Raw genomic sequence first — 140,790 nt, 5'->3', positions numbered from 1 at the left:
GAGAGATTTTCTACGATCGGAGAGGTAAGAGGAAAACCAGGATAGTGCAACACCTGTGACACTTCATCTCTTCAGCTTGATCAATGATTAAGTGCAGTCTGGCCCAGGGGTGCTGTCTTGCCAGGTGGGCTCTCATGGCCTCTGGGATGCCCTCTCTCCAATGCCATTCGGGGGTGGAATCACTGTCTAGTTGTTGTCTCTCCGTTGTGCCCATTGTACAATTGGGGTGAAGTCTGCTGGCAATACTCGGCCATCATTTCAAGGTGGTTGCTGTTGGTTTGTGTCCCTTTGGTTGATGCTTGTCAATGTGGGTGAATTGACTCCCCCAGATAGGGCCACAGCATCATTGGACCCCCCTGTCTCAGCCCCAAGGTCTTATGCTGCTATATTATTGTGCCAGGGGAGTAGGGTCAGTTCTCCTTCTCCATTGTAAATCCTTATGAACCTAAGGAATGCACTCCCTAAATTTTCCTTGTCTACTGCTCCGTTTAAATGAGAACATGAGGTCTTGGCCTACACCTCCCGAGTACTTGGTTCAAAAGATTTGTTGCTGACCCTGTCCAAAGTCCTCCTGGCTGTGTTTTTTAGACTCTGGACACAGCCCAAATGCATTTATTAATTATTACAACTTGTACCCTAAAAATGTTCACCTGGCACAGCCAGAAGTGGACTGGTCACCCCTCCGAGCCCAGTTCCACTCTAGGTTTCTTCCTTAATTTCGGCCCCTCTTACAGAGTTTTACCCGCTGTGCTTTAACACTGTTGTTGTTTGCTCCTTGGGGTTTCAGGCTGGGTGTTTTGTAAAAGCACTTTGTAACAACTGCTGATGTAAAAAGGGCTTAATAAATAAATGTGATTGATTGATTGATACAACTAAACGAATAACTTTAAACTGAATGGAATGAAACAAAATGAATCGGATGAACAACAGCTGGTTATACTTTTCCTGTATCTAGATTTTAAAAAAAATTGTCTTACTACATGATTCCATGAATGTTGTTTGCATTCTGGATATTGGATTAAGTTGTGTTTTACGCCTATGTGTTTAAAGTTATCACAAAACTCTATTATAATATAACAAATGAGCTACTATTATTTTCCTTGGAATGTCAGTAGGATGTTTTCTGAAATGGCAACTGTGATGGCAATTTCTAAAATCCAAAGTTCTATGAAAATGGTAGGTAAGACAGGAGAAATCAATTGCGCAATAAACGGTTTTAATCTTGCTTGCAAGGAGAAAGTATACAGGTTACAAAGTAATGGTGGATAGTTTCTAAATAAAAACATCATTTCGACAGTATTTATTACATAGGAAAAAGGGGTGTGGTAAGATGCTGCCATCTGTTTCATGTCAATCAAACACCTTTCCCTTTGTTCTATCACACACGTCAAATGCTATCTTCCCCCACCTTATCCTTCCTGCCATAATGTTTTCTGTAGTGTTTACCCAAAGGGGCCAACTGACCTTACTGCCCCCTGTTGTATCTTCTCCTATCCTGTCCTAAAACCCATTGATCTCCATCTGGACAGACAATAGATGCCCCCTATGCAAATACCAGGTCCCACACATTCCTGTACCTATCTTAACAGTGGGACTCAATCCTTTACTCAGAGAGAATACATTGTATATAGAAATTTCCACAACACAACAGAACATAATTTGTTGCTGACCCACTCTGACACTGGTCATTCCAGTGTTTTAAGGGCATGCCAGTGTTTTGAAGACTTTGCCGGGGGGAGGATTCTTATGCAACAGACTTGCTTTTCAAATGTTTCACTTCTGAGGCAGCAGCATTGTTTTCATTAATATGTCAGCAATGAAATGTTTTGGAGTACTCAGCTGAATGTCATTATTAACAAAAGATTGAAACAGAGAAAAGGCCATGAGAAATTTCTTCACCCATAATGCATAAAACATAATGCACTCTCAGATTTCCATAAAAGATGACAAATGAGCTACCGCCATCAGAGAAACAAAGTGGTGGTACAGTTTCTACTATCAACAATAACCACCACCATGGACAATTAGATATTGCTAATTAATGCTTAAACAAGAAAGAAAAACTAGGGATGCCTAGTTTGGATGGGCTGCGGGCAAATTATTGTGATGAACAAGGGAGGGGCCAATGCCAGCTGTTGTGGAAAGTTGCCAATAATCTGTTGCTGTATTAATCCAAAACCTGTTTGGAATGTCATTCAACTTGTGAAATTTGAAATTATTTACTGTTGACGGCTAGCTAATACCTATACAGTAGCCTACTATAATGAAAACAATGACCGCATCTGGTAAGGATGCCCCCAGGACGTCTCCCTAAAGAGGTGTTCCAGGAACGTCCAGCTGGGAGGAGACCTCAGGGTAGGCCCAGGACTAGGTGGAGAGATTATATTTCGACACTGGCCTGGGAACGCCTCGGGATCCCCCAGTCAGAGCTGTCAAATGTGGCTCGGGAAAGGGAAGTTTGGGGTCCCCTGCTGGAGCTGCTGCCCCAGCGACCTAACACCGGATGAAGATGAGATGAGATAAGACCTGGGGATAATTGAGGGGCTCTGTTTGGGACTCGAGGACTATATAAGCAGAGAACCAGGAGCACGACAGGGAGAATGGGAACCCGTGTGAAACAAGGGCATTCAAACAGTTACGCGATTGCATTGACCAGGGGCTCCGCCCATTGCACTCGTCTTAACGGGGGGGAGGGTGTCGCTCGTTGTTGTTTAGCGACGAAGACCGGCAGCAAGTGGGGAGGTCATATGTAAGATAAGAGAGGGGGTTCTGGGAGTGCACTAAGCTCATTTCTGTCTGGTCAAGTGGTTATATGTTTGCGGGGGGGTTCATGTTCCACTTTGTATTACCAGCTGACCAACCCCGAAGTGCACCGTAGAAGCGTGTCTGCTGCCGGATCGTCACCGGCCACGGCGACCGGTCCAACCAGGGTGCTGTCATGGAAATCACTAAACGGGAAAGGCACAGAGACTGTAGCTTCTTTTCACAGGTTTATTCAAGATTTAGAAACCTGTTTAACCAGAACTATAGCTGTCTATAGTTGTAGGCACATCCTGTACAAGTGAGCAGAGTCGAAAAACACATAATGGCCTTACTAAATGATTGGATTGTACTTAGAATAAGCAATATGAATATTAATTTACTATAGAATGAGAACATTTCTACCACAATCCCTCCTTTTGAGACTGTCTCAATGAAAAACAAATCAGTAGAAAGTACATCATACATTCCAGCAAAAGCAACAGATTATTATCCAAAAAATAAATCTCCTACCATTAATCATCACTAAATTATTATTGATAAGATGCAAAACAAACTTTTAATAATGCATAAACCTTTCTTCCCATATCCTAAGGAATGATACAAATACTTTATTATTATTCATGTTACAGTCACAAAAATAATTTCAGCAAGCAATGATTATAAAAATAGTCATGTTTACTTGGTTCCGTTACAGTTGCCATCCATGTCCTTCACATTGATCCCCTGTTCAAAAGCATAACATTCATGTGCCTGTTGTCTAGGTCAGTGTCAGTGAGGGTAAGTGGGAGAATTGTGAACAAGGCCAAGAAAAACATAAACAACCACAGGAAATAGCATCCTGCTACTCTACATCGGGATAGATATTAGGGAAACTAATAATGGTCTCTTCATAATCACCATCTGAATCAAAACCAGAAGAATCAGAATCAAGTCGGGCAAGTAATGGCATATTGAACACAACCCCCACAGCTTTGGCACACATCTTCTTAACACACATGACTGCAAACAACATAGCACCTAAGACAACCAAACCGTAAATGGCCCAATGAAAAATCCTGCTGCCCCATACACCCACACATGATTCCAGCCAGCCAAATGGACCCCATCGTCACTGGTCCGCTGTTCACTAGTCAACTGCTGCCGAAGAGAATCTAAGTGCTGAACAACCTATGTAAGGTTTTGATCACCCCCTGGGATATAGGTACAACAGTGCTGGCCAACCAGATGACATATCCCACCCTGTTCTGCTAACATCATGTCTAAGATCATATGATTTTGCAACACCATAACACGCCTCTCAGCTCAGGCCTCATTATCATAAAACCCTCTGTAGTGATATTAGCATGCGTTTCTAATTCATAACCTATTCTATCAATCTCATGGGCATTCTCAACAGCCCCGTACCAAGGAATTAACCCACGCCAGAACTTCTCCCAGCTATTGGTGCGCCTGGCATCTAATGGAATACCACTATGGGAGCCTATTGCACTTCGGCGGACCCGATGGTATACATTATGTGAAATAGGAAACATTTTTATTGTGGTGTTCAAAGTAACAAAAACACAACACCCAGTCCATCCCCAGGGCAGGTAGACACAAGCATTATCCCCACAAGCCCAACAGTGGTCTGTATAGGCGCCAGCCCCGGTGACATTTGGGGCCAACACACCTATGCGGGCCTGGATGTGTACAAAGTAGGGGGGTTTAAGTGGGAGAAGTGTGAGCTGTGAGATGCGGTTAACATCGGGTACCAAACGCAGGGAAGAACAGACTCCTACAAAATTCACCAGGATTCATCATACCGCGCATGCTTACACTGCTTTTAGACTTACAGTAATAATAAGCAGAATCAGTACCTGTCCATAGTCCCATAAATGTTCCTTTGTTATCTTCTCTGCAATAACAGGTAGCAGAGAAAGGGGTAATTCGTGGCACCAAGGGAATCGGGTCAGGTTTAGAGTCAAGGGGTGTGCTAATGATTCTGTCACACCAGGCTGCGTAGTTGTAAGACAAGAGCAACCTGCAATTTCTTCTAGACAATTTGTCTGTTGTACGTCATGGATGTAGGCCCAGTAACATACTAGTGGTGACAAGTGGTTCAGGGTAGAAGGGTTGTGAACCCCCAGCCAAATGGGGCATGAGTGCACAGGCATAACAGGGGCTGGTGTGCCTCAAGACCCGTCTCATAGTGTGGTTCATCAGCAACCACCAGCCATTCTCATGATGGCGTTCCCCATGGGCTGTTGCCCAATCATGCAGTTCGGCGGTCCTCCTGTAACGGCTGGGGCGGCAGTTATTTGCTAGACTCAAGTATTGAGCCCACCTATTATTTAAGTCCTGCTGTTGGACTATTCTGCTGCTGTTGGTCCCTCCAGGTTCTCTGTTGTTCCCCCCAGCCTCCATGGTCCAGATAATGGCGGAAACAGCAATACCGATGATGAAGGCAATGAACAGTGAAAGGGCACATGGCAACAATATCTGCACAAGCCAGAACAGCCTCAGTAGCTGGGGCAACTGCCTGTAGGCAGCAGACCAGAGCCCGAGAGACTAGATCCAAATGCTTGGAGTAGTACGCCACTGACCGCTGCTTCCCACTGTGGTCCTGTGTCAAAACAGAAGACATGAACCAATTTTTTTCACAGACAAAGAGGTTAAACCTAAACAGGGAGAGGTAGACAGGGAGTGTTTGAGACGATCCAGGGTCCGTCAGTGCCCCAAACCATTTTGTGACCATGAATGAGATTAGACAAAGGCTGTGTGATTTCAGCAAAGTCTGGAAGCCAGGCTCTGCAGTAGCTGGCCACACCCAAAAGGCTCATCATTTGGGCTTTGGTTTTTGGTTTGGGGAGTTCAAGCACTGCTTTACCGCATTCTGGACCCAACGATTTGTCATGGCCTAGGTATCTAACAGATTGTTGGACAAAATGTTGTTTTGGATACTTTGTGGCCATTCTCAGCTAAGAATTCCTACAATGCTTTGGTATCAGTTTCACAATCCTTCTGAATCTCAGAGCACAAGAGTAAATCATCAACATATTGAATGAGCTTACCTCCTGCCGGAGGTACGAACCCTTCCAAATTCTGAGCAAGCGCTGCAGTGAAGACATTGTTTGATGGTCCCATCTGCCACCCACAACTTCTTGTCTCTCCGGGTCAGGGCATTCTCTATAAAAGTGACGATATTTACCATGATTTTCCACTCCTCCGAAAACCACCAGTTCCTCCCCCATTTCCTGCGAATTGCTGACCTTGTCCCTGATAATACATGAGCTGAGCAGCCTCGAGCTTGGGGATTTCCTTTCCTTGTTTGGATATAGCCTTGTTATAAGTGCAATGCTGCTGCCGTTCTGCATGTTTACAATGTTCAATCACAGTCTGTAGAAGTACTGTCTCCCACCCAATGCAAGTGAGTTTCACAGTTTTGCTCAAAGCAGGCTGGAGGCCATGCGCCAGGGCAGCCTTTATAAGGCTATTAAAGTTCTCAGGGTCAGGCCACTGTATTTCCTGAAACACTTCTCCAACCTGTCTCTGTAGTCTTCCAGGGATTCTTTAGGACCCTGTACACAACTGTGGATCGCAGCCCAATCAGTCACTGTGGGGTAGGCAGTCTTTATTCTCTCCAGGAGAAGAGTGAGTTGAGTTTGGTATGCCCCCTCTGCGGACCAGAGAAGGTTCTCATTGAGCCCCTCCTGGATGTCTGCCCAGCGTAGTTTCATCCTGGAACGCATGATGTGTGTGATCTCTGCTCCTGATGGCACCAACTTGATCATGCGTATCCCAAACTCAGTCCTTGGTGGGATCTGGCATTTAATTAGCAATGTCCTTCAGTTCATCCTGTCTCCAAGTCTTTTGGATGCTGACCTCAGGCCTCCATTCGTTATGGCCAACTTGTCCTTGGGCTGGCCGTGGCTGTGAGTTAGGGTAAGCCACCAATGGAGTCAGAAGGAATGCCTGGTCAGGGTCGGCTGATCGTCCAGACCTGGTAGTCATGGGAGCTGGTTCAGGAGAAGGAATAAATGGCTGTGTGGGAAGAGGGAGTGGAGGCAGACGGAGGGTTAAACCCTGTAGGGGAGACCGTGAGGTTTTCCAGCTTCAGGTAGAGGGCGGCACCTGGGTTGGAGATAGAGAGGGGCCAGGGACCGGTGCTGGTACAGGAGCTGCAGGGATTGGAGGTGGACTGTCACGCGTATCATCCTCTCTATTCCTATTCTTCACTTTCTCATCACCCTCTGTCACAGTTTCCTTTACCGTTATCTTCTTATTCCCACTCTCTATCCTTCTCCCAGCATCTCTCTCCCACTTACCATAGTTATCCCACTTTACTTTATCTTTCTTTCCTTTCTTACTCAAACTCAAACTCTTCTAACTTCCTTCTACATTCTTTTGACTTAGACCTTGCTAAATGTTCCCTTTAATGGAAAATCTGACACTTTGTGCCTTATCCACCATTATCTTTGCTGGCCCGATCAGTGGATCCGGAAGGCAGGCTTTGTTTTTACTGCTGCGAGTCCTCATGGTATCCCCTATCACTTGTACTCAAAACAAATGATAACACACACAAAAAAACTTTTACTTTATGAGGGAGACATCTCTATTTTCACACTTATTTATTATTATTTAAGTTTTTATTATTCTGTAGTTTATTTTAGGTTTTTGAATATTATTTTTTTTTGTTTTGTTTTTCGTTATCTTTCATGTATACATCTATGTCATGTCATTGCAATTCCCGTCTATACATGCATTTTATATTCATCCTCCATGAATTACAGTTTCCCAAAAACTGTTTAGTGGACAGCCTGTTCCACGCGGGGCCCCACAGGCCTAAACAGGTTTTAGAAACCTTTCCCCGAACAGGTTTTATTAAAAGGTCTTTAGAACCTTTCCCCCAATGGAGGTATTGTAAGAAGAAACTCAGTCTTTTTATAGTTTTTATGTTGGGGATGGCGTATCCATCCACTGACGCTCCTGCCAGGTCCGAGGCGGGTCCCTTCTGCTCCGGCCTAGACGGTGTGTGAGCCCCCTGAATCACACTGTTGTGGTCCCTGCGCGCAGTGAACCTTGGAGTCCTCGGGAACGATCAGTGAACGGAGTTAGCCATCCAATCCTCGTCGCCAAATTGTCGTGGAAATCACTAAATGGGAAAGGCACAGAGACTGAAAATTATTTTCACAATAAAAGCTTTATTCAAGATTATTAAACCTGGAGTAGTTAACAACACTCTCAGCAGAGTCAGGTCAAAAGCTCTCTGTTGAACGTTGAGCTCAGGCCTTTATAGATTCAGTAGAGCCCAATGTGTCCCCCTCCTATGCATGGTTAGTCCTCACGTCTCACCAGTTTCTCTGCAAACTTCAGCTTGGAAAGATAAGATGTTTACAGCCCTTGAGAGGTTTAACCAAAACAATAGCTATCTATAGATGTAGGCACATCCTACATCTGCAGAGTCGAAACACACAATGGCCTTACTGAATGACTGGATTATACTAAGAATAAGCAATATGAATGTTAATTTACTATAGAATAAGAACATTTCTACCACAGTGCACAAGCCCAGACCACAGGGGGGGTGGGTCTCGTCAAACCGGGGAGTTTCGTCTTTTATGTTTTGTACATGGTCCTTTGGCATGTGTTACTATAGGAGGCTGCTATTACAAGCAGACTAGAGGGCCTGGCTCTAGTTGGGACGGGTGTCCTCGTACTTAGACATAAGGAGTGCCGGTACTGTATACTGGACTATGACCACTTATTGTGTGCCGTGCCATTCTCTTCACCGTGTGCTCTGCTATCCTTATCACATTTTAAGACTGGTCAGGTGAGGGGATGTGTTTTGGCCTGGCTCTGTCCTCCTGGCCTGTTCCAGTCTTGGGGCATGCTGTGTGTGATACATACCCTTATGAAATTGTATCTACAAAGATTTGTTCTGTATACAATGTGTGTAATTTGGTGTGTGCCAACACCGATAACCAGATTACCATAGGTGGTGGCAGCGTTCACACTATCGGGTTCAGTTAAATCCAGTTACCAGCCACCTTTCAGGTGGTTCAAGGTTTATTACACTAGTACGAATAAAAAAGTTATTAGTAGCAATTGTAATTGTTACTAGTAACTAATAAATATTAGTATCTAATGAATAGTTACTAGTAATACGGAAATAGATACTAGTAACTTTGAATAGTTAATAGTAACTAATGAATAACAAGTCTAATGAATACTTACTAGTGCTAGAAAAACTGGAATAGCTACTAGTAATTATTGAAGTAATCACTAGTAAGAAGTAGACAATTGATATCTAAGATCATAATAAACTTGTATCTATTCAGTACGAGATGTCTTAAAAAAGATTAAGAACTAGTAAGAATCTAGTTATATCTGTCACGTCTGTCACGCCAGTACCACAACGAGCACAGTCCCCTGGTTCCCAGCGCACCATGCCCTGTACCGCAGCTTCCCAGCTGCCACGATCGTCGTCTCCTGTTTATTGAGTGCACCTGTTACGTTTTCCTCCACTATTTTAAGTACACCTCTGTCACAAATTCATTGTTGAGTATTGTTTCGGTCAGAACCCAGATCACTCTCTGTCTAGGTTGTTTATCCCATTGCCTAGACGTTATATCACTCCAAGGAGTGTTTTGTGTTTGCTGGAGTATTTGTTTGAGCACTTGCATCCTGAGCCTGCAGCGTTATTCGTTGCAATATCTTAATTTGGAGATATCTCCATTCAAATAGATCTGGTCATTATTATAATAAGCTCAAAAACATTTAGAAATTATGTCTGAACGTATTATTTTCTCATGCTGCTTGTTGTATTTCTTTCACCTTTTTTGGTAAATCGAAAGCTTGTGTGGGCATCGCTAGCTTAGAATATTGTTTGCATAAGCATCTGGCTGACTACGTTACATTTGGGAAAACAACGGAATAGAGAGTTTTAGCGATACACTTTATTAAACAGTTTCACTAACTTTATTAAAGTTCACAACCAATTCTATTTACCATATGTTAGCTGTTTATCTTTGAGTAGCTAGGTTAGATATAAGCTAGCTTTCTAATGTAATAATAGCTGTCTAATGTTGTCAGAGTAGGTCCAACTCTTGGTTTATAATGTAGACAACGCCACCTCTACCAAAGCATTTCCACCAGACTACCTCAACACCTGTAAACTACTGGCTGAAAAATAGTTTTTAAACTAGTTTCTTTATCTTTTTTCTCCTGGGTCTTTCCAAAATTGTTCCCTCTCCTCAGCGGGACACTTTTCACTGTTGAACCAGGAGCAGAACAGGAGATGGAACCAGGAAAGGATAAGAAAGACAAACATTTTTCTTTCTTAACAGGATCAAGACAGGGCTGAAGCAGAACAAGCAAATGAGTTACATTTACAACAGATCAAATCGGTGGAACAAGGGAAATGTGAGGTTCTGGTGTTGTTCAGTTTTGGTTTGGCGTGCGTTCTTGAATGTAGCTCTTGTTCTCTTTCTTTGTTTTTGAACGTAGGCTATTTTATCATTGTTTACAACTGTGTCTCCTCAGCTCCCTCTATGTTAATTCTGTGTTTGCTTTTCTCCATTGTGAGGTATTGTTGTTTGTTTTCAACACTACCAAGCCTGTGAATTCTTGCTGGATAGATTGACCTGTGTTTTAGACCCTGTTGTCCACAATGCTGATTCCCTGCCCACTTCCCTGTGTACTTGTGCCTGCCTGATCTCATTTGTTTGTTTGTTTGTTTGTATTTTTCCTCAAGCCTTTGGCCTGACGAATGTGTGGAGTCAATCATTACACAGTGTTTTGATACAACTTATAAACATTACCCTACAACAGTGATAAATTAACTTGTGTGGACCATTTGTGTGGATTACTCCAATGCAATTCATTGTATTTAAGGGGGATAAAGATATGTTTTTGAAGTTTGAATTGAGCTTTTTTTAGCCTATTCTGACTATTTGTTTCCTACCTAGTAGCATGGAACGGCTTTTGAGTGTTTTGACCACCATCAGACGCCATGCTTCCTCTCAGTCTATGTCTCAAGTCTGTCTTTGATTTACTAGAGTAAAATGTTACCAGTCCATGTTTGATATTCATGAGGTTGGAGTGAGAATAAATTACACTGGCTTTTCTTTAACACAATACCATGTAAATTATGAGATAACATGGATTACACAGATCAAACCCTTATACCACAATATGGCCAGAGACAAACTGACTGAATGAAACATATTCAAGCTAGCCTAGTTTATGAATTTTCTTGACAATACATATTCCATGTGTAGCTGCACAGCAGAACAGGACCGGCCAGGCCAGGGTCGGCCCAGGGCGTTCTGCTGTCCTAGGCAAAACATCAAAATGCCACACACACACATTTCTCAATGTCTTGTATACAACGCTGTTTGAAAATAATGACATCATAGATATCCTTGTGAAATTGAAGCATCAACCATGGCACTTACATAAATTCCCAAGCACCACCAATGCAGAAAAATGCCTACTTGTTCATCGTATAACCCAAATGTGAGGTGCAAGGTAGTGATGGGACGCCTGAAGCGACACTTCGGTACACGCCTGGATTTTCTAGCGAGTCAGGTCGTAACGAAGCTTCAGTAGGCCACCCGTTTCAGATAAAAGAACACCCCACACTTAGATGACTTATGAAGCTTTGTTTCTGCCGTGTACAACCTGATGTGCTGGCTTTTGGTCTCAAGTCCAGTTTGAGTATACAAGGGAAACTCTTTTATATTTCGAGAGTGGGCGATAGTTGTATGTTGACCTGAACTCCAAACTGAATGTCAGAATGGGAAAGGAAGATGATTTAAGCAATTTTGTGCGTGGCATGGTTGTTAGTGCCAGACGGGCCGGTCTGAGTATTTCACAATCTGCTCAGTTACTGGGATTTTCACTCACAACCATTTCTAGGGTTTTTCAAAGAATGGTGTGAAAAGGGAAAAACATCAAGTATGCGGCAGTCCTGGGGGCGAAAATGCCTTGTTGATGCTAGAGGTCAGAGGAGAATGGGCCGACTGATTCAAGCTGATAGAAGAGGAACTTGTTTTCTTGGCACACTTTAGGCCCCTTAGTGCCAATTGGGCATCGTTTAAATGCTATGGCCTACTTGAGCATTGTTTCTGACCATGTCCATACCTTTATGACCACCATGTACCCATCCTCTGATGGCTACTTCCAGCAGGATAATGCACCATGTCACAAAGCTCAAATCATTTCAAATTGGTTTCTTAAACATGACAATGAGTTCACTGTACTGAAATGGCCCCCACAGTCACAAGATCTCAACCCAATAGAGCATCTTTGGGATGTGGTGGAACGGGAGCTTCGTGCCCTGGATGTGCATCCCACAAATCTCCATCAACAGCAAGATGCTATCCTATCAATATGGGCCAATATTTCTAAAGAATGCTTTCAGCACCTTGTTGAATCAATGCCACGTAGAATTAAAGCAGTTCTGAAGGCGAAAGGGGGTCAAACACAGTATTAGTATGGTGTTCCTAATAATCCTTTAGGTGAGTGTAGATATCATGTTTTAAATGTTACTAGTTCTTATTGGATTGGGGATATATTTTGTCTGAATAGTTACTAGTAATTAAAGAATATGTACTTAAAAAAATAAAAAATTAAACATTGACTAGTAAAACTGAAATAAATACTAGTAACTATTGGGATAGTTACTAGGAACTAAAGAATAAGTGGGCCTACTAGTCACTTTAAAATAGTAACTAGTATGTTTTTTGGATTCTAACCTGCTCTGCCTGAGTGAGAGAGGAGCATTTCAAGACCCACAGTCCAGCACTTCAAGCCATTAATTATGTTAGACATGTCGGTTGTAGTTCAGCCAATTGCAACATAAACATAAGCTGCACTTAGTCTGGCAAAAAGGCTGGCAGGGAACTCACAATTTTTGTAGAGACTGCTACTCTGACCTCTAAACCACACGTTTGTTTAGAGTGGTGTAACATCCTAACTTTCTGTAAACAACTCTAAAAACATCGGTGGTGGGAAAAATATCGACACTACTTACACATTTGTCAATCAACATAATATATTTTTGTTGCTAGTTTTTCACGGAGTTAACATATATTTTTTTTTACATAGTTCTATCAAGGGGATTAGTTGGAAGTGAGGAATATGTTTTATTGCCCTCATTCTCAACGGCTCTTCCTGGGTGAGTGAGCAGCATGGCGGGCGGAGATGCTGTTGGTCCGTGGTTGGTTTTTGAAAATGAGTAAATACCCTTTGTTTCTCTGCATTCCTAGCATGCATCTTTTATCAAAATCTTAACCACATATTATGTGTACACTTATCTGTCTGTCTCTGGCAGCTGTTAGTTGTTTTTCACCTGTGTTATCATCACAAGATTTTGCATTGAGTTTATGTGTTGGGGTCTTGCTCCCTGTGACCTCGGTTAACAGGAATTATAAGGGGAATTGCTGAAAGATGTCTCAACAAATTCCGGGTTCCTTGAATATTTCTTAACCAGATGAGGGTTTGCTGGGTTTCTTGGTTCTAGAACAACTGGTTCTCTTTTAGATCATTATGTTTGCTAGTGATTCAAGTAATGCGCAGATTGGTTGAGACGACAACATGTGCTTGCATGCAATGTTTAAGGTCACTACGATTATGGCAGAAAAAACGGCGGACATCATGGAGTCAAAATACAGAGCAACAATCATGCAGATGTTTTCTCAAAAAGAAGTAAAACCACCCCTCAGCGTAATACAGATTGGAAGCCTGCTTGAAAGAAACATTTGATTTCATCATTAAATAGGCAGAAGGTGATTGTTAATAATTATGTTTTATTTAACCTAGGCAGTAGCAGGTTTGATTAAGAGCATGTGTTGCTGTGGCTTTCTGATCGGACTTTACTTCAAGCTGTCTTTCTGAAATCAAATATTCAGAGTTTGTGTTCTGTTTTGACAGATCTTGCTAAATATATGGGAATCACCCGTATTCAGATCCCATCACTTTGCACTTCCGTGAAGCGCCTTTGGAAGCAATTACAGCCTCAAGTATTATTGGGTATAATGCTATAAAGTTTGGTACACCTGTATTTGATGCACAAATGTATTTCTACTCTGCAGAGATGAATACATTTCTACTCTCCCTTTCGGCCTCTGTCAAGATGATTAGGGAACGCAGCCTCACAGCGATTTTGAGGTCCTTGAGTGCTAGGCATGGCCCTGGCCAGGTAATGAGCAGTTTCCTCCTGACATGACACTTGGTACTGAAGCCAAATAGTTCAATATAAGTTTCCCCAAACCAGAACATCTAGTTTCTTACTTTTACGAGGTATTTTGGTAAAGTCCAAGCGGTCTGTTGTGCCTTTTACTGATATCCATCCGGTCATTAATAAAAAGGCTTGACTGTTGGAGTGCTGCAGAGATGGTTGTTCTTCTGGAAGGTACTCCGATCCCCATACTGGAACACTGGAAGTCTGTCAGAGTGACCATTGGGTTGTCAACTCACTGATCAAGGCACTTCTCCCCTGATATCTCAGTTTGGCCAGGTGGCCAGCTGTAGGAAGTGTGTCAGATCGGAGCCACTGTGTTCTTGGGGACCTTCAATGCTGCAGAAATATTTTGGTGCCCATCCCCAGATCTGTGCCTCAATAAAATCCTGTCTTGGATCTATACACACAAGTCCTTTGACCTCATGGAGTGATATTTTGTTCTGTCATGCACCTGTGTCCTATGGGATTTTAGTTATTGATATTCCATCCATAAGACAATGTACTCAGACTAATTATAACAAACTTACAGATTTGATTAAAGCTACTATTTGAACTTCAAACCATAGTTCAATAAATCATGAAACAATTGCTTATGGACTGGATAAAGCCAGGCATTTCCATGCCTCTTAAAGGAACCAATACCTTCCTGGCTAGCTAACTGTAGCAGATAACGTTAGTGTTGAAGTCAAGAAATTCAGGAGACTAAGTCAGAGAGGGGATGCATAGATGGTTTAATTAAAACCCTGCAGCAGGGTGCACACCCTCTGGACACAACCGGAAGATGAAACCCATTTTCCGTATGCAGTCCCTACATTTATAATGATAGAAGATACAATCCTCATATCCTTATTGGGTTGAAATCATTTTACTAATAGGTTTAGAAAGTCATACTCCACTTTTCTCATTGGTTAACTGAAGCAGGCTTACATTCTTCTGCTGATACATTTGTCATGGAGCCCTATGGTGGAGTTTCAGGGGAATGGCATGGTCCTCGCTTGGATATGGTGGACATCCCACAAGTTGTCTTAACCTAACTGAACCAACAACTGAAGGCAATATAGAGAAGTACGAAGTCATCGCCCAGGGTATCTTTAGAGGGAATTGTTATAGAATATAATTTATCCACATCCCTTGGACCTTTCCACATTATATTACAACATTTCAATTTTACCCAATGTAACCACTTTGACATTATGGCCTTTCTTGAGGCAAAAAAACCCAATTAAATCTATTTTTGTTTCATTTTGCAAGATAATAAAATGTGAAAAGTCCAAGGTAGCAGAGCCAATGTACAGTTGTACTCAAAAGTTTGCATACCCTTGGAGAATTGGTAATATATGTACCATTTTGTGACAACTGCACCCTCTGCTGCTTCACCTCCCCCTGCAGCGGACAGGCTCCAGCGTTCGACGTCACCGGCCATCTGACACCACCGTCCATCTCATTATGCATTTCACCTGTGTCCTGTTTAGCGCACCTGTTCCTCATCCTCATCATTCCCCCCAGTATATATGTTCCCTCTGCTCCCCCTGTCTTTGTGTGTAATTGTCTCTGACCATACAAAGAGCTGTGCAACGCTTCGTGCTCGATATATGTTTGTCTCTACTGGATAATATTAAAATATCCTTCTACACGCCGTTCTCCTGCTCCTCCTTGTTCCAACCCCCGAAGCCGTGACACATTTGTAAAGAAAACATGAGTGAGCAGACAAAACACATATATACATTTTGTAGGTCATAACCGAATGGCACAATCATAAAACAAAACATCATCATCATCATCTTCTTCCACTTCATCCGTTCCCAGGCCAGCCGGGAGACATAGTCCCTCCAGCGTGTCCTAGGTCTTCCCCAGGGTCTCCTCCCGGTGGGACAGGACCGGAAGGAAGGCGTTCTGGAGACATCCGAAACAGATGCCCAAGCCACCTCAGCTGACCCCTCTCGATGTGGAGGAGCAGCGGCTCCTCCCGGGTGACCGAGCTTCTCACCCTAACTCTAAGGGATCGCCCAGCCACCCTGCGGAGAAAGCTCATTTCGGCCGCCTGTATCCGGGATCTTGTCCTTTCGGTCATGACCCAAAGCTCATGATGATAGGTGAGAGTAGGAACGTAGATTGACCGGTAAATCGAGAGCTTCGCCTTGTGGCTCAGCTCTTTCTTCACCACGACAGACCGATACATCGACCGCATTACTGCAGAAGCTGCACCGATCCGTCTGTCAATCTCCCGTTCCATTCTTCCCTCACTCGTGAACAAGACCCCTTGATACTTAAACTCCTCCATTTGAGGCAGGCACTCTCCACCAACCTGAAGTGGACAAGAATCTCTTCAAGGCCAGCCGATAGTCCTTCTCCATGGCCTCACCGAACTCCTCCCAGGCCCGTGTTTTTGCCTCCACAACCACCCGGGCTGCAGTCCGCTTGGCCTGCCGGTACCCGTCAGCTGCCTCAGGAATCCCACAAGCAACCCAGGCCTGATAGGACTCCTTCTTCAGCTTGACGGCATCCCTTACTTCCGGTGTCCACCACCGGGTTCGGGGATTGCCGCCTCGACAGGCACCGGAGACCTTACGGCCACAGCTCCAAGTGGCTGCTTCGACAATGGCGATGGAGAACATGGTCCACTCGGACTCAATATCTCCAGCCTCCCTCGGGATCCAGTCGAAGCTCTGCCGGAGGTGGGAGTTAAAGATCTCTCTGACAGGAGACTCGGCCAGACGTTCCCAGCAGACCCTTACAGTACGCTTGGGTCTGCCGAGTCTGTCCAGCTTCCTCCCCCGCCATCAGATCCAACTCACCACCAGGTGGTGATCAGTTGACAGCTCCGCCCCTTCACCTGAGTGTCCAAGACATACGGCCACAGGTCAGATGAAACGACAACAAAGTCGATCATCGACCTACGGCCTAGGGTGTCCTGGTGCCACGTGCACTGATGGACACCCTTATGCTTGAACATGGTGTTCGTTATGGACAAACTGTGACTAGCACAGAAGTCCAATAACTGAACACAGCTCCTTCGGGCTGAGCCCAGCCGGGCCCCATGGGGAAAGGCCCAGCCACCAGGCGCTCGCATACGAGCCCAACCCCGGGCCTGTCTCCAGGGTGGGGCCCCGGCTGCGCCATACCGGGCGACGTCACGGTGCTCAAAATGTAACTCATCATTAAAGGGTTTTGAACCGCTCTTAGTCTGACCCGTCGCCTAGGACCTGTTTGCCTTGGGAGACCCTACCAGGGGCATATAGCCCCAGACAACATAGCTCCTAGGGTCCTTCGGGTACTCAAACCCCTCCACCACGTTAAGGTGGCAGTTCATGGAAGGGAAAACAAAAACATGGCAACAAAGAAAAAGTGAACTGACCCCTGTTCAAAAGTCTGCATACCCTTAGTTCTTAATACTGTGTATAGCCCTCTTTAGCATCATTGACAGCATGCAGTCTTTTGTAATAGTTGTCTATGAGACCCCACATGTTTTCAGGTTGTATAGCTTCAGGTCATGCAAAGTCTTTTGCTATTTTGCATGAACCGCATATTTGAGATCTCCACACAGTGGCTCATTCCTTTTAAGGTCAGGAGACTGGGATGGCCATTCCAGAACCTTCACATTTCACTGCTGTGGCCCCACATTTTTTCAGGTGGTATAGCTGCCCATTAGTTTTGGCAAAATGCCTTCAGGTCATGCTAAGTCTTTTGCTATTTTGCATGAACCGCATATTTGAGATCTCCCCACAGTGGCTCATTCCTTTTAAGGTCAGGAGACTGGGATGGCCATTCCAGAACCTTCACATTTCACTGCTGTGGCCCCACATTTTTTCAGGTGGTATAGCTGCCCATTGGTTTTGGCAAAATGCCTTCAGGTCATGCAAAGTCTTTTGCTATTTTGCATGAACCGCATATTTGAGATCTCCCCACAGTGGCTCATTCCTTTTAAGGTCAGGAGACTGGGATGGCCATTCCAGAACCTTCACATTTCACTGCTGTGGCCCCACATTTTTTCAGGTGGTATAGCTGCCCATTGGTTTTGGCAAAATGCCTTCAGGTCATGCAAAGTCTTTTGCTATTTTGCATGAACCGCATATTTGAGATCTCCCCACAGTGGCTCATTCCTTTTAAGGTCAGGAGACTGGGATGGCCATTCCAGAACCTTCACATTTCACTGCTGTGGCCCCACATTTTTTCAGGTGGTATAGCTGCCCATTGGTTTTGGCAAAATGCCTTCAGGTTATGCAAAGTCTTTTGCTATTTTGCATGAACCGCATATTTGAGATCTCCCCACAGTGGTTCATTCCTTTTAAGGTCAGGAGACTGGGATGGCCATTCCAGAACCTTCACATTTCACTGCTGTAACCACTGGAGGGTCAACTTGGCCTTGTGCTTAGGGTCATTGTCGTGCTGGAAAGTCCAAGAGTCCCATGCACAGCTTTTGTGCAGAAGAATGCAAATTGTCTGCCAGTATTTTCTGATAACATGCTGCATTCATCTTGCCATCATTTTTCACAAGATTCCCTGTGCCTTTAGAGCTCACACACCCCGAAAACATCAGTGAACCACCATCATGCTTCACAGTGTGGATGGTATTCTGTTCACTACAGGCCTTGCGGACCCCTCTACAAACATAGCACTTTTTGTTTTGACAATAAAGGTCTCGTCACTCCAAATGACAGTGTGCCAGAAGCTGTGAGGCGTATCAAGGTGTTATTGGGCATATTGTAACCTGGGATTTTTGTGGCATTGGTGCAGTAAAAGCTTCTTTCTGGTAACTCGACCATGCAGCAAATTTTTGTTCAAGTAACATCGTATTTTGCTCCTTGAAACAACCACAACGTCTTTTTTCAGAGCAGCCTGTATTTCTCCTGAGATTACCTGTGGATTTTTTTTTTTGAATTTTCCACTTCTTATTAAGTGATTGAACAGTACTGAATGGCATTTGCAAGGCTTTGTATATCTTTTTATATCCTTTTCCATCTTTATAAAGTTCCATTACCTTGTTGTGTAGGTCTTTTGACAGTTCTTTTCTGCTCCCCATGGCTCAGTATCTAGCCTACTCAGTGCAACCATGTGAGAGCTAACAAACACATTAACTATTCATACACAGACATTTATTGCAATTTAAAAAGCCACAGGTGTGGGAAATTAACCTTTTATTGCCATTTTCACCTGTGTGTCACCTTGTGTGTCTGTAAAAAGGCGAAACATTAATTGTTATGTAAACTTTTGATCATGGCCATTTGGATGATTTCTGTTATCAATATGATTTAAAAAGTAGCTAAACAACTATTTGATAATAAATGGCTTCATAGGATCACTATCCTTAAATAAAAGTAATATTTTCAAAATCAATGCAAACATTTCACAATTTCTGCCATGGTATGCAAACTTATGAGCACAACCGTTTATGCATGCCTCACCTTCTGTACTCACATCTCTGGATGCAGTTTATCTTCCAGCCTATTGTTTCATCACTGACCTCAAGAAGGGTTGATTTGTTTTTAAGACACACACAATAAGGTTGCATAACAAAAATATTCTGACTATCTGATGACATCAGCTGAAAGAACACAGACTCAAGACAGAATAGCAAAGGAGATATTCAGAACAGGGTAAAACTGCTTTTAGAATATTTTCCCCCACGCTCATGGAATGTCATTAAAAGTATTTTATATAATTTAATCTTTATTTCATCTTAAGAAAATATATTTTTTCCCATAATTCTATCTGTTTTATGAATTATCTTTTTATTGTAAGTTGTGATTGTATTTCTTAATGAATGTATGTGTTTATATTCTTGCAATACAGGGCTCTTGCTGGGAAAGGGACCTTGGTCTCAGTTGATTTCTCAGTAATGAGGTATATTACAATAAATTCACATTCTCTATTCTCGACTCACAACACAGGAAAAGCCACCCTTGTGGCTTAACAAAGGCCTGTTATCATGAGTGTGTGCCAATATAAACAGCACACACACACACACACACCCACACACACACACACACACACACACACACACACGCACACACACACGCACACACACACACACACACACACACACGCACACACACACACTTGCCTGTACTATGCTTGGAGGCTATTTCACAACATCAGCAATAGTCTAGTTAGGCTGCATTTCTGTTTTATAGTAATGGGAATTTTTACCAGTAGAACAGGAGGCACATTTATGGGTGTTGGTTTCTGTATCCTGGCACTGACTTATGGAAAGTATTGGCACACAAATGATACAAAATAAAAGATCTTCTTACAACGCTAACATTCTATTGGTGACAAATGGTGGCCAGCTGCCTCATCTACTATTTCCAGTCCATGTAATGTTGTAGCATGGGTTGGAATCTGAGTCCAACTGCTCTTTCAGCAAAACATCCGTCCCTCCCCTTTCTTTCACTTTTTGCTCCATTCAGCTATCCTATCACTTTCGTAAAACAACATAAACCTTCTCTGGAATTTGCCAATTCACTCTCAGATTATAAATAGACAATGAGCATTAGCAACACAGGGGGGAAATGTAGCATTAGTTTACGGTAGTAGACTTTGTGCAGCTACTGACTTCAGTATCAGTCCTGCGGGATAATAATATATCCTCCCTGAGACGAAAACATAATCCATATTTTATTGTGTGCTTTTTTTTGTGTGCTTTTTTTTTCGTTGCAGTTGAAAGGATGCGAAGGCAGTTTCTGTCAATTTATGTAGCAAGAGTTAGACCAAGGATTTTCTAAGCCAGATTTATGATTACATACAAATATGGGTACCAAAGAAAAAAAACGTGCGCTATCAACAGTATTCTCCACAGAATTGTGTACATAGCTTTATACCCAGGATGATATGGGGAATGACCATATTTAGATTGTCTTTTATAGCATTACTGTGCATGCCATAGCTAAGATTCACATATCACCATAACAATGTTTTTAATCTAGATTTTTGTGACAGTATATTGCAAATATAATCAGCTTGTCTTCCGGACATGCAATGCCGCTTTTCCTACAGCTGGAACAATTAATATTGGATTTCTTCAGTATTTGTCAACATAACATCATGCCCGTTTATTAGAGGTGTTCTGCCACTGTGGATCTTCAATCAGAGGGTAAAGGGTGAGGTAATCTGATTTGAAAAGGTGCAGTATGAATATACAGCATTACACAGCATGGAATAAGTCCAGAGGTTGTATCTGATTGTAAAAGATGCAGCATTGGATGAAGACAACAACAACAGCTCTAACCCTTGGCCCTCAAGTTAATTTAAGAAATAGATATTGCCCTTATAAACCTCTCAGTAGCCTACTGGGGCAGTCAGGCTTCCCCTATCAGACTTGCCTAGCCTAAAGAATCCTTAGACAGGCTTTATTGTGATAATGTTATGTGTACTAAATGCACATACAGGAAAAGCTAACAAGACCTTTGGACCTTTCCCAATCCCATCGCAGTGAAAAGTTAGTTGTGGTTGTACCAGAAGTGGGGTTGTAGCTCGAATTCCACTAGAGTGAGGTCCCAATCAGAACATTATTAGGCAGTGGTTGGCTCAGTCCAGGGTTGGAAAGTAAGGTAAAGGGATGTTGGGATCCTTGATCCATGCCTTTGCACATGGCTTTTATGTCAGGTCCTGGCCATGAGGATGCCCCTAGCCGTGGTCTGGGGGCAATAGTCCGGACCTGGCAGAATGGATGCCTCTAGGCAGCTCTGTACGGCCGCTTTTTGTTTTTATTGGGAAATATTTGTATGAATTATTTTATTCTTACAAATAATACGTGGCACCAGGACACCCTAGGCCGCAGGTCGATGATCGACTTTGTTGTCGTTTCATCTGACCTGCGGCCACATGTCTTGGACACTCGGGTGAAGAGAGGGGCGGAGCTGTCAACTGATCACCACCTGGTTGTGAGTTGGATCCGATGGCGGGGGAGGAAGCTGGACAGACTCGGCAGGCCCAAGCGTACTGTAAGGGTCTGCTGGGAACGTCTGGCCGAGTCTCCTGTCAGAGAGATCTTTAACTCCCACCTCCGGCAGAGCTTTGACTGGATCCCGAGGGAGGCTGGAGATATTGAGTCCGAGTGGACCATGTTCTCCACCGCCATTGTCGAAGCGGCCGCTCGGAGCTGTGGCCGTAAGGTCTCCGGTGCCTGTCGAGGCGGCAATCCCCGAACCCGGTGGTGGACACCGGAAGTAAGGGATGCTGTCAAGCTGAAGAAGGAGTCCTATCAGGCCTGGTTGGCTTGTGGGACTCCAGAGGCAGCTGACGGGTACCGACAGGCCAAGCGGACTGCAGCCCGGGTGGTTGTGGAGGCAAAAACTCGGGCCTGGGAGGAGTTCGGTGAGGCCATGGAGAAGGACTATCGGCTGGCCTCGAAGAGATTCTGGCAAACCATCCGGCGCCTCAGGAGAGGGAAACAGTGCCCTACCAACGCTGTTTACAGTAGAGGTGGGCAGCTGTTGACCTCAACTGGGGATGTCGTCGGGCGGTGGAAGGAGTACTTCGAGGATCTCCTCAATCCCGCCGTCACGTCTTCCATTGAGGAAGCAGAGGATGAGGGCTCAGAGGTGGACTCGTCCATCACCCGGGCTGAAGTCACCGAGGTGGTTAAGAAACTCCTCGGTGGCAAGGCACCGGGGGTGGATGAGATCCGCCCTGAGTACCTCAAGTCTCTGGATGTTGTGGGGCTGTCTTGGCTGACACGCCCGTGCAACATCGCGTGGCAGTCGGGGACAGTGCCTCTGGGATGGCAGACCGGGGTGGTGGTCCCTCTTTATAAGAAGGGGGACCGGAGGGTGTGTTCCAACTATAGGGGGATCACACTTCTCAGCCTCCCCGGGAAAGTCTATGCCAGGGTTCTGGAGAGGAGAATACGGCCGATAGTAGAACCTCGGATTCAGGAGGAACATTGTGGTTTTCGTCCAGGCCGTGGAACACTGGACTAGCTCTATACCCTCTACAGGGTGATGGAGGGTTCATGGGAGTTTGCCCAACCAGTCCACATGTGTTTTGTGGATTTGGAGAAGGCATTCGACTGTGTCCCTCGCGGCATCCTGTGGAGAGTGCTTCGGGAATATGGGGTCCTGGGTCCTTTGCTAAGGGCTGTCAGGTCCCCGTACGACCGAAGCAGGAGCTTGGTCCGCATTGCCGGCAGTAAGTCAGACTTGTTCCCTGTGCATGTTGGACTCCGGCAGGGCTGCCCTTTGTCACCGGTTCTGTTCGTAATTTTTATGGACAGAATTTCTAGGCGCAGCCAGGGGCCGGAGGGTGTCAGGTTTGGGGACCACACGATTTCGTCTCTGCTCTTTGCGGATGATGTTGTCGTGTTGGCCCCTTCAAGCCAGGACCTTCAGCATGCACTTGGACGGTTTGCAGCCGAGTGTGAAGCGGTGGGGATGAAAATCAGTACCTCCAAATCCGAGGCCATGGTCCTCAGTCGGAAAAGGGTGGCTTGCCCACTTCAGGTTGGTGGAGAGTGCCTGCCTCAAGTGGAGGAGTTTAAGTATCTAGGGGTCCTGTTCACGAGTGAGGGTAGGATGGAACGGGAGATTGACAGACGGATCGGTGCAGCTTCTGCAGTAATGCGGTCGATGTATCGGTCTGTCGTGGTGAAGAAAGAGCTGAGCCGCAAGGCGAAGCTCTCGATTTACCGGTCAATCTACGTTCCTACTCTCACCTATGGTCATGAGCTTTGGGTCATGACTGAAAGGACAAGATCCCGGATACAGGCGGCCGAAATTAGCTTTCTCCGCAGGGTGGCTGGGCGATCCCTTAGAGATAGGGTGAGAAGCTCGGTCACCCGGGAGGAGCTCAGAGTAGAGCCGCTGCTCCTCCACATCGAGAGGGGTCAGCTGAGGTGGCTTGGGCATCTGTTTCGGATTGCAGATTGTTACAAGTCGTTACTCGAAAAGTACCACCTGAAAGCATTATATTTACCAAGCTGCAATGTGGGAACAATGTTTTGTGTTTGGATGCAACCAAGACTCCAAATGCTAAGTGTGGCACAAAACAAATTCTACCCATGTCTTAACACACCATGCTGGCCAAAACTCCAAATGCTAAGTGTGGGACAAAACTAATTCTGCCCATGTCTTATGGATGTGCTCCTTCAGAGACTTAACTCTGAATTGGTCCAGCCATAGAGTACATACAATACTGTTCATAAATTTGGGATCACTTAAAAATGTCCTTGTTTTCGAAAGAAAAGTACATTTTACATCCAGTAAAATAACATTAAATTGATCGGAAACTCAGTGTAGACATTGTTAATGTTGTAACTAACTATTGTAGCTGGAAATGGCTGATTTTTTATGGAATATCTACAATATCTAGAGCATCAGCAAATGTGGGTTCGATTACAGGCTAGGAAATGGCCATAACCAAGAAATGTCTTATGAAACTCGTTAGTCTACTCTTGTCCTAAGAAATGAAGGCTATTCCATGTGAGAAATTGCCAAATTGTGTACCACTCCGATAGGCGGAAAATCCCAGGGGGACGGGGGGGGACATGAACACCCCATCCTGGGGAAAACTATGATTTGTCCCCCCTTTTATGTAACCGTAAACTTAACTATGTAATTTCAGTAATATGTGGGAATATGGGTGGGAATCTGACAGTTTGTGGTTGACTTTCAGTAACTACTTCAAACAAAGGATATAATGTTAGAATATTTTTTACTTCTACCACTCAATACAATAAAACACTTTTCTAAGCTCATTTTCTCTGCATTGAATGACAGGTCACTCTTTATGTTAGCTGCCGGTTAGCTGATGTTTGCTAGCAAGCTACAGTAACATCAACCAGCTTTTGAAGCTGTTTTAATTTGAGTAAATGAGAGAAGCTTGCAGTTCGGTGTATGTGGTGTAGCTAGCAAGGTGACAGTGTTCTTGTCTACCGTATGAAAGGCACTCAATGCACGTAGCTAACGTGAGGTTAATCCAGTAAGTTTGTTTTATATTGATGGGGTTCACACACAATAGCTGAATTTGCAGAGCAATTGTTGCAAGCAAACCGATAGTGCAAACTAAAGCAGTATTTACAGCACTACTTTTGGTGTCACCCTCAAAAATTTTAATTGTCCTCTAATTTTATGTAATTGTCCCTTCCAAACCTGATATCAGATTTTTGCCACTGCCACTCCCTTCACAGAACAGCACATATCAGCTCTAACCTGAATAGAAAGACATACCAGGTGCAAGACCAAGAGAACAAATACATTTGAGTGTCTAGTTAGAGAAACAGATGCGTCACAGTTCCTCAACTGGTAGCTTCATTAAATAGCATATTCATTGAATAGTAGCTTCATCAAATAGTAAAACACCAGTCTCAAAATCAACAGTGAAGTAGCAATTCCGGTGTCTGTGGTCTTTTGCCCATCTTAATCTTTAATTTGTATTGGCCAGTCTGAGATGTCTCTTTCTTTGCAACTCTGCCCAGCATTCCCGATAAATTTGACTGATTGATTAACTGATTATAAATCTTTACCACAGCGAAGCTTAGTAAATAATGTGGAGGGGAAAATCAATTTCAGTAATAAGACAAATTCTGTAATAAGACGATGAAAGTACAAGTGGTTATATAAAGTTGAATGTCCTTTATGAAAGCATTGACTTACCCAGTCCCTAGTTTGCATTAAAAAAAACTCTTGTCACCATATTCTTTATTTTTGCCAGGCTTTTTAAGCAGAGCCGGCCAAGAAGAACAAATGCCTCTCACTGCCATCCTGCCGTCCTGCCTGTTATTAAATAGCGTAGTGGTTAGAGACGCAGACTTCCTTGTGGGCAACCGGTGTTTGATCCTTGCCTCTGACAGAACAAAGTATTGATTAGGATTTGTTCAGGATAGACTTTGCTGGCTACAAGAGTATGTAGCTATGTTATATAGTAAGCCTAAAATTAAACTGTTCACGGTTATATTGCGACTATTTCTGGTGGATTTTCAAAGTATGCATCTCTGCATGGTATTTGGGGTGATATGGATCACAACCCCTTGCACAGTAAAAGGCGATGGGTTTCCACGATTTTTCTCGTCTTTTCACTTGGCGGAAATGTCAGTTATCGTCACCTATATTGGTAGTTATTGTATCAATGTCATTCATGAATGAAAGAAAAACCAACGTTGTTGTGCCATGAAATTAAATAGCTTTGGCAGTGTAAAGTTCATCTTGTCTCACTAGCAAGTGCAAACTCTTATGACTATTCCAATTAGTAGGTTAGTAGATACGTGTAAGCCTAATACTGGCTAATAAGTGACAAAAGCCATACAGTTCATTGATGCTATTTGTGATGGAATTAAACAAAATAAGAAACGTTATTGAGTTTCATAAAATGCATAATTGTGTCTCTTGCAACCATTTCCTCTCTGTAATATGATTTGCAATCAAAAGTCTTCATACGTAGATAGCAGTTGGTTATGTCAATTTACTCGGATGCACGAAAGCATGTCAGTCATTACAGTATATTCAAGATTACACCCTTGATCATTTCAGTCAATGTAGGTTAGGTTAGCACATATTAATTTCTTACAGTTGATTATGATAATTCATTAACTTTGATCAGGACACAGAAATTGGGCAGTACATGATGAAAACAATGAATTGTTGTCACATGTAGTACACAGCCATTACCCTTCTCCTGACTGATATCTTTCAACAATGAGATGTCTCTGATGCTTTGGAAGCTCTCTGTGGACCATGGCTTTTGCTCTGAGATGCAACTAAAAAAATGTCAGGAAAATCCTATTACAACAGCTGAACTTTATTTGTGATTAATCACAGTCACTTGATGAATTCTATTTAACATGAGTTTGAATGTGATTGGTTAATTCTGAACACAGCCACATCCCCAGTTATTAGAGGGTGTGCATACTAATGCAACCAGTTTATTGTAAGGTTTTTATTTTTTATTTTTCCCCCACGAAGATTTCAGTTAGTTTTTCAATTGAATTTATTTTCATTATAGGTCACATTAAAAGTGGAAAAAGGTTTATCTTTGTCAAATGTTTTTACATCACAAAAACCTGGCATTTTAACAGGGTTATGTATACTTTTTATATCCACTGCAGTATGTCCCAATCGGTCCCTATAGTAATCTCTGTCTAATTTAACATATTGAATATAGTGTATCACCCTGTTATATCTGTTGTTGGTTTGGATGTTAGCTAATACAGGAAACTAGTTTGGAAAACCGTGGAGTTTTGAATCATTGGTAAAACAATGCAGAACACTGTGCACATGTATAGCTTAGTGGCGTAGGGGTCAAAGACAACCTTTCACATTATTCCAGCAACATTCATTCCTTCTAATCACGGGCTGGCGGAACTAGGCTTGTCTTGTTTATTTTCTTGTTTTTTTGTGTGTTATATTATGTATGCTGTTTTAATAGCCTCAGCTCATAAAAAATATATGATGTAAAAAATAACAATAAAAATGTATTCATTATTATTGATAAGAAAGACAACATATGAATGCTGACAAGCTTTTTTATCAATTAAGAATTTTACAATGAGAAATAACAACATATAAAAATACATTTTATAAAATATTTCACATTTATCTGTACAAAGCTTTAATCTAATAGTTATAATATACATGAATTCACATTAAAACATTTATTGCAAAAACATGTTATATCTGATAAGGAAGTCATCAAACAATTTATCCAACAAAAAAATAACAAATCACTTGATAGTAAATTCACAAGGGTCCTATCTCATCTGAGCTTCTAACCCCTAGAAATATTTATATATTCCTAAAGCAAACTATACAGGCGCAACCGTAGTAGGGCAAAGATAAAAGTGCACACTTTGTCCCATGAAGGTTGGCATAAAAATAGTTCATGCTATCATCATCATTCAATCTGCCCTTACCACGTACATACAGAAGTGAAATCAGCATGTCATTTATCTTGAGTTGCTAAAATAAAATGACAGATAATTGCTTAGTGGCTATGAAACGAACATTATAATATAATTTCATTTTATAATTATTGGTGCCCCTTTCATAAAACAAACATTTGTGATATTTACAAAAGTTTCATAATCCACCAGCATGTGAAACGTCCATTATTTTAATATTAACAGTTGTGTAACCTTCATGGAGTGTGGCCAAGTAATATATATGAATCCGAGTTTTTCACGAGCAGGTAAACTTGAATACAACTTGTTCGGGCAGATCATTTGGAGGAACCAGAACATATAATACATTATTACAATTACATTATTATATAAAAACACTGAAAATCGAAAAAAATCCAGAATTTTTAAGTAACTGCAATTTCTTGACTACATTGACATAATCACATATTTCACATGTAAAACAATTTACAATCAAGTTATTTACCATAATTTTATTTGTTGGAATATTTAGAAACAGATTAAATGAAACCAGTTTTTCAACAAACCCCCAGTATATGAAGGGTTTTCCCCTGCAAAAATGCACTCCCACTCATCATAGCCCCAGGAGAAAAGTGACACTCTCAGTGTCTATCGAAACCCGATGATCAACCCCGTTTTTGTTTCTCATAGAGGAAATACTCCATTTAGCAACCTCGTACTATTGTGAAACTCACTTTTAGAAGTGAAACCTGTTTTACTTCATTTTTTCTGAAAAGTGTATACACACTGAATGTTAATTTATGATCCTTAGCCTATATCGTGTGTAAACCATAGGGATTATAGCCTGGTATTATGGGACAGTAATCGAACCATGGTGTACAATGAAATATGCCATGTTCAAATGTAGTGTTTACAGTGATCAGTGCGCCTGGTTATTAAAGTATAACAATGGTCAGAAGTGTGTTAGTGCAATATATACTATCATCAGTAGATTCAGGAAATAAACACTCAAATCTGAATTCTGGGATGTTAAGACAGATCAAATAATTTCAGGCACAAGCTGAGCCAAGCACAGTTATGGCGGCAGGCACTTTGATCGTAGAGACTGACAGGAACAAAAAAACAACAACTCCAGATTAAAATGCTCTTCTAATCTTACACGTTCAGAACTAGATGAGAGAAGGGGAGGCAAGATGAAATGTGGGGGAGTGGCAGAGGGAGAGAGAGAGGGAGAAATAGAGAAACATGCAAACAGATAGACAAACACAAAAAGAGACAAAAACACAGAGAACAGAGAGAATATTATTACAAACTGAAAAACAGGAGAACCTTCACTAATCATTAAGGCGAGGTCAGCACGTAAACTACAAGATAATCATTAAATACCAAACCCCCATGAAGATACGAGGCTGAACAGGAAGATAACTAAGTATAGTAGACCCAGATAATTTAGATGTATTAATTAAAGATTTACAGTATAGATATATAAGGTGTAGATACAATATCAATTACCTTCTTTTTCTGTGGCATCGTAGTCAACCATCTCTACTGATTGGCCTCCAAGATCTAAAACAGAAAAGACAGATCAGAGATACCATGAGAGAAGATCACTTAACATTTAAATCTCCTGGCCATAGTTCCATTCACAGTTCAGTGGGATTAAGAGTTGAAAAAGAAAGAGAAAAGTTAGTCATGAGACCCACTAGTGAGCAAGACAGCTTCTCCCACAGTGAAAAGAAACTATATTTTTATTCAGCAGCCAGTCACATAATGTCCCATCACCACAGCCAAGCAGTTAATAGACCTTTATCAGAAAAGAGGGAGTGAATTAGCACGATTTCTCTCTGAAAACAATACAGAGGTGGAGTCATCATTAATCGTCAATTGATTTGGTTAACAATTAGTCACAATGTCAATTTTATACTCCATTGTGCTGCATGTGTTGTATCACATCCAATTAACCTACATAGAATATAACTAAAGGCGTGATTCATAGTAAAGCAAATACTGTACAGATACTGTGTGTAAAGAATACCATTATATATTGTGTGAATTCACAAATGTTCTAACTGATGTTGTTAAAACATCAGTGTGAGGGCCGTCCACAACACTAAATAAAGCATCTCTTGATGCAATGGCGGACACCAAGGGCCAGACAGAAGGCCGCCAGGGGCCATCTGTCGCCACGTTCTAAAGCTATGTATTAGAGTGTGGAGGAACCGATGTGGTTAGAGAACATATTTTCAAAGACGGGAAGCAGACATAAGTGGTTTCATCATCTGAATCTAGTTCCACAAACACAAAAGAGTGTGACTGCTAAGGGCATTTCATATCTGTTTGGGATCATGTCGGAGCCATGGTTCATGGTTATGCCAACATATCTGGCATGACAATAAATGCCAAGGGCAACGTAAGTGAAAACATCATGAAGCATTTGTTGTTTTCCCCCTGAATAATGTAAACATTTGTATAATTAGGATTATTATGAAATACTCCAAACAGGATATTGTTAACATAGATGGTGTATGTCATTTCCTTTAGAATGAAAAGTCTGAGAAACCATAAACTCAAGGCGAAAAACACATATCATACATCAAATATTCTATATTTGAATTAACATAGAATATTCATTAAAAAACCTACTAATTAACGGTAAGGTGGAATGCCTCCGAGCCCCTGTCAAAATCAACACAACAGAAAAGACTACATTAGACTAAAACCTACATTTAGTAGGAAAAAGCAGAAAAGAAAACACCATTCATAAACTAAAAGCAACATTGAGGCAATATAAACTACACTGATGAACATGGTTAAGCGGGGGTAATGACGGCTTCGCTTGTGACCGTCAAATCAAGCAGAAACGAGACTGGCAGAAAGCCACTGATCTTGGTTAATCTGCCTTTTGATGTTTAACTACTGTACATGTCTGGATGTGCCTTGTGGCCAAAAACACAACTTTAAAAACAGGTTGTGTTATTTCAGGCCCGGTACCATGGAAAGCCTTAAGAGCCCTGACATATGAAAATATTGATAGTTTATTTGACCAAGACGCAAACCAACAAAGACACATCTATTAAAGACAAAGCATCCACTCAAGGCCACCTGCATAGTGTAGCCCATGTTTCTGATGCTGTCTGGCTTTAGTGTAGCCTATCATACTATTTCTGTCCGGACACATCAACTCCATACGGGAAAGATGGCTGGGGCACAGTTCACCATCTGATGCTAACACTGCAATGATTACCTACTAATGGAAAAAATACTTTCACAATTATGATAACATCCTGAATGGTCGGTTCATGCAAAGTAAAAAAGTTTTTCTTTTTATATGGAGGCTTGTTTTTACCCGCAGGTGCCCACGCATGTGATGGCATGAAAAGATAATGTGTTATTCCCCCATGCAAAGCCAAATTGGATGTCTGACAGGGCATGAAGGAATGTTGGAGGTCGGGTCACTGTACAGGTTAAGGCCAGTTAGCGTAACAAACACATACGGAGTATTACCAAACGCATCCGATAGGCCACGAATCACACCGCCTCATGTAACTGACAGCTAGGCCATGTTATTTCATGTACTTACGTTGTTGGGAGCGCCTTCTACAAATAAGCAGAGTAATCAGGAGTCCAACGATCAGAGATCCTATGACCACAACCGGGGCTACCCACTGTGAGACAGACCGATCATCCTTGGGTGGACCTTGAAGGAACCGAAAAATGTGAAGTTTACAATTTAGTTACCAATTAAATAATTATTTCTTATTTAGTATAGAAAAGTATATAACTTAAATTCTGTCCTAGTAGGCTACCAGTGGAATGTTGATGGCTAACAGATGGTTCTGTAATGTGTAAATACAGGGACAAAAGGGTTGCTTTCAATTGCCTAGCTTGTTTGATCCTCATGATAACACTACCCTGTCAAATGAATCCCCAGGAAACAGATAGGAATGTGTCACTGATTGATAAGGACTACATGACTACATGACTACAGGACTACTTGACTACAGGACTACAGGACTACGTGACTACAGGACTACGTGACTACAGGACTATAAGACTACAGGACTACGTGACTACAGGACTACGTGACTACAGGACTATAAGACTACAGGACTATAAGACTACAGGACTATGTGATTACAGGACTATAATACTACAGGACTACGTGACTACAGGACTACGTGACTACAAGACTATAAGACTACAGGACTACGTGACTACGTGACTACAGGACTACATGACTACAGGAGTACATGAATACAGGAGTACATGAATACAGGAGTACATGACTACAGGACTACATGACTACAGGACTAGTTTTGTTTTCCTTAGGTCAATTAATCAACTCCCACAACTTTAGTTTTAGGTTCTAAACCAGAGTGAGGTTTAGGATGTAAACCAGAGTGAGGTTTAGGAAAGCTCTCTTGCATTTTCCTCCCTTCCGCACGCATCTTTGCTCTTGCAAACTTCTTGAATCTCAAAAGTTTGCATACCCTTGGAGAAATTGGTAATATACAGCTCCGGAAAGTTTAATAGACCATTATACCTTTTTCTTTCCTTTCCAAAAAAGTCGAAAAAGAAGGTTTTGAGTGAGGAACAGAAGGGTTCAAATTAAGAAACCACTGCAAATTGAACACTTCTGTTCCTCACTCAATACCTTCCTTTTCAACATTTTTGGAAAGGAAAGAAAAAGGTGCATGTATAATTTGTAGAAGAAAACATGAGTGAACAGGCAAAGCACATCTTTTATTTCTTATGGGATTCACATTCAACTGTAGGTCATGACAGAATGGCACATTCATAAAACTGCATTCTGTTAGTTCTTAATACTGTATATTGCCCCCTTTAGCATCAGTGCGTGCAGTCTTTTGTAATAGTTAGACAACGAGGCTCTGAATTTTTGCAGGTGGTATAGCTGCCCATTCATATTGGTAAAATGCCTTCAGGTCATGCAAAGTCTTTGGTCGTCTTGCGATCTCCCCAAAGTGGCTGAATGATATAAGGTCAGGAGACTGTTATGGGCACTCCAGAACCTTCACCTTTTTCTGCTGTAACCACTGGAGGGACAACTTGGCCTTTTGCATTGTTGTGCTGGAAAGTCCAAGAGCGTCCCATGCACAGCTTTTGTGCAGAAGAATGCAAATTGTCTGCCAGTATTTTCTGATAAAATGCTGCATTCATCTTGCCATAATTTTTCACAAGATTCCCCGTGCCTTTAGAGCTCACACACCCCCAAAACATCAGTGAGCCACCACCATGCTTCACAGTGGGGATGGTATTCTGTTCACTACAGGCCTTGCGGGCCCCTCTCCCAACATAGCGCTTATGGCTGTGACCATAAATCTCTTTTTGCACTCCAGATTACAGTGGGCCAGAAGCTGTGAGGCGTGTCAAGGTGTTGTCGGGCATATTGTAACCAGGCTTTTTTGTGGCAGTGGTGCAGTAAAGGCTTCTTTCTGGCAAGTCAACCATGCACGTCATTTTTGTTTCGTTGTATTGTGCTCCTTGAAACAACAACACCGTGTTTTTCCAGAGCAGCCTGTATTTCTCCTGAGGTTACCTGTGGGTTTTTCTTTGTATCCTGAACAATTCTTCTGGCTGTTTTGGCTGAAAACTTTCTTGGTTAACCTGACATTGGCTTGGTATCAAGAAGTCCCAGAATTTTTCACTTCTTAATAAGTGATTGAACAGTACTGACTGGCATTTGCAAGGTTTTGGATATCTTTTTATATCCTTTTCCATCTTTATAAAGTTACATTACCTTGTTCTGCAGGTCTTTTGATAGTTATTTTCTGCCTATTCTCCCTATGGCTCAGTATCTAGCCAGCTCAGTGCATCCAGGTGAGAGCTAACAAACTCATTGACTATTTATACACAGACACTCATTGCAATTTAAGTGTGGGAAATGAACCTTTAATTGCCATTTTCACCTGTGTGTGTCACCTTGTGTGTCACTTTGTATACCTGTAACAAGGCCAAATATTCAAGGTATGTAAACTTTTAATCAGGGCCATTTGGGTGATTTCTGTTATCATTATGATTAAAAAAGGAGCCAAACAACTAAGTGATAATATATGGCTTCATATGATCAATATCCTTAAATAAAACACAATTTTTTTGCATGATCAGTCATATTTTCAAAATCAAAACGGGTGTAAATTCAGTTCCTTCAACATTGACTTGATTCTGAACCTGGAGAGACAACATTTACAAAACTTGAAATCTAAACAGGCAATTAATGTCCATTAGATTCGTTATATAAATCCAGCTAACCTGAATTCAGTCAACCAGAGTTTACTGTCACTTTCCCAGCACTACTTGTGTATACAGATCAAAATATTCTGATTTCAACCCCCCCCCCCCCCCACCCCCTAAAAAAGGTTCACTATGCAAGGGGTAAAATCAGGGTAACTTATTACAATATCCTACAAAATCATTGTATTATTGTCATATCTCAAAACCAACACACATATTTAAATTCTGTTTTCATCCAATTACATTTTTTATCTACTTACTAAAAAACATGATGCTTTTAAAAGTGGACTACACTGACGATAAATTGTTTCATTACAGGTAGCAGTGACAGAGTGAAGGGCAGGTTTGGACCAGGTTGCACAAAGGATTACATTGTCAACATTATATATAGCCATATAGTTAGGAACTGTGGTAGAACTTACTGGGGCCAGAACGGGACTCAAATGATTCCATTCTCTCCAGGACTCCGGTGATGCTGAGAACGTTGCATGTGTAGTGTTTGGATATATCCTTTCTCACTGTTAATTTACTGGAAATGCTAAACCGTCCATTGTCTTTTTTTTGGGCCACCAGTTCAGAACTGTCTGTCAAGTTCTTGCTATCCTCATCAAACCACCAGATCATTTTTTCCTCGGCACTGTCTGTGGAGTTGCAGTAAATGGTCTCTTTAATGTTGTTTTCAGGACTGGAGTTCATGATTGGAGTTGTGTTCATAGCTGGAAGAGACATTGTATTATTATACATGTGCAGGGATGGACACAAATTAATTGGTTAAATTACAAAATACAATTACCAAATACTCTTAAAAAATAAGTATCAAAATCAAATAGAGGAATTATACTAAGTATTGTAACAAAATAGGTCCCCCATAGCTCAGTTATTACATCACAGTGCTTATAACACCAGGTTTGTGGCTTTAATCAAGCATTTGTTGTTTCAAAATGTGTATACTCAACTCAGTTTCTCTGGATATGAGCATTTGCTTAATTAGGTCATATTTAAAACACGTAATATACAGCTCTATAAACCATCTGGTCAGAAAATACATCAGACTACAGTTGAGCCCATTGAAATACAAATGATAAAATATGTATTTAAATACATACGCCAAATAAATGTTATAGAAATACTGCCCATCAATGTACATGTGCGGGGCAAAATAGGCCAAAGTTATTTACAGTTAGAAAAAGTGTGCATTTTACCTTATTTTGCTGACAATTGCTTTAGACAACCTCGTGCCTATATTGTTATAATTATTTAGGGTTAGGCAATTTTTTTACTAAAACCTTAAAATACACCTAACTACAGAATTTGCTATTAACCCCAATATAAAGGTTTCTTTTTTTGACACCCCTAGAAGATACAGAATAAAACTGGAGTGGGTAAACATAGCTAAAACAGACTTTTCAAATGTCAATCCATATGTTATAGCTTATTTGAGATTTTAGTAAACTGAATCTTAATTCACTTTCTATCAAATTGTATTATCTTCATAAAACTGTGCACCCCTACATTAAACAGCTGATCTAAGACTGACAGGGTTGGAAAGATCTTTCAAGTTGTGAGGAGGCCATTTACCAGCAAAGTATAGTAATTACTTAAAAAGTCTTGGTTGAATATTTGCACATGCAATTTCCTCATCATGCAATGGAATAGTGTACGTTTTCCAGTTTTAAAACATCAATAAATGGACAGATGTTATGTTTTCTCTGCATAAATTACCAGCTACATAAAATGCGAATTTCAACAACAATGAGATAAATATTTTGTCTACACAAAAGCAAACCATATAAGCACTGCTAATCAATTTTTCAGGAAGAATAGGGTACATTTCTCAATTTAATCACGGAGTTTGAATGCTAAGAGCAGAAAACAATTATGAAGGTTTGTGAAAATTCTGGCTAATGCTATGCTGTCCAAACTCACATGTACAAAGACGGATATGAAATTCCTCAGAACAATTCCAGAATAAACATCCATATTATGTTTTTAACATAACTGTATGGAAGTGTATGTGTTTGAAGAGATGACCAATGTAGAGCCACTATTGGAGGATAATTGAACTTGAATGGACGGATGCATTTCTGCATGTGGGCAATAGACTTGGAAAGTGAGGGTCCGGAAGTAAAACATCCATTGTTTTGAGCCATAGAGATATTAAATATTAAGGATTCCTATATTACTGTACAACATAGTCTGTTCTTTGTCACGATGGTGAAACAATTCGTATGTCTATGTAGTGGCAACTGGTTGTAAATGTTTAACCTCTGTGTTGAGACATTAGTGTTTTACCTTTAGTTCTGTTTTTCTAAGAAAAACCTTTAGTTCTGTTTTTCACGTGACCCATGGAACCAAGATGGCAAAATATGGGCGCTTCCAGTTTCCAAGCGTATGGCAACATATCACATTGATGGCTATAACCAAAACGTATATTACTTCCCAAGAGTGGCTGAAAATCACAAGGTTCATATATTTTCTTACATTTTCAATTTGTGAAAACTCAATTAGACTACACCTAACAAGAAACATTTTATTAGAGTATCCTTTATTTTGAAACTGTAGGGGAAACCTGTAAGTTCTTCAAAGAAAAATGTCAAATGGTATTGTAAAGTACCATTTATACTTGTTACAGAAAGAACCAGATAAACAACCTAGATGCTCAAAAATCTATCCCAAAAGGTTTTTCAAAGCGTACTTAGAATCCTTTAACCCTCTTGTAAGAACCTATAGGGGTTCCCTCCAAGAACCTTGTCATATTAGAGAGTTATAGGACTTACCGGTGACATTGAGGCTGACTGTGCATTTATCATGCCCCCTGTCAGTTAGCACCTCGCATTCATACTCCCCCATGTCTGCCATCTTGGTGTTGGTCAACAACAGGGACACATTAGATGACTTGTTCCAGCCAGGTACAGCAAACTGGAATCCAGGGGACACGTCTGTTGTGCCTTTATAGTAGTTCAACAAATCCTTTCCCATCTTCTTCCAGTTCACTCCTATGATGGTCACGTTATCTTCCTGACATTTTACTATACATTCCAGCAATGACTGCTGGCCATTAACCTCATAGACTTCATGTTTACAGTCCAATTCTACAAATTCTGTGAGAAAAATCAGAGAGCAGAGGTGACATTTAAAAATATATTTACTAGTCCATTATATAATATCATAAAAGTAGTCAGTGTTTTCATAATGTTACAAATGTTATTATACTTCAATTTATTCCTAGTAAAAATATATAGTTATTTCAACAACACAGCAGGTTAACAATAAGCTGAAAACAATTAATATAAAAAATATTATTATGGAAAACATACTCTCAGATTTGCTGTTACAGGCACAAGGGATCACCAAAAACAACATTGTCATAAGTAAACTCATCTTTGGATTCCTGAGAATAAAGAGAGAAATATACAATGAAAACACATCTCACAACAGTGTGCAGTAAGTCTAAGAAGAAAGAAAGATGGAAACAGGAAAATAATTTCAATTGTATGAGACAATGTTTTGAGTTAGAAAAGGTATTGATGTATTCCAAATCTCCCAACTGGCTGGGTAAAATTCCAAACCCTGTTCTTCTTCCCATCTTTTCCTTACTGGGATCTGGTGAGTTTAGGTTGACAAATTAAAATAAATACTATAGAGATTTAACTATGCTCGACATGGGGCACATTTTAAAGCATTTAAATGAACAATGATATTTTGTTATCTCTAATCTGTTGGAATAAGAAAGTTATTTATGGTAAGGTTAGAGGTTTTCCTCAGCAAAATAAAGGAGGCAAACGCTTTTTTGTAAAGATTCCCTAAGTTAGTGATTCTCAACCCTGCTCCTGGGCGCCCCCCTGCCCTGAATGTTTTAGATCTCCCCCTGCTCAGTCTCACCTGATTCAAATGATCAGGGCCCGGATTCCCAAAGCACTAAGATGATCGTAGGATGCACGTAAGTGCCTCGTTAGTTCATCAGTGCGTTTCCCGAAAGCATCGTTACTTAAGTGGCTCGTAACATTGCTCGTTAATTAACGAGTGCTCCGGACCCCATGTTAGTCCATCTTAACCGATCTTAACAGGCACTTTTATGGTCTTGGGAAATAGCGCCTCCCTCAACATGCGTGGAGGGATCGCAAACAGTTAATTTTAAGGCAATTGAAAAATTATCAAAACAGTTTTAATTTAGACCAATTTATTTAGGCTAGACAAATTATATAATAAGTGCGTGAGGGGATGTGAATGTAATTGAATGCAATTCTCAACTGAGAATTTAAAAAACAAGAAATAATTAAGAAAAAGTGTTTAAAATGATGTTTCACGCGATTGAACACTCTAGTGTCTTTGATGGATAAGTGCTGGTGCCTCTACCTCGTCTAGAATAACATTGATTTATTCAGCTCTGAATGCTTGTTTTCTCTTGTGTTCCGTTTTTATTTCAAATTTAACCAATCGTGTGTTGCTATGTAAGTAACAGCCCCCTTTATAAAGAGCAACGTACGTGGTGGTTCGGGAAACAGGCGTAAATACGTCGTAACAAAGTCCATCTTACGGCTACTTGCATCGTTAAACCGTTGATTGGTCAAAATAGGACGATTTCAGCTGACAGTGGAGCGACAAGCAATTTCACCGCTAATGTGTGTAAGGGGGTCAGACACCAAGTTCATTGCCTCCACCTGGGTTCAGGTGTACAGATCCACATGGTTTTAGGATACATTCTGCAGTTTTCATAGGTTTGGTAGGCAACTGCGGAGAAAATCTTTAACTATGTGGAATAAGCAGCTTTCAAAAGATCTAAGCGACAACAGCATGGAAAGACAGATTGGAGGATGGGTATATAATATTTAAAGGCCTTATGTACAGTGGGAAGAACAAGCATTTGATACACTCCCGATTTTGCAGGTTTTCCTACTTACAAAGCATGTAAAGGTCTGTAAGGATGTAAAGGTACACTTCAACTGTGAGAGACAGAATCTAAAACAAAAATCCAGAAAATCACATTGTATGATTTTTAAATAATTAATTTGCATTTTATTGCATGACATAAGTATTTGATCACCTACCAACCAGTAAGAATTCCGGCTCTCACAGACATGTTAGTTTTTCTTTAAGAAGCCCTCCTGTTCTCCACTCATTACCTGTATTAACTGCACCTGTTTGAACTTGTTACCTGTATAAAAGACACCTGTCCACACACTCAATCAAACAGCCTCCAACCTCTCCACAATGGCCTAGACCAGAGAGCTGTGTAAGGACATCAGTGATAAAATTGTAGACCTGCACAAGGCTGGGATGGGCTACAGGAAAATAGGCAAGCAGCTTGGTGAGAAGGCAACAACTGTTGGCGCAATTATTAGAAAATGGAAGAAGTTGAAGATGATGGTCAATCTCCCTCGGTCTGGGGCTCTATGCAAGATCTCACTTCGTGGGGCATCAATGATCATGAGGAATCAGCCCAGAACTACATGGCACGACCTGGTCAATGACCTGAAGAGAGCTGGGACCACAGTCTCAAAGAAAACCATTAGTAATACACTACGCCGCCATGGATTAAAATCCTGCAGCGCATGCAAGGTCCCCCTGCTCAAGCCAGCGCATGTCGAGGCCTGTCTGAAGTTTGCCAAATGACCATCTGGATGATCCAGAGGAGGAATGAGAGAAGGTCATGTGGTCTGATGAGACAAAAATAGAGCTTTTTGGTCTAAACTTCCCTCGCCGTGTTTGGAGGAAGAAGAAGGATGAGTACAACCCCAAGAACACCATTTCAACTGTGAAGCATGGAGGTGGAAACATCATTCTTTGGGGATGCTTTTCTGCAAAGGGGACAGGACTACTGCACTGTATTGAGGGGAGGACGGATGGGGCCATGTATCGTGAGATCTCCTTCCCTCAGTAAGAGCATTAAAGATGGATAGTGGCTGGGTCTTCCAGCATGACAACGACCCGAAATACACAGCCAGGGCAACTAAGGAGTGGCTCCGTAAGAAGCATCTCAAGGTCCTGGAGTCTCCATACCTGAACCCAATAGAAAATCTTTGGAGAGAGATGAAAGTCTGTATTGCCTAGCGACAGCCCCGAAACCTGAAGGATGTGGAGAAGGTCTGTATGGAGGAGTGGGCCAAAATCTCTGCTGCAGTATGTGCAAACCTGGTCAAGAACTACAGTAAACGTATGATCTCTGTAATTGCAAACAAAGGTTTCTGCACCAAATATTAAGTTCTGCTTTTCTGATGTAACAGATCCTACTCAGACTCAGACCCGGGTGGGTCTCATTGCACAGCACTGTACTCACTGGCCTCCGTTACATGTATACATCCATGGAGCAATGTCAAGATGATTATTAACAAGTAGAAAGTGTATGGAACAAAAAACAACATGCCTAAATCAGGCTGTTCCATTCAAACTGGATGCAACTAGGAGAAACTTTACCAAGAGGCCAATAGCAACTTTGACAGAGATACAGGTTTTTATGGCCATGACTGGTCAGTGTGCATGTACAAAGAATATCGCCAACACACCAGAAATCTGGTGGAATCAATTAGTCAAGAACACCATCCTTGAACCCTGTTTAAAATATGCCAATAATCAATGGGAACTCTGTAGCCATATAGGAAAATGTTTTCTGTTCTGACAAATGTAAAATGGAACTTCTGGGCCTACATGCAAATTGTTACATTTGGCACAAACCAAACATGCCCCATCAGCCAAAGAACAACATCCGTACTGTGAAGCATGAATGTGGCAGCATCATGTTATGAGGGTGTTTCTCATTGTCAAGGACTGGGACATGGGTCTGGATATTAGGGAAGTTAATAAAGCAATTTACAGAAACGTCCTTAAAAAACCTGCTGCCTGATGCAAGAAAGATAGAACTAGGCAGAAAGCTTTCATTACAAGTGCAACAGCCAAAGCTACAGTACAGTGGCTAAGGAACAAAGAGGTAAACGTTTTTTTCCAATAAATCCAATCAAGAATTTGTCGAATGATTCTGAGATTGCTGTCCATCAACACAAAGTAGACAAGGCAAACAAAAAATATGGGTCAGTCAAACTCGATATTAACACACATAGCTAGAGAGCTAATTGGCCAATAAATATATACTATGTTTAATAAGGAATTATTGGAAAGCAAATTAATCATTGAGTTATATTTGTATTACAAATAGTTGAACACTCACGTACCCATGATAAAGACATTTCACCAGGAAATCCAACAAGTTCCTAGCAAGGTGTCAATCAGGGTTGCCAGATCTTATTGACTGTAAACCGAAACATCACCCGCGGACCACACAAAAATATTTAAAAAAAACGCGGTTTTTTCGGTACCCGATTTGTAAATCCTGCGAAAGCCAATTTTTGTCATTAAAATTAACACAATTACTAAGGAAACCGTCCCATCTGCCAACACTGGTGTCAATGTACCTAAATTAAAAAAAGAACAACGTTATGCAGTAGCGGCGCGCCTAACGTGAACTAACCATTTAAAAATGACGCGCGCAATAATGACAGAAACACACATTTAAAAAAAACTATTACAGGTCCGGCATGCATCCAAGAAAAATGCTCAGTGGAATAAACATCTGAACAAGGATGGACCTCCCTAGTGAGATCTACTGGAAGGAAGTGTTATAGAAATATTCATATTGATGCCAAAATACATGCAATGAGTGAGGGACAAAAGTATTCAATACCCATCATATTAACTTAATTATTCAAATCAATGTAAAACATATCTGAAGTAAAAATATATACATTTTAGACATTGAGATGCTGTTCTTATCTTAGATTATCGATTGCATACATAGGCCTAATCCAAACAGTAATTGGACAAACTTCATAGCACACTACCTATAGCATAGGGAAAGTGTATTTATGGGAAGGTTATAAAACAATAGTTCAGTCAATTCAGTACATAATCTTTTGGTCAATATTAGCCTGTCAGCATGGATGTAGCACAAAATTCTGGGCCCTGTACATAGGCGGTCTCTGAGGGCCCCTCCCCACTTTATTCAAGATTCAAACATTTTTGAGGGCCCCTCTACACATTAGGGCCCTATATACTTAGTACCCCTTTTCCCCCCAGTCCAACGCCCCTGCCTGTCAGACAAATATATACACAAATGCTAATTTGCGTCAGTTAAAAAACAAAATAGTGCATGTTTCCCGAAAGAGAGCTTTGTAGAAGTTACCCATTAAACATGATTCACCACAATGAATTGCACAAGTAGTTATTCCCCCCACGGACTATCTACATTGTCGCGATGCAAAGTGGGATTAAAATAAATCCAATTGTGCTTTTTCATTGACCTACACAAAATTAATTTACCGTCAAAATAACTACACAATACAAAAGGGGATATCGGTGTACGTAGGGAACATATGGAAAAATGACCGTCCCAAGTCCCCAATGACCTTAGCTAAAAACATGTAAAACTAGGCAACAGGCTACTTGCACAATCAGCAAAACAGTTCCAATGATACCGTAATACTGCAACAAGACTCAAGAAGCATCCAAATCATGCAGGAAAACTGATTTAAAATTCAACTGACTATAATATTAGGAGTGGTAACCGTTGTGTAATAATAGGCAGTTACATTATTTGTAATGCAACAATGCGCTTATAAGATTAAGATAAAATATAATACATTAGTAACAGACAAAATGTTCTTGTCTTACCGCAAAATCGTTTAAGGCTGTTCTCGTCTGGGTCTGCGTAAATCTGATTGCAACATGGACAGACTGACATACACTTTCGATTTCGATTGTTTTATGGAACTGTAAGCTAGTACGTTTGATATGGGCCTTACCCATATTTTACATTACGAAATACTAATCTCAATGTAATGGGCAAGTTACAATCATACCGAAACGCGAAGACTTCACAGATTTGTATAAATAGGTGCTGATAAGAATTTTAACTTCTGAGTTATTCAGACTGTTCTCAAGAGGAAATGTAAATGATTCTACATAAATATTTGCAAGCTGAATTAAGATTACTTTATATTAGGTAATGTCAGAGTAAAGAAGTTAGAAGTGAAGAGCACAGTAAGAGTTAATAAGGGATTCTGGTACCAGTCGTGGATGGTGGGTTGGCAGAAACCCACCATTGCTTTACCCCACTGGCCAGTTAGAATACAACAAGGTGATTTTTTCCTACCCAGAACTCAAAACTTATCCCAGTGCTATTACCAACACTAAATTATAACGTATCACACGTGTATACAAATTCAAAATGTTATTGGAGTGTTTATAACATAAGTTACGAATTTGCCTAAATGAATCACATTTCAATTGCACGTCTTAATGTATTCAAACATCATACAAATCACAAAAACTTCAAGTCAGGTTAAAAGGGAAACAGCATGTCAATCAGTTAACTCCCACGATCTGAGACTTTCAAGCCGTTTCTCAGGTTTGGTGGCAGAGCAAATGTTGAGTTACGTTATTGTAATAAGGGAGGGGGGCCCTGTTACCCCATGTCAATATATTTAGGTGTTTGAATTTAGCGACTGCTCTATAATCCCATTGGAAATGAAATCCTGGCCATGTATGGTCAAAAGTGACTTTAATGTTCATTTTCATTTGTGCCAACATTCACTTTTACAGTGAAACAAACCTGCATGAACAAGGTGGTCTTGCAGCACATCTCCACTTTAACATCTTCCGAACAGCATGTCAGCACGTCAACATGTGAATTCACTAAAGCCACGTGTACAATTTCATTGAAATTTGACAGAAATTGACATGTGTAAATACAAACATTGAACCACAGGTTTTCCTGTACAAGGCAGACAATAAAATAGGCATCGGACCTGTAAGAGACTATGACAGAAGTTTGAACATAACTCTGGTTACTTTGCTTAATATGCCACATCTTGTTGATCCAACTGTGACAATAAAACAATTACTAGACAAAATGAAAACTAGGCAGAGTTGTCATAAGGGCACTTGTCAATTTTATCAGATGGAGCGCCACATACAAACTAGCATACTTCATCTGTTGTTGAGAAAGTTTCCCCTTCTAAAAAAAAAACACCACATGGCTCTCAAAACTGAAAACAGAAGTTTTAACATTAAGGACTACATATACAACACAAAAATAAAAACTCACCATTCAATTACATTAGAATGCCCAGGAATTTACTAGGACAAATCCTCTTAACTTAGTCTTCAGGAATAAAACCACCACCAGTGTTTTGACAGTTTGGCTCCCCACGTGGACGTTACCATAGAAATGTTCATGTTCCCATTTTCATGCAAAACCAACATCCAACCACCAATTCATTAACAACTCACAATAGGATCCAGCATAACCTTAAAAATGTTTTCACAGTAAACGTTTTAAACAAAGGTTTCACCAAAAATGCTTAAGCGGAGTCAACAAAAACAAAAAAAACAAAAATAAACAGGCATGCACAAAGTTTGCCTAACAATGAACATAGTGCAAAAGCACCAACATATTCGTACCCATTTTTACTTCTGGATTGCATTTCAGAGCTTTTACGGTTGACACCAGGATGGAGTGATAGACAACTTAAACCTCATGCCCTTTGGCCAGCAGGCCTGTGACAACAGCACTACGGACGCCAGGGGCTGGAATCAGATACATAAAGTGCTTCTGTCAAAAAACTCTTACAAAAATTGAAAAAGTATCAAAACAATGGAGTCGGGGAGGGAAGGCAGGAAGAGGATGGAGACAATTCTTGGACAGAAATTAGTGGGGATCTTTCTTTTATAAAAACAAAAAAGGAACGGCGGAGTTCGGAGAAGAGAGCCTCAACCCAGGATGAGGCTGGATTTCCCCCCTGGGGGGTTCCTGCGGCCTGTGGGCATCCCGGCAGCGGCCTGGGCAGAACCTCCTGATGGCTGGGGTGCTTCGTCCCTTTGCTCCTGGGCAGGCACGGCCTCCTCAGTGTTAACTAAACACAAAGGGAGGAAGGACAACATGCAGGAGTCTCTTGAGCATAAAAACCGAAAACGTGTAATCCTCACAGAAACGAGCAGTACAAATGACACACTTTTGCCACATCTTGGTCATAGCTTTGTTAGCGAAATGTTAAACTTTTTTTTCCATTACCAACACCTAACAATGTGTAATGTAGTCTTAATCTTAAAACTGCAACACTGAAAACTATTTAAAAAATATTAACTAAACAGAAAACCGCACTTACCAGCATTCCCCAGGTCATTGTCTCCATCCTAAAACAAAAAAAGTTTTATCAAAAAGTTAGAAACAGAGCGAGCCTCAGATCAACAAAAAAAGAAAGTGAAAGTCTGTCATCAATAAGGAATGGAAAGCATTTATCCTTGTCTGGCTATGGGAAAGTCCAGCTATGCCCACACATGCTTGGGACTTTCTGGGTTCAAACATGCAATCCAAATAATCCTGTATGTAACTAAAACAAATCAACCCCCCCAAATCCTCATCTTAGCCCCAACTCTAACATTAACACCTAACCGAATTTAGCCCTCACTTCACCATGGGTTACTGTACTTGACACGCACGCACGCACACACCCCAGAGTTGGAGTCTTCATGGTTGCCAGAGGACTGGGCCACACATCTCCTCAATGGGGCCGATGGCTCGCCACACAGCACTCCAGTAGGCTTTCCACCTGTATAATCATTGGCATAAACAATAATTATCTTCATTGATTGCCTGGGAAATTTCAGGACAGATCAGTGAGGTCTTACATTGTAATCTACATCTGACATTTAATCCTGTAGGTCATAACTTCACCTAAAAACAGTGAGTATCCCAGGCACAAATGAAGCTTAAAAAAACCAATGTGTTGCAAGTTAAGTCCTCAATTTAAACTAAGCAACTTTGAGGGATCCAAGCTAAGACCAATAACAAGGGAGTACACCAATTCAATATCCTGCCTTAAATCCTACAAAGAACAAAGTTTGCAACTGCCCTTTCAGGGAGCATGTTATCATTATTAATCTGGCATCATGCTGTACGGTCACCGAATGCGTTGTCGGGGTTATGCGTTAACACAACGGTTGACATAATACCACTAAAACCAGTTAGCTAGTGGTGCTCGTGGAGGTCGTTTACAGTTACGCATTAAGTTCTCCCCATGTTAATTGATTTAATGGATGTCATAGAAACAAATGTATCTCCAGTCAACCTCACTTTGGGATGTTGATGTACTTCAGGCTCTACATTATTGGTTTTTTTAACTAAAAGTGCATTTGAGAAATGTCTGTTTTTCTATTGCCTGGTATGTAACAATTTTCTTTGATTGTGACACACGTCTGTATAAATATCAGAGGATCACTAGGTACTCTGACCATGTACTCTGACAATTATTAACTACTTACATGTCATTTATTTGGTAAATGTTTAGCATTTCCCCCCCAAAACCGTAATGGAAAAAAAACATGCAGAAGCACTACATGCACATGCCTGAACGCCCACACACAAACGATCTCAGGTACTTTCAAAATTATTGTCTGTTGTACATAGTGACCTCAAGTGCAGACAGAACACATATTGGCTAAATGCCAAAGAGCAAGATGCAGTTCACAGGAGAATACACAAGAGACAGTTTTCAGCTCCTGTTATTGTGGAAACTTCTGGGGGCAACAACAGGTCAGCCAAAAAACAATGGGCCATACAATCTCACAGAAGTGTCAAGCTTCGTTCACACCAGACACGGCAATCTTTATGCGTTCCCGGAGGAACTCCATTCATTTCAATAGAAAGCAATCCGCACCGCTGCGTCTAATCTACCGTACTCGGCCAGATTTGGTTGCGGTACGGCAGGTGTGTCGCATGAGTTGAAATTTTCCAACTTGTGCGGTGCTTTTCCGTACGGTATCAGAAACAGAAGTTGATGTACCACCGAAGAAGAGCTAATATGTAGCTTTCAATTACGGGTTTATGGGATCGCAAAAATAGATTTGACAGCTCATTAATTATTTGTAATAGCCTACCAGAGCAAAGTTTGAAACGCTAAATATTTGAGCGGGACATATCCTAGACCTGATTGGTTAAAACATATTTGAGGGAAAACTAAATCATAAAGCAGAAATTTCAATAACATTTTGGACGATTCTTCCAACTTTGGGGCAACAGTTTGGAGATGCCCCCATCCCCAAACCTTTTACCTCTTCATTCCTAGGTTCCCCATATCCAGGGTTCTCCTCCCACAATGTTTTTAAACATGTGAATACCTGAATGTGATACACTACTGGAACGAGAAGCGTCTCCACTGTGAATCTATCAAAACTGTTGTTGCCAAATGAAATAATATTTCCAACTCCAAGCAAATATTTAAGCATATAGCAAAACCAGTACTGTATTTTTGAACAGTGCAGGGCCCATAACTTTAATTTTTTTACCAAAAGTAGTGTCTGATCGAATTAAACCAACTGAAAATATATCGATTTCAATGAGTTTGCATGATGAAGAGGAAAGCCTTCAGAGAAGAGTGGAGGCTGTTACAGCAGCAAAGGGAGGACTAACTCCATGTTAATGGCCTTGATTTTGGAAGGAGATGCTTGACGAGCAGGTGTCCACATACAAAAGATCTTTGCAACCATCACACAGAAAAGCAACGGAGAGACTCAAAACAGCAGTGCAAAGAGTTTATAATTGTTAAACCCCTTAATGCTAACTGCATTTCGTTGTACTGTACTTGTACTGTACTGTACTGTACTTGCCAACGTTTATCTAATCTAATGTACCCATATAATAATCACTGGCATTAGCAACTCACCACAGAGCATTCCAGACAGATTTGACAAAGCTGCAGAACTGTTATGGTCTCCTGTAGCTTTTTTTTTTTCCTCAGACAGTTTTTCAGCTTCCAAAGCATGTTCCTTCTTAAGAGTATAAGAGCCATATTGCATTAGTGTTGCTTTCTATACTATAATTTCAATGCACGCAGAAGACTTTAATGGTAAGCCAGACTTGCTAAACCGTTTTGTTGAAACATTTGACTAGCCAGGCTAAATGCCATCCCCTTTTCATTTTGTATTTGCTTGGGTTAATGGGAAAGTCCACTACTTGTCGGACTGTTGAACTCATGTTCAAAATTGAAATGACATTAAAATCAGGAAAAAAACCCTCAAATATTCAAATAGGATTTGCGTCCAACACAGCTTTTCTAAAATCCCTGCATCTTATCGCACCCTTTCCCAGTAAGGCTTTAGGTGTTGTTACAGCAAACAGGCTTGGGTAACACTGTTCATTTTAATGCTGCTGGCATCTGTGAAGTCTGGGTATTGTCCTGTTTCTCCAAGTGAAATGGAGAAATGCTTGCATTTGCGGCGAGGGAACAATTTTGATGGCACATTTGCCATATTAATGGACATATAGGGAAATAGAGTAGTTGGTAAATTTCCTTTTAACTTCCCATTTTCGTAGAAGTCACAGCCAAGAATATGCTGTTGGATTCCCCTCCAATTTTACCCAGTATAATTAGGAAGAGGAGCATATTCTGGAGCTATGTTGACTTCTATGACCCCAATTGATTGATGCCCCAAATTAATTTGCTGAGATTCATGGAAATGAGCTATAATTGTCATTCCAAATATTAAGTAGATTGGTCAAATGGAATTCCATGGTCCCTCCAACCAGGACCAAAGGAAAATTGTTGTACCAGGCTTGTATGCCCTGAAGCCTGGAAACAAGGTTAGTCAGACTTATATGAAACAGACTAATTGCGAAAAGAGAAAGCAGGGATACACAACAACCATAAATTAGAGACAAACAACATGTGGGAGTAAACCACATTTCCAAAATCTATTTTGAGACCATTAGTTGCTCTGGATAGTTCAGAAATCTCAATCCCCCGCATGAGCACCTGGAACTGGGAGGCCAGTAGACCAACTGGGAGGCCAGCCCTGCTCCACTGATTTGTTTATAAGAAGGCCCGAGACAGCACCCTGGGGGAGAATCAGACACCTGGCACCGGGGCCCCTCAAATATCTTAGCAAAGCTCAGAAACCCCACGTGGGATTCCGTGCAGGAAGGAACTACGTCAACAAGAGCAATACGGGGATTTTGACAGAAATTGCAACAGGCCATTTGTCAAAGTTGACTAAGTGCATGGGAAATGCATTTGGCATGTGTTGGACATACACGCATCAAATTATCAAACATGACCTGATGCTGCCCTCTGGTGGAGAACATTACAGGTTTATCATACTGCCCAATGGTTCTCAAACATCTCCATGGGGACCAGCAGCCATTCCATGTTTCACTACTTTTACATAGCTAGCACACCTGAATCAACTCATGAACTACTTATTAATTTCTTGATGAGGTCAATTAGAGGAACTAATTTCTGGCAAAAAAAATATATATTTTTTGAGAATTACTGTAGCAGTTCAGGTACATTAATGCCGCATTTCCATTGGTGCTTTACCCAGGTACCAGGGCTACGCCATGATTTATGCTAATGCTGGCTCTACATTCCTGTTTCGACTATACATTTGGTACCAAGGACATAGTTCACTCTTCCCTCCCCTCCTGAGCCCTAACAACACAATTTGGTTTTACGGTTACGAAAAAGGCAATATTTTTATGGTAGTAAAATAAATTAAACAACAACGCCATGCTCTGTTTGTTTATAATATGGCATTTGAATTTGAGTAATAAAACTTATTTCTTCCTCAAACTCCTGCGACCAGCTCCTTCTACACCTACACTTGTGACACAAGCAACTGTAAGCCAGTGAATTCATTATTTAATTTAATAAGCATTTTGTCGAAACTATCAACCTTCAATGGAAGGATCTGAGGTAATTTTGTGTTGTTACAAGTTCTGCAGGCAACGTATCGGTCTCAGCGCATCAAACCACCTTCAATGGTATCGTAGCACCTTCCGTCGTTCCAACGCTCTCCTTTCTGAGTCTTTGCTTCCCTGTACTGTTGCTTTATTTTCTTAATCTTATCAGGGATCTGTTTGTTAGATCAGATGAAGACAATTACAAAAAGCCTAAGACCAAGGAAATGATGCACATTGCAGTTCGAATAGCACACATGCAGCATTTTCGCAGCACGTAATGCGTCAACCCCCTAACCCCGCCCTAAAGTCCGGGGCTTGGCACCAAGTGAGAGCCAGGCTACTCAGCCACAGCCTAGTGGCCGACTGGCGCTGGCCTGGGTCAAAGGAAACAGAAACATTTCTGGACTTTAGGGTAAAACACCAGTGTTTGCTCGGCCCTGAAATTAGATCCATCACCCTTTAGGTAACTGGTCTGATACTCACCTCGCTGCCCATAAAATAGGCAACAAGTTCAGGTACAGTACAAAAAAAGATGTAGTGGTTTAAGTACAGTAAAAATAAATCTGCATGCACTCAATACTGTAAATCACTTTGGATAAGTCTGACAACTGAATGTAAATAACACTGGCAATAAATAGCTCTGGTACAGTATAAGTATGATTCAGAAGACTAGGGGTGATGGTTACCAGGTGGGTTGTTCCTCCTATGGGCGTGGGGGTCATCCGGCTCAGCAAAAATGTTGGAGGCCATCTTGTTCTTGCGGCAGGGGGGCTTTTCTTCATCATTGCCAAAAGAGATGTTAGAGGCTCCTCCTGGAGGGCACAGAACCCTAAAAAAAAGAAAACACTTACTGTAGAGTGGGAGGGAGTTAAAAAAAAAAAAGTATTTACATACCAACATGTGTAATTATTGTATAATTACAGTTGGGATAATCAAGTCTTAATCTGAAAGAAGAGATACTCAGGAATGAGGGCATCATTCTCACAGTGCAATCTGAAAACACAAATCTCAATCTAGCCTAAATCTGGCGAGACGCAATAATGTAAGCGCAATTGAGGATTGAGAATCAATCCTAGCTCCATTCCATGTCCTCCTGACTGTTTCATTATGGTGGTCTGGCTAGCTGACACACTGACTGTAGCTAATCTATGCTGACACACTAATGCTTTAGAATTAATTTTGGAGGATGGGCTCCTGCTGGCTCCACGATCTCTTACTGTGACTGAACCCAGCTAAATTGATGACTTAAGTGTGTAAGAAGTGTGGGGTTTTGTTCAATTTAGACCAGTTGCAGTTTGAGGCTCACTTGATCGATTTTTACCTAACATACGTTCTATGCTAACCCAGCCCATTACTACCGAGGCACATTGCAACCAGCGCGGGTCATAAAATATACAGATGCCATTGAAGCCAGTTGTCACTAAGAGGCAGCTGCTTCGGCCAGATATCAACCTCAATCAGGATGGCTTGACCAATCAGTGGTAAGAATGTATGATTAGCATAGCTAGCTAGTTGGTTTTGATTTTCACAGAAAGAAATACTAGGCAACGTTACATAGCAAGAGAAATATGTATGTGGACATTAGACAAACATCTCGCCGGCGTTGGCTGCATGTTCGTGTTATGCAAAGTGGATAGTTACAGCATCTTCCACATGGGGCCCCACCCAACCATAAAATTAACTAGCATTGAGTTGCTAGCAAATGACAAGTTTCTTGCTAACGTAGTACAGTACAGCAGTGACACGCACCCTTGCATTGATTAAAAAAACAAAAAACAAGCGAATGTTGGTTCATTTGTAAGTTCCTTAGCAATCAGTGAAAACCGGTATTGCTGGCCTTTTTCTTTTATGCTGCAGTTACATCTACTAGTACATTATAACGATTTCTAGCTATACTGCAAAAAACTATAATGCTAGCCATTTAACGTTAGCCTTTTGCACGTTCCTCACAAAGAGACAAATATCAATGGCTAAGCCAATCGTCACACATTAATTTAACGCCGACCAATATCTATAGACGATCTAGTTTTTTACATCCACTGATATTTTTCAATAATGTAAATTATCAAATATGGACAAGTCAAAATAACGGCACTGATTGACAGCCAGGTTATGTAGCTAGCTGACTAGTTAGCTACTGCAGCTAGCAGGCTAGCTAACGTTGGGGGCTGCATCATTCGGCTGGAAATGCAAGCATCTGACTTGACATGAATTTCTTACCTGGAGCTGCTTTTTGCACCGGCTTCCATCCCTGAATATATTGTTGTCGTTGTCATTTTGCAAGAGAAATTGGTAGGCGTTGATAAGGTATAGCAGAATTAAGCAAATATTTACGTTTAAGGCGAATATTTCACCACCTCATACTCGTCTCGATCCAACTCCACCCGGTATAAGCAAAATGATCGATTGGTCCAGCCGTGTAAAAACATGGAGGGCGTTTCCATCGTTGAATTGCCAACCACAAAGGCACGATTCGTCCTTCTGATTGGTTTTCACAAAAAAATCATAAATTTGATTGGAGAATAGGTGTATCGGGGTTTCAACGAAAAGCGAACCTTCCTTAACACACTGGATGGGAAAGCTAATGTCGCGGTCCTCAAAACACGAGAGCATACATTTCTGTATAGATTTTGTAACCTCCAAGTAAAATTAAATATTCTTAGTAATCACTACTTTCATACAATCGTTCTTACACTGCGCGACACTGACACCTTGCATTTTGGGAATGTATTCAACCCTCTCCATGTTAACACAGATTGACTGTGAACCTCGGTGGATATCAAAATATATAGTATTTCGCTAAAATGAATCAAAACATTTTGGGGGGGGGGGCACATTGAATTACTTTTACACTTTAGTCAATCAGCAGACGTGCTTATCCATATCGACATACACTAAGTGCATGCATCATCAGTAAATGTAAGTGGTGCACTCCCTAAACGTGGCAACTACAGTTGAGAAACCTATCAAGGAAAAAAAAATGCCTAAATAAGCAGCTTTATTCAATACTCCAGTCTACATGCATCTCACTGTTGAAATTGTGGTAGGTTATGCCAGCGACCTACTGTCTGAAAAGTAATGATAAGTCGATCAAAAACATTACAAAAACAATTTATTTAGCAGACACGAGTCAATTAAAACACAGGCTAATTGAAGAACATCGAAAAAATATCACAAACAAAAGAAGTATAAAAAGATCAAGAATCCATCTCTTAAAAGACAAAAAGGTAAGTCTGTTGACCAGCAATCATCAAAAAATACTGAATTAGAATTTACATAACCCCCTTCCAAAACAAACATTGTAGTGCCCAGAATTGTTGGCTTTGATTGCTATCATTTCCGCACATGAAACAGGACCATACTGACAAATATGGCCTTCACAGGATTGCTGACTTCCAAATCAACCCATAGCCCCTTTTAATTAGGCACATCAGTAAACTTAAAAGGGTTAGAAAAATCCAAAAGAAATGTTCGACAGCAGAAGGCATAAGCATTCATCAAAACTTAATTATTTTCAGACCTGCATGAATTGTCTAGGGTTAAGAGGTCAGGGTCGATTTGGAAAACAGAGCCAGAGTTTGTGATTGTGGAAGTGGCAGGGGAAGTAGGGGGGTTGGTGGGACATGGAAACAGTCTCTAGTGAAGAACTCCCCCTGTTTGCTGCTGGAACACATCGATTGTGTCTTCATCTTCCATTTCCAACTAAAAAAATGACAAGATGAGTAATTAAAGAATCACTACTAAAATCAAATAGCATATTAAAAGAGCATATTTGGGATTTTTATAAGAAATATAATTTCCATAAAAGAAAATAAACAAAATCTATATGCAGTAAGTGTTTCACAAAAGTTATTCACCAGAAATAATTTTCGGTGCATTAAAAAGTACAGCATAAAATACAGAATTTATACTGTTAAACAAGAGGGAAACAGAGAGGTCCAACACTTTTCCAAGCAGCTGACACAAATGGTGTGGGTGTGATAGAGGCACAAGGCAGATCAACATTAAAAAACACTGTCCAACTTACTTGTGATGGCGTGTCTGTCTCGTTGATGGGTTGACCATCAAACCTAAACCGAATCTGCCTCATTGTCAAACCCTGTGGAAAGGCCCACAAGACACTCAAATATGAGCAGCGGCAAATACTGTAAAATATTATATATGCATATTTATAAAGCATGCAATTTCAAGTGTCTACTAAAAACTCATCTCTACAGCACGGTTTATAATTAGGTGTAGCCTGGCCCGGGGGCGTGAAGGTGACCAGTAGGCTTGATACTGTCCACCCTTGCTGTCTTGCCAGGTGGGCTCTCGTCACCACTGGGATGCCCTCCCTCCAATGCCTTTCGGGGGAAGAGTCACTGGCTTGTTGTTGACTCTCTGTTGCGCACTTGTGCAATTGGGCTGTACGCTGCTGGCAATACTCGGCCCTCATTCAGGGGGGTTGCGGTTGGTGGGTGTCCCTTTGGTTGATGCCTGGCAATGTGGGTGGATTGATTTCCTGCCTGTTGGGCCCTGGCCGGGGCCTCAGTTTCGCCGGACCCCCCATCTCAGTTCCAAGGTGTCACGCTGCTATATTATTGTGCTGGGGGATATGAGGAATGCACTTTCTAAATTCTCAGTTTCCTCCAGTTTAACATTTTAGGAGGAGATGAGGTCCTGGTTCACACCTGCGGAGTACCTGGTTTGGGGGGCCCATTGCTGTCCTTGTCCTTGTCCACCTGGCCATACTTTTACCTAGTCTAAAATCAAATAGCCTCTGGATTTAGCCCAGAGAAATGTATTTATTATCCCAATTGGACTCTTAATATCTCATCCGGCACAGCCAGAAGAGGACTGGTCACCCCTCTGAGCCTGGGTCCTCTCTAGGTCTCTTCCTAAAATGCGGCCTTCTTAGGGAGTTTTTCCTAGCCACTGAAATTCAACACTACTGTTGTTTGCTCCTTGGGGTTTAAGGCCGGGTGTCTCTGTAAAGAACTTTGTGACAACTGCTGTTGTAAAAAGGGCTTTATAAATACATTTGATTGATTGAGTTGTGGTCTTTGTTTGACCAAAGATATATGTTTGGGAAAGATCTATTTTCAAAATAACAAAAAGGTGTTTACACTGTTACAGGACAAATGGCAGTTATACTTCCATGTGACAACTGCAGGAAAGTATTCTGGATGTATTGCATCTGTTCAAGATTTTGTCATCAGCTTTACATGGTTAATTATCCAGGAGCACCGTAGGGGGGGAAATTCGGTTTTGTCTTATCAATGGATAAGCCTTGACTAATTGATGGATTTGTCATGGAGCCTCTCTGATGAGCAAGATTCATCAATACTGTTGCTGGAGGAGACATCTGCCGGTCTGAGGACAATGGGAAAGGCCTCCTCCCAGATGCAGTTCTCCTTCTGTATAAAGGCTGGTGTGACTTGTCTACTTAAGTGATGAGTTCAGGGACGTCACCAGAAATCCATGGATAGGGGGGCTAAACCTTGTTTTGGGGCGTCTGGGCATACTCCCAAAAATATATTTTCATAATGTATTTTTAAATTAACAACAGGTGAAAAATCTATCAAAACAAGGTTATTTTTGGTCAAGGTTGGCTAAAAGTCCATTCTGTCCTCATCCAGCCAACACCAACAAAAGGCACAAAAACATAAGTACTATTTAGGCAAAATACTTTTGTCGACTATAGTTTATATTAAATAAACACCTACATACATATTCTGTTTCTAAACAAGATTTGTCTGAATAATTTCAAAACAATAGTCAATAGCCTATTCATCTTGGAATGAAGTAATTTTTATCATAATAAAAAAAAACATTTAACTGGATCACCCTTCCTGAACAGAATACATTGAAATACCTAAATCTTCTTGTATCAAGTTATCAATGTTTATGATTATTAGCGACAAAAATGTTTTATAGCATGTCATTAATGGTCATTTTTGAAATATAACTTTTCAGGTAGTTGGTTTGTGACATAGCCCAATTATTCGCTACCTTACTATTTTGTTGAATTACATTATAATTGCTTTTTATTTGTTACAAATGACAGAGCGTAGTCTTCTCTGAAGTGTCTACTAGAAAGTTGTAGCTAGCTTTCTTGCCTTACAGTAAAGGAAAAAATATATATTTTCATGACAACTGGTCTGTCGTGCAAGTCGAGTTTCACGATTTGCAACTTGTTTAAAACAATTTCCATTTGATATTTAAAAAATGCCCCCAATTTTTTTTTTACTGCCATACATTTCTACAGAAATGGTGGTGGGCTAGTTGAAAGAGTATATTGATGGATATAAAAAGTCTACACACACCTGTTAAAATGCTAGGTTCTTGTGATGTAAAAGAACGAGACATAGATAAAACATTTTCCACCTTTAATGTGACCTATAACGTGAACAATTCAATTGAAAAACAAAGTGAACTCTTTGAGGAGCTGAAGTCCCCCTAAAATAGGCCTAGGGACGTCCCCGGATGAGTAGATATTTTCTATTGGTTAAACTAACAGGGCAAACTCAGCAAAGATTAATTTAGTGGGTTTGGACGGGCCGCAATTTCTTCTGCATGGCAGACCTGAAGGAGCTGGAAGGTGAAAGAAGATCACCAAAGGAAGAAACCCTGGATCCGGTGACATCTGTGGGTTTAGATCTGTTGCAATCATTACATGCAAAGCATATGCAACAGAGTACTCAACATTTCTACTTCGTTGCAAATATCAGGGTTACCCACTCTAAGTCAATTGTCATATTCCCTGACTTTTACTGACTACAATGCTGAATTTCCATTACCTATAATGAATGAAAAACCAAGCAAGCTTTGTGCAGAGCACTGAGCAGACAAAAACAAGCCCACAGTGTTTTAAACCCATCAATTTGTGAGCTTTATTTACTAGTTAACAGATGTTTTCAATAAAAAATAAGATTTCACTGCTTAAACACACCGATCAGCCATAACATTATGACCACTGACAGGTGAAGTGAATAACACTGATAATCTCATTATCATGGCACCTGTCAGTATGTGGGATATATTAGGCAGCAATTGAACATTCTGTCCTCAAAGTTGATGTGTTAGAAGCAGGAAAAATGGGCAAGCGTAAGGATCTGATCAACTTTGACAATGGCAAAATTGTGATGGCTAGACAACTGGGTCAGAGCATCTTCAAACCTGCAGCCCTTGTGGGGTGTTCCCGGTCTGCATTGGTCAGTACCTATCAAAAGTGGTCCAAGGAAGGAAAAGCGGTGAACCGGCGACAGGGTCATGGGTAGCCAAGGCTCATTGATGCATGTGGGGAGCGAAGGCTGGCCTGTGTGGTCTGATCCAACAGACGAGCTACTGTACCTCAAATTGCTGAAAAGGTTAATGCTGGTACTGATAGAAAGGTGTCAGAACACACCGTGCATTGCAATTTGTTGCATATGTGACTACAATGGGCACATGAGCATCGGAACTGGACCACAGAGCAATGGAAGAAGGTGGCTTGGTCTGATGAATCACATTTTCTTTTACATCACATGGACCAGAATGCACTAAAGGAAGAAGGCAAGCCGGCAGAGGCAGTGTGATGCTTTGGGCAATATTCTGCTGGGAAAACTTGGGTCCTGCCCTTCATGTGGATGTTACTTTGACACGTACCACCAGACCATGTGCACACTTCCATGGCAACGGTACTCCCTGATGGCATTGGCCTATTTCAGCAGGATAATGCGCCCTGCTACAAAGAAAAACTGGTTCAGGAATGGTTTGTGGAACACAACAATGAGTTCAAGGTATTGACTTAGCCTCCAAATTCCCCAGATCTCAATCCAATCGAGCATCTGTGGGATGTGCTGGACTAACAAGTCTGATCCATTGAGGCCCCATATTGCAACTTACAGGACTAAAAGGATCTGCTGCTAATGTCGTGTTGCCAGATACCACAACACACCTTCAGAGGTCTAGTGGAGTCCATGCCTCGACGGGTCAGGACTGTTTTGGCGGAAAAAGGGGACCTACACAATATTAGTTAGGTGGCCATAATGTTATGGCTGATCGGTGTAATGCACAATTAAGATGATGCTCCTGTCCGCTTCATGCGGGTAGCATAAAAGGATCCTACAATCATCCACCACTGTTGTCTTCCATGGACGTCCAGGCCTTGCAGAGCTCACCAGTGTGTTCTTTTTTCCCCTCAGAATGTACCAAACCGTTGATTTGGCCACTCCTGATGTTCCTGCTCTCCCTCTGATTGTTTTGCAGCCTGGCCTGTTTCACTTGTACTGAGAGCTCATTTGACCACATGTTGTGGGTTCACAGCAACAGCTTCCAATGGCAAATATCACACCTGGAATCAACTCCATACTTTTTACCTGCTTAATTGATGAAGAAATAACGAAGGAACAGCCCACACCTCTCCATGAAACAACTTGTAGGTCAATAGTCCAATTACATTTGGTCCCTTGAAAAAGGGCTACATATTAAACAGCTGTAATTCCTAAACCCTCAAATTAAAACTGGAAGACTGCACTTTAAGCCCATATTCATTATTTAACTGTAACTTAAATATATTTTGGTAAACAGACAAAAACAAAACTTGTGTCAGTGTCCAATAATTTCTGGACCTAACTGTATAGTACACCATTTTCATTTACCAACTAGTGGCAGACAATTCTGAAATTAATCTTTAAAAGGGGGCCATATGTAAGGTTCTACTAGCATAGATACAATCATAAGCATACATAAAATCCTAAATCATAAACCAGAAAGTCTGCAGTTAAAGTTAAGTTAATGTTTCAAATATTTATTTATACTAAATTATCCTGAGTGCTTGAGATATTCCTCATTAAAACATTTACACCAGTCAGTCATTGTCTTGTCTACACCAACTTGCTTTAGACACCCGCAGTACTATCCCCCAACCCTAAACCACCCAGCTAATACCGTTCCTGTTTCATTCAGTAAGGGAAGTGGAAAAGTCACATCACTGTAAAAGTTAAAATTCGGTCTGGTAAAAGATTGAGGCAGGATTCTACACAATGCACCTTTAAGCACTCCTTGGTTAAATATAAATAGTTTTGCGCCAGTCAAATATTCCAACATTGTGTATTACACCAGATTTGTGTTTCTCAAGCCTTCTCTAAAAGTGATTTGGCATTTTGGGTTGACACTTACCTTTCTCCAGAAAATATAAATTTGTGCTCAAAAGTTTGCATACATTTGGAGAATTGGTTATATAAGTAAAACATTTTAAGAAAAAACAGGAGTGAGCAAGCAAAACAAATTTCTTACGCGATTCATATTCAACTGTAGGTTATAACAGAATGGCAAAATCGTAAAACATGGCAACAAAGAAAAAAATGAACTGACCCCTGTTCAAAAGTCTGAATACCCTTTAGTTCTTAAAACTGTGTATTGCCCCCATTACCATCAATGACAGCTTGCAGTCTGTAATAGTTGTCTAAGAGGTCCCAATTTCTTGCAGGTGGTATAGCAGCCCATTCGTCTTGGCAAAATGCCTCCAGGTCATGCAAAGTCTTTGGTCGTTTTGCATGAACCGCACATTTGAGATCTCCTCAGAGTGTCTCAATTACAAAGGGTGAGGAGACTGATGGCCACTCCAGAACCTTCACATTTCACTGCTGTAACCACTGGAGGGTCAACTTGGCCTTGTGCTTAAGGTCGTTGTCATGCTGGAAGGTCCATGAGTGTCCCCTGCGCAGCGTTCATGCAGAAGAATGCAAATTGTCAGCCAGTATTTTCTGATAACATGCTGCATTCATCTTTGATTCAAGATGGCGCCAGTGTTTGCGGCGAATTGTCTGCTCAGTATTGTGTCTACTCTCCTAAAAATCGTTTTAAGAAATGCTTAAAGAGACCGGGAAAGCAGGGAGGTGTGCTGGCGAGACTAAAAGCTTACCCGATGTCCTCATATGCGACTGTTCCTGGGAGTGGATGGTACCGTATTCCTGCAGTCAGGTGTCTACCAGATTCCAGACGTCGCTGGATCCAACCTGTCATCCCGTGTCTACTGGCTGAGGCTCCCCAATCCGGCGAACACGGGCCAGCAGAGGCGGCGTGGATCATGGGAACCTTCGTCCTCTGATCAGTGGAGGGGCACGGTTCAGTGGGGAGTGTGTGCTGCGCATGGCTCTGATTAATGCTAGATCATTAGCAAATAAGACATTCCTGCTCAATGACTTTTTTTACTACTCGTGAGTTGGACTACTTGTTTTTAAAAGAGACCTGGCTCCATGCTGGTGAGTTTACTCCTCTCTCAGAACTTCTTCCTCCGGAGTGTAATTTCCTCAGCTCCCCATGGACTACTGACAGGGGTGGTGGGCTAGCATCTGTATTCAATTCCACTTTCAAATGCCGGCAGACTCCTTCTGACAGTTTAGTTAGCTTTGAACTGAGTTCAACCATCCTTTTCCCTTACTGTGCCCAGTGGTGTATCGTCCATCTAAAGTCAATAAGGATTTTTTGACGGACTTTGCGGCGGTGATTATGTTGGATTACGATTGTTTTTTAATTGTTGGTGATTTTGATATACATGTTTGCTGTTGAAAATGGGTCCAACACAGTCCGACACATGAAAAAGGGCACAAACTGGACCTTGTGTTGCCTTACAGTTTGTGTCCACATCACTGAAATTTGTGATTTTTGTATATCAGATCACCTGCCTGTTTTGTTCACTGTCACAGTTCCCTGCTCTAAGGCTGAAAATGTAGTTCCTGCAAGTAAATTGCGTGCGATTAACCCCTTAACTTTGTTTTTCTAATGCTTTTAACAAATGTTATTGTGTAATCTAGATGACAGCTGTGCTCTTAGCGTTGATGATTTTACTACACTCCTGCATCATGCATTGCACTGATATCTTAGACTCTGTTACGCCTTGGCTAAACGACAGTACCCGCACTCTCAGACGTTCACTTAGACGAGCTGACAGAAAATGGAAGAAGGATAAACTCCAGGTGTCCCTAGGAATGCTATGTAACAGCTGTACTAACTATCAGAGAGCTGATAAAGCAGCAAAACTACCATTTAAATCAAACCTTGTTTCCAACAATAATCATAGGCCTCAGGTTCTCTTCAACTCTCTTAACTCTCTGATAAACCCCAGTAGTGCAGCTTGTATTGATCCATCAGCCAAACTGTGTGAGGATTTTAAAACATTTTTTATTGGAAAGATTGCTGCTCTAATTAAATTACCAACTTCCTCCACCCTAGACCCTTCTGCTCCCTCCACCTTTTCAGCCATCTTCAATCAGTTTGAGCCTGTATCACTTTCATTATTAATCGTACCATGCGGCCCACAAACTGTCCCCTGGACTCCATTCCCACCAATTTTCGCCTCCCTCCATTGGCTTACTGTTCGTTTCAGGATTGATTTATAGATTTGAATGCTTGTTTTAAAGGTTTTAAATGGATTGGCCCCTTTTTATAACTTTTACATCATCATTCTCCAGGCCGAGCTCTGAGGTCACCTAACCAGTTACTTTTAGTTGTCCCAAAACCCAGGCTAAAAACTAGAGGGGATAGAGCTTTCGTGGTGGGTGGTCCCATCCTCTGGAATAGCCTACCACTGCATATTCGAAATGCCCAGACTATACACACTTAAGTCCTTGCTAAAGATGCACCTTTTTACTCTGGCTTTTAATTAAATGTCTGTGCTGCTATTCTGTCTGTGTCTTATGTATCTATGTAATTTTTTACCTGTAAATTTCATATATTTTGTATTCTTTGTTATTTTGTCCTGTACAGCACTTTGGTCAACGGAAGTTGTTTTAAATGTGCTTTATAAATAATTCCCTGTACCTTTAGAGCTCAAATACCCCAAAAACATCAGTGAGCCACCACCATGCTTCACAGTGGGGATGGTATTCTGCATCCTATAGGCCTTGTTGACCCCGCTCCAAACATAGTGCTTATGGTTGTGACCATAAAGCTCTATTTTGGTCTCGTCACTCCAAATTACAGTGTGCCAGAAGCTGTGAGGCGTGTCAAGTTGTCGTCGGGCACATTGTAACCAGGCTTTTTGTGTGGCATTGGCGCAGTAAAGGCTTCTTTCTGACAACTCGACCATGCAGCTCATTTTTGTTCAAGTATCGTCGTATTGTGCTCCTTGAAACAACCACACCGTTTTATACTGCAGCAGCCTGTATTTATTTTTTTTCCAGGCAGTTTTAGCTGAAATCTTTCTTGGTCTACCCGACTTTAGCTTGGTATCAAGAAATCCCTGAATTTTCCACTTCTTAATAAGGGATTGAACAGTACTGACAGACATTTGCAAGTCTTTGGATATCTTTATATAACCTTTAAAATCTTTTATAAAGTTCTATTACACAGGTCTTTTGACAGTTCTTTTCTGCTCCCCATGGGTCAGTATCTAGCACACTCAGTGCTCATGTGAGAACTAACAAACTCATTGACTATTTATACACAGACATTAATTGCAATTTAAACAGCCACAGGTGTAGGAAATTCACCTTTAGTTGCCATTTTAACCTGTGTGTGCACATTGTCTGTCTGTGACCAGGCCAAACATTCAAGGGTATGTAAACTTTTGATCAGGGCCATTTGGGTGATTTTCTGTTATCATTACGATTTAAAAAGGAGCCAAACAATTATGTGATAATACATGGCTTCATATGATCACTATGCTTAAATAAAATAATTGTTTTGCATGATCAGTCACATTTTCAAAATCAATGCCAACATTTCTCAATTTCTAACAAGGTACGCAAACCTATGAGCACAACTGTATATTTGACTCTCAAACTGAGATAATGTTGGCAATTCCAGGTTAGTGGAACATTTTGTTACGCTATAAATTATCTTTGTAGCAACCCTGATTTGAAGGCATTTCAAAGGTTTTCTAAAAGTAGCTAAGTAAAGGGATTTTCGAGGAACCTTACCTGTCTTTCACAATATGCCTTCATGAGTTTGCTTAGAGGTGTGTGCCTTTTAATCTTGAACTGGACCACTGAACCATCTTGTCCTGCCACCTTTAAGTTTATGTGGTCATTGTTTTCAGTCTTCACTCCGTCCTAAAAACCAAAACAGATTTCATATGGAACTGTACTCGTATCCATTAATAGCAAGCAGCCTGATCCCGCTAACTTTCATAAACGCTCCAAGGATTTCACATAAGCTCGCGGGAGAATGCAGACCCTAGTGGATTTTCTACAATTGTTTAGGGGGGAAATTCAGTAATTTACTGTACTGACGCTCAGAAAAATAGTGACTTTTGAAATGACATTGAAGTACAGACCTGCGTAGAATTCTACGCTTCATAACAACTCATGTTTGCAACAACCTAATATATCAATTTTAGCATTATAGCTGTGTAGCTAGCTAGTTACCATGTTTATATGGCCACGGGCCCCTTTAAGCTAACGTCTGGTCACTGGTTAGCATTTCCATCTTAGCATAATAACATTACATTTCAGTTACGAAACGAAGCAACCAAATAACAGAAGGCAGAATTTGTATCAATTTAATGATAATCGTAAACAGCATCGTTAGAAGTTAGCTAAGCGTACCTAGCTGCACAAGCCTATTCAGAAATGTGCCAGTATATCAACAGACTTCAGAAATGAAATGCTCTAAACATAACATTTCTGAATAATTTCATACAGACTAACATGACTAGAATATATTTTCATAGTAAAACATGGGGACAAATACGTTTCGTTTCCCACCTTAGGTTTTTCGTCTGCCATGGCTGCTTACACTTGAGCGTCTATGTTTTTTCCACGCTGCTTGCTTGGGCAGCAGAAGCACAACTTCATCTGCGCTAGTTTGGAGAGCAGTGGGTGCTGCGCTTTTCCCATGACGATACACTTAAGGACACTCAGTGTGTGCCCATTTTTACTTGATGTAGAGGTAGTTCGAAACATTGTAAAGTAAGTCAACGGCAATCAAAGTGTAAGGGAGTTTTTGCAATCATTGCATGGGCATGTTCCTCTGTCCAGGCAGCGGACGCCTGACCTAATACAACGTCGGAACATTGCTTCGGCGCAGCGTAAATTCGGTAGCATTAAATTGTTCTCCAGAAGCTGCAAGTTAGATCCAACATCCCAAAAAAATGATTGGCACTGTGGTTGACCATTTCCTGACAAACTTTTCGTGTCAAGGAAGTCAAATCTATAATCCGGAGAGTTTCACCAGTCGGAGTTGGATCTAAAATGTTAATTACGGCCGAAACCAACAACTTTGAAATACAAATTCTCAGGTAACTCCTTCGCAGTCGCCACGAGATTTGGGCGTAACAAAAGGACAGCGAATCATAGGAAGAGGTCTCTTGCTGCTCTCATTGCATGATAATTTTAACAAAATATTACAGCGATTCTTTAAAATCAAGACTTTAATTCTTCATGCGGTAAAACAGGTCTTTGAAAATACCTCTACAGTACACTTTTGTTAAATCTCATTGAAGAACCATACAATGCACATGAATTCATTTGACAATCTAACACACACACACATACAGCAATAACTTAAAACAAAATCTGGAAATTATTTCTATTGTGAAACTACCGATAACTGAAAGCTGAATGTCAGATTCCCCTGTACATTGTATTATACACAACAAGGGGCACCCATATATCAGTAACCCTATATTGAGTTACTGATTCAGATTGTATTGTAGCCTACCACCAAAGGCAAAAAACCTACACTGTGGGTTGTTTAAAATGCAATGTGATGTTTAGGGTATAGTTAATAAAAGGTATTAAGTAGATGCTCTTTTCCAAAGAAAGTTAACTGCAATTATTTAAGTACCTTGCTCAAGGGCATGTCAACAAATGTTACCCATTGCTACACTTTAATCTCACCCTTCTTGCATCTCCACACAGACATGAGGTTAGCTGCGCTGCAAAAGAGCGAAGAAGCTTCCCTATTCAAATAACTTGGTATATATCTCAATACATTTCTCTCGCTTTTGGTTAACCCCTAGCTTTCAACAAACTCAACTGCTACCAAGCCATGCAGACTGGGACTGCAGAGAATTTTGCAGTGAGCTGATCTCAGTAGACAGAGCCCACTTCACTCAGTCACCATCATCCCCCGAAACCAATATTTCCATTAGACACGTCGTAAAAAAACATAAAAAATGTAATAAGGAAGGTTTCACAGTCACACATCTTCGCAAGCTATCACCTCTAACGGAAACGTGTCATAATATCACAAAATGAAATAAATAGGCAGCTAACAAAAAAAATGTAATACATTTCAAATGTGAATTTCAATTTTGTTAGTAAATGGTAAATAGCACTCGGCTCTTAAAATACAAATAGCAAATTTGAATATATTCACAAAGTACTTCTCAACACATTAAGGATGTACTCACCATTTAGCAAACTGTACTGTCATTAAGCTGTACCATCTTTTTCGTCTGAGGTATAGAAACGAACTCAAAGGTGGTGGACTACACCAGTCAGTCCAGGTCATGTTTTTGGTAAGCAGTGACAAACTGGGGATTGTCTCTGTCCAATTATTGGCAACCACATGGTATGAGTGAGTTCTCAGTTATGTTTACAGTATGGAAGATGCAATACCAAACACTAGATCTGGCTGGCATTCTAAAGTGCAACAACTCTGTTCAGACTGGAAGTTTAAAAATAAATTAATGAAATAATATAAACATGGCATAATGTTAATAGCTCTCAATAACTTAGTATGAAACATTCACAAATACATTGATTCTTCCAGAATACTGTCTCTGAAGTGTTTACCGACACCACACTAACTGCTGTTCCTGGCACCGTTCTGGGTTTAGGGAGGCTATAGAGCGCCCCATCTCTCAACTGGGGGGAACTGATCCACCTCCCCAGCTTCAGTGCACTGCTCTTCTCCCAGTGTGAACGTCAGTTTGTACCTCATGCGAACGTTCTCCTGCAAGAGAGAGACAGGTAGAATGAGCATGCCGGCGCAGAATCTCGGCACCATTCTGACTGGACCGCACTCGCAGATGATCCAGGTGAAGCGACACAGGCCAGCGATGTGGAATGATAAAAGACCAAGTAACAAAATAATGGCTCTTAAATTCTTTTTGCAAGCATCCCACATACAAACCCAGCAGTCAATGTACGGCACCACATCTGCATCAGACCACGGTTCGAGACCAATTGCCTCCACATATGTTGAAAGTATTACTTGAAAAGACAAGAACACTGACATGTATTTGGAAATACACTCCAATGCATGACATTCACACTTTGAAAGTCACAGTTTTTTTTTTGTTTAGTTTTTTCACAGAATGAAAAAACTAAACGAAAACAGTTGAACGTGGTCATACTGTCCGTTTCTTTCACCCAAAAACGTCCGATTCAATCTCACCGACCACACTAGGACTCACCCTCAGCGGGTTGGCCAGCAGCATGACTTGAGTGATGGCGGCAGGGGGAAAGATGGGGTTAAAGGGCGCAAGATCGGTCCCTGAAGGTGGCTGTAGTCTTACCCTCATCGACTGGCACAGAAAAAGAAAGGAACAGTTAGGAAGTGGGGCAAGATTCAGTGACGGTTTGAAGGCAGGCTCGGTTTCACATGCCAAATGGTCATGAGTTCAACAACTATTACCCAACGGTGGAATGGCATGCTAAAGCGTAACGGAGGAGATCGCGCCAGTCCACACCTTTGGTACAGCGGCCTGTAGGACTATGTTTGTCACGGGCAGAGGTGCCGTATTCAGCATGGACACCACCATTACCAGCACGTCTGGGCGACCCGGCGGGCAGTCGGTGGCAAAGTGCAGGAGAACGCGGACCCCGTTTTTATCGTAGGCCGTCACAGGACACACCTTGCCTTAACCATTGCAGAGGCACAGACAACACTTTCAACCACCGTACTGAGCAGTATGTTGACAAAACTACAATACCCGGAATTAATTGCAGGCCATGCTCTGGTACTCACTCGGGTTTATGGTGTCCAGGGGGACGTGAACGTTACTTAAGGAGATCGCAGGGGTCTTAGCTGGGCTAATCTGCCCCAGAGGGACAGGGGACAGAGAGCGGAGGAGGGGGCTGTCATCAGCCTGGGTTTTGGGGGACGATGTATGGGCAGCAGCAGCAGGTGAGATGCCCAGGGGGAGAGGGCTAGACCTGGAGGGAGGGATTCCCAGGCAGGGGGAGGCAGTTGCCCCCGTAGTATCACCCATCCCAAACAGGTCACCAGCGTTGATCACACCAGGCATGCTGTAGTAGGTGAAAGATGACAGCACATTAAAAAGAAATAGGGCTCTACCACCAGATCCAAGAACATTTAAATTAATACTGAGAAATATTATAAGCAGCAACACCACCAATCACTATTTTACAGTAATTTACAATCTTCACACGGCACAGCCAGACGAGGACTGCCCATCCCTCGGAGTCCAACTGCTCTCTAGGTTTCTTCCTAGCCAGTGTGCATCACTAATTTTTGCTTGCTTTTTCTTTTAATATAGGTATTATTCACTTTCATTCCTTCAGTTACAAAAACTGTATTAAATGCTAGCTAAAGTCCAGTCTTCACAGTAAAAGTATGACTAGTGAGAAGATGGCCACCTCAGGGGACTGCCCAAGTCCAGCATGGCCAGGTCTTGCAGACTGTGGTTTAGGGAAGCAGACACTGCTTGGGCAGCAGCACTGGGATAGGGGAAGGAAGCCATCCCAGAGGATTCTGGGTAATGGACATTTGTTGAAGCAGACTCCACAGTAGAAGCTTGGAACAGGTCCAAACCAGCAGTTGTGGTTGAAGCTGTAGAGAACTGAGGAGCTGGGAGAAGACAGCTGCCAAACAAGTCCAATCCTGGGCTCTGAGCCTGGCAGAGAATGGATTAAACACACAAAAATAAATGTAAATTAGGAACAATTGGCCTTCAATACATAATGTGTGGAAATGTTTCCAGGATCTTGTAGATAACTATGACTATCCTGACTGTGTGACACTTGGAATTTGCCAACCTGTAAAGATGTCGTCCACAAATGATTCAAGTTGTCATCTTTCTGTGTATTCACAATTTGATCGCTCAAAGCAGAAACTGGGTCGTTAAGGCCTGAAACAAACAAAACAATATGAGATCCTGTCCCATTGAGAAAATTCTCTTGGACACCAGGGGGAGATGGCTCATGGAGGAGACTGGTTTGGTCCAGTATGTGACTTCAATGTCCAAAACATTTAAATATGAACAGAGACAACTAACATCACGAGATCACAGCCAAAACAAAAAAGTGCCAATATATCCCATCCTGTGCTTCACCTAGAGAAAGGAGCTCCTCATCAAGGAGGGAGAGTGCTGTGGAGGGTTTGCTAGGGATTGGGTCCTCCATAGCTGGGCAGGCAGAGAGCTCCTGGAGGGGGGCAGGGCCATACAGCAGGTCTGCCGGGATGAGGTCAGGGTGTTGGGCTACAGGAGGCTGCTCTGGTGGGGTGGGGCTTTGGAGGTCCAGGCCAGCCAAGTCTATCAGGATCTCAGACTGGTTACTGTCTTTGGTACCTGCCGAGGGAAAGAGAATTGTTTCACTCATTTGTTAGTGTTATTATGATTCAGTGAAGATATATAAAATAGTAAAGATTATTAAAATAGTAAAGATTATTAAAATAGTAAAGATTATTAAAATAGTAAAGAGATATATATATATATATATATATATATATGACACACATTACAATGTCATTTCAGATGAAAGGGAACTTATGCTTTTATAAAGAATTCCGGTCCAGGGACTCAGAGGAAAAGGTTGACTTGGAATAATGTGAAATCTGTGAAGGGGCGGTATTCTTACATTGTGCAGCTGGGTGTCCAATGGACTCCGACTCTCCATTCACGGTTTGTCCCTCCACGATTCTTTTATAAGAGTTGATGACACGTGAGAGATCGTCGCTGGCCTGCAGGATGTCCACTGCGGGGTCGCAAAGGGTCAAAGGTCACGACGAGAAACGAGCCAACCAATCCATACAAGGGATTTGACTGATTTGGTCATGGAGGGCCTCAGTGTGTTGCGGTTACCTAAGCTGCTGTCATTGTCCTCGGTCTCTGTGGCCAGCTTGAACACAGTCCCTCTGAGCTTGTCACAGTCACCGTAAAGCTCCTGAAATTAAAACCAACGGTACCACTACAACTAAGGTGATGACGACATGGTAGAAAAGTAGTCTGCACCTCCCCTTTAAGATATTTAACCAAAGCGTTTGTACGGATGGAAGATGGGAACCGACCTTGATGAGCTCCTTGTCTCCGTCTGTTGACTGTTCCCTGCTGAAGTGGCTGAGCATCTCGTTTAGCAGCTTAACACTGTTGTTGACCTCTTCCAGGGTGCTACTGCGCTTGGCCGCCCTCTGCCTCCTCACCTCATCCTGAAGCAGAAACACAAGCTTACCTCAAACCCACAGGGACACAGCGACTGGCTCCGTCGTTACAGTGCTCATCGACAGCGCGGCCGTTCGTGCGGTAGCTCTGCCCGAACAACCGCTGCCCACGTCAACGGATGTGTGTCGGTACCATGACGACGCACAGGCTCACCTCTTTGACCATGTTTTTGATGAGGCGGTTGGCCTCCTGCAAATCCTCGGGCTTTTTGCTCTTCAGAAGCTCGGCCAGTCGCTGCCGTGGGAGAAAGAGGGGCGTTAGGTAATCAGTTCGGCACGGCCTGTTTCCCACAGTACGATTCAGACTCAGCAGCTAAGCCAAGGTCCCAGGGTTTAAGAAAACAACTGAAGTAATAAACCAACTTCATGCGACAGAAGCATGCAGCAATGACCCCTGGCTTTTTATCATAGGATGACAGGGTCAGTAAGAGGGGGTGAAAGATTCACTCATCTGTTTCAATACCATTTGCATTCCATAGACAGAATAAACAAGCGTCCCCCTCCTTTAAGCACACATTCATTTTCCCATCGTAGTAAACAAACATTAACATGAATGCAGTCTTACCTTACTCTTCTCTTCGTTCTCAAACACAGGGTTCTTGGGCCGTGGGGGGGGCGACGGCATTAGGGTCTTATCCAGAGGAATCTCCGGGTCATCTGTGACAATACCTGAACAAAAACATTATTATTATTACAAACACCTTGGAAAATCGACCAATCTACTTCTTCTAGATGTATTCAAGACAGAAGCATCCCTTCTTGGTCGGAGCTACATAAACTGGGTATTTCGATCATGTGCTTTGAGCTGATTTAATCCTGGATCTACAAACCTGATTCCAAAAAAGTTGGGACACTGTACAATTGTGAATAAAAACAGAATGCAATGATGTGGAAGTTTCAAATTCCAATATTTTATTCAGAATACAACATAGATGGCATATCAAATGTTCAAACTGAGAAAATGTATCACTTTAAGGGAAAAATAAGTTGATTTTAAATTTCATGGCATCAACACATCTCAAAAAAGTTGGGACAAGGCCATGTTTACCACTGTGTGGCATCCTCTCTTCTTTTTATAACAGACTGCAAACGTCTGGGGACTGAGGAGACAAGTTGCTCAAGTTTTTAAATAGGAATGTTGTCCCAATCTTGTCTAATACAGGCTTCTAGTTGCTCAACTGTCTTAGGTCTTCTTTGTCGCACCTTCCTCTTTATGATGCGCCAAATGTTTTCTATGGGTGAAAGATCTGGACTGCAGGCTGGCCATTTCAGTACCCGAATCCTTCTTCTATGCAGCCATGACATTGTAATTGATGCAGTATGTGGTCTGGCATTGTCATGTTGGAAAATGCAAGGTCTTCCCTGAAAGAGATGACGTCTGGATGGGAGCATATGTTGTTCTAGAACTTGGATATAACTGTCAGCATTGATGGTGCCTTTCCAGATGTGTAGGCTGCCCATGCCACACGCACTCATGCAACCCCATACCATCAGAGATGCAGGATTCTGAACTGAGCGCTGACAACTTGGGTTGTCCTTGTCCTCTTTAGTCCGGATGACATGGCGTCCCAGTTTTCCAAAATGAACTTCAAATTATGATTGGTCTGACCACAGGACACTTTTCCACTTTGCCACAGTCCATTTTAAATGATCCTTGGCCCAGAGAAAATGCCTGCGCTTCTGGATCCTGTTTAGATACGGCTTCTTTTTTGACCTATAGAGTTTTAGCCGGCAACAGCGAATGGCACGATGGATTGTGTTCACCGACAATGTTTTATGGAAGTATTCCTGAGCCCATGTTGTGATTTCCATTACAGTATCATTCCTGTATGTGATGCAGTGCCGTCTGAGGGCCCGAAGATCACGGGCATCCAGTATGGTTTTTCGGCCTTGACCCTTACGCAAAGCGATTGTTCCAGATTCTCTGAATCTTTGGATGATATTATGCACTGTAGAGGATGATAACTTCAAACTCTTTGAAATTTTCTGATATTGCTCCACTATTTTTTGCCGCAGCATTGGGGGAATTGGTGATCCTCTGCCCATCTTGACTTCTGAGAGACACTGCCACTCTGAGAGCCTCTTTTTATACCCAATCATGTTGCCAACTGACATAATAAGTTGCAAATTGGTCCTCCAGCTGTTCCTTATCTGTACATTTAAATTTTCTTTCACAACCGGGCCAAAAATAAGGATAACATGGAAGTAATCTACAAAGTGGAAATCCTACCTTGTTTTTTAAGCATTTGATAAGCTTCGCTGATTTTTGCCTCCTCGGGTAAAGAGAGTGTCCAGCTAAAGAGCATGTCTACTACTCTCTTCTTCACTACTTCCGATACTCTGTCGCCTAGATACTGCAAAAGAGGGTTCATCAAGATTGCATTTTAACAAAGCAGAAAGAAACATTTTTGAAATATAATGTTTGGGATGCACACAACAGTTAATTGACACGATCAACTTACTTTAGGTGACACTACTTTGATGAGTTCATTTAGAAACCTAAATTTCCCAACTTCGTTATGAAATCGTTTACCACAGTTCTTCATGCAAGCCTCTAAAACCTGCAACAAAGTGGATGATTTTAAACCTGTAGTTATACCTTTTTATTTAGTAAATGAATGTTACGAACTGCTGATAAATACACAATGTTCTTTTGGGAGGTTACGCACCATTAAGGCCTGTATTGCCTCCCATTCTTGCGGGGACTGGATTTTATGAGCTAACAATCGCACAGCAATCTGTGGACTGAAACAAAAAATGGGTCATCATTTCACAACAAACCACAAACAAACGAAGGAATTTACTGTTCAGAATTGGGTCACAGGGACTGGGTTCTAATCCTGCCCACAGCTCCCAACAAACTCTGCTTTCCCCCAATATCTCTGTCCAACAAAGCAATAAATGGCCCACAATATATTTAAAATCAATCATGAGGATATGCAGTTTACAGCTGTGACAATGAACACAAAAACTTCAATGGATAAGATTAAACTCAGCTGTACTAGAGAAAAGCCTGAAATAGCAGGAAAACATGAGACAATGCTCCTTGCCTGTGCCCTGACTTTCTCTCCATGCTTGACTAACCCCCTCAGATGACCACAGAACCAAACATCTATATGAATGCCCATTTAATTCATTCCTTTTGTCCTTCAAGGCTCATTGTATTTTTTTAAAATAACTATTTCAAACTATCCAAAATTGTATTCAAGCAATAACAAATTGTTCTTAAAGAGAAATAAAATAAACACTTGATTACAACAAGGTTAGTACATTAAGAATAGAAATGTGTTTAGCTTCTGCAACATTATTCAAGGTGCATGCAAAAGGCTGCTAGTAAGTAAATGGCATGAAAGTTACCCCTCCAACTCCTTATTGATTTGATCACAGAATCCCATGATGTACTCCCAGTCTTCCTGCCTGTTGGAGGGGTTGGTGGCTTTGTCTGCAAGGGGGCAGTTAAATTAGGCACCCATAAAACCTTACTGATGGCTGGCATCCACATGACACAAACCAAAAGGTTGCAAGTTAGAGCACACATCCGAACTCTGTTTTGAATCAAGTATCGCAAGATATATTAGAATGCAGGTAGCCCTAGTTAACTACTTAGGTACATGTAACTGCCAAGTCAGCTGATTCATTTGTAAACAACTAGCTAACTAACGTTAGATAACTGCTAAGTAGCCGGTTACTTCCAAACATTGACCACTAGCGAAAGAAGAGAAGCTAAGCTAGCCACCTAACGTGTCAACAAGGGGTCGTAATCAGTTAGGAAACACAGACCATGAATTTAGGCGAAAACAGCTAGCATTACAATTGGCTACAAAACGGCAAACATTCCAAGCATCCTCATGACTCAAAACAGTGAATTAAAATAAAGCTGGATGAACAGAAACACATGGCAATTTGCCCTTAATCTACATTGTAACTGGCTCCGGTGATTTAATTTAATGTAACATGCATTAAAAAAAAACTACTGTATATTTGATTGAAACCCCAAGCCTACTTACTGAGCCATGATTCCAGCGACTCCCCTTCCGCATCCGCCATATTCACAGTGCTCTGTGTTGCTCCGGGTAAGAGAGGAGACACCGCGTGACTGCGACCAAATTTCTCACGCTCCCTTCTTCCCTTAAGCAGGATTGCATTCCAAATTGTGTTTTGCCGCCCACTATTGGACGTGGGAAATAGTTACCTCACGATAAAGAGGGGGGAACTACACGTGATATACGTCCCAGTGCACGTAATGATGTCAAAAGCCTAAAAAGATATATGTATTCCCTGTACTGACTCTCGCAGCTGTTAAATTCGTGACCACCTTTATCAACATTCTGGATTTCTAGTTTGGCCTGTACAACTAGTTAACTGTGCAATACCCACATATGGGTTTCCAGTTCCATGTGTTCCTCATCTCCACTTGCAAAAAGTGACCTTATGGAGATGACTTTAACATTATTTTGTGTGGGCTCTGCAATGCCATGGGCCCCGTGAATCATACCCACCTTTCACCGCTTTAGCTACGGCCCTGGTTCTTACCATCCCCCCACAAAAGCAGCAGACTTTGATGACCAAGAGAAACCACTGCAAGGTCTCAGAGCAAGTGATGTAACTGAAACGATATCAGCACCTCAACTAAATAGCCATTTCACATCTGTTATACTACTGTTTGACCAAACCTACTTCACCAAAGCTACAATGGGCCTCTGTTTAAAGTACACTGTCCCAGCCTTGTACAACTCTACTCATAGGTAAACAGCAAAGACTCAGAGTCCAAAACCAAGATATCAAATGCTCCTCATACAAAAACAACAAATATTTACAGAAACATACAGGGGTTAGGTGACCACATAGGAGAGGATGGATGTTTTCCAAGCAGAGATTTATAATTTAGTCAGCTCAGCTGACAAAATAATTTTTTAAAGCTACTAAATAGAGAGCAACTATTGTAAACACTTTCACATTCATACTTTGCTTATTTGACCACAGATAGCCAATCAAATAAACATAGTGGACATAATTTTCCAATACACTGACACGTATAGATGGTGGTCACAGACAATTGCTCTCTTATCCTTCCTGACTGGATTATTCTCTAGTATAGCATGAGGCGGTACCTACAGCCCATTCAGGTTGCACAGGCAGTCAAGCTCCTCCAGGATGGCACATCCATGCGTGCCGTTGCAAGAAGGTTTGCTGTGTCTCCCAGTACAGTCTCAAGAGCATGGAGGAGATACCAGGAGATGGGTCGTTACACAAATAGAGCTGGACAGGTCCGTAGAAGGGCATCAACCCAGCAGCAGGACCGGTATCTGCTCCTTTCTGAGAGGAGGAACAGAAGGAGCACTGCCAGAGCCCTACAAAATTACCTCCAGCGAGCTACTGGTGTGCCTGTTTCTGACCAAACTGTCAGAAACACTCTCTCTGAGGGTGGCATGAGGGCCCGACGTCCTCTAGTGGACTTGTGCTCACAGTCCAGCACCTTGCAACCCAACTGGTCGGAGAACACCAGTTTTGACAGGGTTGCCATTGGCGCCCCGTTCTCTTCACAGATGAGAGCAGGTTCACACTGTGCAAGTGACAGACGTGAAATAGTCTGAAGTAGGGCTTCACGATGTTTCAGCATCGACATGGCGATGTACGCATCCACAATAGTCACATCTCAGAACGTGAGATTTAGTAAGGTAAACATACATCAGTCTACAATATATATATTTTACAAATGGTAAACCAGCATTATATCCGTCTGATTTAAGGTAATTTGCTCTGATTTATGGGTTGTTGGATGCACAGTTTATTATTATTAGTTTTATTTTAAACACAGTTCGTTGCTGCACTTAGTTGACATGCAGGCTCTGCTTGTGCGTGACGAAATGATGAGCGAGGAACAGGCAAAAAAAAAAAAAGAAAAATAAATGCATCATCAATTACATGGAAATATTTTGGTTACAAAAAGGATGACCAAAAACAGGTACTTTGTCGAGAGTGCCTTGCAATTGTTGCCACAACACGACCAATTTGTTCAATCATTTAAGGCGGCAGCACAAATCTTCGTATGACGAGTGCAAAGCATCTCAATGCCGTCCAAAGCAGTAATCTATTTCGGATGCATTTGCCAGTATTACACCATACGAGAAAGGTTCCAAACGGCAGAGAGAAATCACAGATTCAATAACATTTCACGTTGCCAAAGACATGGTACCAATTAACACGGTTATCAAAGAGGGTTTTAAAAACATTAAGCGGTATGTAACGCCATCACGCAACTATTTTTCTCAAGTTGCCATCCCAGAGCTGTATGAGAAATGCAAGGCAGAAGTTGAAAAAGAGCTGTCACAAGTGGAATATTATACAGCAACAACAGACTTGTTGTCCAGCCAGACAACGGAGCCCTACATAAGTCTGACCGTACACTTTATAATGAGCACTTCCTCCTGAAAAGTCGCTGTTTGCAAACTGCATTTTCCCAGAGGTTCATACAAGTGAGAACATTGCAACAGGGATGAGAGAAGCTTTAGTTGATTGGGGCCTAGATGAGAGTCGTCTAGTCTGTATTACAACAGACAATGCTGCGAACATGGTGAAGGCTGCACCTGAACAAGTGGACCAGATTGCAGTACTTTGGCCACAGACTGCATCTTGCAGTTAGTAAGTTATTCCCAATTGTGCATTCTATTTTACCACTATTGCTATTGCTATACTATTACTGTTACATAATATAACAATTTTCATGAGTTTCATACATTTTAATTGTAGAGGATGGGGCTGGGGAGGAATGAAGGATACATACTGTCAGGTTGATAGCCAAAGCACCTTCTGAAGACATCCAGTATTTTTTCATATTGCAATATATATTGCAGAAAAACAAAATATTGCAATGTCAGTTATTTCCAATATTGTGCAACCCTAGTCTGAAGATGCTGTGGTCAACGTAGTGCTGCCATCATCCAGCATGACTGGTTTGGAAGTGGGTCAGGGATGGTCTGGGGACACATATCCTTGGCAGATCGCACAGACCTCCACATGCTAGCCAACGATACCGACTGCTGTTAGGTACCTGGATGAAATCCTCAAACCCATCATCAGACCTTACACTGGTGCAGTGGGCCCTGGGTTCCTCCTGGTGCAGGACACAGCCCAACCTCATGTGGCCAGAGTGTGTTGGCAGTTCCTGAATGACGAAGACATTGACTGGCCCTCACGTTCCCCAGACCTGAATCCAATTGAGAACCTCTGGGACGTTATGTATCTTCCGAAATCGCCAAGCAGCATCACAAACTGTCCAGGAGCTCACTGATGCACTGATCCAGGTCTGGGAGGAGATCCCCCAGGACACCATCCGCCGTCTCATCAGGAGCATGCCCAGACGTTGTCAGGGTGCATACAGGCATGTGGGGTCATACACTCTACTGAGTCACATGAGTTGCCATGATGAAATTCACACAAGTTGGAACAGCCTGTGATTTAAATTGTTGACTTTGATTTTCGGTGTGAGTTTGAATCCAGCCCTCAATCGGTTGGTGATTTTGGTTTCCATGGAACGTTGTTATGTCATTTTGTTCTCAACGACTTACACCAGGTACCGTAAAGAACTTGATCTTTAATATATTTCCTTCATCGACACCCGATGTAGGGACTGGTTCAAGTTGCCAAGTCCAGGGGTCAAAGGTCTCAGAGAAAGTCATGTAACAGATTGAATCGGACACAACTGAATAGCAATTTTACTCCAGTTATACTACCATTTGACCACATTAAGATACTTCAAAGATACAATAGACCTCCATTCCAAGTATGCTGTCCCAGCCTGGTACAACACGACTCACAGACAAACAGCAAGGCTTCAGAGTCCAAAACTGATGTCGAATTCTTCTCATACAAAAACAACAAATATTTACAGAAACATGCAGGTTTAAATTGCCACATAGGAGAGGACGGATGTCAGAGATAACTTCGTCAGCTCAGCTAAAAAATCCACCCTTAAAGCTACTTTAATTTAAGAGGAACAAACAAACCCTTCCAAGCATGTGTTCAACAAGTCGATCTCTGCAATTATTATGTCAAACAGAAAAAACAAAGGACAGTCAGTTACAAATAGTGCGGGACCTCGCATAGAAAGCAATATACAACTCCCCCCTGCTATCAGGCGCGCAGATGGCACTAGGGACGGGGGGTACATGACCCCCCCAGATTCATAAAGACCCGATCCGTCCCCCGCCCTCACTATCGCCACGAAAGGCGAAAGAAATCGGTAAAACAGAGGACTAACCATTGTTTACACTCACTATCTGTGTGTGTGTGCTACGACTCCTGAGTGACGCGTCGCCGGGGTCCTATGAGGAGCTGGTAGGTGCCTCAATCGTGCCTGTAGGAGCGGTAACCGGTTACCATAGTGATCATATACCATCTATGACTGAGCTGAGTCTGTGATTTTCTGATCTGAATCGACTGTATAAATGCCACATAAAGGCAATGAAGAGACAAAAAACAATCACCTTGTTTTTCAAAAACCAAACAATGTAAGTATCCTATGCCTGTTGACTTTCCCAGATGTGGCAGATTAGATTTGTTAAGGGGAATAGCTAGTCTGACAATAATGGCCAGGAGGCTTTTGCACTTAGCAAACACAGCAAAATGTGGAGACCATAACTATGTATTTAGGTGAGTGGACAGAGGCAAATAATGAATGAACACAAAAAGAATGGTTGGATAAATCAAACAATTTATCATTGTCAGGAAATAATGTTTAATCTTATCATTTAACCCATTGTACTGTATAAATTGACAGAAGTATGTTCATAGTCGTGTAAGCCACTATAAAAATAATTATAACAAGTACATTTGTGTGGTGCAAAGTTTATGCAAACAACAAATAAAGGCCTACATAAACTTTTGACATCCTCTTACAGCAGGAAAACATGTTTTTTTTTATTGTACGGAGAAACGGAGGATATAGATTCTTAAATTAAATTAAATATGATGAAAAACATTTCTTAATGTCATACATTATTTGAAAGATATTTCTAATCTATAAATTGTAACAAATTTTTAATTAACACTTACATTTAAAATTTTGAGTTATTCTTAGACATTTGAAATAGTAGTTTTAGCCATTTATTCTCAGGAATATGTTGTATTTCACATTGTTTTGAAATTCTATAGAGGTATAGAGGGTTAACTGAAATTATAAAATTTAAAATGTTGTCCACCTGGCCTGCAGGCAATTTCTGATGACAGTAAGGCAGGCCCAAGTCAGTCAAGTGAGGATCTGCAGGAGGGCAATATAACGAATTGAGTTTAAATCATTTGCTGACAGCTTGGTCCCCCCCAGTTAAAAAATCCTATCTGCGCCCCTGCCTGCTATTCGACACTTTCACATACTTATTTGAGAACTGATAGCCAGATGCCAAGTTCAGCAAAATAACTAATGGTTCAAAAATGAAAACGCTAGTTTACAATATTCTTATACACTCTTGGGAAAACGATAGCCAACCCATGAAACAGTTCCTTACATTAATTACATTGTCTCTTGAATACGTTAATATTTTACCTTTATAGGGGTAATAAGTTAGACGCTTGGAAAAAACGATACTGAAACAGATACATGCACATCATCTCGATCAATTGCAATAAATAAAAGGTTTAAAACTAGTAGGAATTTAACCATTTCGGTTCTATACAGTTAATAAAACATTCAAGAAGTTCGGTCAAACAATAAAACGTCCATGTAGTTTTCTGTGAAAACCACTCACCAAAAAAGCTACATCCACTGTTGGCTCTCCATATAACTTTCTGGTAGAAAGTTAGCATGTTAAACAGCAAGACTAAAATATTAGAGGCAGCTACATCCCTCTTAGCGACGTGGACGCCCAGCACGGTCACATGGACGTCCTCGCTAGGGGGAGCCCTCGAGTGGATGTTTAGCAGGACCGACGGGGGATCACGGGATGTTGAGCAGGACCAACGGCGATCAATAGGGTCTAACTGCAGCTTGCACCAGTCGCTCAGGCCGCGCCCCCCGCTCACGCCGCGCCCCTTTGTTTTCTTTGCCTTCAAAATAAAAGCCCCCTTCTTTTTTTGGTTGTACAAAAAATGTATTTATAATAAATGCCCGTTCTTTATAGTTTGGGATGGAACTACAGAATGCAATTAAAAAAACAAACAGTTCATGTTGTATTGGATTAGTTTTTGTATTTGCTAATGTATAATAAATTGAACTGCAAACAACAAAACTATTTATTTAGAAGTAAGCAAAAACACATGACAATAAATAATAAGTCTTAATAAGTGGATGTGGATGTAAGTTATGTACTATGTGACAGTACTGTCACATAGTGGGCTGGTCACAAGAGGACTAGAAGGCTCCCTCTGGGTCGAAGCACTGAAAGAAAAATCCTCTACTGCAGTTTACATGTGATTCCAAAGGACTTTATGCTGATCAGTATCTGTACGTAGATGTAGGCCCTTTAATCCTGTGGGTATGGAAATGTCAGACTGTCTGTATTATTATATTAACAAATGATAAATGTACAGCACTGGGTAGAAATCATATTGGTGCAATGCATTCAATAAACCGGATCACCAGTTGTACACACGATCTCCCCAGTGTTCAGAAATGGACTCAATATTCAGAGGATTTGAATTTTATTCCACATTGAAAAGGACGTTATTAAAACCAAAAAAGCATAAAGTAGACTCTCAATAGATGTTAGTTTTAACATTTTTAAAATTATACAAAAAGTTTACCCAAAGGTTGTTTAAACATATGACATCTCTTTTTTGTCATAACCAATTAATTAACAGTCTGTAATAACACTGGAGAATTCAAAATTCAATCCCAAGTTTCCAGCCACAAATTTTCACGGGGGCCTGCAGCTTGAAAAACACCCAGCTGGCTCAGGGTTGTCTGCCAACAGTTAGTATACGTGTCCGTTCTCACTGAAAGAGAAAATAAGTAAATAAATGTAGCAAATACCTATTCAATTATTTTTTCCCCCACACCCCTTTGTTACACACAAACACCTTATTTTTACCTATTGCATTTGGCGGCAAAAGTGATCGCAGTAACCTGGATGTGGGTCTTCTGAGTAAACTGCTTCAAGTACACCCCTTTGTCCTGTTCTAACATATCCTGTAAAAGAAAAAGAAAAAACAGAATGATGATTATACTGACCAGTGACCACTAGACTCAGGATGTGGTCTAAGCGTAGTTATGACATCAATACTGAGTATAATGACATAGATTCAAATCCATCCAGTGTTAAGATGTTTACCAGGTGTGCAGTTTTTGAAAAGCATTCCACATTCATGACAGGTGTCCACGGAGTACATGGTGTAGAATTATTTTCTTTAGGACTCAGAAAACCTGCTCCATGTAGCGACACCTGTGAAAAACAAATTATCAATCAAAAGTGAACATTTCCATAAGGTGTGAAAACACACGTGAGGTACTCAAGTATTGTATACCACAGCACCCTTTATTTAAACACTTACTGTCAAGCCACTGAAAATGTGCCCGTCTCCTGAAGGAGTCAGTGGACACACAAGAGCCAATCTTAAGTATGCCTTATCTCCTTCCTGTAGTACCACTTCATTTAGGATTACAGAAAGCACACATGTTGGTAACTGTAAAATACAGGTCAGGCAAAATCAAGCATAGTAAAGACAACACACTGACTACACTATTGCCTGTACAAATGGCAACAATCATAGCATAGCAGAAATATGAAAATTAACAATTATTGGTGAGAACATCTATCATAACGCATTGCCCTGATATTAATATGACTGTACTAAGGGATGTATAAGCATGAGACTCTTGCAGTGACAGGGCAATTATTGTGCATAAGGTGCTCTATAGTGTGTGTCATGGTGGTAGTGCAAATAAGTCCAATAGTGCAAGGATAAAGGGAGGTGTTGTGCCATGTTTATTGGCTAATATAGCCAGTAAAAAGTGTAAGCAGTAAGTAAACATTACCTCCAATATGATGCACCTGTCATCCTTTTCTAATCGAAACCTTTTGAGGAAAATGATATTATATAAAAAAAAGAAAATTATATTATAAAAATGAATTTTTTATATAAAAATATATTTTTTTATGAATTAATCAAGACCGGATAAGGCCACTGGGTGTCCTCTGCCATCATCATGCTCACCTCATGTTCCCTCTTGCTGACCTTTGGGACCCTGTATATCGGCTGCAGTGAACCTTGGAGCAATGCTCTGGCCTCATTAGTCCAGTATGCAAACCTCTGTCCATGGCTTTTGAGTAAGATATTAGTAAAATAATAAAAAAAGTAAACTAATGTAGAAGCAATGTATTGTAGGAAGTAACATTTAGAGTTGTCTTACCCGTCAATCTGGAACCGTTCCATTAGACTAATGCACCACCATTTTCGGATGCGTGCCATGTCCCTCTAAAAGAAATAGAATATTTAAGTTGAGGAGGAATGTTCATGTTCAGTCACAAATCACTATTTGTCAGCAAACCATTGGCATGTCAATTACAGCAGAGTACAAAAAGTTATAGAGCCATGTTAAATAGTCCCACAAACAGTTCTTTGATGTGTGGTTAATACTGTAGTGCAAAGTACTTTATAGATCATGCTTAGTTAGACTTCTGGAAATTGTAAACTATTAACCAAAGTCAATGTCATGTTAGGGTGGATTTAAGTTCCTCTTATACTTGCTCCTATGTGAGAAGAACAATAATGAACCAAAATGGAGCCTCTGTGCTCAGGCTGAGTGCATACTGTAAAGTGTAAAAGGCAAAGATCTGTGAGGTTATATCATTTTCAGATAATAAAAAAAAAACCCAAAACCTTTAATCAGAGACTAAAAAGCAATTTACCATCAACATTAAGATGCCACAAGAATTTACAGTAGTTTGATGAGGGAATCCCTGCAACAATTGGGCAAAGTGTTAAATTGGCAAAATAAAAGTTTTTGGGTCAAATCAGAAATATAGACATGTGCATCCAGGTACATAAGTTGTTGGAGAGATGCACCTCAATGTCTTTGCCAAATTTAGTTGTCCACTGACCCAGAGCAATGTGATGAGCTAAGTCACTGTCAAAATCAATCAAAATTACAAATTAAACACCTTATACTTGTAATAGTATCAAAAAACTGAAGACAATTCATATTACTCGATTCCCTTATATTCAAAATACCACTGTATGCTATTGAAATAGAAGAGTTACAATCGCCACCCACAGGGCTTAAACAAAATAAACTAACTTATATAGCCATTGAACGAGGCTAAACTTTAAAACAGCCTTTGAACAAGGCTTTACTTTCATGCTTATGGAATCCAAATACACATCATAGTACCCTGTTGCAGACCTGTTGGTTGTGAATTTTGTTATTGGCCAAATCTGGACAATCTGTACCTGCATTTTTGGAGTACTATGAATTCTATAGGATTTCAATACTGAACAAGCCCCAGAACAGGGCTGATTTTTGTCATGTTACGAAACCTAAAGATGGTATGGTAACAACGGTTGCCAAAGCCAAAAATATCATGCGAAGTACCTCACTCAAACTAACACACACTACGCTAGCATACATGTGCATACACATAGGTATTTTAAGCTAACGTTAGCATACTTTTAAAACACCCTTTTAACTATAAGCAATCGTCAACCTGAAATCAACAGCTATCGGTAGTAGCCTAATATAAATTTTAAACAAACCGTAACGGGCTAAATAACTCCATATTGCTATTATCAGTAACTTACCAGGTGCTTCCCGGGAGTTGTTGCCGCTATGACTCAATATGGCAATATGGTCCATCTGCGTCTTGTAAACATACCGTACATGTCTGAAAGTCGGAAGTTGCGTGCCAGCGGGGGCGCGGCGTGAGCGGGCGCGGCGTGAGCGGGCGCGGCGTGAGCGGGCGCGGCGTGAGCGGGCGCGGCGTGAGCGGGCGCGGCGTGAGCGGGCGCGGCGTGAGCGGGCGCGGCGTGAGCGGGCGCGGCGTGAGCGGGCGCGGCGTGAGCGGGCGCGGCGTGAGCGGGCGCGGCGTGAGCAGGGGGACTGGCGTGAGCGACTGCTGCAAGCTGCAGTTGGACCCTTCTCACGGCGATGAGTGATGATTTTTAATGCAAGCCGGTGGAGGGTACCATCAGGACGCGCACAGCAACCTGTTGCTCTCTCGAGAAGTCTGCATTTCCTATTTTTAGAAGTCCTAAGGTTTGTCACATATTCTGTTTAATGAAATCTAAAAACGAACAAAAATAAAACCCCATGACAATTAAACGAGTGGCTGCGTTAATGTTTTGGAAAAACAGAGTGCCTTATCAATTCATAATAAATACTTATGAAAATAAAATAAACACTCTTTTATGATTTGATAACCTTTCCGTTTTCAGCTTCTGTCTTTGAATTATTTCAGTACACAATAAATGGTTCATGGGGGAGGATTAGAGTCGCGAATCACCCACTCCAAGAATGCGCACAAAGCACATTATCCGGATGAGCATTTCTTGGGGTGCTATACGGCTAGCCTGGTTTTCTTCCTTATTACAAAATAATTACCCGTTTTTTTTTTTTAAATGACACAACTGATGATAGAATGTTACAGCAAAATACATTTAAATGTAGACTACTTCAAAATGTCTTTTGTATGTTTCGAAAATATGCATCTCCCTCACAGTAGCTTGTGTTCGCAGGCAAAGCAGCGGCGACGTCTTATCTTACACTGGTTTAAGTTACTATTACCAAGAGTTACAGTTAGCTTATTTAAAATTCATAAATTGACAAGGTATTAAGGACACAATAATTATATTGTTAGTGTTATGATACTAGTAGGAACAACAAAAACAAATATATAAAGTCTACAGAAGTGATTAGGGGAGTAGGGGACTGTTCTTCAACATTGGCAACTATGAAATTTATTGATCGACATTATTCAAAAACATTTCATATTTTAAAACAGCAAACATTTTCATCTGAGGAGGATTTCTGCAAGAAATCCGACGGCCTCGACTGTGCATATTGAATCGCCCAACAAGGTCAACGGCCCTGACCAACTCTCCTCGTGTAACCGCTCATCTCCCGGTATCTCCTCGATCTATGCTCTTGAAACTGTACTGGGAGACACAGCAAACCTTCTAGCGATGGCACATATGGATTAGGCATCCTGGAGGAGCTGGACTACCTGTACAACCTGAATGGGCTGCAGGTACCGCCTCATGCTACCGGTAGTAATGACACTAGTAAAACGCAAAACTAAAATGCTGTCATTGTTTTGGTGGAGTTTAGTATTTATATTTTAACATTAAAATAAGGCCACGTGCAACTATTTAAATTTCTTGGTTAATAATTATTTTCTGTATTACACTATTACACTACCGTTATTGTTTTGTTGGGAATTTGCATTTCTATTTTAAAAATCTAAATAAATCAAAAACATATATCTTTGTGAGTCTTAAAACTCGATATGTAGAATTTACTATTATTATTCATAATGTTGACATGACAAAAGTGGGAAAGAATTAAATAAAATGGGACTTGACAGGTTATCTTTCTATTTATGGTTTTTTTGGGGGGGTATAGTAAGAAAGTTTAAGGTTTAAGTTTCAGTTTATTTATCAAATGCATTGATTGATGATCACTGCATTCTCCATTTTATTATGTTCAAAATATGCTCTATACACAAGACATCCTATTTGCTTCAATGTACATCCAGTTAGAGCTGGATGCTGACGTCCAGGGAGCAACAGGTTGCTGTGCGCGTCCTGATGGTACCCTCCACCATAGACATCATATATAAAGGCTAGACGTCTGATGGCGCAGTCACTTCCGGCATCACCGGTGGCCATCTTGTCACAGGCAGGCTTCCTGGCGGGCTCTGTGGTACCTGATGTAAGGTGAGTGATCAGCACTAACACAAATACTCTTATCTCGCTGAAACCTTGACGGATTTACAAACGGTTTGGTTCTTACAAACGTTATTAACGTGGCTATGAAAATGTTGAAATTGCAGCTTTTCTTTTCTAAAAACGTCTAAATCGTGCAGCATAGTTGGATCACGGCTACTTGCGCAAGTTATCAAGGCAGATATCACAAACGAGCTGTTTGATTATAAAGGTTTTACTGACACCAATAACGATTTTATGACAGCTAATCTTTTGTCTAAATTACAATATTTGTGGATGTGGTTGTAGTTATTTGCTGGCTAATAACAATAAGCTTTGAGTGAGACCTGTGGCAGCTAACGTTACAGTTTAGCTGCTAACAAGCAAAGTTGCACATGATTTTCAATCCGGTTGGTTCCTGTGCTGCTTGAAGGACAGCAATATGTCCTGACCTACAGGTTCAGCCAGGACCACTTGGAGCTTCTCTTCAACTCCATCAGAGCATCTGGTAGGGTTCATAATTTATATTCACCAGCCGCAACACTAAGTGACACAGTGTCAGCAAATGCTTGTATTGTTTTCAGTTTGTCGGTCCATATGTTTTTTTACTTTTGGTAACATGTTTTCTGAAGACATACACAATACCTGGAAGTGTCACAAACCATTTTGAGTATTTAGAAAAATGCCTGTGTTTGACTATTTGTTTGCAGAACTTATCATCACTGATACAGTCTGAATTGTATGATAATATCTTTCAACCTATTTTATGTGGAAAGATCATTCAAGGGTGGCTAGTTCTAATTAGTGTTTTTTTTGTAAAAACATTTTAAGCATAAAACATTTTAAAGCATGTATTGAATATCTGTGTACTATACTCGTATCTCTTCTTATTTTATTTATTATTTTTTAAAAAAATGTAAACGATGGCTGGAATAACAACCCTAATGCCAGCCAGTTCAAGTACATCTTTAGGATGTAAAGCTGATGGCCCAGTGTGGGGTTGTTAAACCATGCAGAGGCAATGTGACAGCACAGGATGACACAGAGTCCCTACCAGCTGTCATCGACACCTCTACAAGCCTGTCAGCTGTAGATGTGTCCTCTGCAGCAGGAGGAGAAATCTTCCATCCCCGTTTGCTGACATTCCTGCCCTAGTACATGATCACAGCTACCTTCCCGTCGACTTCGATGGTCTTGTGGACAACGCTCTCATGTACATTTCAGGTGAAGGCTAACTGAAAGTCGATTTTCCCTATAACCAAAAGTGCCAATAGTCACAATCTGGGGGAAAACAATCTCACGATTGTCCAAAAAGAGAAGTGTTCCCTTAATTTTCCCATGCTTATTAATGCTTATTGTTATAAGTTATGATATTACTAACTCAAATTTCAGGATTTGTTGTGCGACAGGCTCTGAAGAAGCTGTCGTGTGATGTCTGCCATGCCAGCCTGGTGACAGATGCTGCATCTGCCATCAAGGACCAGAGCTACCACCTGCTGACTTTAAAAAACAATGGAGGTCTGGTGATTTCATCAGAGGGAATCTTGAGGGTCGTCAGGGCAGCACAGTGGGTCATTTGGCAGTCATCAGGCAGTACCAGACGATCACAGCCCATCAAACTGCTTGAGGTTGTTTACATTGTCTGAAAAAGGATCGGTTCAGAGGATGTTTGTGTTGGGATAGACAGTATGGGATAGACAGCCACCACTATAGGCTGTTAAAAATAATTCTGTCCCTGTTTTTTAAGTTAAGGCTGCACCACATCGCCAGAATTACAATCCTCAGCTTACAGAGCAACAACATGCAACAGAAACCTAATAAGACTGTCCTTTTCAAAGGGCATTAGCCCAAGGTATGTGTTTTCAAGGTACTGTCCTCTTTTACTTCAACAATAGTGTAGTTCTCTCTACAGCATTTCTTTTTTGGATATTTGTAAAGGGGAATCATGTACCTATTTTTTTTTGTTTGCAAATAAATGTCACTTTTATAATAGTTTAAAAATAGAGACTTGTGTAATGATTCCATATTTTTTGTAGTCATTCTATATCAGAACCCCTGACATACAATCCAAATAGTCTACAAGTAACATCAGTGTTACCTTTCATTTGATTTGATTTCATTATGCTTCTACACGAAGAGGTTGCCCCACAGTAAGCATTTTATTGTCAGCATTTTGTCTGACAAAGTCCTATGGGGAGTTTCCATAGGGCATTTTACTATACGCATGACCGTACCTTGGCAAATAATGGTCTAAAGTACTCAATTTAATTCTATATTGATCTGCTTTTGCACACAGCTTCACAAGACCTGGTGCTGAAATGTGGTCAGTTCAGAGATGCTTGTTATCTGGCAGAAAGAAAAAACATATAGTAATTAAAATTATTTTATAATAGTAATTTTATTATAATAGTACAAAAGTGTATATGTCTTGTTGCCATTCTGTAGCCTATTTATTGATTAAACATAAATACCTTGTGTTTGTATATTCATTACACCTATCTGGTTCTGTTCAAGGATATTTTCATATGGAAGTCCATGGTTTTAATGGTTCATATGTATGCAGTGTCATAACTTCATCTCTGACGTTTATAACAAACCAAACCGTTTGAAAATCGGTAGAAACATTTGAAAGTTATGGTTATTTAAAAAGTACATGCACCATAGAACACAATGTTACGAGTGAGCGAGCGGCCTGCGGCAAGATGGCCGCCATGTGCGGATGTCGACCTCCATTGGCCAACAGCACGGACAAGGTATCTAGCCTTTATATATGATGTCTATGCCCTCCACTGGCTTGCATTACAAAACCTCACTCATCGCCGTCCGTCCTGCTCAACATCCCGTGATCCCCCGTCTGTCCTGCTAAACATCCACTCAAGGGCTCCCCCTAGCGAGGATGTCCATGTGACCGTGCTGGACGTCCGTGTCGCTCTGAGGGATGTAGCCCTTACTGGTCCAGTTACTGCGGTGAAGTTTGTTTATATTAAAGATAGAGACTTTAGTCGCCAGAAAGAAACCGTATACATTTTCCGCATCTGCTCACGATAATGAACAAGCAACACTCCTTGTTTTTCCACAATGGGTTCATATTTACGTTTTAGAAAAATAGGTGAAATACTGCTTTATTCTACTGCCAGGTTTTAGGGACCTTGTTAAAAGTGCACCTTTATTTGTTACCTGAAATACCTTTCAACCTTCAGCCATATAACCATGAAATATAGCACCTGGAAGACATACTCCATCATCAACAACTTTAGTTTTGCAATTTATCAATACAGCATTTCTATTCATATAAAAGTCAATAGCTTGGACCCAGTATAACTTTGATGAAAATAACCAACTGATATACACCGATCAGCCATAATATTATGACCACTGACAGGGGAAGTGAATAACACTGATAATCTGGTTGTCATGAAACCTGTCAGTGGGTGGGATATATTAGGCAGCAAGTGAAAATTCTGTCTTCAAAGTTGATGTGTTAGAAGCAGGGAAAATGGACGAGCGTAAGGATCGGAGCGACTTTGACAAGGGCAAAATTGTCAGGGCTAGACGACTGGGTCAGAGCGTCTCCAAAACTGCAGCCCTTGTGGGGTGTTCCTGGTCTGCAGTGGTCAGTACCTATTAAAAGTGGTCCAAGGAAGGAAAAGTGGTGAACCGCCGACAGGATCATGGGCGGCCAAGTCTCATTGATGCACATGGGGTGTGAAGGCTGACCTGTGTGGTCCCATCCAACAGACTACCTACTGTAGCTCAAATTGCTGAAAAGGTTAATGCTGGTACTGATAGAAAGGTGTCAGAACACACAGTGCATCGCAATTCTTTACCTATGGGGCTGCGTAGCCACAGACCAGTCAGGGTGCCCATGCTGACCGCTGTCCACTGCCGAAAGCACCTACAATGGGCATGTGAGCATCAGTGCAGGACCATGAAGAAGGTGGCCTGGTCTGATGGATCACGTTTTCTTTTACATCACATGGATGTATTACTTTTAGATTACTTTCATATTAAGATGCATTGGGTACAGAAATAGAAATAACCTATAACCAATTAACCCCTTTTGCGGGATCAATCAATGTTAGAGTTCACATTACTGGCCAAAAACAGAATTAGCATTTTACCTTATGGGTTGTGTACAGTGCCTTTGGAAAGGGTTTCTAAATCATTGCTTCTACTTCAATAGGATTGGGCTACATCTCTAGATTACACACAGTTTTTCCAATTAATCCAATAAACCTCGATCTTCCAGAATCAGACATTTTATCTGAACATAACCCCAAATCTAATGATGTTTAAGCCTGTTCTGTTATTTGTGTTTTATTCATGTTTTTAATTGCTTCAAAAATGGCAATTACTCAAAAAGGGTATTTACATTGTTGCATATAAAAATTGAGATATCCGTAGCTTTTCGCGGATAACCTAAATCTGCAGTAGTCTGATGATTTGCTCTACAACCAAGATTGACAAAATGTTGGTTGTGTTTCAGCAGGATAATACGCCCTGCCACCAAGCAAAAATGGTTCAGGAATGGTTTGAGGAACACAATGAGTTCAAGTTGTTGACTTGACTTCCAAATATCCCGGATCTCAATCCAATCGAGCATCTGTGGATTGTGCTGAACAAACAGGTCTGATCCATGGAGGCCCAACCTCGCAACTTACAGGACTTAAAGGATCTGCTGCTAACATCTTGGTGCCAGATACCACAGCACACCTTCAGAGGTCTATTGGAGTTCATGCCTCGACGGGTCAGGGCTGTTTTGATGGCAAAAGTGGGACCTACACAATATTAGGCAGGTGGTGATAATGTTATGGCTGATCGGTGTAGGTTCAAGGACATCAGACCTACCATCAACATCCTCAAGTATTTCACATTTATTGTCAAAGTAAATGTCAATAGCGCTGACCAATAACACTTTCATCCAAAAATCTAACAGATATAGGTCCAGGGACAACCTTCATAAACATCCTTTAGTTAGATTTTTTTTACATTTTGGAATATATTAATCATTTTAAAACATTATTATTTATAAAAATGTCATTAGCTCAGACCGAATATTAATTAATGTGAATTAAATATGAATTCAAGCATGTGTGAGCTTTATTGTCACGTGTAAACCATATGAAAAGTAATTTGGGGAATGTACTTATTGTAAAGTGTAAACTACTATTACCTCATGCTAATTAAGACTCTACAAACGTTAATAATCCATGAATTACTACACATATGGTTTACACTTTACAATAAGGGTCACAATTGCTTGTAATTAATGGTTTGCTACTGTTAAGTTATGCTAATGAATAGCCCACAAAGTTTGGTAATAGTTATTTAGGGCCGTAGCCAGGGTATATTTTCTTTTTTCTTTTAATATACCTTATTTACAGCAATTCATACCAATATTACACCTAAACACAACCAAAGTAATACACTAGAGTCACACAAATTAATTATCTATAATGAAATACATACATTCGTGTGTGTGTGTGTGTGTGTGTTGTGGTCGGATTCAGGAGGTCGGATCCAAGCCCAGAAGGGCCATGTACAAAACACAGGGGCAGGAGTCGAAGTCAAACGGGCAGGCAGTTGGAATCCAAAAACACAGATAGGCAGTCCGCGGACAGCATCAGAACAAAAGGCGCATATAAGCTATAATTGATAGCTAGAGTTCATTACCAGAAAACTCAAATACAGATAACCACTATAAAAAACTGGCAATAACTGGCAAATAACATGGGGAAATGAGACCTCACAATGTATGTATGTTTACTTCAACAGGAATTAACATGAACAATCATCCATCCATCCATCTTCTTCCGCTTATCCGGGGCCGGGTCGCGGGGGCAGCAGTCTAAGCAGGGATGCCCAGACTTCCCTCTCCCCAGACACTTCCTCTAGCTCTTCCGGGGGGACACAGAGGCGTTCCCAGGCCAGCCGGGAGACATAGTCCCTCCAGCGTGTCCTAGGTCTTCCCCGGGGTCTCCTCCTGGTGGGACGGGACTGGAACACCTTCCCAGGAAGGCGTTCCGGAGGCATCCGAAACAGATGCCCAAGCCACCTCAGCTGACCCCTCTCGATGTGGAGGAGCAGCGGCTCTACTCTGAGCTCCTCCTGGGTGACCGAGCTTCTCACCCTATCTCTAAGGGATCGCCCGGCCACCCTGCGGAGAAAGCTCATTTCGGCCGCCTGTATCCGGGATCTTGTCCTTTCGGTCATGACCCAAAGCTCATGACCATAGGTGAGAGTAGGAACGTAGATTGACTGGTAAATCGAGAGCTTCGCCTTGCGGCTCAGCTCTTTCTTCACCACGACAGACCGATACATCGACTGCATTACTGCAGAAGCTGCACCGATCCATCTGTCAATCTCCCGTTCCATCCTTCCCTCACTTGTGAACAAGACCCCTAGATACTTAAACTCCTCCACTTGAGGCAGGCACTCTCCACCAACCTGAAGTAGGCAAGCTACCCTTTTCCGACTGAGGACCATGGCCTCGGATTTGGAGGTGCTGATTTTCATCCCCACCGCTGCACACTCGGCTGCAAACCGTCCCAGTGCATGATGAAGGTCCTGGTTAGAAGGGGCCAACACGACAACATCATCTGCAAAGAGCAGAGATGAAATTGTGTGGTCCCCAAACCTGACACCCTCTGACCCCTGGCTGCGCCTAGAAATTCTGTCCATAAAAATTACGAACAGAACCGGCGACAAAGGGCAGCCCTGCCGGAGTCCAACATGCACTGGGAACAAGTCTGACTTACTGCCGGCAATGCGGACCAAGCTCCATGAACAATCACTTATTACATTATATATTTTTAATTTAGTAAATGTTGATGCATTTTAACTAATGCATTAAGTAACATTAATATTTAGACTTACATGTATAACTGCCTTAGTTAATATTAACAAAGAGGAATACATGTTTATTAAGACCCTGTAACTCATGTTTGTTAATATTTAATAATTCATGAACAAATGTCAATTAATGACCGTTATTGTAAAGTGTTAACAAAATGCTAATCAATGTGGCCTATAATAAATGTTTGAAGAGTTTGATGTGGACCTAAGCCTGTTACATGAGACCGATGTTGACAGAACCTGGTAGAGCTATTTTGGGTTAGTTGTGGTCAGAGTTGGGCTACTGAACACAGCTAACCCAAAATGTTGAGATAAATCATGTCGGAACATTTTCCACTTTTAATGTGACCCATAATGTGATCAATACAATTGAAAAACAAACTGAAATCTTCGAGGGGGAAAAATGAAAAATAAAAACCTTACAATAACCTGGTTTCATAAGTGTGCACACCCTCTTATAACTGGGGATGTGGCTGTGTTCAGAATTAACCAATCACATTCAAACTCATGTTAAATAGAAGTCATTACACACCTGCCATCATTTAAAGTGACTCTGATTAATCACAAAGTTCAGCTGTTCTAGTAGGATTTTCCTGACATTTTCTTAGTTGCATCTCAGAGCTATAGCCATGGTCTGCAGAGAGCTTCCAAAGCATTAGAGGGACCTCATTGTTGAAAGATATCAGTCAGGAGAAGGGTACAAAAGAATTTCCAAAGCAATAGATATACCATGGAACACAGTCATCATCAAGTCTCCCAAAAGCACATGGGAAATTGTGTTATGGTCTGATGAAACCAAGGTTGAACCTTTTGGTCATAATTCCAGAAGGTATGTTTGGCGCAAAAACAACACTGCTCATCACCCAAAGAACACCATACTCAGTGAAGCATGGTGGTAGCAGCATCATGCTTTGGGACTGTTTTTCTTCAGCTGGAACCGGGGCCTTAGTGAGGGTGGAGGGAATTATGAACAGTTCCAAATACAAGGCAATTTTGGCACAAAACCTTCAGGTGTCCATTAGAAAGCTGAAGATGAAGAGAAAGTTCACATTTCAGCATGACAATGACCCAAAGCACACATCCAAATCCATAAAAAAAATTGCTTCACCAGAAGAAGATTAACATTTTGGAATGGCCCAGCCAGAGCCCAGACCTGAATCCAATTGAACATCTGTAGGGTGATCTGAAGAGGGCTGTGCACAGGAGATGTCCTCGCAATCTGACAGTTTGCAGCCAAGTAAGTAGTGCGTAGAAAACATTTTAAAAGTGTGTGTTGTTTTAGTATTCCCCTTGTTACGTTACATTACGTTAGGGTATAGATGGAATGCTAGGGGCAGAAGGGAGCGTAGTTTGAGTTAAATAGAGTGGATTGTTTTGGGATTCTGTGATCGGGAATGGTGGGCAGAAAGAAATATAGAGTTTATTTTGTTTCAATAAGAACAAACAAACAAAGCTATTAGTATTACAAACCAAAGTATTGATCTTGAAAGCAAACCATCAACCAAAAACTATTTTGGTAAACTATTGTGATGTATATCGCAAATACATTCTTTGTCAATGTAAAAGAAATACAGGTTTTTTTTGACAGGGAATTGTTTTCATTGATAAAGCAATTGCGATTAATTTGTTTTATCTGTGGGTGCAGTTTTTTTTCTTTTGTTGATACCGTTTTCCTGGTTTTTGTTCTCAATTTATTTTTTCGCAGTTTCAAAGCTTTGCTCTACTCAGGATAACCTCTATACTTGGCTAGCCTACCTTTCTGAAGAGCATTTGAGAAACTATGTAACCAAGCAAGAAGGGCCATTGTCAAGGAGCTGACCAAGAAAACAATGGCCACTAACAGAAATTCAGAGGTTATTTGCAGACATGGGAGTCTCTGCTGCACTCCATCAGTTAGGCCTTTATATTAGGGTTGCTCAATGGAAACCACTCCTGAGTAAAAGGCACACTGCATGATATAGCACCTGAGGTACTCTGAGATCATGAGGAAAAATATTCTCTGGTCTGATGAAACTATAATTTAACAACTAAACCTGAATGCCAGGACTATATTCTTATGAGATAATTTTATTTTCAATAAACAGAAAAGACTCAGCTGACACAACTGATTTCACTGGTTATGGTCACTAGCTTCGGGTTTCAGGCAAGCCAATTAATTGAATATTTGGCGCGCGCACACACACACAAACACACACACACACACACACACACACACACACTGTAGTTCTTAACCAGGTTTGCACACACTGCAGCAGGGATTTTGGCCCACTCCTCCATACAGACCTTCTCCAGATCCTTCAGGTTTCGGGGGTGTCGCTGGGCAATACAGACTTTCAGCTCCATCCAAAGATTTTCTATTGGGTTCAGGTCTGGAGACTGGCTAGGCCACTCCAGGACCTTGAGATGCTGCTTACGGAGCCACTCCTTAGTTGCCCTGGCTGTGTGTTTCGTGTCGTTGTCATGCTGGAAGACCCAGCCATGACCCATCTTCAATTGTTGCCCAAGATCTCGCGATACATGGCCCAATCCACCCTCCCCTCAATACGGTGCAGTCGTCCTGTCCCCTTTGCAGAAAAGCATCCCCAAAGAATGAAGTTTCCACCTCCATGCTTCACGGTTGGGATGGTGTTCTTGGGGTTGTACTCATTCTTCTTCTTCCTCTACAAATGGCGAGTGGAGTTTAGACCAAAAAGCTCTATTTTTGTCTCATCAGACCACATGACCTTCTCCCATTCCTCCTCTGGATCATCCTGATGGTCATTGGCAAACTTCAGACGGGCCTGGACATGCGCTGGCTTGAGCAGGGGGACCTTGCATGCGCTGCAGGATTTTAATCCATGACAGCGTATTGTGTTACTAATGGTTTTATTTGAGACTGTGGTCCCATCTCTCTTCAGGTCATTGACCAGGTCCTGCCATGTAGTTCTGGGCTGATCCCTCACCTTCCTCATGATCATTGATGCCCCATGAGGTGAGATCTTGCATGGAGCCCCACACCGAGGGAGATTGACCGTCATCTTGAACTTCTTCCATTTTCTAATGGAAGAAGGTGTCTTTAATACAGGTAACGAGTTCAAACAGGTTCAGTTAATACAGGTTATGAGTGGAGAACAGGAGGGTTTCTTAAAGAAAAACTAACAGGTCTGTGAGAGCTGGAATTCCTACTGGGGTGATCAAATACTTATGTCATGCAATAAAATGCAAATTCATTCTTTAAAAATCATACAATGTGATTTTCTGGATTTTTGTTTTAGATTCCGTCTCTCACACTTGAAGTGTACCTATGATAAAAATGACAGATGTATATGCTTTTTAAGTAGGAAAACCTGCAAAATTGGCAGTGTATCAAATACTTGTTCTCCCCACTGTATGTGTTCCCAAAATGTTGTTAATGAACTTTGGGGAGTGGCTCATGAGGAAGTAAAGAAGTTCACTCATCTTTGATATTAAAATAGCAAGGGGCTTTACATTTTTTTAATGTTTTATAAAATCATTAAGAAACACACAGGAACTGAGTGAACAGCTGAGATAATCCATGTATTCTCACAGGATCTATAGAATTAGATAAATCTGGGCAATATCAAGAGAGGGCAAAGGCAAAATACTAGTACAGATTTAGGAAGCCCAGCTGTGAGCAGTAGGCATAGTGAATGAAGGGGTAGGCAAATGGGAAATGTGTCTGGATAGGGTGGCTCCTGTCCAGACCCGTGAGTCACAGCTATTCCTTTGCTGTGTGGAACTTGACAGGATAAATATAGACCCAGATTCATATTTAGTTTAAAAAACATTCCTCAATATTTTAAACCAACTAAACATTTCTGAAAAAAAGTAATACAATGATTTCAAGATGTTAAGCAACAGGAAAGTGATCAGATATCTGTTTTTAATCACACAAATTTCATAAATGCTGAGGTGAAAATTAAAATGCCTGGCCTCCCTTAATATGAGAAATTCAATAATGCCTGTGAAGAGGTCTTCATGGGACTACCAAACCAGACAGACTGAGACCCAAGACAAAATATGTAGACACGTGTTCATCTCTTGTGTGAAAGAAAGAAGTGGTGCCTACACATTGGAATAGGCTACTGTTGATTGATATAAAATGGAGGGTGAGGCCTCTTTCACTGACGTATAAAGGAAGTTATGACAGACGTCAAGATGGAGTGCCTGCTAAATGAGAAATGTGGAGAAATGTGTTCATGTGAGACTTTGTGTAAATTTGAGAGCCCTGCATTCCAGGAGTTGGAGAAGATTTTAATTCAGATGGGAGGTGAATGCCTGGCTGGGTGCTGTGGTGTTAGTGTGAGATGGTTGGTCCTTTTGGTCGTAGTATACTCCTCTAATGTAGCCTCAGGGAACCAGTGTTATAGTCTTAGTCTCAGGTCAGGACATGACATTTTTATTAGTTCATTTTGAGAGAAGCATTACCAACACATTTACAAACTTTGTACAAAACCTGCATATTAAATAGGAAGTTTTTAAGTTGGATGCATGAAAAGGCTTTAAAGTAACTGAGAAATGCTTGTTGGCTAATGGCCATTTGGCTGCCTCACCCATAAACTGCAAATACAAATTATAGTTATCCGAAGTGCTACAAGTAAATAAATACATACTGAAAATGTAAATAATAGAGCAGGTGTCAGAGCCGACGGTGTTGCAAGCACAGCCCACATTAAAATGACATGGTATTATTGAGGTTATTCACAATGAGGGCATTTCTCATTCTGCGCTGGGGAGAAGGAAGAACTCAGACATTGGGGCATTATTGTACTGAGGGATGGATCTGCCCAAGTTAGACTCAGATGTGAGGCTGTACCAAGCATGCAAGACAACCATCAGGTTAAGTCTGTGGATGTCTTACTCTGTCGGAGGTGACCTGAATATCACAGTTCACCAGCACTCTGCAACGCATGACCCGAACCTGTTACATCAAAACCATAAAGTTACCATGGATTTGCTTCAGTTGTGCTAAGGTTGTTGTTTTTATTGTAATAGTGTTGTTCTAGCAGCAGGTGGCGCCGACAAAACAGTACATGTATCCTGTACAAAAGTTTGAATGCAACTTAGTGTCTGTTCCGTGTTTCAAAAGCTGATGCAAATCTGTACTCACAAAAAGATTATTCCTGTTGAATGTTCTGCCCAAGGCATATATAATGTAAAACCATGATGACACTTGACACCACCCAAGACAATAATCCATGACACCACCCTGGAGGATGACCAGTAACACCACCCTGGGGGATGGCCCGCGTCACCATCCTAGGTGGGTCACTACATTACTCTAGATAATGTCTCCCTGCACCACTCCAGATTATGTCCTGCTACACCACCCTAGATGATGGTCCCTTTACACCACCCTAGATGATGGTCCCTTTACAACACCATGGAGGATGGTCCCTTTACACCACCATGGAGGATGGTCCCTTTACAACACCCTGGAGGATTGTCCCTCAACATCACCCTAGAAGACGGCCGGCTACACCCTGGAGGATGTGCCGTTACACCCAGAACTTAATTTGTAAATTCAGAGGTCCCGGATTACAAAGTGAATGCAGATGCTGTATATCTTTTGAATGAACGAGGTGCTGGATCAAACGAGCTGTAATGAGCGCGGTGCTGAAATAACTGAGAAAAGGCCTTACACACGTACTGATAAATGAGTAGAAAATATAAATATAATTAACAGAATACCATAACACATCCATAACTTTCATCACTGCCAAAACATATGTGTCCACATTATTAACTTTTGGGACTTACACAATCAAACTCATCTCTTATTAAACACTCACCTAAAGGATTATTAGGAACACCTGTTAAATTTTTCATTAATGCAATTATCTAATCAACCAATCACATGGCAGTTGCTTCAATGCATTTAGGGGTGTGGTCTTGGTCAAGACAATCTCCTGAACTCCAAACTGAATGTCAGAATGGGAAAGAAAGGTGATTTAAGCAATTTTGAGCGTGGCATGGTTGTTGGTGCCAGACGGGCCGGTCTGAGTATTTCACAATCTGCTCAATTACTGGGATTTTCACACACAACCATTTCTAGGGTTTACAAAAAATGGTGTGAAAAGGGAAAAACATCCAGTATACGGCAGTCCTGTGGACGAAAATGCCTTGGTGATGCTAGAGGTCAGAGGAGAATGGGCCAACTGATTCAAACTGATAGAAGAGCAAATTTGACTGAAATAACCACTTGTTACAACCGAGGTATGCAGCAAAGCATTTTGCCACAACACACACAACCTTGAGGCGGATGGGCTACAACAGCAGAAGACCCCACCGGGTACCACTCATCTCCACTACAAATAGGAAAAAAAGAGGCTACAATTTGCACGAGCTCACCAAAATTGGACAGTTGAAGACTGGAAGAATGTTGCCTGGTCTGATGAGTCTCGATTTCTGTTGAGACATTCAGATGGTAGAGTCAGAATTTGGTGTAAACAGAATGAGAACATGGATCCATCATGTCTTGTTACCACTGTGCAGGCTGGTGGTGGTGGTGTAATGGTGTGGGGGATGTTTTCTGGGCACACTTTAGTTCCCTTAGTGCCAATTGGCCATCGTTTAAATGCCACGGCCTACCTGAGCATTATTTCTGACCATGTCCATCCCTTTATGACCACCATTTACCCATCCTCTGATGGCTACTTCCAGCAGGATAATGCACCATGTCACAAAGCTTGAATAATTTCAAATTGGTTTCTTGAACATTACAATGAGTTCACTGTACTGAAATGGCCCCCACAGTCACCAGATCTCAACCCAATAGAGCATCTTTGGGATGTGGTGGAACGGGAGCTTTGTGCCCTGGATGTGCATCCCACAAATCTCCATCAACTGCAAGATGATATCCTATCAATATGGGCCAACATTTCTGAAGAATGCTTTCAGCACCTTGTTGAATCAATGCCACTTAGAATTAAGGCAGTTCTGAAGGCGAAAGGGGGTCAAACACAGTATTAGTATGGTGTTCCTAATAATCCTTTAGGTGAGTGTAACTCAAGCATTGTACTCAATCCATAGTTAGGCCTAGCTAACTACACCATAACATCAACATTAGTGGATCATGTTCATAAACACTACAGCAGTTTCTGGAAAATTTGTATTATCACCTTTCTGTTTAATGGTCAAAAACACTCTACATAACATCCATGGAGCTCTCCTCTCTGGGCTGTTTCGGCTGTTAGGTGGTTTAAAAATGAAAATACATCTGATTGTCTTCTAGACATTATTTCTAACGTTAGCTCACCATCAATATTCCACCACAGTTGGTAAACACATGCCCGTTCTGACGGCCGTGTTGCCGCGTTTACAATATTACAGTATGCGACCAGTCAGTAAGCAGTGTTGTTTTTTCATTACATTTATTTTAGTTCTTTTTGACCACTTTTTTGGTCAAACTCATGTATTATACTTATTCAGACAGAAACCCTGGTCTGTCAAATGATGTGCATGTCCCAATAGGTACAGGATAAGAGTCGCCAAGTTCCGGATCTGGATCCGGAGGTCACGGATCCGGCACATATTAAGCACTGGTTACACCACCCTAGATGAAGGCACCCTACAACACCCTAGAGATTACAAGAACTAAGGGCAAGTCCAGTTCCCCCTTTTTCAACAGTCACTTATCCTATTCAGGTTTGTAACATGTTTCCCATTGATCCTCCATGCACAAACACTTAGGGGTACGTCCATGTGTGAAAGAGACTGACACGGCCTGTAGCATACAGAGATGAAAACCTCAGATAAGATTAGGGAAGGCCGAGGTACAAAGAAGCCACTGTGAGATGGCGTCGGAGGATTTTGCATGCGTTTCAGACGGGAAGCCGAGATGAGTTAATATGACGGACAGCAGGCCTGTAAGGTGGTTATTTCAATGCACACAACTTCCTCCTGAAAAAAAATTATCTGAAGCCTACAGTGCAAAAAAAAAAACCACTAACGACACCAGTAACTTCATCATAGAGATTGTTTTATTGTTCCGTCTTAATCTATGTTCAAAGGAAATCAAATGCTGTGACAGACATTTGTGCATATCAACACGAACACTGAAACACATGTTTTTTTTCTCCGTCTCCACATATTCACACACCATTAAATGACATCATGAAACGACCGTGTGTACATTATGCAGACCTTCCGGCATAATGCAAACAATCACATGGTCCCCGGTTGTTGACAGGTGACACCAGTCTGGAATAACACGATTCAGTTGTGTGCAACCGATTGGACGTGGATAAGAAGAATAAACCACTGAGGGGTACTGGTTAAGCCAGGCAGAATGCTTTTTCCTCGCCAAACTGAAACAATGTTTAACCAGGCTTAATGAGTAGTACACTTTCTGTCAATCTTTTATTCAATCTGGACTGACTAAGGAGAGTCAATATTGATCATGGAAGTGGGAGGCCTAGCCTATCCAGGCACATAGAGCCAGCATATTTGGGCTCAAATGTTTTGGACTCTGCCCTGTTAATCAGCCCCTTGACGGCAGCTAAATCCACAGTCTCGTTGCGTCAACTGCACCAGTGACAGAATAAATGCATTGCTCACCGAAACGGAACCAGTCTTACCTGTTAAAGAAAAACCACAGTGCAAAACCACTGACCCCTGCAATCACATACACACTGTATATCAACAAGCCAAGAGATGCTTCCTGTCTACGTGACCCGACAAGGAAAATACCAAATTGCAGGTCACATGGAAAGAAAGAACTCTCATGATTGGCTGAGAATTCAGACACTACCCCAAAGAAGGGGATTCCCATGATGCATTGTAGTGCCTTGTTTTTTCTGAGTGTGACATACTGGACTTCGAACGGGAGGGCATTGCAACCACAGCAGGGTGACACGTAGCAAGCTACAGGTCATAATTGATCCAAATCAGCCGTCTACTGTGCCCCTGAATTCTCAATCTCCTACAAGTCAGAGTAGAACTTCATTGGAATGGCTCAAAGCAGTCCATTACAAGGAAAGAAGCAATTACATGAAAAAATTAGCATGGCCCCTTCAGACCCGGCTCTTTATTTAAGCCATTTCTTCCTTTCGTAAGAAACAGAGTTCATGTTCAAGAATGTTTTGTAAAATCAACAAACGTAGATGGAAAATTACAGTCAGACGAGAGACTTTTTCTTCGAATTTCAGGTCCTCTTCGAGATTCTCAATAGATTCCCATCACTGATGGGTCGCTTGTCATCCTGACCTAGAGTCAGTATCACTGGTCCCGTCTCTCTTCATCAAGATGAAGGTTCCTATTCTGCCCCCGTCACAAGCACACTGAGATAAGGATGGAGCCCGTATCAAAAACGTACAAGACTGGCGATTGTGACAACTCATTCCTAGGCTAAACAACACTTTTCAGTTACTTCTTTTTTTTTGGGGTCATCCGTCAAAATAAAGTCCCCCTTTTTGAACCAACAGAATGGACAATAAACAATGAGTACATGTTCCAAATAGACATCTATTCTAAAAGCCCTTTCGAAACGCTCCGTAATCAGACAGACACATGACTTGGTGCATGTCATTTAGTAGACAATAGACATCCACACTGTACGTTAACATGAAACCATTTTGTCAGGGAAACTTCAGTCAACAATACAAGGTGGCACAAAATATCGTTCCTCTTCAGTCTTATCGCCGTAAGACGGAAGAGACGGAAAACATAAGATACGTTTACAGATTGGTTCAGGGAGGTAGCCCATACCAATAGCAGGTGTGTGTTGAGAATGGAAACGTGTCATTGGCCACCACACTGCTTAGGACTGCACACTGGTCAACCAGGAGAGGCAGAAAACACTAGGGATGGAAAAGGCACTATCCAATATGAACAACCACAGGGTGAACTCAGTGATCGTGGCACTCACCAGTACATGTGATTACTGCCCTAACAAAAGCAAAACGCAGTTCTATGCAGATGGTGCCAAATCTTTTATCTGGTGTAATGAACAGGTATATTATTTTATTAATGCTGCATTGTTTCCTTACACAAATACATGCCAGCAGAACATGTCATACCAAGTACCAGGAATTTGTTTGGTTTAGATAGAAAAAAGTTAAGATTTTTTTTAACATAGTTAATGTTACTGTATTTTGCCTTATTGGGGCAGTATACAGTAGCTTATTTTTAAACAGTTCATTATGAGAGTACTGCAGTTTCAAATCAGTCAATCACTGGCAATCTTCATAAAGTCACACAGGCAGATGAAGGTAGTTTTAGATCATACTGAATAACCATAGTTGAATTCTGTTGTTTGTGGGTGAGGATATACTCTAACGAAGGGAGAGATGGCTACTACCATGATCATACCAGTTACAATAAATATGAAGGCTGAAAGCTCCTGCATGTCTGGTTTTCCTCTAAATATTATTCCTGTCTTGAGTGTAGTGAATATCTCCCTATCACAGGACAACTTTTTAGCTTGGAGCATGATCGGGGTATTCACGGGGGGAAAAGCTTTTTAAAACGTACAATACCACCTTTCAAATCAAAACAAGTGTCTCTTGGACTAGTTCAAGTAGTTCCCCCATCTCCCTCTGCTTTCTCACATTTGGTGCACAATGAACACGACCCTGGAAAATGACTCGACAACATTTAGGCCCACAAGTAGAGAAATACAAATATATTAAGATATACATTCACATCAATACAAATGTAATTTGCCTCCAGTCCATACTGGTTCCCTAAGTGCCCAAAGCGGGGTGGATATCAACAACACAGCAGACTGCAGTCTTTGGTCTCGGACTTCTTTTTCACTGTCTTGGTCTAAAGACTGAACCGTAAGGTGGTGATATCATGCGTAAAGAAAGAAAACAGAGAACATATGGGAAGAGTCTGTTGGCGGAGTCTAGTTATAGCCGTTCTTTTTTCAGTTTTTTTTTTTTTAAATGTATTTATTTTACTTCAACTTCTTTTGCAATGCTTCTCCACTTCATGTAATCCCTCTTCCTGCTTCAAAACGTCCACAGCTGTAGGGGCCAAAAGCATCTGAGAAATGATTTGCCTCTCTCGCTCTCTTTGCTCCTCTTCCCGCTCCTCCATTCCTCATTTAAGTGTCTGTTTCTGAAGTGTCCCTCAGAAAGTCCAGAGGGGGTGTCAATGGGAGACGAGGGGGGGGGGGGGGGGGGCCGCAATGTCATTATGTCATAATTCACTTAGCCAATCGAATTACGTCATTACATGTTTTGGTTGACGGGTGTGACGTAGTTGCGCGGGAACATGCCCGTCTGACCGTGACACGCTCCTTTCCACCAGTTGGGGTCCGAGTTGTCGAGGACCTGGATGAAGTCACCACGTCGGAAGCCCAGCTCGCCGTCCTCCTGTGGGTCAAAGTCGAACAGCGCCTGCACATACGTCGAATGCTGTAGAGACATGCAAGGAGAATCGTGGGTTAGATCAGGGGTGCAAAACAAGCTGCACAGGCCCATGTTATTTGGCAGAGCTGAAACCGTGTTTGAAAGCAAAGATATTGGCCACCTCTGGTTAAGAAACTGTCCTGAGTGTTGTCAGGCTGGTCTGCAAAGACAGAATCCTGGTTTATTAGGACGAGCAGTAGAAAATGTTTTATGTAAAACACATTAGGAACACATTACTTTGTATTATACAGCCTTTGAGCATGAAGGAGACTCGTCGTCTATTCAGCTTTTTACATGAAGGACACTTGTCGTCTATTTGGCTTTTTACATGCAGACTCGTCGTGTATTCTGCTTTTTACAGGAAGGAGACTCGTCGTGTATTCTGCTTTTTACAGGAAGGAGACTCGTCGTGTATTCTGCTTTTTACAGGAAGGAGACTCGTCATGTATTCTGCTTTTTACAGGAAGGAGACTCGTCGTGTATTCTGCTTTTTACAGGAAGGAGACTCATCGTGTATTCTGCTTTTTACAGGAAGGAGACTCGTTGTGTTTTTGGTTTTTTACATGAAGGAGACCTGTTTCGTATTCAGCTTTTTACGTGAAGGAGACCAGTTGCGTATTTTTATATGGAGACTCGTTGTGTATTTACTGGTGTGTCTGCAACCACGCTTAGAGAACTGCAGTTGACTGATAATCGGTAAGCTCTTTTTTGCATGATTACTTAAATAAGATTATGTGACGCAATGACATCGGATTAATGTCATAGATGTCAGGAGATAAGGATTGCCGATATATTACGTGTTATGTGCAGCACCGTGGACATACACACTTGCAGAAACATGTGCTTGTGTGTGTGTGTCGATCTGGCTAACTTCTACCCAACAGATGAGTGCATGTTGTGCGTCCTCCGCTCCTCACCTGGGGGACCTGCTCGATATCTCGGAGGAAGATGGGCTGGTTTCGGGACACAGAGGTCGAGCGGTGATAATCCACCAGGGAGTTGAGAGAATTGAACTTGACCACCCATAGGAAATACTTTCCGGCACCGTCGCGCAGGACCTTGAAGTGCTGCACGTCATTACCAAATCTGGGGGGGGGGGGGGAGAAGCGCCCTTCTGTCAGTCACTGATTTAGTACCAACAAGGTTACCACACTATAGCTGTCATCAATTCAACTGATTTAGATCTGTGATTATCAACCCTACAGGAAAAAGGAGGAGAGGGGGGGTGGAGAAAGAGAGGGAGAGAAGAGTGTGGGGGGGGGCATTAGAGAGTGGGAAGGAGAGAAAAAGAGAAGAGAATGAGAGAGAACAGAGAGTGAGAGATTACTGAAGACATCCATCTGGGGGCAGCAGTCAAAACCCAGTTAAATCTAGTTCACGTGGACAAGAAGGCCGTCCGTTTTTTGGTGCACTAGTTTCATAACCATCTGTGTCAGAGCTTCCTTGAATGATTTAAGCCCAGTTGGCCCAGTTTCTTTCTTCCCACATGATGACATGAGTTTGGGATTTTGATATAATTACATTACAGAAAAAAAACATTTCTTATTAGATTCCCTGGACAACTCAGGCAGAACCTTTTGAGAAGGAAACAGATCGAGCCCACGATTTGTCACTAAATAAAATGTTGTTTTATGATCTACTCTTCATCCACCTGATGAAGAGTTTGGTTTCAATCAATATTCGTGTCTCTCACTTATTCAACCCCACAGACCCTATTGATAATGTTGATTTGAACCTTTATATGAAAGATAATGCCAGCACTATATGGACATATGGATTCATACAAGAACTCAGTTCTGCATCAAACCAGTATTCAATGCAACAAAAATGCATTCAATTTCAGGCACATTATTCCAACATATCTTTGAATGTAATAATGATTTTAATTATGAACTTGCCACGCAATGGACATTTGACACCACACACTTCAGACACAGCTGAAGGAAGGTGCAAGCTGGCAAAGCTTTGAGAAAAGGCAGGGCAGCACTCCTATCAGGGCTATCTGACAGTGACCGACATGCCTCAGTAGAAGATAATTGTTGGTTAGTCCCGGGTGAGCCGAAGATGAGCTCAGCTATTTAACCCAATATGGATTTGTGGAATTGACTTTACATAACGACCATAGTGGGAAACATGGTGGCCAGAGCTGAACAGTCAGTTCTGGCCAGGTCGAATACTTGGCAAGCATTACTGTGAGTTGAAAAGGAACACTCCGGTAGAAAAGTTAGACTGGAGAAGAAACTATTTACTTGAAAGTCTAAAAGGGGAACACAGTGAGGTTGACTTAGTGACACAGGACTGGATAATAATTAACATACATATTTAGTGTCCATTTAGAGAATTTTGGCCTTAAGAACAGTCCGAGGTTGAATGTGAAAAGTGTTGTGAAATGAAAGTGTTGTGAGGTGGTATAAAAAACAACAAATGTATTTTCAATTTGGCATGATTTTATATGGGTATGTGATGATAAAATATCTAAATAATTACAGAGGAAGGAATTGTTTTCTTTTAAATACTTTTGTTGGCACATTTAAAAAAAAAAAGTCTACAATAATGGATCCTTTATTTTTCTAAATGTCAAAAAGTAACATCTTAATCATCTGCTTTGTTATATAGCACAACCAATAAACACATTCAATTGGTGTATAATTTCAGAATAGTTTATACACTGTTAAACATTAAGGCATTGCTGCAGCTAGCTTGGCTAGCATATTACCAATAACTTACAGGCTTAACTGCTTTCTTATTATTGCTTTCTTGCTTGTTTCTATAAAAACTTTCTAGCTACCAATGGGAGAGGGTGGAAATGGGCCAGAACGCTTAGTTCTCTGATCTCATCTTTGCTTGGGCTACAACCAAATGGGAAAAAGCTTTGCAGAAGCTTCTTTCCCTAGATAGTTCAATAAGGATATGATCTGCTAGACAAATATGTGGTTGTATGCCTTTTCAGATCTGTGTGACATCAATAGCTTTCAAAGCCTGCCCTAAAGGGACAATCTGTAATTGACACAAACATTATATAATATTCATCTAATGGACGATTAATCATTAAATGCATAGTTCTAGCTATGAATTTGAGAGTGGTAAAATGAATTTAGCTGCAGCCCATAGCGTTTGACCATAAAAAGGGCTGTTTTTTGGCATCTGAAACCCAGATACCCCCTTTGAACCTTTTTCATGGCATTTCAGATAAATTGGTGTAACTTCTATTATGCATTGTATGTATGCACGTGAGTGTTTAAGAGTACGTACTTGACAGAGAGTGAGAAATCTCCAGGGGCACTCTCGCTCTCTCTGATGAGGAAGGCCCCATCATGCCTCTGTTTGTTCAACATCTCCTCTGCCTTCGCCCTGGGGATCTTCCCATAGAACCACCTTGGACAGCAAAAACAACAAGTCATTACAGAACAGTTTCAAAACTCATTAAAATAAGTTTCAAACAAACTTGCAATTAAAAAGTAATGTTTTTACTACAAATTAAAAAGAATAAAGAAAAAATTACCCAATGGGCAAAACTCTAAAACTATGTTATTACATGGTTTAAATTTTTTGTAATAATGCCTATTTTTATTTGTTATAGTCAAAGCAGCACAAATCAGGATTGGACTGTGGTCTGGTTGAGACAGGTAGCTAGTTAGTGTAGTGTAAAGTGTTGGGTCATATGGATGACTGAATGTTGTGTGAACACAGCCTTAACCAGAGCTTGACCTCAAACATGACCATTGTAATGACTGTTGTGTCAGCTGGGGGAGGAGTGAGTGCAAAGCGACTAGAGGGAATTTCACGGGAAATTGTGGAAGGACAGGCTACAGCAGGTACTAACAGGTACGCTTTCTATTTTAACTAATAATCTGAATGGAGTTGGAAGGGCAGATAGTGGGTAGTGAAAATAGTTATATTAAATTAGGCCAGCGATTGACCGGCTAGCTATGTTAGTTTCGATGCAGTCAAGACCATCGATTTTCCAACGGGGGCCCCTTTTTTTTAATAAGACATCAGGTTAAGGGGCCGCAACAAGACAAAATGATGCAACCCTTAAAGCAATGGTGGACATAAAGGGCCGCACAGACGACCACCAGGGGCCACCTGCCGGCCGAGGGCCTCGCAGTGAAGAATACTGATGCATCCGAAGATAAATGTGCCAGATCACATATGCCACTTCAGACAGAAGTTCAACCCTCCATTCTGTTAAGCAGCTTTTAAAGTTCTGTATGTTTCTCTCCTTCTAACATTATTTACTACCCTGAATGGACTATGATTTCAATTGCGAGCAACGTGTTTTAATTTTCTTCCTCTTAAAGCTACCACCCCTAATGGTGAGCACTATCACTACTGTGCTCGCTTCAAAACAGTGATGTAAAAATCAAATGATCTCATCTACTTTGCATGGCAAATATGAAAACAAGCCAGGTTTTCATTATATTCAATGAGGTTTTATTGGTCTCTCTTTGCATTTGACTTAGTGCAGGTCATAATTAATGCAGGAAGGTTAAGGTACAGTTCCTGTTCTGATAAAAGAGCTTGGCCAAGACAATGACCACTCTGTATGAAGCCATGCCAACCAGACCTGCTACACCTACCTGTCTGGCGCTGACTGGTGCCCAATACCAGCAGTCAGTCACCAACCCCCACAGATCCAGAGGAAAGTGTACAGTATGTCTGTGTATTCTCCCCCCAGTGTGTGTGGTGTGCGCGCACGCGCTACTGTGACCTCTGGACCTCCCGACACCTCCTCACCAGTCAAATGTGGATGCTTACAGTTTTTGTCACGATATGCTGACAAAGGCAACACACTGATTCCACTATCTCCAGAGAGAAAATACAGCTCTGGAAAAAATTAAGAGACCAGAATATTGCAGCCCTGGTTTGTATTGATCATAAATGGCTTTTCCAGTATATATATAAAATAATTAACCTTTTTTTAAAGGTTTTCAAAAAGTTGAAAAGGAACATTTTGAGAGAGGAACAGAAGCGTTCAATTTGCAGTGGTCTCTTAATTTTATACCGTCTGTTCCTCATTCAAAACCTTCCTTTTTTACTTTTTTGTAAAGAAAAGAAAAAGAGTAGTGGTCTCTTAATTTTTTTCCAGAGTTGTACATTATATTCGGATTTAGATATACATATAGCTTAGCCTAGCAATATAGCCTTGCTTAGCGTAGCTATAGGCTACCGTACTTTAGCTTAGTTGAGCCATTCAGGCCATTTTAGCGTAGCCATATAGCTTAGCATAGCTATACTGTATATTGTAGCTTAGCTATAGGCTCTGTGTTGGGGAATGTCATTGAGGATTAAAGCTAGCTCTAAGACTCTTTAGAGGACGGCTTGTGAACTCTGACAACTTGACTGGGCTGGAAGACCTGATCAACGCCACATGTTCCTCAAAAGAGATTGATAATCCAGGCTTCACTCATCATCAGCACAGATCCTTTAAAACTGCCAAGAGCTGATTGCTTTAGTTTATTCTGCTAGGTAAAGAAGCAATATCTGTCTAAAACCAGACATCAGCCTGTGTAGGCACGCAACGCCTGATCCATTGGAAGCCCTAGTATCTCTGCCTTTACATTCCGGCTTTAAGACACAAGCTTTTAGCATTGAGCAAATGTTACTCAGACTTCAGGATGACAGAACACAAACCACATAATGCACAGTGCTCAGGGATGACGGTGTTATATTCTAACTCCAAACCCCACGTCTACAGTGCTCAGGGATGACAGTGTTGTTTCATCCACAGGGCTGCGCTGTCCCTGAAGTAACACCCTGAGATAAGTGTAACACATAAATTGATTATGTGGACACACGTCTATTATTCCAGCCCTTCCTACTACGCGGCGCGAGAGTGCTAGACTTTGTCACTCCAAACCAAACGTTACTGTAATGGCTTGGGTATCTTCTCTTTAAATGATCCTTTCTGGCATGGCGGCAGACACTAAAGTGGATGTAACCAGATCAAGGTCCAATATTGAAGTTCGGGTCTGGTCTACTTCTTAGCCCCATCGTCTGTCTGCTGGCCCGCCGTACTGGACACCCCCCCCCTCCCCCACCAGCTGTTACCCAATACAACAGCAGTGCCTCACCGCCCTCCTGTATTTAAGCCCAGCTGACCAATCAGTCACAGGATATTTAAGGCTAATGGACAGGCTCTTCCTGAGTGATATAATAGGGCCCTGTGTCTCTCAATGGTCGTGGGGCGTAACGGGCCTTTCCCGCGGGAGCGCTCAGAGTCGTGAGAGCAGGTGGTAGAGACTGGCGGTGGTGGGGAATGCAGTTTAAACACAGCTAATGGCCTACGGGACAGAGCTCCTCATTCAGCGTGGCCCGTGTGGTGCCTGAGGAGAGCTACAGTCAAACTCATTACACAGCCGCTCAGATACTACAGTATCTATGTTAACTACAGGTACGGATCCATTTAATTACTTTTAGTCTGGGTTATTTAGGAAGCTCTTCAGTGGGCCAGTTACAGTACAATCTGTCCGCTATCCTACAATTGCACAGAAAATCTCAGTAGCTCGACTCGGAAGTCATATTCTTCACAAAGTATAGCATGACAACAATGGCGGCCCGCTTGGATATAAGAGTCTATGTTAAGTCATGGGTATTTAGAAAGTCCCAAAGACACTATACTGGACGAGAGGGCAAATCAGAGACATCTGACACAGCAGAAACAGACTCCGGAGTAGGGGCCCAAATAGGCCACGTAATGAGGCCCATTTGTACAGAGCGAACAGGATTCTGGTATACCAAACCAACAACCCACAAGAAGCTCTGAGGCCTATAACCCACAAGTCAGCTCTAGAAAGCGGCCCTGCTTTCCAGGCAGGCTTCCAGGCCACAGCAGCACAAGGAGACCTTTCATCCCCATTATTGTCAGACCAGAGGAGCATTTAGCACAGCCACACGAGTTAGGCATACCCTGGCTAAAGTGCCTTTCAAACAGCTCTAACCCCGGGAACTAAAAGAGACTATGAAGCTACCTTGCCTCTGACATTTAGTCCTTTTGGAAGAAAGACTGTTGAGAAACTAGCACAGAAAGCTTCCACGATTAGAACACCAAAAGTTTGATTGTCACATTCTGAGCTCTAGGTAAAACAGGGGTACAGAGGATACAACTAGGTGATACAAGTAATCCTAACTTTCAACAAATACAGAAATTCTGGCAGGACTACAGTTTTTCTGATCATACACTTACGGGTGTCCCTTCATTTCTATGTAGTTCTTGGGGATGAAGCCTTCCTTGCCATTCAGCTCAGCCTTGTACCAGTTCTGGTCACATTCTTCATTCAAAACCTGCAGAAACAAAACGGCAAATAAAGAGTTAAGTTCTGGAGTCTCAATGGGCTGTAAGCATGGCCTAGACAAACAGAAGACCACAAATCATAGATGAACTCAGTGACTGTAGTGTTATGATGTGTGGAGACTTGGAGATGAGCTCACCACAGACGGAACCCTTGTAGTACTTAATTTAAGGAAAGACTGCATCCCACACAACCTACATTAACGCCATCACAGCAGAGATTAAGAGAATTAAGAGAAGCACGCCCATTGAAGTATCGAGAAACATCACAGAGATCCTCTATTTTATGGTAGCAATGTACAGTCCAGACACACTCCCATACATCCACACTCTACGCTATCCAGGTTGGATGATAGTCCAGCCAGACAGTCCTCTCACAGGCTCCACGTGTCTGTCCAAAACCAGGCCAGTCAACCTAAATGTGATCATCTGGACTCACCACAGTGCGCCCGGGGGGACCAGGCCAGACAGCCACCGCCGCCCTGCGACAGAGCGAGACCGCCTCCTGTCCCCCTCCCGTCCTGCCCCCACCGAGAGTCCATCTGTCACAGGCAATCTGGGCTCGGGTCCATCAGCATCACCAACTTACATTAGCTTTCAGTAACGGGGCCAGAGATCTCCCTTGGAGACAACAGCCAAACACTCGGGGGATGGTTACATGTGATTTTAGGGCTTGGGTGTGGGATTCTATTCTGGGATTTTATTGTGAGCGAGGAGTTGCTGTTCCTGGACAAGTTGGTTTTGGAGTGAAAATTGCATATCTTGGCCTATAACATTGACGTCTACCTAGAGCAGATATAATATCCCACCTTTTTGCTCTGTATCGGTCTGTTGCCAAACCAGGTCCCCCTCAGTGGGAACCTGAGGCATATAGTGTCCCTCACACATGGTTAAGTACACCGATGTGGCCAGGGAGTGGGCATTGTCTTCCACACTGACCAGTCATCTTAGTGGAGAGAAATGGCCGCCAAGGTCCAAGTCTTCACTGGTCTCAGTAAACACCCCATTAATTCACACACACCCCCCCACACACACCCCACACACACACCCCCCACACACACCCCACACACACACCCACCCCCCACACACACCCCCCCCCCCCACACACACACACCCACCCCCCACACACACACACACACCCACACCCCCCACACACACACACACACACACCCCCCACACACACACACACACACACCCCCCACACACACACACACACACCCCCCACACACACACCCCCCCCCCCCCACACACACCCCCCCCCCCCACACACACACCCCCCCCCCACACACACACCCCCCCCCACACACACACCCCCCCCGACACACACACCCCCCCCGACACACACACCCCCCCCGACACACACACACCCCCCCCCACACCGCCCCCCCCCCCACACACACCCCCCCCACACATACACACACACACACACACACACACACACACACACACACACACACACACACACACACACACACACACACACACACACACACACACACACACACACACACACCCCCCCCCCACACATACACACACACACACACACACACACACACCCCCCCCACACACCCCCCCCCACACACACCCCCCCCACACATACACACACACACACACACACACACACACACCCCCCCCCCACACACACACACACACACACCCACACACCCCCACACACACACACACACCCCCACACACACACACACACCCACCCCCCACACACACACACACACACACCCCCACACACACACACACCCCCACACACCCCCACACAGCCACTCATCCCTGTCCAGTGAAATTAACTGCTACTGTAAACAAAGAATATGTAAAACAATGAACCAAACACGGAAAAAAGGCCATGGGTTATATTTTTAGCTTACTAATGTAATTAAGCGGGTTATACATTTATAGGCTGTCGTGATGTACTTTTTGGGGTAAATTTTACATTGGAGCTTACTGGTCTGGTGATTCCTACACTGATTTCTAAGTGTGTTCTATTATTCATCAGCAATATTTGCTAAAAATGAACTAGAACCTGGAACCAGTGTTGTACCAGTTTACCTAATTTTCCCGTGGAGAAAAATCTGCATATGCAAAATCTGCCCCAATTACTGTTCTTTCCCTTTAAATCCCCCAGTGGCAGAGATAATGGTTGGACAAAAAAGCACACACACAGAAAACGTGGCAGATTATAAGTGGGTGGATACCCCTATTACATTGCTGGTGTGTGCGCACGCATGCATGCTGGCGTGCGTGTATTTATAGGCCTGAATACCATCACCAGTATTTCAAGGTGGTAACTGGATAACAAACAAACAGCTGTCCAGTCGACTCTACCATTGGAGTATACCCCTGCCCTCTCAAGGCTTCCTGATCAACTAGTGTTTCCCCTATAGGATATTTCAGCAGCGGTGTCAGAGCTAGCATGTCAGTGGACGTGGCCAATGATACGGTTCAAGGCTATCCTTTTGGATTCAGAAACAAAAGTTTCCATTTTAAATCCAATTGCCCAAAATTGTACATACTTTGCAATGGAAAGTGTGTGGTTTGCCATGGATAATGCTGTGTTCAAATGCTATGTGAGTGACTGACAAAAAGGAAGACAAAAAGAGAGAGTATAAAAAGAGAGCGCGGTAGAGAGGAAGACAGAGAGGGTGTCAGAGATAAGCATAGATATTCAACAGTTGTCCTATCAGTTAGAAAGTTCTCATAGATTATCTGGTTTTAGTCTATATATTTTACAAAGAAAACATGTTACCATTCTTGAAATTGTATTTAAAAGAAAATTTGCAAATAAGATGTATTTATTCGAGTGGTGACCGTGATTTTAAAGCAGGGGCCGACCCCTGTCAAAGGAATATATTGTAAACACTATGCCATGGTCAAGTGGACACACACCACACAGTCATCTACCAGCTGTCCCTCAGTCTGCACCTCTCACAGCACGGCCAGTAACTGTGTGTGTGTGTGTGTGTGTGTGTGTGTGTGTGTGTGTGTGTGTGTGTGTTGCTAACACTGGTTGACTGTCTCTCTAAACTCTGTGTGACCTGACACTCCTGAACACAGTAATAACTATGCAAATATTAAGGGCACAGGAGACAGAGACAGACAACCACAGCAGAGACAGGAGTTACACCAGACAACCACAGCAGAGACAGGAGTTACACCAGACAACCACATTTGGTTTAAAATCAAAACATAATTCAACTCAATTCACTTTATTGGCATGACTCACATGTGTACATCTTGCCAAAGTACAATGTTTGAACAAAATATTAACAATAATAAATAAAAAAGGGTGTGTGTGAGGGGTTAATCAATCGATGAAGTGAAACATGACCCGAGTCTTCATACTACTCTTATGACATATCCTCATATCTTGAGTTAGAGAATTTAAATCACAACCATGGTAAGGATCTGCTCCAGCTATGCAGAAGCCTGTGCATTGTTAATCAAAGGGTATGAGGGGACCCTTTAACTTCAAGACATACATGTTGACCAGCTCTTGGGAGTAGTGCAGTTGATTATATGATCAAAATTGGAAACAAACTTAAATTAAAACATGTACAAAGACCAGTAAGCTATTGAATATTAATTTAGACAGATGGGCCCAAAATAGGACAGACGAACACCAAAAATCAAAGTTAACTCAAGAAATTCAATGACTATTGGACACTTGGAAGAATCTTACCCTCACAGCACTGAAACAATAAATACTGCAACAGAAAAAAAAATAAGTCACTACAATGACTTTGAAACCATAAAAGAAGAAAATCTAATACATAATGGGTGAAAAAAACAAATGTGGCTGTTAAATATAAAAGTATTTCTGAAGCAATCTTTGTCTTTCTGAAGGACAAAGACGGAGAGACAGACAAAGACGGAGAGACAGACAAAGACGGAGAGACAGACAAAGACGGAGAGACAGACAAAGACGGAGAGACATTCAGACGGGGTGGGAGGGGGTTGAGAGGGAGTGACACACACCCAGCTGCTCAGTAGTGGTGAGTCACCATGTGCTCCGTCACAGTTGGTGCCCTGAGGGCCGTGTTGGCCGGAGCAGAACTCTAGACTGACGGCCAGTGATAAAGAGACGAGAGCTGCTGTAACCTTGTCAGGTGTCAGAGCCAATCTGCTATCAAAGGAGACGTGTGAAGCATGACTCACCGTTGGGGCAAGTGGTGGCTATAGCTGTATGCTGCTTGTCAAGGCGAGGATGAGCTTATGGGTGTGTGTGTGTGTGTGTGTGTGTAAGACAGAGGGGCAGAAAGAGAGATCTAGGAGTATGTGTATGTACAAGTGCATTAGTGTGTTTGCTTCTCCGTGTGTACGCACACACACGCATGCGTGCGTGCATTTGTAGGAGGGTAGTGGAGAGGAAATGAGGGAGATAATGACTCCCCTCTCCCTCCCCCCCAAGAGTGTCGGGAGCTCCAGCTGCTGATAAGTCATTACGCTAATGCCAGGAAAGCAGGAGCTGACGAGAGAGGCAGAGAGAGAGAGAGAGAGAGAGAGAGAGAGAGAGAGAGGGGGGCAGAGAGAGAGAAAGAGAGAGAGCGAGAGATCTGTAACGGCATCTTGGCTACCAACAGGGCATCTCGGCTACTCGGTAGGGCATCTCGGCTACTCGGTGGGGCATCTCGGCTACTCGGTGGGGCATCTCGGCTACTCGGTGGGGCATCTCGGCTACTTCAATATTTATAGGGCCTCTTTGCACTCTGGACTTAGAAATATTTCTCATTCATGTCAATGGGCCATTACAGCTTTATATGAAAAAATACACATGACCAAACATTATTCCTTGTAAGATTACATATCTCTCCTGTCTATTTGTAATGATGCCCTGTAAATTACAAATCATTAAAACTAGAAAACTGTAATACAATTAAACAAAAATTCATTGACTCCATTAACCTAACCCTAATTCACAAAACTAAATTGATGTTAATAGATATTTTAGAACATTCTATGAGATGGTATTTAAAGTGGAGAGGACAAAAACATACCTTCATTGCTGTTAGAACCATGTCTTATCATTCCAATGGGGCCATTACCATAAATAACCCTGACTAGAAAAAACTGGCAATGCTGCCAAAACAACAATTGTCAACATTTGGAAGTAATGGCAAAAGTAGCATACCTTTAACCTGTTCAATACCCAAGATAATGTAACAAATCTACAAATTCGTTATATGGGAGTATTAAATCTAGCAACTCCACACAATTTTCTGTAGGTTGGAACCAGATCAGACAATTCAAGCTATTTCAGCAACTCCTTCAAGACTAGTTTCTAGGTGACATATTCTAAGAAATAATCTCAACTCCCAAGCTTTCATATTTTACACAGAGGTCAGGGGTCGTTCCAGGTTGGGGTCATTCCAATTTAATGCTTTGCAGGTTACTTTTCAGGATCAATAACTAAATAATTCCACAGTAGAATTGTCTGATCTGGTTCCAACCTATAGAGAACAGTGTGGAGTTGCTAGATTTAATCCTCCCAAAATGTTACCTATTGTTATTTTGATATTGTTGCATGTTTAGTGCAGTCATAAAAAGTTAACAGTGTATGGAGATTTTGACAATAATTATATATATTTTTGGCCATATCTTGGCCTTAGATAAAGATATAGCCAAGCAATTTCAGCTACTCCTTCAGACTTAGCCCCCAGTTGACATATCCAAAGCGGTCTCAGCTAGTCAACATTGTATATACATCTTGATAACTATTTAATGACATTTTAGCTTAAAACCACTTCACCCATTTCTTCAGACATAGCCCACTGTTGACATATCCAAAGCACCAGTCTCAACTGTTAAGCGTTCATATTTTTCACAGAGGTCAGGGGTTGTTTAATATGAATGAATTGAACAATTTCAAGGGAAATTTGCAGGATCAATGACATCAAAACTCCACAATAATATTGACTCATACTGTAATATCTTGTAGATACAAGTGTCTAGTAAATATGTTACCAGGTAGGAAATGTTACCTATTGTTGCTTTTGCTGCATTGTCTGCTTTGTGCATTTAGGGACATTTATGGTGTGGGTTAAGATAGGTCTCCTAGAGGCCCTATTGGGTTGTAAAGGTATGATTATCTGAGAACATTAAAATTATGTTGTTTACATTTGCACTTCTCATGCTATGTCATAGCATGTTCTAAATCATCTATCAATATACAGCTGGAAAAATAGAGTTAAGATATTGTTTTAGATCATTTTGTGAAATAGAGTTAGGGTTAGAATTTAGAGAGATCTCAAAGCCCTATTGGGATGTAAATGGATGATTATCGGACAAAAAAAACTAAAAGGTAACTTTCATTCACACTGTACATTGTGTATAATAAATTCTACACCAAACATTAAACCTAATTTAGAGAAAACACAGTTTAGACATAGTTTTAGTTAATTTTGTAAAACAGCATTAGGGTTATGGTCTCCAATATGCCCTATTTTCCAAAATGTAGTTATTTTCACTATATTTTTCATAATATAACAAATATCTACAGTTGCTTGTAATGAATATGGATCGTATCTATTAATTTCCTATAATAAGTTAATCAATTCCCACAACAGATGAAGTTTTATAATAAAATACTGAGACCAATTCACATGGTTAGTGATTTGGTGAAACGCCAATTCCACTTTAAGGCACCCAGAGATCCTCCCCTAATTCACCGCCCCTCTGACCGGATTCCTCTTTGTTCACCGTGCATCCAACATAGCCCGGTCAAACGAGCCCTTTTACACATTTGCCCTTGTTCCCTACTTAAACACCAGAGCGCTATCACAAACACCCCCAGACTGACAGAGAGAGAGTGGACTCAGAGGGTGAGTGGTTCACTTCCCAGAGGTCGACACGGGGTCTCAATGCTGAGAACACATGAAGCTGTGTGTCGTCTCATTAAACGACAGCCCTGCCACACGAGGCAACAGGAGTACTTCCTGGATCTCTCATCTCGACCTCAGGGCCTGGACACAACCACGTTGTGCAAGAGGTGACCACGTTAAAACAGCTCGGGCTACAGCTCTCTTCCTGTCACAGCCGTCTCCTCTTCATCGCTCCCTTCTGTTAACTCCAGCTCTCCTTCACTTTCTTCTGCCATCTTTGTGGAGCCCCCCTTTACTGTCTTTTTCTTTCCATCTCTCTGTCACAACACTTTCAATCACTCAACAATAGCCTGATAGCAGTGCCTCTAACGCAGTAGCTAACGGTGTTAATGGTGGACGAAGCCATTAGTGCTGGTTTCCTGGTCCCCATATAGCCTAGCAGAGAGAAACTGTATTGAGTTTTATTATCTAACCAATGTCTGTGGCATTAATGGCCTAGCACAGCGTTGGAGCATTCTTTCCAAGTGTTCTTCAAGCCCTGTCGTAAAGCTTCGGGAGGACATTGAGACTGTTTCATTTACAAGGTCAGGGCCCGGAGTAATCTCCTACACAGCTGCCACACACACACACCACACACCACACACCACACACACCACACACCACACACAACACACAACACACACACCACACACAACACACAACACACACACATCTTCTAAACCAGATGTGATAAGTCTTGTGATGACCTCATTACTGCTGCATCCACTGAGCCCTGAGCCAACTGTGCGTGCGTGCGTGTTTGTGTGTGTGCGCACACGTGCGTGTTTGTGTGCATTTGGGTTTCACTACATAAATGGGGACAAAAATGTCCCACATTGAGGTTAAATCTGAAAAAAAAAAGTGGTCGTTTGCCCTGTCCCCATTTTGGCTTAGAATTAGGGTTTGATTTTTAGGGGAATAAATGTTTTTGTCCCAATTTATTTAGTTGTTTGCAGCGTGTGTGTGTGTGTGTGTGTGTGTGTGTGTGTGTGTGTGTGTGTGTGTGTGTGTGTGTGTGTGTGTGTAAAGAAACATTGTTTCTTTTACAGCAAATAGAACTTCACGTGACCAGTGACGAACATTGACATTAACACTCATACTGGTGTAGCGTTTGTCTTTAAACTGCGCGCGCTAAAACTCACCAATGGACTCATAACCACTTGACTCACACAAAAGGCAGGCCTGCACACACATACGAACAGCACACAGAACCAGCATTAAACGAAACGAAAAGACAGGAAGAGTAAAACAAAGAGAAGGCCGAGGGAGATAGAAAATAAGTTAGAAAAGGCGGGGTGTTTTGCCACTGCAGAGCACGGTCCAGAGGGGATTGGAATCAAACTGTCAGATTATAACCAGGGGTGTGAATTCATTCTGGATTGCAGCAAAGCAGGCGCCAGACTCTTAAATCAGAAGCATTTCCACAGGGAGCTTCTCCCTCTCCATCCACTATGCCTCCTCCACCGTTCAGCTGAAACACTTACTGCCTTCTGCCTCTTAATTGCCCACACCGACAAAACAAAGACGTGTGTGTGTGTGTGTGTGTGTTCCAGCTATCTAGCCAGGGAACAAGGAATTCATGGTGAGGAGTGGTTGCTGGTGAATAATGAATATACATGAGAAGTGAGACTTGTAGGAGAGGAAGAGGGAAGAATAATGAAAGAGAGAAGAATCTGAGAAGGAGAGACAGACAAAAATAGAGAGAATAAGGGGAGCAAGAGAAATACTGAGAGGAAGACACAGGGCAGTCTGAGATAACCAGAGATGTCCATCAAGGTGTGTAGAGATAGTGTGTGTGCGCGCGCGCATGCGTTCACCACGAATTAGAGCAAAAAGAGAGAATGGGTCAACTGCAGAGGGGAACATGGAAATGGAATATATTTACATCCATCTCGCTGTACGAAGAAGCTGCACATAAACTAACAACAGTCTGCATTGTCTCCATGACTGAATATATATATTGTAAGAACTGGTACAGGGAACAAAGGCGTACATCTTTATGTGGAGTACAGCACTTTGCATCCCCGTAGGATTAAATATGACATGCTTTTGCTGCCTCTGAAACAAATAACAAGAGTGCAACAACAGCATCCAACCCACTGCTTCCTGGAGATGGAACCAAGTCATTGGTGCATATAACAGAATAGTTTATGATAGCCAAGTTAGCTCAACGCCACATGCTACAATACCACTGAGCCATGGCAGACGCACATTATTTGAAATGTGCACGTTACAACGGCAGCACAACTTCCACTTTCGAGTGCACATTGACAGGAAGTAGCGCCGCAAGGAACAGTAGCACATGTGCACAGGTTAAGAAGTGTTGCCGGGGAGACGTCGTCAGGGATGGCGGCACACGCGAAATGGACCTGAAAGCTCGCGAGCTTGGATTACGAGAGGTGCAACGCTAGAGTACCAGACCTTTACCCAGCCATATTTCTGGCCGTGCAGCATCTCCCCCTGGGGTACATCAACATTTGGGATCCGACGTCACCAACAAAGATGGACTCTCCATTCAGAATTCATACGGGGTTGAGTTTGCTTTTCTAGGGGCAAGACAAATACTTTGTGTCGGCACATTCCCACTTCAACCTTACGCAACCGTCGTTTAGTGGATGAATTGTAGCATGGAAGAAATCTTACAGTGCCAGCTGCCGCCTATCCAAGGCTTTGAAGTTTTCACTTGAATAAAGAGATTGGTTACGCAACGCTCCAGTTTCGTTTTGAAGGATTTCGGATGATGCCTTGAGCCAGTGGCAACTGGGCCTTTGCTTTCCTGGAAAGACGTGTGCTGTTGTGTCCCTGTCTGCCCTCATCCCATGTCCTGGTCCTGTACCACTGGACCCCATCCCAGTCTCTGTTTCAGACAAATCCATGAGTTCTGGTTATCCAGTGTCAGAGGAAAGGATAAGGGGGAAGAAGCAATGGCTAAACCGCTTATCCAGCCACAGCGCTGGGACACATTTAACGAGATCCCAGATTGAGGCTTTCTGGATTAGAAAGGAGGGATGAAGAGTCTGGCTGCTGTCTAGTCAAACACAATCTGGACTGCAGGAGCTCCAGGGATTGACAGAGAGGAAGACAAAAGGAGAAAGAGAGTGAGGAGAGTAAGACAGCGTGAAAGACAGAGAGGAAGACAGAGAGGTTGTCAGAGAGAGCAATACAGATTTGAGACAAGGAAGAGGAGATTCATTTGGTAGAATCAGGCAGTCACAACAGAGACTTCTGAGACTAGACTAGAGGGAGAGAGGCTCAGTGCGAAGGAAAGACTGGAGGGACAGAAGCTCAGTGTGAGAGAGAGACTGGAGGGAGCTAGGCTTTATTCCACCCAAAAGACTCTTTCATAGAAAATCCCTCTCTGTGGGAGGCCCTGCTATGTATGTCTGCATTAGACTGGAGTACCACAGAGAGAAAAGAGAGGACAGTAAGAGAAAGAATGGAAGAGAAAGTATCAGAGAAAGAAACGGGGGATAGTGAAAAGAAGTAGACAGTAAGAAAAAGAGGGAAAGACAAGACAGTGGGCGAGCACGTGGGGAGAACGGCGACCACCAGAGATCAAAACGCAGCCAGGGAGAGAGGAAGAAACCGTAACCAGCAGCTACATGTGATCCCCCGGGGAGCCCCAGGCGGCGGCGCCCTCCGTCCTGCTCTGCTGACAGGTGTAGCGAGCGGAGCAGCACGACGCCTGCCACGGCAACGCACAGGGTCACCTAGGACAGGGATGAGTCACCGCGGCACGCGGTGCCTTAAAACAGGCAGACGAGGGGCACCTCCCGGCGCACAGCTATTACACGCTACATTATGTCAGCGCCGTTCAACCAGTGAGAGTGCCAACGGCTGACTTGCCCGCGGTGACGGAAGAGCTGAAGTTTCAGGTACATAAGACCGACCGACGTCTCGAGGACACACGCAAGGGCACAGATTAAAACCTGTCTCTGCTGGCAGAAATGATTTCCTTGTTGTCCTCAGGAAGGAAAGAAGGGCTTACTTATGGGAGGAATGAGTCACTCTAACAATCAGTTACCAACCTAGATTTACATCAACGCTGATGGGTGAAATGCATATAAACGATATGACTGGAACAGCAGTCCCCTTTCAAGTGAACGGTTAATCAGAAACGTAGGCAGCCTTTTAAAAAGTAACCCCCGAGCATGAGCTGAGCTCAGTCGCTCACCTTCCCAGGAGACACGTTCCAGGATGTTGGCAATGTCGGCAGCCTCGCTCGTTAGCGTGCTTATGCCTGCTGACTCACCCGCGATGATGACAGAAGCAACGAATGAGGATGAGACGTCAGGGAGGGTCCATCCGTCGTCTTCGTCTCCTGTATCGTCCTACCTGGCAAACACACCTGAGGCACTCGGCTGAAGTCAGTTCAGTGATTGATAAGTCTATCATCTAAAGACCACCCGTTGTAGTCGTCGTTTGAGAAGTTACGGATACAATATTGGAATTTGACCACAACTAGAACCACTCAGTGCCTACTCTGTAAAACTAAAACAGAAATTAGGGGAAAACTTGAAACACACATCGGGTCTCGATGAATGAAATATATTCAAATTCAAAAACCTTACTGTATAATGTGTAATTCGTTGAGAACAAAATGTCGTAATAACGGTCAGTGGAAACCAAAATCACCAACCAATTGAGGGCTGGATTCAAACTCACACCGAAAATCAAAGTAAACTGTTTAAATCACAGGCTGTTCCAACTTGTGTGAATTTCATCATGGCAACTCATGTGACTCAGTAGAGTGTATGACCCCACATGCCTGTATGCACCCTGACAACGTCTGGGCATGCTCCTGATGAGACGGCGGATGGTGTCCTGGGGGATCTCCTCCCAGACCTGGATCAGGGCATCAGTGAGCTCCTGGACAGTCTGTGGCGCTACTTGGCGGTGTCGGAAGCACCGATACATAACGTCCCAGAGGTTCACAATTGGATTCAGATCCGGGGAACATGTCAGTCAAATGTTTCGTCATCCAGGAACTGCCTACACACTCCGGCCATGTGAGGCATTGTCCTGCACCAGGAGGAACCCAGCGTAAGGTCGGATGATGCTACAGAGGATTTCATCCCAGTACCCAACAGCAGTCAGGGTACCGTTGGCTAACACGTGGAGGTCTGTGCGACCCTCCAAGGATATGCCTCCCCAGACCATCACTGACCCACCGCCAAACCGGTCATGCTGGATGATGTTGCAGTCAGCATAACGTTCACCACGGCGTCTCCAGACTCTTTCACGTTTGTCACTTGCACGGTGTGAACCTGCTCTAATCTGTGAAGAGAACAGGGCGCCAATAGTGGACCTGTCAATTCTGGTGCTCTCTGGTGAATGCCAATCGGATTGCACAGTGCTGGGCTGTGAGCACAGGTCCCACCAGAGGACGCCAGGCCCTCATGCCACCCTCAGAGAGTCTGTTTCTGACGGTTTGGTCAGAAACATATACACCAGCAGCCCACTGGAGGTCATTTTGTAGGGCTCTGGCAGTGCTTATCCCGTTTCTCCTTGCATAAGGGAGGAGACACTGGGCCTGCTGCTGGGTTGATGCCCTTCTACGACCCTTTCCAGCTCTTCTCGTGCTATGGCCTGTCTCCGGGTATCTCCTTCATGCTCTTGAGACTGTACTGGGAGACAAGAAAAACCTTGCGACGGCACGTACAGATGTGCCATCCTGGAGGAGCTTGACTACCTGTGCAACCTGAATGGGCTGTAGGTCCCGCCTCATGCTACCAGTAGTGACAAGGACACTAGCAAAATACAAAACTAGAGAAGAATCCATAAGGAGAGAGCAATTGCCTGTGGCCAGCACCTGCAAAACCATTCCCTTTTTGGGGGTTGTCTTGCTGTTGCCACTTCAGTGCATTGGTTATCACTTTCATTTGCACCAAAACAGGTGATACTGATTCACAATCGCTTATGCTTCCTAACTGGACAGAGTGATATTCCTGAAGTTTAATAGACACCAAGTTATACGATGATTACGCTTACATTTTCTGGAGCAGTGTAGAAATGTTTGCCGTTCCAGAAGCCACACTGGAAATTACACTTTAACATACATACTATGTAGATAAAATGTTGTTCCGTTGTGACGGCCAAATAACAGGTCATTATTGGTTGAGAGGGAGAAAAGCAAAAAATATTGCTTTGTTCTGATCACAAAAAAGCCAATACACATGATTTCTAAGACCATGTTTTTTTCCTAGAGTTAAACCAGACCAGTAAATCCCAAATCAACATACCCCTCAAAGTGCCTTGCTTAAACGTGAGGTTTATATTTAATCAGCTTCTCTCCAGTGCCCTAAACTGTCTAAAAAGAGCAAGAACAATCTATATTAGTGTCTTTATTGACACGACAAGTAAAGACAAACTGGCATGAGAAGGAAACGAGTCCGTCCAAAAGGCCCTAAATTCTCTGGTTGAAAATAGCGAGCTATATATGGCATAGGGAACCACTTTAGACTGTTGTGTTAAAAAAGCCCAAGCTTTTATAGAACATAGACAACAAAATAGCCTTGGCTAGAAAGCCATTCATTTCCAGCTAATAAGACCGGGTATGGTATTGTGCTGCATGGTAGGTGCACATGGGAGAAGGCTGAATTCATGGAGGTTAAAGATTTTAACTGAGCTTAGAGATGGATCTTTGAAACAGCACTGGGGAGTGTTGATGTGTGTGTTTGTGTATGAGAGGCACTGGGAGAGGGTGAGAGAGTGGTTAGGGTTAACTGAGCTTAGAGATGGATCTTTGAAACAGCACTGGGGAGTGTTGATGTGTGTATTTGTGAGAGGCACTGGGAGAGGGTGAGAGAGTTGTTTTCCAAGGCATTAGACACAGCTGTGTTAGGGATCTCAGCGCAGAGGAGAAACACCATGTTGAAGAGCCCACATTAGTCCCACAGCGGATTAGAGCTGTCTCATTGCGAGTGTGAGCGCAAGTGCGTGTATGTACACGTGTATGTGCGGCTCTCTTGGTGTGTGTGTGTGTGTGTGTGTGTGTGTGTGTTGCATGCGTGCGGGTGAGAGTGAAGAGAAGCATTAGCTGTGACAGGAAAACCATGTCTGTCTTTCCACACTGTCAGGTCAGGCTGAGCAACCTTGTGATCGAGGGCAGACTGAGCAGCGGCGGGAAGGAGTGTCGCGGCCACGGGGGGGGATCCCCAACTGCCGGAGCCCATTAACACTCAGTCGACCCACGGACTGAGCCCCCCCCCAGGGCAACTTGGGAGGTCTGGTCGAGTTTTGAACACACCTGAAAGACGGGGCCTTTTTGTTACCGTGTTGTCTCTTAAGGAGTTGGGCTTCTCAAAGCGACAGAATGAGTCAGCGATGTGAGGCTGTGTCTGTGGGCGTGTGCGCCCGGCGGTGAGACGGTCCCATACTGTAATTAGGTCAGATTCATTTTCTGAAACGATAAGCATAATCTGTGCTCCAGTAGCTGGGGGGGTGCATCATTTGTTGGAACAACCTGGCATCGCATAGCATTAGACCATCTGAAGTAACCGGAGGGGGGGGGGTTGGTTAGAACTCTGCTTGGCTTTACACAAACCTAACTTGATGTATGATGGCTTCACGGCTCTGTAGAAAGACTAAGAACCCCTTTGGGTCTTTACTTAATAGTCTTGTTCTGTCAATTTAGTTCTGGTGCCTGGGTTGTTAAAGGGATAAGGCAACATTTTCAAGGAAATGTCTTGGGATTCGTGGCAGCTAATCTCAAGGTTTCACAACACAAGCCCATCTCCTCCCTTACAGCTCCTCCTTCCATCCCCCCGCCCGCTCTGTTCGTCTTCTGGGCCTGAGCTATGAAGCCCCTCTGACTCCTGATCACCATAGTAACAACCCCACCACCCGTGCCCTCACGTTTAGCACACACAGCAATTGAGGTGACCTGGAAGGAGCCTGGCACCAGAATGTGTGTTTACTTTAGGCTTGTCCTCCGTCTGTTTGTTCAACCACCTCCAAGAAAGAAAGAGAGGGAGAGAAAGGGCCACCAAAAGCTGCTCTGACACAGGACCTGCTGGTTGGTTTCTCTCCCTCTCTGTGTCAGGCAGCCGGGAGGGAAAATAAATAAACAGGGGCATCTCTCCAGAGCTTCACACTTCCTGCCAAGAGAGGTTTTAAACCCCGATCGCGAGACTTCCGGGAATGCTTTAGAAGCAGACTCAGACCAGACTGGGGGGGGGGGGGGGCGGGTTTGGGTTTCAGAAGTCAGTTGGAGAAGTGAAAACAGAGTGCTTGCTTGTAAATCTTCTCAAAGTCTACATGTCTTCACAACATATGTCTTGGTCATCACAACAACCTAAATAATATTATAGATTTCATTTTTAAAACGTTACGTCGATGCCTTTGGATGGCCTGCACATGCGTGGCTTGGTGTGACATTTTTCTTCGCAAATTGCCTCAGCTAACCAACGTCGCCACGACATAGCCAACAAGTGAGTGGGAATTGCACTTCATGCTAAACCATCATTGTCTTGCCCCTCTCCTTCTCTCCAACCCCAGTCACACTGGAGGGTAAACACGGTTTCAGCAGGCAGAGGAGAGGGCTGATCGTCCTGTTCTTCTCCAAATCAGGATAATCAATGTGAGTCTATTATAGTCTCTCCTCCCATTGTCCTCATCTGCGACAATCACTTGTATAGGGTGTTGCTTTCACCTTGCAATGGGAGAGCTGACATACTGTACATTTGCCCTGTCAAAGAGGTCACAGTTCACGACACACACACACGCGCACACACACCGCTGTGTTGCGGTATATGGTCATAAGAAACGTGCATGCATGGTTGCCCTGTAGATTACCGAGAGATTAACTTGACCACTTTCAAATATTGGTCAGAAAACAGTTAGCCACAGAGCAACCGTAGCGTCCCAGTTCATGAGCACCTTAAGTAGCCTGGCGTAAGATCTTGGTAGAGTTGCTTGACCTCTGTGTCCGGTCGTCTCTGCTCTGCTCTTGGGGCACTAACTCCCTTTAACCAGAGTATCTGCCATGGGAATGAGTTCAGTTCACTAGCTAACACTGGCAGAAGCTGCATGTCCTTTGCTGTACAGTCACAGAACATCCTGTTTTAGCTCCGGCTGCCTCTGGCGCTGTGGGAGAGTTGAGTGGAGTGCACTCTCTGTCTCTCTCTCTCGCTCACTCACTGTCTCCTCCTGTGCTTTTGCTGTCAGTTCTGAACACATGCTTCTTTTGGTGGTTGATTCCCTGGGTATGTACCAAAATCTCATAGAACCCCAGTGCTGGTCTGAGTTCTATCGGTTCTGTGTGGCTTAAGCCAAACGGAATTGCTAACAGCCGTAAGATTTGGCAATAGAGCAAAAAACAAATCTGGGACCAGGCTAAAGTGCATTTCCCAAAAAAGCTATCTCTAATCAGTGACCAGAGTTGACCAGAGTGGTTTGTTTTTGACCAGAGTGTTTATTTGACCAGCGTGATGCCCTATTCTCTTTGGACTTTGCTGTCAGACACGGAGCACTTGGCCAGCTGCCTGTCTCCATCTCAGATGGGTTTTCTTTCCGCTGCTTGATAGTAGGCTAAATATAGACCTGGTGCTGCCCAGGTTTTGGGCTGCTGCCTCAGTAGACAGAGAGAAAAAGTGAGAATGAGATGAAAAAGAGAGAGACATTGCATGCCCCATATGCAGTGGACCATCTGTCCTTCAACAGAATACCTCCATAACTGAAGACAGAAGTCTTCTCTCCTGCTCTCCTCAATGCCTGAGGAAAAACCACAGAGTCCGGAGTCAAACAGAACAAAAAAAACAAGACAAGACTGCTGGCAGTAAGCATTATTTGGTTCTTTTCCCGTGGTTCTTTTCCCAAACTCAATTTGGGAGAGAATTTAGTTTGGGAAAGAGAATAAACTCCATCTGTGTGAAGTGGGGCGATGGGCATATCCACAGGCAACAATCTCGCATCTTCATCTCATCAATAATCTCTCATCTTCACAGATCTCTAAAAATATCTATGAGGACTTAACTTCTGAGCTAAATCAATCATGGACTCGGCATGTCACACATTGGACGTTTTCTAATTATCAGCAGTTCACAAAGACGGAGGATTTTAAGGTTATCCCGTGAAAAATAAATCCTTGTCTACCGTGACTGTTCTTCAGTTGGTTTACATTTTTAAACACGTATTTTCCATCCATAGTGACAACCTACATGTATCAATAAAACTGCCTGGATAGCGCTTTCAAAAGTTCTAAAATGCTGAAAGAGAAACGCCAACAGGTTCGCCAGGAGCGTGTATTACGTAACCTTGGGAAGGTACCGTGAGACAAAGATTTTCACCTGAGAAGATGTACCTCCAACGCAAATCTGGCCACAAGTATTGTTCATCTAGATAAGACTTTTGTAGTGTAAAACCCAGAGAGTCGGTTATCTCCGTTTGATTCCCACTGCTGCTTCCAGCGCATCAGTCCTGTTTTCAATCTGCAAAGTAGATCTCAAGGTCGGAACATTGCAATCACACAGTGACATGGACATACATATACATATACATATACATATATACATATATACATATATATATATACATGTTTTACTTCCACTTCACCTATTCACCCGCAGATAATTCTAGTGTCAATTTGTGAGAGCTTGTTGAGCTGCGAGAGAGAGCCTGTGGTTTGGAGGATGGAGGAGTCGTTTCAGGTAATTGTAGCAAGTCAATTTAAGTAAAATAAATTGGAACTTCAAAATGAAGGTCTTGGCCAATAGGCCTGGAATACACCTCTAGTTTTAGAATTCAACATTTATTTTCAAACATGCAAGGAATTAATCTGGAGACAGGCACGAATCATGCAGGTGCCTAGTGCAATATCGCAATTTTTTTTTTTTTAACTTGGCTGACCAACAGCAACTACTGACCAACAACAATTAACCCCATGGCTAAATGGCCATAGTAGGGCCGCTTCATTTGACTGCAGTTCATCAAGACAGTAGGCCCAGACCTGTTAAGAGACACACAGAACACCACGAAAGAACAATTGTGTAATAGTATCATGCTGCAGTAGTGACAAAGCCATGCTGGAATCTCAGCAGAGGACACCCACCGGCCTCAAGGCAACCGTGCCAGAAAGCCCCAGTCTCTGTGGTCGAAATTCAATTAGGAGAGAGCGGATAGGATCGCTGCCGACGTTCCTGAATCCATTCCAGACTCTCATTTCCTCCCCTTTCCTCTGAACTTGAGAGAGCCAAACTGTATAAGCAGGAGCGTTCCCGGCAAGCTGCGAGAACAGGAACTCCACAGAAACCTTATGCAACTTCAGGCCCACCACAATGGGTGCAGGCAGAGGTACGCAGAAAGAGCAGAGCTGGGAGAACAGGAGAACAGCCTGGGGGGGGGGGGGCGTTTTTTTACCGGCAAGCTGTTGCCACACACCCCATCACATTCGCGGACGAGTAATATTTATGTGGCACCGGCCGAGTGAATGCTGCCGAAGGCCCAGGGAATTGAGCAAGCGTACTCCCCATCCCACTCCCCATTCCCTTTCTCCACAGCTGAGATAACGAGTGTTCCTTCTCCATTGATCTTGATTCTGTCCAGAGGCGATGAACAAATCAACTAACACAATATGCGAAAGCTGTTGCTTTGGCTGGTAGAATGCAGCCCGGTCTCCGAACGGTTTCTGCCGTCATGGCAACTCCTATAGCCATCTTAACCCCGGCTAAAAGTGTGGCTAACACAGGAAGGGAAATAACGGTACGCTTGACAGAAAAAGCATTCCTTGGGGAACATTTATTTGGACTATTATAACTCGTATACAGCCTAGTTGTACAGGCATCCCAGCATGCACTCACATGCCTCCTATCAGGAATCGCCAATTGCACAACTTTTCACCTAGAAGCTCGACTTAAACAATTACAAACTTGTTGCATCCATAGGGGCAGCCAGAAATGGCGTCTCAATCAACACCTCTCTTTCAAATGTGACCGCTGCTGCACGATGAACTGAAGATGACTCATGGAATACACCGACATTACTTTGTCCAGTACTTTTTGTGCTTTTTTTGAAATGGAACCAGAGAGCTGGTTGTTTCAGGATGAAACAAGTTGTTTGCTTGTGTGGCATCTGAAAATGTTTTGCTTTTGGCTTGAACAGCTAAATAAGTGATATTTCTGGAGGCCCCATGAATAGCCCTGATCAGATATGCTTCCTTTTCAGCACCAACAAAATGTATTTTAAACATAAATCACTAAGTACAGCTTAATAAAACTATAGACTCAAAGTTTTAGAGCAGTTAGAAGGCCCATTTCCCTGTTTTCATGAAGACATGGCTACTACACTGGGAGACTTTCAGCTATTGTGCTAAACCAATATGCAAACTGTAATAACCTCCTAACCACACGCAGGTATCATTTTCCCTACCTTTAGAACAATTTTTTTTATCTCAAAATATTGCAGCATGAAGATTTCAGAGCTGGAACTCTGGGTCTTTAGTTCCATGCAGAGTCGTAGTTTTATTAGGCAAATAATCTAGTTATGCAATGACAATTTTTTTTATTAACTACAATAATCATATTTCATTGTACACTGGGACAGAAAAGTATGAGTTAACCATGACAACATGATTGAGACATGGATTGCGTTAATACTGAGATTGATAGTCCCACCAATGATTTTCACAACTAAAGGAGTAGTTGTGAAAAGATGGCCCACAAGCTGTTGTTACCAGAGGGAAGCTAGCGAAGCGGAGTGGGAAGAACCTGAAAGGAAGTGGGCAGAGTCAAACAATTCTAATGGTCAATTTTGGCGTATTCTTGCATTTTTAAAGCTTAAACCAGGGATCTCCTATTCTGTGAAGCGTGTTGTGCATGTAAAAATTCAATTCACCCTATACTCCTCAATATTTTAATGTTTAAAAATGTCTGCAAAGAGTAAAACCATGAGATATCATAGTCTATCATTATCATTGCCTTTCTTTAAACCTGATATCCTACTCGGTAATGGTCAAAATTCATAAAAATTCCAACAAACTTTTCAAATAAGACATGAACTCCGACATACACCATATAGATAAGTCTACATGTGACAAACTGTGCTGGCTGTCCCATGGACGTGACCAGAGATAACGGTTTCAGCCTTGTCTTAAAGCAGCACTGAGCTGAAGCAGAGTTCTGACAGACTCTGAAATGAAGGAGCTGTCATAATCCCAGCAAGGGAAGGGGTGTGGCTGTAAACATACGGCAAGCCTGCTCATCCCCTCTGACTGTGTGTCTCTGTGTGTCTCTCTCTCCCCCTCTCAGTGTCTCTCCCTGTCTCAGCATCACTCTCTCACTCAGTGTCTCCCTCCCTCTCTCCCTCCCTCCCAGGGTGTCTCTCCCTCTCTCCCTCCCTCCCTCCCTCCCTCCCTCCCAGGGTGTCTCTCCCTCCCTCCCAGGGTGTCTCTCCCTCCCTCCCTCCCTGGGTCTCTCTCCCTCCCTCCCTCCCTCCCTGGGTCTCTCTCCCTCTCTCCCTCCCTCCCTGGGTCTCTCTCCCTCTCTCCCTGGGTCTCTCTCCCTCTCTCCCTGGGTCTCTCTCCCTCTCTCCCTGGGTCTCTCTCCCTCTCTCCCTCAGTCTCTCTCCCACCCTGTCTGTCTCTCCCACCCTGTCTGTCTCTCCCTCCCTCCCAGTGTCTCTCCCTACCTCCCTCCCTGAGTGTCTCTCCCACCCTGTCTGTCTGTCTCTCCCTCCCAGTGTCTCTCCCTCCCTGTGTGTCTCTTACTTCCTCCCTCTCTCCCTCCATGTGTGTCTCTCACTTCCTCCCTCCCTGGGTGTCTGTGTCTCTCTCTGTGTCTGTGTCTCTCCCCCCACTCCACTGTTCAGGTTTCTCTCACACATCCAAACATGCTTTCTCTCTTTTTTCCCCCCAATCCATTTTCTTAGTGTGAGAAACCAATAGACGATTTGAGACTTTCAGCATTATCACATTTCACACACAAAATCAAAACTGTGTGCACTTGTTTGGCCTTCACTAAGACCTCTGACCTGTCAAAGGTTATGATGTTACCCTTTTCCAAATCTGCACAGAAACAATGGCTGAACTGCTTCTTGAAAACATGACACCCATGTCTACATTTACTTTCCAGTGGCAAAGCCATTAGCTGCTCATAATTAAAATGTGTTGGTACCAAAAGACAAGATTGCGATCATCATCGTCAAAATACCAAGAACCTTTTTAAGCAAAGAGCTAGTTATAAAAGAGCAGTTAAGTAACTATCATTGCCAAAACCATAATTACAGGCTGACAATAACTATTCAGTTTAACAGGCTATCTACTCGTATTGTGTATAACATTACTAGAATTTAATTGATTTCATTATATTCTTTCTATTCAATGTATAATCTAATATTCCACATCATATGGCCCATTGCAAGTAAAAGGTAAATTGTTTTGGAAAATACATTTCTATTTACGTCAGGCTTCCAATAAAAGCAAACTAGTATTCCTTAATAAAAGACTCTACCCTACTCATGGACGTGCTGTCCCTGACATTATCTTATGAATAGATATCAACTGTAAAACAATGGTTTGCTTACCTTCAACGTCTCTCCACGTTTAAAACTCAACTCATCATCCGCAGTGGCTTTGAAATCGTATTTGGCAATGGCCTCCATGGTGAGTCGTAACACCTGTAAGCCGTGTTGCTAAAAGCACAAGACGCCGTTTGAAGTATTTCAATGGAGTTTATTTCTCCAAGGAATGTAAAAAAAAAACTATGAACAATGTCAGAAAGAAAAACCCAGGACCGCTCTTGTCCCGTTTTTCCCCCGGTCTGACCAGTAACTCCGAGTAGCGTAAAGACCCACACTCACTTCCCGCTGTTACAAGCCTGTGAATATGAACGCAGATAGAGAAACTCAGACTATTTAACAGCAATGTATCAGTAAACAACACAAATACGACAGCGTTTAAGTGATGCCGCGCCCATAGACAATACTAATGCTCGCGTAACCAGGAGAGGAAGGAAATAATCTGATTGACGTTACCGCAGGCCAACTAGAGCACATCAACTACACAATTAGCCAATAGGATTTTAGAGAAGAGTCATATCCAATAGGAATTGGTTGCTGTAGCTGTGCAAATCTCACACATGCCTCGTTCAGGATTTTTGACAGACGAATTTGGCTTATTCCAGCAGATACCGTTTTATTTGATGTTTACATAATATTATAGCCAACTCGCGACGGCTTAAATACCCGAAATAAAATAGGCCTGGCTTAAATACCCGAAGACCTATATCTTGTGCAGCGATTAGATTTACGAAATATACGTTTTGAATTTAGCCAATGAAAATAGTCCAAGCCTATTTTATTTCCATTTCTAGCCCTTGGAATTATTAATAGGATTTAAAAAATATATAATTTCTTTATCCACTTCCACTTTAATATGAGGTCTCGACAAACTCCCTCACCACACACACACACACACACACACACACACGCACATTAATTGTACAAATATTCCTGTGTGAAGAGTAATAGGCACAGTGGCGTTTTTACATGTAAAAAATTTGTGGGGCACAAACCATTTCAAAATGTAGGATACATACCAGTAAAGCTACAAAACTCCCTCTTGCTACCGATGCGTTTATTTAACACATCAACAAACAGCGTGGCTCCACAAAACACTTTCAACAACAGAGCGGCTTGCTTCTACCAGGTGTTGTAGTACACATACTGGAGAGAGAGAGAGACCTTCTTGTGTAATTGCTCTCCTTCTCTCTCACACACATGTAAAATTACCACTGTCACATTTACAAAACAAATTAGGAATGCAACCAAGCTCAGAACCAATGTGCCTACAGGGCCATACATGAACAGCAATAAGCTCAACACCACTGAAGGCCTCAACAAAGCGGAAAGACAACTTTTTAGGGATACAGATCCATTCTATGACAACAACCTTAATGACACTCGTCAACATCAATATCAATCGATCCAGCACAAAAACATGACAAATGCACGGACCAGCACCACAAAGTCAGGATGATAAAATATGCTTTCACTCACCAAGGCTGAGGACTCACTTGAAGAGAAAGGTGGCAAACTTTTCGATGACATTGGGAATGAAGTCATGTCGCTGCTGAATCAGCTGGCATTCGATGGACAACATGGTTTCACATTTTCCACACAGTTGAATACATGTTAGGATCCGACTGAGAACATACCTGTTTTCCTCCACCTGTTTTGTTATGTTGCTCAATGGGGCGCCTGTATGCACTGTCAACTTGGGCTGTGACATTTACCCCTCCAAGTAAGCCCAATATCACAGCATTGTCCAGATGACTCCCGCTGCTCTCATGTTTTGCAATCCTCTAAGAAAGATGTTTCAAATCTTTATAACCCGTCCTCAACCAAGAACCAGCTCCACCAAATAGCAGACATGGAAAACAGATGTTAACCGTTAGCCACTTTTTCTGAGCATGCAAATTAATATTTTCACATGTACAATGTACATTGCATTGTGAGAGAGGGGCAAGCCCCACATTCACGCTTAGCCTATGGCCTACTACTGCAAACTTCGTTCGGCAGAACGCAGTCTGAAGCAGCAAGGCAGGGACCAATGAACATGGAATAAAATCCTAACACAAATGATATGCAATTTATGAAGATGCTATATTCATTGATAATAAAGTATAGGAAGTAATCTTCGATAAATAAAAATAACATAATTTTGTTGCAGTTCTTTCTGTTGACAACAAGTGGGGCTGTGCCCCACCAGCCCCTAATGACCAGTTGCCCCTGAATATGCAACATTCCAATTGGGCACTAGGTCTCTGCTGTAGATGTCTTTAGTGTTGAAAACACAGCAGATGTACAATGCTTACAGGGACTCCACAGCAGACCATGCCATCTAGTGGAATATAATTAGAATACAACTCCAAAATGTGTTTTCAGATGGGGGGTAGGCAACTCCAACCGTTAGTAGAAAACCGTGGATTCCAATCCCACCTCTATCCACTATGCCAGGGGTATTCAACTTTTACTCCACCAAGTCTGAAGCTTACATTAATTAAATGTACCCACTTTGTGTCTCTGGTCTAAAGAAGTCCCTGATTACAGGGTTGGAAAGAAAGAACTGAGTAGATCTCGCCTTGAGGTCCAGAGGTGAGTTAATTTGTGCTCACTAGACACAAGCTCAGAGTTTCTTCAGGTGCTGCTGACAATAACTCTGAGGGTGTAATACACGCACAAACTTAGGAACGTCTGTGACTTAAATGATGCAATTACATGTTTTATTTATTTAAAGGTTACGAGCAGGCAGCCGGGGCAATGTGTCCAACCATAACATTCAATGGTAATGATTTATTATGGCACCATGCTGTCAATTTCTAAACATGTTAATCTTTTGGGTACCTCAGACAACTTTCTCAACATGAGCCTTCTCATCCAAACCCATGGATGTTTATGGATATTTTCAACTGGCTGACGGTAAGGTTAGCCTACAAAATGCATTTCTTGTAATTGTTTTTCCATTGCAATTGCTCAAGCTGGTTGTAGTCCACAGATATATCTTTACCCCTATCTTTACCTCTGTATCCTGCAATCCCATTGAGAAAGCATAGGAAATGACGGGTCCTGATTACTTGCTATATAGGGGAGACGGAGTTGTAACACTGTCAGTTTGACCAATCAGAAAAGAGCTGCGGTGATGTTATGAATATCGTACATTCCCATTTTCTTTTTGTTTTCAACTGGCATGTCTTTGTGAGCAACATTGTGGATTTTTGACCAAAAAAAAGATTTTCAAGGAAGAAAGTTATTTTAAATAAAAATTATTTTCTGCCTTGCGTTCATTGTATTCTAGATACAATGGTTTGACTTACATAACCTAAAGTAGCAGTTTCTCTAGTTTAATTTGATGCTTTCCATTCATGCTAACCTCAAACCTACATGCTAAAACAGTCAGCTTTGTAATTGCTGCTTGGGGTGGGGATAGTTGTAACAGTTAATTAAAAATGTTACAACCATCCCCCTATGACAGTCGTCCCCTTATGGCAGCCACCCCCTTATGAGAGCCACCCCCTTATGGCAGCCACCCCCTTATGACAGCCACCCCCTCATGACAGCCATCCCCTTATGAAAACTATCCCCTTATGACAGCCATCCCCTTATGACAGCCATCCCCTCATGACAACTATCCCCTTATGACAGCCATCCCCTTATGACAGCCATCCTCTCATGACAACTATCCCCTTATGACAGCCATCCTCTCATGACAACTATCCCCTTATGACAGCCATCCCCTCATGACAGCTATCCCCTTATGATAGCCATCCCATTATGACAGCCATCCCCTCATGACAACTATCCCCTTATGACAGCCATCCCCTCATGACAACTATCCCCTTATGACAGCCATCCCATTATGACAGCCACCCCCTTATGACAACCATCCCCTTATGACAACCATCCCCTTATGACAGCCATCCCCTTATGACAGCCATCCCCTTATGACAGCCATCCCCTTATGACAGCCATCCCCTCATGACAACTATCCCCTTATGACAGCCATCCCCTTATGACAGCCATCCCCTTATAACAGCCAACCCCTTGTGGCAGCCATCCCCTTATGGGGTAATTTCGACAGGGAAAAACTCCACACACATGAAGCGTCCCCCACCCTCCTAAGTTCTTCTATAACGATTTTCTTCTAATAAATTGCATATTTAATTTTCATGAACTATGACATACAAAAACAAATAGATTGCATTTTTTGCTAGGTCTCAAGAGGGTAGGCTATGATTGGCCAGGTTGCATTTGTCCTTTTTCTTTTTGTCAAAACAGCTATGGCTAGATGATAAACACAACACACTTTCAAATACTTATAGGTTAACTTGGGGCAAAACACCCCCCTTAAGGGAAATCTGTATTTTATCATTGTAATCTATACCATTGAAACAAATTCAGTCTTGATAGCAGTATTTAAATGAGTCAACAAAACCAATTTTAACTGTGATATTGCACATTCCAATGTCCAAAGGCTAAAAGCTATGTAGAACATTTATTAACATTTCAAATAACTTTTGATGACTATCAAAAGTATTAGGTTAAAAACAATAAATCAATAATATTGAGCAATTCATTCAATATCAGTGCTAATTGATAGGCCTATTAAATTAGATGTTAATATGCTCAGTAAACAACTGTAGCTATTTAACTATAAACAACTTATTTTAGTCTATATCTTGAACTTTTGTTATATTTCAGCATAGTTTGTGTTATAAATTTGATAAATGGTTTTTACCAATATATATTTATTTTTTTACCAATATATTCTATGGGGTAAAATACCCCCGGGGCATTTTGCCCCAAAGGAGAGGGAGCGTTTAGCCCCAAACATGATCACCACAAAAAACAGGATTGCTATAAGAAAAAGTATTATCATTTTGTTCTCAGAACAAGTGGATTACTTAGCCTAAGGCTAAAAAAAAATAAAAAATCAGTTTATAGGTCTGACTTCATCGCACTGTTTTCTAATCAGAACAAATAAGATCAACCTTTGTCAAAATCGTTTTTGTGGAATTACTTTCTCATTTGAGATGATTCAACAAGATCTAGATGAACAAGAATAGTGGCAACCAAGGAATGTGTGGAAATAAAATGTAGTATATATATATAATTTGGTGGTTTGGTGGAGAATTACGGGGGGCGTTTAACCCAGGGAGGCGTTTAACCCCAAGTCACCCTACTAGCCAAATAAGACTTGGGAAAGATGTCGGCGATGATGGCGTATACTTGTATAAACGAATGTACTTAGAGAATAATACATGAATACACTAATACAATAGCCTAACAGAACTGCACGTTACAATTGTCTCCCATGCGAAAAAACAGCAATGATTTTCTATACTACAATGCGTAAAACGTAGTAATTTTTCGTCTGTCTTTATAGATACAAATAAATAATGTTTTCTTCAACTAAAATCTGTGAAACGGAGGTTTCATTGACAATGGAGTGAAGGGGAAACATCTCCATAAGTAAGTAAGTCGCAGCAATGGAGAATAGCGTCCACGAGAAGGGGGTGCAGATTCTGGCAAGGGAACAGTTTTCAGCACCACACCTGTGCCAGTTAATTTGATAATGTCCGAATGTTGGCGTTGGTTTTCCCGGTTTTCCTTCTTTCGAGTCACGTGTGTCGCGTCAGACAGGCTAGTCATCAGTCTCCAAACTAAAAAGCTTGGAAGGCTTGCGGCGCGCATTTCTGCTCTGAAGCGCATGCAATCGGTGTTGCGTTCAAGTGAATGCGTTAAGAAAATGTAGTGGCAAGCTTGAATGTTTGGTATACGTCAGAATTTTCTATCCACAACATTATTTTAACCAAAAAAGAAGTTGAAAAATTCCTTGATAGTTTTCCATGGCAATTTAAAAAATATACTTTCTTTACCCAGATTTGATTGAGATTACCTTATTATTTATCAATGGATTTCTTGAATGTGTCTGTCAAATACGAGAATACCTTCCTGGTTGGAGAAAACTCAACTAAAGAATCAACAGGTAAGCGCTCATCATGCTTTTAGACAACTACATTATTGCAGTAAAATAATGTTTCAGCAATGATTTACTGTAGTGTTAACATTTGGAATTGTTATTTTAATCTTCGTGCATTTTTTTAAATGATCACAATAATAGTAGGCTACAATGATTGGCAAAAAAAGAAATAAGACGCACAGACTATAAGTAATAACAGTCATTATATTTTATATCAGTCATTTAATATTTAATGGGTTTTGTTACGGGTTTGAGTTTCGCTCGAATATTGTGTTTTATTCAGGCATCCTTTTTGGAGCAATCGCGTTTATAAGTCCGTGTTTTGAGGTCGCTTCATTCAGGATGTCTTTCACATGTACTGACCCATCTGATCTAGGGACACATCTGGTTGCAACTCAACTGTCAGTGGGCTCAAATGTCTTTCTGAACCCATTTTTAAACCTCTGTTTTAAAACCGATATTTGTTGTTGTTTGTTAGGGAACAACAAAAAAATGTGGTTTCCTTCTCTGCTCCTACAGGCTTCATTCAGAGATATATTCATACAGTCGCATCTATCTAGTAATTCACAAAGGCTTTACCTGTGTAGACCTTTTCCTTTGTGATTACTTTTTTTCTTTGGAATGGATCATAGGCCTAACTTAATCTAAAAAGATCCATGACAATCCATACTGTATGAACTTTCAGTCATATACAGTATCAGCTATGTTATTGGGTTTTTGGCGAAGATTTATTGCAATTTTGATGGGCACTGACATATATTACTGGACCCTAAAAGATCATTGGAAATTGTTGGACTGAATGCCTACAGATTTAGATTATATATGATACATAAATACTTTAACAAGTCTCTACTGCTCTTATGTACATCTAGATGAGGACCATGATGTCCACTACAGCAATGCCATCTTGCCGGTCATATTCGGCATTATCTGTTTCCTGGGCATTATTGGTAACTGCATGGTCATCTACACCATCACGAAAAAGACCAAGTATCACGCCAAACAGACCGTCCCCGACATCTTCATCTTCAACCTCTCCGTCGTGGACCTCCTCTTCCTCCTCGGGATGCCGTTTCTCATCCACCAGTTGCTAGGCAACGGCTCGTGGTGCTTCGGCACCACCATGTGCACGGTCATCACCACGCTGGATTCCAACAGTCAGATCGTCAGCACCTACATACTCACGGTCATGACTCTGGACCGCTACCTGGCCACGGTCCACCCCATCCGCTTCAACTACGTCCGGACGCCGTGCGTGGCCACCGCTGTCGTCGGCCTCGTGTGGGCTCTGTCGCTGCTGACCGTCGTTCCGGTGTGGTTGTACGCGGGGCTCATGCCCCTGCCCGGCGACCTGGTAGGCTGTGCCCTGTTACTCCCCGATCCAGCGGTTGACATCTACTGGTTCACCCTTTACCAGTTCGTCCTGGCCTTTGCTCTGCCTCTCCTCATCATCTGCGTGGTCTTCTTCAAGATCCTCCAGCACGTGTCCGCCAGTGTGGCCCCGCTCCCGCCACGGAGCCTTAGGGTGCGCACCAAGAAAGTAACCCGCATGGCGGTGGCCATCTGCCTGGCTTTCTTCATCTGCTGGGCCCCTTACTACATCCTCCAGCTGGTTCACCTCGGAGTCCAGAACCCCAGCCCGGCCTTCTCCTACGGCTACACCGTGGCCATTAGCATGGGCTACGCTAACAGCTGCATCAACCCGCTCCTCTACATCTCGTTGAGTGAGACCTTCAAGAGGCAGCTCATTGCAGCCATGCGGCCCATCCACAGGAAGTTCCGCGTCCACCACACCAGCTCCACAGAGGGAAGTGTTAGTCTGAGATTGGCCCCGGAGGGACTCCAGCAGGACCAGAGCTCCAGGGAGCCGCTGCCTTCCAATATGGCGGCCCACTGAGGAACAGACAATATTTTGGATCAGTGTACGGACTTGTGTACAGAAAAGGTTTATTGTTACAATGTATGGATGGACTATATCCAAATGTTGTCTCATTCTAGGCGGCAATATGGATATTTTGCATCTAGCCTGTGCTTCAAAGGATAATGAGTCAGGACGAGAGTTAATGAAATACTAGTGCTTAAAGGCATTACGCATAATTTTTGCATTGAAATATAAGAACATTTCCATAATATATCAGATAGTAATAGTGGAATGAGTGTTTCACAAGATTTACTCCCCCGAAATTACATTGGTGCATACAAAGGCACATCTTAAAATGCAGAATTTCTATTGGCCAACAGAAGGCCCGCTGGCTTCCCCCTCCCTCTCTTCCGTCAGTGTCACTAAGACACAGGATCATCTCTCCTCAAACTAGCAATGGCAGAGGGTGGGAAGCAAAGTCCCTTTGTCGTTTTCTTGTTTCACTCTGTTTCTTGTGAGAAAACATGCACTACATCGCTTAATTTGTTTTTTTTGCAAATTCGATATTTTTTTTTTTTACTGCTTTTCTTAGCTGTGTTGAGAGTTGGTTTGAATGCGCTGTTACTGTAAGTCACCAAATCTCAGAATGTCCACAAAGTGCGAGAAAAGTAGGGATATCCCCTTACACAATGTAGTCATCATTCAGTAAACAGTATTACTAGAAAAGGTCTCTGAGTCAATTATTTGCCAATAATATGCTTGTGAGAGTCAGTGTGCTTAATACAGCTTGATGTACTAGCAAATTACCAAATATACTGTATACACATTCTTAAATTAGCAGTATCACTTGGTAAAAAGTTAGAATTTGCATCAGGCATTTTATTCCCTGAATTTAATTTTACGCACATTTTCTGTGAAGGGAGGTTGTAGCATTATTCATCTTAAATGTATGAATCACATGCATGTAAATTCCATTTCGATGTGCATACACCATGCACTTTGTACGACATGTTCATTAGTAGGATTTTATTATGATTCCCATTAGCTACTGCTAACAGTAGCAGCTACTCTTCCTGGTGCCCACAAAAAACTAAATATTACATTACATAATCTCTTCTGGCAGATGGGTAGTACAGGTCTATTAAAAA

At 42.1% G+C, this 140,790-nt stretch overlaps 6 protein-coding genes and 1 long non-coding RNA gene across 12 annotated transcripts; 1 reads left to right on the top strand and 6 right to left on the bottom strand.

Moving 5' to 3' along the window:
* Positions 1–2,483: 2,483 nt before the first annotated feature.
* Positions 2,484–8,042, bottom strand: LOC117594852. The gene is made up of 3 exons (XR_004576115.1): positions 7,210–8,042; positions 5,814–6,920; positions 2,484–5,365 (listed from the first exon to the last, which is right to left on the bottom strand). It is a non-coding gene; the product is annotated as an uncharacterized LOC117594852 (long non-coding RNA).
* A 19,382-nt stretch (positions 8,043–27,424) lies between these two features.
* On the bottom strand, positions 27,425–42,906 carry zgc:174863 (uncharacterized protein LOC100136852 homolog). Of its 3 annotated transcripts, XM_034294505.1 has the most exons (8): positions 42,708–42,811; positions 37,364–37,437; positions 36,824–37,147; positions 34,469–34,762; positions 31,375–31,491; positions 30,438–30,470; positions 29,307–29,360; positions 27,425–28,963 (listed from the first exon to the last, which is right to left on the bottom strand). In XM_034294505.1, exons 2-8 carry the CDS (start codon positions 37,425–37,427, stop codon positions 28,950–28,952), a joined length of 900 nt encoding a protein of 299 aa, XP_034150396.1. In that variant the 5' UTR covers positions 37,428–37,437; positions 42,708–42,811; the 3' UTR covers positions 27,425–28,949. The 3 variants fall into 3 exon arrangements, with proteins under 3 accessions (XP_034150396.1, XP_034150395.1, XP_034150397.1); XM_034294504.1 differs by lacking the exon at positions 37,364–37,437 and having other exon boundaries at positions 42,708–42,906; XM_034294506.1 differs by lacking the exons at positions 30,438–30,470; positions 37,364–37,437 and having other exon boundaries at positions 42,708–42,896.
* A 673-nt stretch (positions 42,907–43,579) lies between these two features.
* jpt1a (Jupiter microtubule associated homolog 1a) lies at positions 43,580–52,238 on the bottom strand. 2 transcript variants are annotated; one of them, XM_010872972.5, is made up of 5 exons: positions 51,994–52,238; positions 50,460–50,602; positions 45,537–45,646; positions 45,203–45,230; positions 43,580–44,950 (listed from the first exon to the last, which is right to left on the bottom strand). In XM_010872972.5, exons 1-5 carry the CDS (start codon positions 52,047–52,049, stop codon positions 44,808–44,810), a joined length of 480 nt encoding a protein of 159 aa, XP_010871274.1. In that variant the 5' UTR covers positions 52,050–52,238; the 3' UTR covers positions 43,580–44,807. The 2 variants fall into 2 exon arrangements, with proteins under 2 accessions (XP_010871274.1, XP_010871276.1); XM_010872974.5 differs by having other exon boundaries at positions 45,549–45,646; positions 51,994–52,234.
* Positions 52,239–52,868: 630 nt separating this feature from the next.
* On the bottom strand, positions 52,869–63,936 carry sumo2a (small ubiquitin like modifier 2a). Its single transcript, XM_010872975.5, has 4 exons — positions 63,444–63,936; positions 62,658–62,789; positions 53,801–53,872; positions 52,869–53,475 (listed from the first exon to the last, which is right to left on the bottom strand). Exons 1-4 carry the CDS (start codon positions 63,462–63,464, stop codon positions 53,410–53,412), a joined length of 291 nt encoding a protein of 96 aa, XP_010871277.2. The 5' UTR covers positions 63,465–63,936; the 3' UTR covers positions 52,869–53,409.
* A 154-nt stretch (positions 63,937–64,090) lies between these two features.
* On the bottom strand, positions 64,091–73,840 carry gga3a (golgi associated, gamma adaptin ear containing, ARF binding protein 3a). Its single transcript, XM_010872976.5, has 17 exons — positions 73,095–73,840; positions 72,445–72,529; positions 71,757–71,832; positions 71,550–71,648; positions 71,318–71,441; positions 69,653–69,756; positions 69,242–69,322; positions 68,938–69,075; positions 68,732–68,813; positions 68,508–68,624; positions 67,982–68,218; positions 67,686–67,777; positions 67,287–67,543; positions 66,655–66,935; positions 66,377–66,546; positions 66,101–66,211; positions 64,091–65,637 (listed from the first exon to the last, which is right to left on the bottom strand). The coding sequence occupies exons 1-17, from the start codon at positions 73,132–73,134 to the stop codon at positions 65,527–65,529; spliced, it is 2,205 nt and encodes a 734-aa protein (XP_010871278.1). The 5' UTR covers positions 73,135–73,840; the 3' UTR covers positions 64,091–65,526.
* Positions 73,841–99,754: 25,914 nt separating this feature from the next.
* On the bottom strand, positions 99,755–132,248 carry grb2a (growth factor receptor-bound protein 2a). Of its 3 annotated transcripts, none has more exons than XM_010872977.5 (5): positions 131,826–132,248; positions 110,338–110,435; positions 106,404–106,526; positions 104,069–104,237; positions 99,755–103,157 (listed from the first exon to the last, which is right to left on the bottom strand). In XM_010872977.5, the coding sequence occupies exons 1-5, from the start codon at positions 131,901–131,903 to the stop codon at positions 102,972–102,974; spliced, it is 654 nt and encodes a 217-aa protein (XP_010871279.1). In that variant the 5' UTR covers positions 131,904–132,248; the 3' UTR covers positions 99,755–102,971. The 3 variants fall into 3 exon arrangements, with proteins under 3 accessions (XP_010871279.1, XP_010871280.1, XP_010871281.1); XM_010872978.5 differs by lacking the exon at positions 131,826–132,248 and adding an exon at positions 127,598–127,666; XM_010872979.5 differs by lacking the exon at positions 131,826–132,248 and adding an exon at positions 110,583–110,935.
* Positions 132,249–134,648: 2,400 nt separating this feature from the next.
* On the top strand, positions 134,649–140,210 carry mchr1a (melanin-concentrating hormone receptor 1a). Its single transcript, XM_010873019.3, has 2 exons — positions 134,649–134,720; positions 138,654–140,210. The coding sequence occupies exons 1-2, from the start codon at positions 134,687–134,689 to the stop codon at positions 139,676–139,678; spliced, it is 1,059 nt and encodes a 352-aa protein (XP_010871321.2). The 5' UTR covers positions 134,649–134,686; the 3' UTR covers positions 139,679–140,210.
* Positions 140,211–140,790: the final 580 nt, after the last annotated feature.

This window comes from Esox lucius, chromosome 9, assembly GCF_011004845.1.
Source record: "Esox lucius isolate fEsoLuc1 chromosome 9, fEsoLuc1.pri, whole genome shotgun sequence".
NCBI classification, from domain to species: Eukaryota; Metazoa; Chordata; class Actinopteri; order Esociformes; family Esocidae; genus Esox; species Esox lucius.
This window is presented reverse-complemented; position numbering and strand designations above follow the sequence as displayed.

Bases quoted from the DNA above. Each gene is read 5' to 3' on its own strand.
- zgc:174863 (XM_034294504.1), bottom strand. From the start codon at position 42,777: ATGTCAGTCTGTCCATGTTGCAATCAGATTTACGCAGACCCAGACGAG. The intron at 31,492-34,468 runs GTAAGTTCTACC...GGTTCCTTCAAG, and splicing joins TGAGTCCCGTTCTGGCCCCA to GTCCACCCAAGGATGATCGG. The intron at 30,471-31,374 runs GTAAGTACATGA...TGATTTTGACAG, and splicing joins TAGAAGGCGCTCCCAACAAC to GGGCTCGGAGGCATTCCACC.
- jpt1a (XM_010872972.5), bottom strand. From the start codon at position 52,049: ATGACAACGACAACAATATATTCAGGGATGGAAGCCGGTGCAAAAAGC. The intron at 45,231-45,536 runs GTGCGTGTCAAG...TTTTTGTTTTAG, and splicing joins ACTCTGGGGTGTGTGCGTGC to GATGGAGACAATGACCTGGG. The intron at 44,951-45,202 runs GTAAGTGCGGTT...CTTTGTGTTTAG, and splicing joins CAATGACCTGGGGAATGCTG to TTAACACTGAGGAGGCCGTG.
- sumo2a (XM_010872975.5), bottom strand. From the start codon at position 63,464: ATGGCAGACGAAAAACCTAAG. The intron at 62,790-63,443 runs GTGGGAAACGAA...TTTGGTTTTTAG, and splicing joins TGGCAGACGAAAAACCTAAG to GACGGAGTGAAGACTGAAAA. The intron at 53,476-53,800 runs GTAAGTTGGACA...TCATTTTTTTAG, and splicing joins AGACAGACACGCCATCACAA to TTGGAAATGGAAGATGAAGA.
- gga3a (XM_010872976.5), bottom strand. From the start codon at position 73,134: ATGGCGGATGCGGAAGGGGAGTCGCTGGAATCATGGCTCA. The intron at 71,649-71,756 runs GTGCGTAACCTC...ACTTTGTTGCAG, and splicing joins AGGCAATACAGGCCTTAATG to GTTTTAGAGGCTTGCATGAA. The intron at 69,323-69,652 runs GTAAGACTGCAT...CTCCCACGGCAG, and splicing joins AGAACGAAGAGAAGAGTAAG to CGACTGGCCGAGCTTCTGAA.
- grb2a (XM_010872977.5), bottom strand. From the start codon at position 131,903: ATGGAGGCCATTGCCAAATACGATTTCAAAGCCACTGCGGATGATGAG. The intron at 110,436-131,825 runs GTAAGCAAACCA...TTGTTTCTGCAG, and splicing joins AACGTGGAGAGACGTTGAAG to GTTTTGAATGAAGAATGTGA. The intron at 106,527-110,337 runs GTAAGTGTATGA...TTGCTGTCCAAG, and splicing joins ATAGAAATGAAGGGACACCC to GTGGTTCTATGGGAAGATCC.
- mchr1a (XM_010873019.3), top strand. From the start codon at position 134,687: ATGGATGTTTATGGATATTTTCAACTGGCTGACG. The intron at 134,721-138,653 runs GTAAGGTTAGCC...ATGTACATCTAG, and splicing joins ATATTTTCAACTGGCTGACG to ATGAGGACCATGATGTCCAC.